Source organism: Manis javanica, chromosome 4 (assembly GCF_040802235.1).
Source record: "Manis javanica isolate MJ-LG chromosome 4, MJ_LKY, whole genome shotgun sequence".
In the NCBI taxonomy this organism is placed as follows: domain Eukaryota; kingdom Metazoa; phylum Chordata; class Mammalia; order Pholidota; family Manidae; genus Manis; species Manis javanica.
This window is the reverse complement of record NC_133159.1, coordinates 79669619-79791514: the sequence shown is the minus strand read 5'-3', so window position 1 is coordinate 79791514 and position 121896 is coordinate 79669619. Positions and strand designations below refer to the sequence as shown.

At 42.0% G+C, this 121896-nt stretch overlaps 3 protein-coding genes, 1 long non-coding RNA gene and 1 other non-coding gene across 8 annotated transcripts; 3 read left to right on the top strand and 2 right to left on the bottom strand.

Moving 5' to 3' along the window:
* Positions 1-4999: 4999 nt before the first annotated feature.
* GCLM (glutamate-cysteine ligase modifier subunit) lies at positions 5000-23362 on the top strand. Of its 2 annotated transcripts, none has more exons than XM_036998117.2 (7): positions 5000-5508; positions 11493-11558; positions 12843-12927; positions 15827-15886; positions 17051-17253; positions 18409-18523; positions 19495-22725. In XM_036998117.2, the coding sequence occupies exons 1-7, from the start codon at positions 5383-5385 to the stop codon at positions 19620-19622; spliced, it is 783 nt and encodes a 260-aa protein (XP_036854012.2). In that variant the 5' UTR covers positions 5000-5382; the 3' UTR covers positions 19623-22725. The 2 variants fall into 2 exon arrangements, with proteins under 2 accessions (XP_036854012.2, XP_036854011.2); XM_036998116.2 differs by having other exon boundaries at positions 5013-5508; positions 22658-23362.
* A 7277-nt stretch (positions 23363-30639) lies between these two features.
* Positions 30640-44615, top strand: DNTTIP2 (deoxynucleotidyltransferase terminal interacting protein 2). Its single transcript, XM_017647074.3, has 7 exons — positions 30640-30789; positions 31814-33441; positions 34823-34961; positions 37714-37809; positions 38850-39014; positions 40573-40682; positions 42815-44615. Exons 1-7 carry the CDS (start codon positions 30718-30720, stop codon positions 42906-42908), a joined length of 2304 nt encoding a protein of 767 aa, XP_017502563.3. The 5' UTR covers positions 30640-30717; the 3' UTR covers positions 42909-44615.
* A 5081-nt stretch (positions 44616-49696) lies between these two features.
* TRNAR-UCU (transfer RNA arginine (anticodon UCU)) lies at positions 49697-49781 on the bottom strand. Its single transcript is given in 2 exon segments — positions 49697-49732; positions 49745-49781. It is a non-coding gene; the product is annotated as a tRNA-Arg (tRNA).
* A 10-nt stretch (positions 49782-49791) lies between these two features.
* On the top strand, positions 49792-96250 carry LOC118968308 (uncharacterized). Of its 3 annotated transcripts, XM_073234312.1 has the most exons (6): positions 49792-50226; positions 60771-60839; positions 65093-65255; positions 70407-71307; positions 71776-72022; positions 94905-96250. In XM_073234312.1, exons 1-4 carry the CDS (start codon positions 49826-49828, stop codon positions 70425-70427), a joined length of 654 nt encoding a protein of 217 aa, XP_073090413.1. In that variant the 5' UTR covers positions 49792-49825; the 3' UTR covers positions 70428-71307; positions 71776-72022; positions 94905-96250. The 3 variants fall into 3 exon arrangements, with proteins under 3 accessions (XP_073090413.1, XP_073090412.1, XP_073090414.1); XM_073234311.1 differs by lacking the exon at positions 94905-96250 and having other exon boundaries at positions 71776-76821; XM_073234313.1 differs by lacking the exons at positions 65093-65255; positions 94905-96250 and having other exon boundaries at positions 71776-76821.
* A 10210-nt stretch (positions 96251-106460) lies between these two features.
* On the bottom strand, positions 106461-110129 carry LOC140848709 (uncharacterized). Its single transcript, XR_012129817.1, has 3 exons — positions 110038-110129; positions 108141-108233; positions 106461-106724 (listed from the first exon to the last, which is right to left on the bottom strand). It is a non-coding gene; the product is annotated as an uncharacterized lncRNA (long non-coding RNA).
* Positions 110130-121896: the final 11767 nt, after the last annotated feature.

Here is a 121896-nt window from a genome sequence, read left to right as displayed (position 1 = left end):
AAGACAGTAATACTACATTTAGTTATCTGCCTAAGAAAAATGTTTCCCATGTACAAAGAGGCAAGTACTAAAAAGGTTCATGGCTATGTTGTTTAATTTATTCTAGCAAAAACCTGAAAACAACCTACCTGGCCATCAATTCATATAATGGGATACTAGGTTATTTTTAATGTGAATGAGATAGACATCTCTGTACTGTATTTTCTGTTATGGAAAATAGCATATTATTAAATGTAACATAAATTACATAACATTATAGTATACTCACATTTATGTCAAACACACACACAGTGCATATATAACTAACATTTGTGGAACATTGTTATGTGGCAGGCACTACTCTAAGAGCTTTATAAGTTTTAACCTCATTTTATTCTCAGCAGTCTGGCTCCAGAGCCCATACCTTACATAGAAAAGATAGAACTGGAAATCAAACCTAGTACTGAATAACTCCAAAGCCCATCATTTCACTCAGTCCTCATTTTCAGATAGCATCATGGCTGGATTTTTCCAGAAGATGGTCGGTCATTTCACCTGGGTGGTATGTGAGTACATGTCCTGCTCAGGGTGAAAATTGGAATTTCAGGAGCCAGCAGCACAGAATTCTTGTGAAGTTGTCTGATATCATGAGGATGGGTCCGTTTGTTTTGTGTAGTTGACTCAGGCCTATCCAAGAGCTAGAGGAACTCTCAGAAAAGTGCTGTCTCCTGAAAAATAACTGTATGTGGTCTCATTAAAAATCTGTCTATTCTCCTTGGTAGAAGTAACTCAACCATAGATCTTCTCTCCCCAGTGATGGAAAAATGTGACAGTTGAGGCTGTTAATGGTGCAATTCAAGTGCTCAATGCCTGACATAGCAATGAGCAGATTATAGGCACTGTCATCAATAATGTCAACCTCCCATATACTCCATCACAATATTTTCATATTTTCTTCATAGCCTTAAATATTAATTTAAATCATTTTAAAGTTTTGTTTATTGTATGTCTTCTCTATTAAAAGTAAGGAACATCTCTGTCTTGAAGAGTCAGCCCAAATCCCTTAGAACAATCCTTTAAAGACACATTAGATGGTCAGTAAGACTTCCTGAATGATTGAACAAATATTCCTCATGCCATTTATTTTCCAGGAATTCTGTGATTTAGGACCTGTGAATGACTGATTTCACTTCCCTTCCTCTAGCAGGCATAACCCATTTTGGATTGCCCATCCTGCCTGCTTTCTTATAACTGCTTTGTTCATCTCCTGTGAGTAGACCCCATAGATTAAAGGGGCAGGGAGGGGTAAAGCCAAGGTTGGAGGATGGAAAAGAAGGGAGTACTTGGCCCTTTCCTTCCTCTAGGCTCCAGCTACTGCAATAGTTTAGCCATGACTGACTGAGGTTGATTAATCTGGATGATTGTGACCTCAGAAAATAACCAATATGTGACCACTCATTCCAGCTCTTAAACAAACCATCAGAAATAGCACTCATTCATTCAATCAACAAGTATTTATTGATCACCTACCATGCACCAGAAACTTCATTTTGTGCTGACAGCAATACTTTCTGTATAGACAGATCATTACTTTGGACACATCCCATAATCCTCAATCTGTGAAGTAATAGATAAGTATCATAAAGTGACTTTAGCCCACTGCACACACCTAAAAACTAGATGTGATAAATAAGGGGCAGACTGTGCTAGGATTTCATCAGTTTGACTGTGTTCTTATCAGTATGGAAAAATACATTAAAAGGCTAATTGCTATATTTTGGCACCCTGACTTTTCTCTGTGCCTTATTTCTTATGTTGCTTGCTCTAAGTAAATATTACCAGTTTTTCTAACCCCACCATAGTAATCTGATCTCTCTCCTTTCTACTAACTAGGGCACAATGAAGGCACAAGCATTCTGTTTGGCTGCATCTTCACAGCTTCCATTCACTGTGGGCCCGGCTCTCACTAAGTTGTGTCTAGGTGACTCCCAGAGTCTTCATGCTGGTCTCTCGGTACTGATCATTCCCCACTACAGTTTTACATACCACTTGCAGAATTATTATATTTGTACCCCGTCTTCAGAGTAACAGCCGCAGTAGAATTTTACATTTCCTTGTCATTAGATGATGAAAGTTGGCCTCTTCCACCAAACTGCAAATGACATGAGAACAGGGATAAAGTCTTACTTTGCTCACCTTGATTTTGTGGTGCCTAGTCCAGCACCTGACAAGTACTAGACACTCAAGAAATATCTACTGAATAAATGAATATTATTTTTAAATATAGATTTTTTTCCTTATTTATTGGTTGGAGTCAATAATCTCATTTACTCAAGGTCAAGAGGCTTCTTAAACCAAACCCAAAAGCCTCAGCGTGATGTTAATGGCCCTCGTTTAATCACACCTTCATTCCTTTCACCTTGAAGAGACGCTCCTGCTCCTGGTAGAACACCCCACTTCCCAGCCTTCAGAAAACACCGTGGAGTTTCCACTCCTCTGTACTCGCCCATGCTCTGTTCCAAGCCATAAGTTAACTGCTCCAGATTGTGTAACAGTGACAATCCTAAAGTTCTTTGTAAAACTGTCATCTCCAAAGTGGCCATGACGCAGTTAGTGGTGCTTGAATATGGTAACACAGACACAACAATTATGCTTTCAGGAATTAAACCAAAATTCAAGAATTTAAATCCATTTTACCTTATTAAGAATGAATGCACTAGCTGGTCCCTTAATAAGGTAAAATGACATTTAATTCTTAAATTTTGTTTATTCTTATATAAAGTAAAAACAGACCATGAATGCAAATGTAATCACTTCCTGCAACAATTAATTAATCCATGAGACCATTTTTGATGACTGCTTTAATCTGAACACTTATAGCTCATGAGCTTCTTTTGGGCTTTGGACAGTACTTTATAAGTTTTTAAAGTATTTTGTGATCAAATATGTTGAGGAAACTGGTATAGTATATTATAAGCCAAATAAGGAAAGTGGTTTTAAAAGAGGAACATGGACAATAGGATCAGATTCTGGAAAGGTCAAGGAGAATGAAGAAAAGAGCAGTCGATATCAGTGTTTTTTTGCATTCACAAACATTTGTAGAATAATTTTAAAGAATCTAAAATCAAAATTTACACTATTGCCAAAGATAGAAATGTCAGCAATATTACTCCTCTTCCATAGATAAGAGGAAAAAAAGATTCACTCAAAATAATTGTATGTAATAAAGTTCTTCTGGTTTTGCATTCCCTGCTTTTGTCACCAAATAAATGTAGAAGATGAAGTTTCCCTCTCCCAAAACTCTAGTGCCATGGCAAGGCATTAAGTATAATATATAGTAAAATAAAGCTGGGCTGACATAAAAAGCATAAAAATCATGTACACACACATTCAAGAATTAAAATCACCTTAATAAATACACTTTTTTATGTCATAAAATAAATTATAGTATGGAAGAGGAAGGAGTTTGCAAAGGATCTAGATTTTGATTGGGGCCCTAAGACAGTGAGATTTTCATCAAGTCATTTATCTGAGCTGCTGTTAAGAGTAAATGAGTTGCATATATAATTTTTTAAATATAATATGATGGTGCTGTGAATTCATGTCATGAATTTGCCAATGTTACAAGAACTGGATTGTAAGGGGGAAAGAGCAGAGGTCTTAATAGGAGCTTTCACTTGCTGAGCATTTACTATGAGCCAGTACCGTGCTAAGGGTTTTATGTAAATTCTCTCATTAATTCCTCACACCTGCCCAATGTGGGAACTATTATATTAGGTGGAACTATGGGAATGTGCCATTTCTATAGAATAAAGATGGTCAATATCAATTATTTCATATAATTTAAACTATCATGTACCCAGATTAGAGAAAGTGAAACACAGAGGCTGACCTAATTTAAAATAACCAGTACCTGATAAACTCAGTTTTACAAGCATACAGCTTCCAGGTTTATGGCAATAGCAATATGCTGTATTAATTTCCAGCAAGGAAGCTGACTTAATAGCTTAGGAGGTGTAACCACCTTTAATCAAGCTATAATCAAGAATTATTTGCATGGTATTAAAGAATATACAAAAAGTCAAGAAATGCCATAGCAAATTCAGCATAAGAATAAAATGTTAATGTTAAAGTATCCCATGTTTGTTTCTCCTACGATAACCCTTCTCATCAAGGAATTCTTACCTTCATTCAGCCAACATTTATTTAAGATCAGGCTCAATTTCTTACCTCCTGCTACGGAGCTTCTATTCCACCTTCACCCTAATTCTTACCAACTGGAATTCATCTCTGTTTTCAATAGCATTTTGCCTTTTGACATGTCTGATTACTCTCAGCAAAAGTAAGTCTCTTGTGGAAAACTCAATTTGAGACTCATATCAAGTCTATCATACATGAACTTTAATAGGAATAATGAATCACAACCACCTGTAAGAGAATGGGTGATAAAATCTTCACTGATCTCACAGGTTTAATTTTTCTCTTAATCTGACACATCTGGAAACTGACCTGCGATAAATTTAAATTATTACTTAGTGTTTCATATGCTTAGGCCTTGTCTCTGGAACTATAAATTTCTCAAGTACAAAGATTAAGTCTTATCCTTTGACTTCACATACTGCTCAGCAAAGAGTGCAAATCAACAGACTTTTAATTTATGGACATGAAGAAAAATGGGCAGTCTGGGGAAAATCCCTTAAAGAAGGAAACGAACTGTTAAGGTAGCAAAGCAAAGGAGAAGCTCATGAGGCACTTGTGCTTTAACATCTGGTTTTAGTCTGAAAACTGAAACCAGCCAGTTCTTCAAATCCTTGGAGGACGCCTTCGCTGCCTTTCTAAGGAGGTGTGCAACGAGATCACCAGCGTGACCGCCCATTGGCTGGGAGGCGAGACCGCGAGCGCAGTAGGCGGCACTAGGCGGAGGTGGCGCGGGCCGGCACGCTGTCCTCTGACCAGCAGGGGGAGCCCGCCCCGCCCCGCGCGCCCCGCTCCGCCCCGCGCGCCCCGCTCTCCGCCGCCCGGCGCCACGCCCGCCGCAGGCCGAGGGCCAGTCACCCGCCTGCCGGCATCCCGCTGCCCGCTTGCCGCCCCGCCCCGCCGGGCCCCGCCGGGGGACGGGTAACGGTTACGAAGCACTTTCCCCGCCGCGGTTTTTGCTTAGTCATTGTCTTCCAGGAAGCGGCTGTCTCAGTTGGTAGGCAGCTCTCCCGCGGCGACAGGAGCAGGAGCCGCAGCCACAGCGCGTCTTTCCCGGGTTGCTGGGCCACCGCTCCCGCGCCGGCCGGCCTCCCTCGGGCCCGAGCGCAGGCCAAGGTCCCGCCGCGCGGGGCGGGCAGCCTCGCGCTTGGCTCTCCGGCCCGGGCACCGCATCCTGCGGGACGGCCTCCTTCGTCGGACGCTGCCATGGGCACCGACAGCCGCGCGGCCGGGGCGCTCCTGGCGCGGGCCCGCACCCTGCACCTGCAGACGGGAAACCTGCTGAACTGGGGCCGCCTGCGGAAGAAGTGCCCGTCCACGCACAGCGAGGAGGTGAGCGCAGGAGAGCGGGGCGCCTGGGGCAGGCCGCGGGCCGGCCGGGCGACTCTGAGAGGGAGGCAGCGCGCGGAGGCGAGGGCGAGAGGTCGGGCTTGGGGCGCAGCGCAGGGCGCCGGAGAGGCGCGCGTCCTGTCTACGCCCGCGGGAGCAGCCGGGGCAGCTGTCAGCTCCCCGCGCGTCCTCACCTGCTGCTGCGGGCCACGCGTTTTAATGCAGTTGGCGGGTGCTCCTCCGCCCGGGTAGCCAAGCTCTCCAGCGTATTAGATCCCTCTCTGGCAGGGGGCTCGGAGAGGGCCAGAACCTAGCTTTACCTCTCGCTCCCTTTCCCCATCGTGTCCAGGTAAAGAAATAGTTTTAGAGATAAGCTTTTTGAGGGTTTAGATGAAGTAGTAATAATCCAGTTGGCTTTTAGGACTCTGACAATTTTATTGCTGTGAGACAAATGACTAAACTCTCCAATTCGGCTTTGCAGTAAGGTATATACTTTTCTTGTGCTAGATTAGTCTGCCTCCATTTATTTGCCTAAAGACTGATCACTGGTTTGAAGTGGCAGAAATTAATCTGGAATTACACACTTCTTCCATGTTTGTTACATAGCTGGCCCTCCCTGGCAAGAGAGACAGTCATTGTGCACAATTCATTGCTGAGGCATATTGGTGATATGGGACAATTTTAGTATTAAAAAATAGCAATAAATAAAACAAACCTTTAATTTAGGATGCGTGTGACTTGGGAAAGTTACCCTGAGTCTGCTTACATAACTTTGAAGGTAGATAATGATACCTTCTTCATCAGCTGGTTGTGAGGATTAAGAGAATACGTGAAAACTCTCACCATACACGCATTTATCTCCCTTATTATCTGGTTCAATGAGAAAAATAAAACAAATCTTGATGAGAAGAAAAAAGTGCCCTAAACTGTCATTTTATGATGTTATCAGTTTCTGCCCTTTTATGTAAGATGTTGGCGATGTACTGGGCAGCAAGCACATGGCATCCCTCTGAGTAGCGCTGGACCTGTGTCCAGGCCTGTGTTACTTGTGACGCCCATCAGGAGACGAGAACTCTTGGTTGTAACTCTAATGGGAATCAAAATCTACCATATTCTGTGTCCAGGTTTCAGCTTAGTTTGTATGTCTTCTTTCATTTAGACCATGCCACTTGGACTGTTTCTTCCAAAGCTAAATAAACTTAAGTATTTAGTTCTAGACCTTTAACTTCCTCCAATGCTGCTGGTTCAATACACCATTTTTCATGTATATTGATAATATTGGGTGAAATTTTCTCTGTCTTTGTCTCAGTGCAACACACTCAAAGTAGTAGCTTTCAAGGGTTTTTGACTGCAAACCCAGTGAGAAGCATTTACCTTGCTATCCAGTTCATAGTTATAAATTATATATACATATATATTTAATATATAAATTTATATATATATATCTCAAAGGCTTCATGAAAAGATATTATCCCTTACTATATGCTGTGAATTCTGATTTTTTTCTATCCTATTTTAATTTTTAAAACCTTGATTTCTTAATGCAGTAATGAGTTATACCCCAAACTTTGAAAAACAGTGTTCAAAGGACAAATTCTGTTCTGTGTGTTTTAGTTTGGGTGCTGCATAAGAGGGATGAAACTAAAGAAACTGGAAAACATTTAAGAAAAACTTGAAGATATGACAGCATATTGTAGGGAAAATAGTTTAGGAGAGGCATGTTTGTGTGTCCACCTAAAAAAGAACTTTGTAACCACCAGAACTCCAAATTAGGATATGCTTCTGGAAACAGTTTAACCTCATTGAACAAACAAACTGAATAAATCACTCATTATTGAGCAAATATACACATTGAGTAGGAAGTTTGATTACATTTCTTAGAAGGTCTCTTCTAGTTCTAATGTTTGTTTTTTCATTCTATGGTCTTGTAAGTCTGGGGAGAGGAAATCCCAGGGCAAAATACCTCTAAAAACTGAAATCAGTCAAAGGGAGAAATAAAGTTTAAAACCTGTTTATTTCTTAACAAAACTGCAGTCCGGCCCATCTCTCTCTCCTGCTCCAGCAGCAGCAAAACCAGCCCTCCCCTACCCTCCCAGGTACAGATAAGCCCTCCTCGCCCAGGTAATTACCCACTGATCTGGAGATGAACTTTTCTCCACCCCTGAGGAATGATGCAAATGCACTAAAGCCATACTTCTTTCCACCTCTAAATGCCTATTGATATGCAGATGTACTAAAGCCAGGTGAGATATTCTGGAAATATTACAATTTTACCCACAGGCCATCCCTCCAGAAATCTTGCCTTACAATTACCAATCTAATAACAGAAATAGCAACAGCAATAAAATCTTGATAATCCTCAAGCCAGAGGATTCAGCCCATGCAGATTAAGTAAATGTAGTTTACAGCACAATCTCTCACTAAGCACAAAATATGATTTTAAACTTCTTTACTCATTCCTAACAACTATGCTAGATTGCTCACAAAACTTTCACCAAACATTAGACAAAGTCAAGGCTCTCTTTAAGCATTTTTTTCTTGACAGCAGCAACACAACCATGATAATTCTCAAGCCAGAGGATTCAGCTAGGTTCAAAGTACCATGCGGACTAAGTCCAAAGCTCATCCATTCCAGCTATCACTTGGCAGCTGCAGCCAGGGGGCTCATCCAGGACGCAAGGACTATAGAAGCAAATAACCGTGATTGGGCCACTTTGCTGTTACTACAGGAATACACAGGAGGCCAGCTTCCAGGCCTTTTCCCCAAGGTGCCAGAAGAGCCAGCCATTGCCGGTCCATGTGTCGAAATGTCCAGAGCCACGTCCATTTTATTCCTAATTGCTGCATCCATCCTTGCAACACATGTCCAGTAAAGTGGGTGCTTTGATCGCTATCAATCACTGGCAATAGGCCATAGGCTGCAAAGAGATGCTCTAGACCTCTCTTGGTGGTTTGCTGATCTGCACAACGTGCAAGGCACTCCTTCTGGAATCGGCTGACTTCTTCAAAAGTCAATGGCAAGCCCCAATAGGCTACAGCCCACATTGTCTTTTGCCCCGCATGTACCAAATGCTGATGTAGCCATTGTGCCACATCAGAGGCAGGCTTTCCTTTTAACCAGCGCACCTGGGCCAATGCGTCTGCTTCGTTATTTCCCGGGGATGCCAAAGGCAAATGGCCAGTCACATGATATATGGTAGATGTCTGTGCCACACCACTCCATGGCCTTTGGGTCCAGTCTCTCACCCACCGCGTGATGGGATAGGTGGTTATTACCTTGGTCAGAGTTTTTCTGGTGATGGGCTCTGTAGGCAGCAAGGCGTGGTACACAGCAGCCAGTTGCTTCTCTATTAAGATATACCAGACCTCTGCGCCTTCCCATAGTTGTGACCAGGCTCCAGCTGGCAGCAGAAGCGGCAGCAGTGGCAGTGGCAGTAAGTAGCCTTAGGCTCAGGTCACAAGTGGGGGTTGGTGCAGCCAGCAGCAATGGTGGTGCCTCCATGACCACACGAGTGTAGACACATGTCCTTTGGCGCAAGTGCCACTTCTTCCCATCATTGCTAGGGGTGGGCCTCCCAAAGGTCACACCCATTATAACAGATTTTGGGTTCATAGGAATCCTGCCGATTATGCCAGATGTAAGTCCGGGGAGAGGAAATCCTGGGGCAAAATATCTCTAAAAACCAAAATCAATCACAGGGAGAAATAAAGTTTAAAACCCATTTATTGCTCACAAACTGCAGTCTGGCGCCGTTTCTCTTTTTCCTGCTCCAGCAGAAGCCAAAGCCAGCCCTCCCTTCCCCTCTCAGGTGCAGATAAGCACCTGTTAATTACCCAATGATCTGGAGATGAACTTCTCTCCACCCCTGAAGAATGATGCAAATGCACTAAAGCCATACTTCTTTCCACCTCTGAATGCCTATTGATATGCAGATGTACTAAAGCCAGGTGAGATATTCTGGAAATATTACAATTTTACCCACAGTCTCTGCCTAGATTTTTTGTTTCCCTAAAATTTCATGAAATCAAACCTTTTCTTTTAAATGGGCTTTTATGGGACTGTCTTGTCCAATTCTTTGTTGTAAAGGTATTTGCCCTGTTGAATCGTGCTATTTTTAAAACTCTTATACAACTGGAGATCTAATGAAACACTACATTATGATGATACTTATCTTCAGTGTATGTATGAATACTAGGTGTGTATGATAATGAAAAGGGCAAAAAACAGAAAAGTAAAAGGTTTAGTCAATATAGATAACATTGAGAAGATTAAAAATCACTAGGTTTGTGATAAAGTCAATGATTTTCTCATATTATTTTAACATTGGACTGTTCTATGATTTGTCCTGATATTTTGAAGAACCCAGCATTAATTTTAAAAATGGTTTCAAGAAGGGGGTGAATACTCCGAAGAGATACTTACCTTTCTGAATTGAGGAATTAAGGAATGCCTTATGCAAATGAGTCATCCTTCCAGAGGAAAATTTACTAAAATTCTCCCACGATTTAAGCCAAAGCAATCCTGATAGAATTGTTAACTTCTAGGTGGTCCTGCTACATCAACTTCTACTAACTTTTAAAATAATTTTGATTCATAATTCTGTCTGGAATGATTTTTATTTAGTTAAATTGGATTATATATAATACTTTCCAAAAAATATAGACCTTGTAAGTTGAATTCTTGTGGGCTGTTGTGGATAGCACATAGTGTTGTTCTGGATAGTAAATCTTAACATAGGTGACTTTGAGCTCTTAAATTGGTAAACCAGTTTTTCCTAGTAATTATCTTAGCTAAGATATAAGCAGTAAAATGCTTGTATCGGTTTTTATCATCAGCAATCATAGATCAGATGATGAGTTCAGAAGTTTAGTCTCTGTTGTCGCTATCAGGAAAGTGCTTTTGCAATTCAGGGACTTGCTTCTAGTTACTTATTTATTTTTTCATTGATTGTCCATAGAATGCAAAGCACTGTGCCCTTGGATATTTCTAAAGCAGTGATCAAACTGCTAATATTACTTATTAGTGGTCATAAATCAGTTTAGTGAGTCTTAAAACAGCGTATTTTTTCTAATAGAATAGAAGCCACCGGAGTGCCTGTATGTAGTGAACATAAATATCCTCTTGTGAATTTTTGTTCTGTTACATGTATGTAGGTCCTCACTCACTGTGTAGAATGTATGTCTTACTTTGGACCACGATCAAATAAGTTTGAAAAACACTCATGTAAGAGATGAAAGAATAAACACTTTAATTAATTTACAGCATACTATAATATTAATGTAAATTTTTTTTGCTTATTTATATAAGAAATCATTGAAGATGTGTTGGAGATGTACCTAATAGGAAATGATAGATGGATTGTCATTATGCAAGGTGACTTCTGTGAAATATGACTATGGTGATTTTCAAACATAAGAGTACTTACTTGTGATGCTTGTTAAAATGAGAGTGCTGCCCTTAGAGAGTGATTCAACAGGTATAGGATGGGACTCAGGAATTTGAATTTTTAATGAACAGTACAGATGAATCTCATGTAGGAGTTCCTCTAGCCACACTTGAGTATCCTTTGTCTTTGAAGAATAGTATAGCGGTTAATATTAATTCTAGTCATGCTCCCTGGTCTTGAACTCATGTCCTCCATTTATAAACCTTATTCTTAAAAAAATTTTGTTTCTTTATGGGTGCTTTATGTCTCAAGAGTTTAAATTTTCATTGGTTAATTTCATTCTATTTTAAAACACTTTAAAAATAATGAGATGACTGCTTTAGGTCATGACATTTGAGAAATAAAAGCAGGATAGAACATACAAATATATCTTTGTTGACGAAAACAAAAACCTTGTAGAACTAAAGATTTTTTGTATGGTATTTCTTACTGACATCTTCCTTTTCCTACTTATCAAAATAATACTACCTTCTTATAATAGAAATATAGAAAAGTTCTATTGAATTTGAATAACAGTTTCAAAATGCATTCCTTTTGCAGCTTCGAGATTGTATCCAAAAGACCTTGAATGAGTGGAGTTCCCAAATCAGCTCTGATTTGATCAGGGTAAGTAAAATGTGAATGAAGAAATCATGTAGGTCAAAAGGGAAGTAAGTTGTAAATCAATTTCCTCACTTTTGATAAGGAAGTCAAATAGGAAATTAGCATAAAACTTCCTGTGGCTGATTTGCTGAGATGGCAGTCTGACCCAGTAGATATAAGCATAAAACAGAAACTCTGGACTGTGAGATCAGCTCTTCAAATAGACAAGGTACTTGGATTCTCTGTGCTTAATTCCTGCCACAGTTTCCTCACAATGTAATTGTTCCTGTTTATATTTGGTCTAGTAAAGGAGTGACTATCAAACAGTTTTGGTTAGTAGATTGCTTTGGTAGAGTATTACTCCAATCACAGTCACTAGAAATGATTTTTTAAATGTCAGCTTCTGGCAAAACATTAAGGAGCTGTGTTTCATTAAATGTCAATATATAGCTATTATCATAAATGTTAATATACAGAGCACCTGTCTGTAAACTACTCTTTGGAATCCAACACAGCTGGTAACAAATTACATAGTCAACTTTAAGTGTGGAAGAGGATGTACTCTGGAAATATTTGCTCCCCTGGGCATACTGCAAGTGTATAACTGTAGAGCTGCTAGGCAGACAATGATTAATATCTTCCATCATTGCTGCTTCTCTGAAATGACCATCTACACTGTGCATGACTAGTAAACACTTACTGAACCCCTAATATGTGCCAGGTATTGTAATACACTCAAGAATTATGGGAAAGGCATCACTGTTTATTTTAATTACGTAAATGTGAGTTAATATATTTGTTTTATATGTACTAACATTTAATCAGTTTCCTCATAAATAATTCATTATAATACATTGGAATGGCCTTTACTTTTTCTTATACTCAGAAAAAAAAGTTTTGGTTTAATATGTTTGTGGTTAATATAGAAAGTTTTTAACATGTCATTATCCAGAATGGATAATATTTATTATTTTTCATTAGCTTCTTTTCTAAGTAAAATTATCTGCTGTTCTAGTGGCTCTAACTCTTCACGTGTACCCTCTGCCCCATTTGTCTCTTTTGATCTTGCATCCCTCTGAGTACCCGATCAAAATCAGACACTTTTCCCTAGAAAATGGACACACACACACACACAGCGTTTTTCCTTTATTTCAGCGCTTTGCAAACCTTATGAACCCCTCTAGACATGAGGTGGAGAATCCTTTGTCTTATGGGTTCTCTGCTTCTAAGGGGTGTTGTCAACAATAGAAACTATAGCTAATCAGAAACACTAATTTTATATTTATTGCAAACATGTGTTTATTATAGGAGTTTCCAGATGTCTTGGAATGTACTGTATCTCATGCAGTAGAAAAGATAAATCCTGATGAAAGAGAAGAAATGAAGGTTTCTGGTAAAGTCCAGCCTTTACAATTTATTTTGTTATACAACGGAAGTGATAGCAAGGTTTTGTCAGGGAATAAGCCTGTCTTTGTTTCTGATAATGAGAAACTCAGTCACTAAGTGTGATAAATATAAATTTTTTTCAACATAATTTTAATGTCAACACTAAGAAGGAATTATAGGTCAGTGTTAGCTACTTAAGTGGAGTCAGAATAGAACTTCACCTTGCTGTTCTTCACAATGGTCTCATTAGTTAATATGCCAGACTTGAAAGCATTAGGATGATTATGCTGGAGGGAATGGAAAGAATAAAAGCAATGTGTACCCAAGGCAAGCAATCAGCCCTCCCTCCCTAATGGGACACTGCTAAGCTGAGGTTGCCTGGGAATGTAGAAAGAAATCTGGGCAACAAGCTTCATAAAGAGAAATAAAATACATATTATACCCATTCAACAAATGTATAGAGCAACTGCTTTCTAGAGACTGTGCTATGCTTACAGGATGGAAAAATGAAAGATGCACTATTCTTATCCTCAGCTTACAGTCAGCATAGCACAGCCGTTACAGCTTGAACATGACTAATTACAATTCTTGGGTGTGCTGCTTACTGACTTGTATAACTTTGGACTAACAAGTTATTTAACCCCTTTGAGGCTCAGTTTCCCCATCTATAAAATGGTAATGCATCCGTTTCAGACCTCTTTCTAAGTTGGATAAAATAACAAAAGAAGCAGTTAGCACAGTGCTTGCACAATGTCAGTGCTAGGTAGCTATTATTTATTACCATTTGTGGTTGTGGTGATGTGGTTATTTTTATTGGGGTAGACTTGTAAGATGAGATAAGTTTTTAGACTTATTTTTTGACTCTAATAATAATAATAACTACCATTTGTTGAGTCTTGCTTTGTACCAGGCACTGTACTCAGCACTTTTTGGTAATATGTCTTTATATAATTATTTAAACAACTCTACAAGGTAAGTCTATTCTCTTCATTACATAAGTAACATTAAATAACTTGCAGCTTGTGAGACAGTAAGTGGTTGATCCAGGAATCCATCCAAGTATGCCTGAATCCAAAGTTTCTTCCTATTGATTTCATATTGGGTTTTTTTTGGAAAGGAAGTAAAACCAACATTGTCTCTGTGATTGATTGCAGTTACTTACGGTTTAGATACATCTTGGAGCTCTTAGAAGTTGCCCTCAGTTCCTGGAGAGCTGGAGATTTTTTATCTCAAATTTTGGTATCAAAATTTTCCCCCTATGAAGACCTTTCTTCCCTCTACCTATCTAAAAATGCTCTTCTTTCAGAGAGAGAGAGAGGAGCCCATTTCAAATGACACAAATGCATAGCCATAGGGATAGTAGCGGGAAGGGTTTTCGTAGAGCGTAAGTGTAGGAGCTGAGGTTGGACCAAGAGGTGACGATGGACTCTCACCTGGTAGGGGAGCTGTGATGGCTTTTAAATGAAGAGAAATGTGAGAAAACAATATTTTAGGAAGATTTATATAGCAGTAGAAAGGACAAATAAAAGAAACATACAAGGATAAGTTGTGTATGTTGAATGTCAGGCACTTTACATAAGGGTATATCATTAGCCCTATTTTCTCTCCATTCCTCTGTCTGATTTCTCTCTTCTTGCTCTCCTACTACTCTACCTATTTGTCTATTGAGTAAATTTAGGTTTTTGAACAGTGAGTTTACATAAAATAAATGTATGCATACAAAGCTGAATTGAAATCAGACCGAAGCCTTAACCTTATAAATACAGAAAGCTACTAAAATTTCCTGGTAACCAAAGAAATGCCAATTAATGTGGTAGTGGGCAGATATATACTGTGCTTACTAAATTAGCAAAAAGTATATTTTTAATAGCATCCTGTACTGTTAGAGTAACTCTTAGCTTTCAGTGGTTTAGTAAACTGGTACAATTCTTTTATATAGAAATAGGAGGTAAATAGAACAAGACTCCCAAAAAATATCAGATCTTTGGACTCATATATCACATTCTGACTGTTTGTACTTGGGAAATGCTTCAGCATAAAATTGAGCAAAAAGTTACCAAGATGTTTATTTTAGCATTGTATATGATAACAAAAAACTGGAACTAACCTAAATTTCAAAAGCAGGCAATCATTTAGTTAATTATGCCATATCAAAATTCTAGAATAATGTTTAACCATAAAAAACGAGTTTGTAAAATTATTCACTAAGAATAAAAAGTATTCAAAATCTTAACTAATTGCTTCTGGTGATGAGACTTGTCAGCTTTTACTTTTTTTGGTCTTTCTACTCTTGTAGGTTTCCTCATGTATAGAGGGATACATTACTGTTTTGATAATTTTAAAAAAACTTAAGATAACTAAATACTGCACAAGGGTGTAAGAAGTTTACTACTATAAACACAATTTATGTTACTGTAAAATTTATATTACTATAAAAATTTATATAATCTGCTTCATATGACCAAGAACTGGAGGTAATATCTAAAAATTGAAGTGACTACATCAGGAAGATGGGGCTGCAGGGTTTTCTTTTCAAGTTTTTTCTCATTACAAGCAATTTAATTTTGTCTCTGTGTATTTTAGTTTATTGGATAAAGTATAAAATATGCTCCATGTTTAATTCATAAAAATGTACATTTTACTAACTTAAGTTTCTATTTCTGAGCTGCCTGTAACAAATGGGAAATTAGTATTTGCTTTTTTGTTTTGACAGACATGTGCATGGGCAACTAGCATATAATTTAAAAATTACAATGGAAATACACTTTTATGTCTTACAATGAAAATTATAAAATTGTGTGACTAGAAAAAGAAAAATAATTAATTGAGGATCACCTGTCATGTTAGTGTTATTAACACTTAATACAATATAGTAGTCATCAGGTTTTTTTTTCTTTGTTATCCAGCAAAACTGTTCATTGTAGAATCAAATTCTTCATCATCAACTAGAAATGCTGTTGATATGGGTAAGCAGAAATTTAACTTTCTTTCTTCATTGTGGAATTTAAAGTAGTGTAGATGTATTAGTTATATCTTCAGTTAAGGTCGAGGTAAAAAGAAAATGAATTAAATCCAATTTTACCTTTCAACATCCTAGCATAATTTCTTAAGGCTTCTGTAGAATCATACCAGCTTATATAGGGCCTATATTTTGATATGTAAGAGCAATGTAACATAATTAGATGTTAATTATATGTTTGGAGATGGAAATTTTCCTCAATCATATTAGCTCTTTTTGTACTATAGATGAAATACCACAAACACAACAACAAAACATTTTTATCCATTTCAACACTTGATTGGGTTATTGAGGTAGTATGGTTTTTCAAAACTTTTTCTTTTAAAACATTCTTCAATATTTATGTTGAATCCTTAAATAATTAGCTCTTTACAAGTAGTGACTCTGTAGCATCTTACTACGCTGATGGACAGTGACTGCAATGAGATGTAGGGGGGACTGGATAATATGGGTGATTGTAGTGACCACAATGTTGCTCATGTGAAACCTTCATAAGATTATATATCAATGATACCTTAATAAAATAATAATAATAATAGTAAGTAGCTCTTTGATTACTGTGAAGTGAATAATTAAAAATAAACTCTTAAATTTTTATAGAAATTAAGAAATTATCTCCATAAAATGGATTAAGACCATAAATTCAATTTTTCAGAATCTCAAGCTTATTCTTTTCTCTGACTACCAATTACAGAATATTAGGTTAGAATTCTTGTGATTATCCATATTTGATACTAGTAAACTGGAGAAGAAAATTTTACAAAGATAAGGAAGCTACCAAAAAATCCTAGGACTTAGGGAACAAGAAAGAGGCCTATTCCCCAGAAATAGGCGCCTGTGGTAGGCGTGAGTTCCTCAGGAGAGAGGCAGGTCAAGGAAATCACATCTGCCACACAAACCAAGTGGGTGAATGGGCACTGATACTTTTTTAAAAGATGGAAATGTTCTAAATGACAGGTAAGGTAAATTATGAAACTGAGTGACATGATCTTTATATAAAAAACATAGTGAACTGTATCCCATAGAATTCAGTGAGATATTTGAAAGACATTGGAAATAATTGTTTTTTATTATGTAACAAACATTTATACTCTGTTTTTCTTCACATCAGCCTGTTCAGTCCTTGGAATTGCACAACTGGATTCTGTGATCATTGCTTCACCTCCTATTGAAGATGGAGTTAATCTTTCCTTGGAGCATTTGCGGCCTTATTGGGAGGAATTAGAAAACTTAGTTCAGAGCAAAAAGATTATTGCAATAGGTACCTCTGATCTAGACAAGACGCAGTTGGAACAGCTATATCGGTGGGCACAGGTAAAGGGCAGCCAGAGCGCAAACACTTGGAGAGGAGCCTCTTAGAGCCTTTGCTGCATCCTGTTGAGCTTCATGCACATAGCAGACACTCACTGCAGTGTGCCTTTTCCAAATGTGGCAGTTTTGAGGCAGGCTTTAGCTAAAGTGTTGGATTCTTTTTTTCTCAAATACATGTTTAATGGAACTCAATCTCATTTAAAATGGGTGACAGAAACACTATAAAATGTGTGTTGAAGCATTCATAGCCAAATGAATTAAGGCTGTTTCCTTCAGATTTACTTATGTGATAAATATATTACATTTTTTCTTTAGGTATTATTAGGCCATGGTTCTAATTTCCTAAGTAAGGGAATACCAGACACAACAAATATTTTGCTGTTACTTAAAGATATGTAAGACTTTTTAGTTCATACAATGAGTAGGTGTCATAAATTAATCACTGCCACTCTGGCCTAATAGCCTACAAAATTATCAGGGAAGTTGCTTCCTTTACCTTCAGTTTCTGTATTTTACCTTTCGTTTCTGTATTGTTATTTATTCCTTTTACTTCATCCCTAGCCTTCTCCTTTTCAGAGCTCTTAGTTTCTTATGGACAGGAAGACCATACAGAAAATGTTGTCCCTTCTCTCTTTAAATTGATAGCCATAGTGTGGCTAAGATCATACTGGAGAGACTTGGGTGATCCGGAACGAATCTGTAAATCAACGAGAACAGCTATTAGAAATTATCTAATTCTTCTTTTTCAAAATGTGTTTAATAACCATATTTTATACATTAACATTAAATATACTTATCACTTGAATTTGATCCTCTGCCTTTAAGACAGACCCACTCTGCAGCTAGAACCATCAGACTTAGAGCCCCATTTGTTTCCAGGTCAAGCGTATTCAAGTCCGGGTTCTAGGAGAGACTTTTTAAATAGTGTAGCACTGTGTTGGCCTTTTCTGCCTCCTAGAACTGTTTTCCTTTCCCTGTTATCACTAACATGAGTTAGAAGAGCCTAACATTAATAAATACATTCATATAAAAGTATTCTATAAACTTGCAACCACTGTAGAATGTGATGTTTCATATTTTCTAAATTGAGTCCTATTGCTTTCTACTTTTTGTAGCACCTAGTTAATGGCAATGTCATGATTTTTTTTTCTCCTCTAGGTAAAACCAAATAGTAACCAAGTTAATCTTGCCTCCTGCTGTGTGATGCCACCAGATTTGACTGCATTTGCTAAACGATTTGACATACAGCTATTGACTCATAATGATCCAAAAGGTAAGACTGGAATTTTCATTTATAGAGATTGATTGTGAGCTTTTATGTTACAAGAGGCTACTTGTTAAAATTTAATTTTTAATTATGTACAGGGATAAATGTATAATGTTGTTATCTAAAACTATTCTTACTAGTGCAAAACATAACTGCCTTTGTTTTAGTTTCAGAAGCTTTAGTTTTGTCTTTGTACCATTGGAAAAAAAGTGAAGAGTTTGTTTCCTAAACATCCAGTCTATTGAGGTTTGTAAATACTAAGCTACACAGAAGAGGTCTCTTAAGATATTCTAAATAATATCCTATATAGTCTTGCATAGTACAAAAGAGATTACTCCAAAGAGCCACTTAATGAAAGAGGATAAATATCTGGTAAAAGAGGCAGGAGAATTGAATTTGAAACTTAAGCATCTTAAGATAGGTAATTGATTAGGTGTTTTAATATCATTACTGTCAAAACTTAAATATTTGGTGTTAATCAGAAACATCATTTGGTTAATAAGAATGGCTTCTCTGCCTTCCATAGAATAATTTTTATCAACATTTTTACAAGATAACTAGGAAAGCTGGGAAGAGAACACTTTACACTTACACCATTTATTAGAAGTCTGCTCCATTCTCATTTTTTTTACTGTTTCATAGGGAGAGGAAGAAGAATTTTGCTTACTAAACATATAGGCTCTATGAAACAGTTTTTTGTGTAATTTTAAGTGAGAAATGTATTGTGAAAGTTTTAAATCTCTGTGACATTTTTATAGAGGTTCTTGTTTAATAAATATTGTGCAAAATTATACTTACAGGTATAATAAAATTCTTGGAGAAAAAATATTCAACTTTTACTTCCATGTCTAAAAAAGATGGCATTATATGAGTGATTTGATTCAGCTTCTATTTAGGATATTTATGGATGACCTCTTAAGACTTTAGACCATTAATTAGCAGTCTGCCCTATTGTCATTTTTTTCACTGTTTTATAGGAGTTCTAACAGTTATTATTCCTCAAATGCTAGACATCATACCAGAAGCCTCAAAGAGACTATCTGTAATCGTCACAACAGCTGAAACTAGGCATTTCATTGATGAGGAAATGGAGCCTCAGAGTTGAAAAAACCAGCAAAGGTCACCCAACTGGCTGGTATAGGTCAAAGTGTGAACTTGAACCTAGGTCCTGGCTGAATTTGGACCCTTTCCCCACTATACTGTACTATCTGTCTGATTTGAAACATTAGTATTATAGTATTTCATCTGAAAACCTAACTTTCTTATCAGTCCATTTAAATGATGCCAAGAGATAGTGACTTTTTTCTCTCCTCCTCCAGTAAAGCTTTCACAAGTAAGTAGCTGCATATTTTTTTTAAGTCATTCTAGTGAAAATCTAATAATTACTTGATTTATTATGAAACATTTAAATTTTAATTCTCCATATGTTGGTAGATATATTTATCTGTTTACTTTGGGGAGAGCTCTTCTAACAGTAGTTACTAACAGCAGTTGTTACCAACAGGTGATGGATGAGCCTGTACGCTGTTCTAGCTCCGCTTGAAAAAAAACTATCCTTTTTACAGTAGGAAAGGAGATAGGAAAAGTATCTAATATTTTATTTCCATGTTATCTAAATGTTGGCATGTAGATTATATGCTAATACGTCATTGCTATGGCAGAACATATTGTGTATAAGAAGAGGTTTAATCTTTTTTTTATGTTTTTGTTTTACTGATATAATTTGACACTTGGATGTCTTTATTTTAATTCTAAACCCTTTGATTAGAATTTATAGGCTGATCCTACATATACCAATTATGAATCTTCAGATATTTTCATCTGTAATAAAACAATTCTAATTTTTTATGAGGTACATACAGTAAATGCACAAATCTTAATGTACAGCTTGATGACCTTTGCTGTGTCAGCACTCATGTAAGCACAGCCCAGATCAAGATATCAGACATTCTCACTAATTTTTTTCCCCCTTCACCTAGCAATTCTTCTCTTAAAAAGATTTGTTCTGTTTACTGATTCTAAAGACTTAACATAGTTGAATTAAAAGATATTAGTTAAATTAATGAATAACATTGTTCTCTGATATTGTGTCAAATATTTCTCTTTTTTAAGCCATCAAAATGTGAAACATTTAACTCTGCTGGTCATCTAAAATAGAATTGTGTTTATAAGTTTCCTGAATGTCTGCCTCTGTTCTAAAATCACCCTTATTCCTTAGAAAGTATTTATTTTCCATTACTCTTTGTCCTAGAAGTTGTGGTAACAGCTTAACTACATTCAGGGTAAAATTGTGAAGTAGGTGAGCCAGACCTCAGAACTTTTTCCTTATTTGCTTTATTAGCTCTCCCCTGACTCCCATTAAATCTAATCTGTCATGTCTCACTCCCTCAAGTTCTTCCTCTCTGTTAAACAATCTGACAAATCCATATTAATGTTAATGTTAATTTTCCAAGGAGACATTTGCATTCCGTTTATCAAAACTACCATTTACTAGTTGTGTGAATTCAGATAAATTATCAAATACAAAGTAAAACAATAATAATAATATCTATGTCAGAGGGTTAACATGTGGATTAAATCAGTTGATATATGTAAAGTACTCAGAAAAGTGCCTGACACATGATGATAGCTAACATTCACTGAGAGCTTACTATTGATGCTGTTCAAATAACACAGCAGTTCATAGGGAGCCGGCAGGTCCTTCAGTACTCCCAGGTCCTACTGTGTAGCTGGTCATTTATTCCCCACCCATGTGGCTGGTTCTGACCCCGATGGAATCTCTCCATATTGATTGATTGATTCAACAGACATTTGAGGACCAACAGAAATTTATTCAACAGACATGTGTTCTAGGCATTGTTCTGAGTAGACATACAGGTCCAAGTCCAATAAATCCCGACCTTCACAGAATTTGTATTCTAATTGGAGGAAATAGGCAAAAAAATAAATGTCAGTTGTGATAAATGGTGGTGTATGCTATGGTGAAAAGTTGGCTGAGAGAGAAAAGAGTGCATGTGTGGGGGTTGTTGGGGTGGTCGAGGAGACCTGTCTGCTAAGGGGCATTAATCAGATATCTGCAAGAAGGGCAAGAGCCATGTGGGTATGTGGGAGAAGAGTATTCAGGGAAGAGGTAGCAGCTGACTCAAAGGCTCCAAGGTGCTTCAATATTTCAGGATACATCCATGAAGCCAGCATGGCTGGAGAAGAGTAAGTTAGGAGGGGAGTGGTACGTCAGAGCAGTAGTTGAGGGCTTAGACATAACTATAGAGTTAGAAAATTATGATTTCATCAAAGAGATGCAAATTAAAAGATAACCATTGACAAAGACTTTTTAAATGATTGTTGGTGCTTGTGAGGATATGGTAATATTGGCACTCTAACATCAGCTGCTAGTGGAAGTGTAAAGTGCAGTCTTTCTGGAAAGCAATTGGCAATCTATCACCCCCTCAAAATATACTTGTATTTTCCTGTTATTTTCTGGCGAGCCATGTATTTTAAGGATGTTCATCAGAACATTATTTTTATTATCAAAATATTAAGAAAAACCTAAATTTTTAGTGAACAATAAGCACACCTATAAATTATGGATATCTATACAATGTAATGTTGGGAGAATTATTTAAAACAATGCTTTCACAGAATATTTAATTACATATACAAGTTCATATTCATAATACAAGTGGAAAAATAAGTAAAATGGGCTGTAACTATAGTATGATTTCTAGTTTTTAAGATGTGGAGAGATTGATACAGAAAAAAAGTTGGAAGGAAATACATTACAATGGAAATGGTCTGTCTTCGTTTGATAGGATTATGATGGGTAATTTGTTTTTCTTTGTATTTTTCCCTGCCTGTAAGTTAGAGTTACCTGGAGATCTTCAAAAAATACAAATATCCAGGCTCCACTCACCAGAAGTTATGAATAGGCTAGGGTACAGATGTCAAAAACTTCCTAAAGAACTGTCTGAGGCTTGGTCTTTCTGATACTCTGGTTCACATTCATACCACACATTAAGAATAAGCATACTTTATATTCAGTTTTGAGGTGTTTCTTTTGTTGTATTTAATTGCTTACTTACATAGTAAAGTGCTTTTGTTTTCAAATTTAACACTGGGTTTTTATTTGTTGTTTATTTTAAGAACTGCTTTCTGAAGCAAGTTTCCAAGCAGCTCTTCAGGAAAGCATCCCTGACATTCAAGCACATGAGTGGGTACCACTGTGGCTACTGCGCTATTCGGTCATTGTTAAAAGTAGAGGAATTATCAAATCTAAAGGCTACATCTTACAAGCTAAAAGAAGGGGTTCTTAATTATGACTTGGGATCTTAACCTACTGACTTGTATTTTCCTTGAATGTAAGATACAATGGCGATGTGTAAAAATCTAATTACTGCCTGTAAATGGTGTCATTGAGGCAAATATTCTTTAGTTATATTTGACAATATCTTATCTGTCAAGTTTTGAATACTTCTCTTGCCTCCTTATCAGTTCATTCATATGAACCACTGTATATTGTGTTCATTAAACTATTGTTTATTAATTGAATTATCTATAAAGAAAATACTTGCAATATATTTTTCCTTTATTTTTATGACTAATAGAAATCAAGAAAATTTGTTGTTAGATATATTTTGACCTAGGCAGCAGGGTATGTATATACATATTTTTTATTTACAAAAAATTCATTAATTGCTTCTTACTCTAGTATAACTAAACAATTACAATTGTTAAAACTAAAATGCTGCAAGACATTTTTCCTGTCTTTGGTAAGATGATTATATTTCAGAGCAACTGGAGCAGCTGGGATCTACTAGTAGTATAAATAAAATTCATTTCTTCAATACATGAATAGAAACTTAAAATTTTTTTTGTCCTTGCTTGTAGTTTACCTATAGCAATTTAACCTTGTATTCTTGTGCCATATTTTCTTTTCCTGTTATTTACAAAGACAAAACAAAGTAAATTTGAAAAGGGGACTAAAAGCTTTGAAATTTTTGTTGGGGCTTTTATAAAATCCACTGTTAGCACCTCCAGATTCTTAATTCTTGATCCATCCCTAATATTTTGCTACTCATTCAAGAATATTCAATAAGTACTGAGTACTTACCATGTGCTGGGCACTGTGGGTTCTGGAGAGGAAGGGGCACAGGGATTAAGAATCAGCTGAGTAGAATATGTGAAATTTACTCCCTACTAATAACTACAGGGAACTAAAAGCCAGAAAAGGGAGTGAAAAAAAACTAATTCAAGGCCAGCATTGTCTATTTAGACAACTTTGAGACATGGTCTTAACTATTTAAAAGCAAAATAACATTATCAAAAATTTAAAGCTAGAAGAGACTATAGGTCATTTAGTATAATTCCTCATTAGTTTAAGAACCAGAAAATAGCAAATAACTAAGCTGTGACCTTTGATATATGCTGTAGGTCTCCTTAATTCTATAAATTTGTATCTAACCCAAATAATTTTAAAAATTCTTCAAAAATCTCTTGTATCTCAATCAATACTTGTAAACCATGTATTTTAATACATGGCTTATAAAATTAAACTAATTATATATATATATATATATATATATATATATATATATATATATATATAATCTAATATATAAAACTAAATTTGCCCTAGTTTTTCAACATAGGGAAAAAGATGTTTCATATTCAGAGTAAATATGCTCGGCTCTTTACCTATCCTAAACAAAGTTTGGTGGTTTACTAGTTGAATAATTTGAACATTAGAATTGTAATGTGAAATCAGCTGACTTACCTGCTAGAACTTTGGACTTTAGTTTCCTAAAGCCTTATTTATATAGCCTTTGTATGAATTGCATGTAATGTAATCAGTGTATATAATTAACATTTTTATTTGGAAATGTATAACATTTTCATGTCTTTAAGCAAATGCTTATTTTAATTTAAGCCTATACAGTGAATTGGTCAAAACATTTTAAAAGGGAGCTTTAATATCACATTTATTGTTTCTTTAAAACCATAGCCTTACAAAATGGATTATCTGAAGGGTTATTTTAAAAATGGGAAAAAAAAACTTGTGTTGCTAATGTATCCAAACTTGAGAGGAGTTCTTGTGTTCTTTTTTTCCCACATTTTTTTGACAACAAAGCAAGATTACAGATTCATTCTGTGAAGGGGATCATGTATGGAATTTTTAAATGAGTTTTTGTTTGTTTCATTTCTGTACCTCTAATATCTGTTGTTGAATAACCTTTTTTTAAAAAACTGATTTTTAAAGGCTTTGTAATTTTTCAAGCTGATGTTCACATCTTTTTTGTGTGTGAACTATTAGAATATAGTGAATACCATTCAAATATTTAAGGAGTTAAATGCTTAAAAAGCCATAAATAAAGAGCAGTAATACTACCAAATAATTGCTTAAAGCTAATTGCTAAGTTATCAATACTGTATATAATAGATATGTTTTCTGGGGAGATGTGTATCGAAGTGACCCAAGGTAGAAAGAATTTATATAATTGTTTTTATCCAGTAAGCATGAAAAGCTGCAGCATTTATTACATTTCCAAAATACACTGGAGCCTTATTTTAACACAATGTACTGTAACTTGGAATTTGTTCTGTGATGAATCTATCTTGAATTCCCATCCAAGAAACTTCAGTCACCAGAAGAACCAAGGTGTCTTATAAAATACATTCACATGGTGTAAATTCTGAAGGCCACATTGTGCCAGTATACTGGTAAAGTATCCATTTAGGAATGGCCAGTGCTAGAACTTGAATCACAATTACTACTAATGATTTTTCTGTTCTCAAAAAAGGCCATTTACACAGCACTGTCTGAAATAGAAAACAAAGTTGTTCTATTTTGAATGAATGGTTTAGACTTTTCCTAACAGAGCCAAGTAGTAACTGAAATAGGCTCTCAATTTTCAGTAAAAAAGATCAAGCCTCATTTAATTATATTTCATCTTGGAACTGATTTTCTTTCTCACCCAAGCATTTTCAATATTTGAAAACGTGATTGATATATTTGTTGTATGTTGGCTGACAACTCATCTTTCTGCCAGTTTTATAGTTAAAATTTGAAGTTGTTTTAATGAGAATTTAAACTATTTGTGTTTCATACTCAAATATACCAACTTATGATTCTGAACCTATTTTCTTAAACTTCCTAACATACCAGAACTTGTACCTGTCATTTTCCCACAAAGTTGATGATGAGGTATGTCCATTTTACTGTTTAAAAATATATAACATAATTTTCATTAATACTTTTTAGTTTTCAGAATTAGAAATAAACTTTGGAGGGGAAAATATCTTAATTAGATAATTTTAATTTTATGGTGTACTATAAAATATACAGGCAAAATATAAAGCATTATTAAATATAACAGTTTTTAATTTTACCTTATTATATTATGAATTGCCTAATTAAAATAAAGTGTGAGTTATATATTTTTTAATTTAATAGTTTCAATAGTTGGAAGTATCCTGGAACATTATATTGATTTTGAATTATTTGAATCCAAACTAGTATGATTTGAAAATAAATTATGAGTAATTTTTAAATGTACAAGCCATAAAGCCATTCATGCACTCATTCAACAAAGATTTATCAACTGCCTACTATGTGCAGGCACTGTGCAGGGTGTTGGCAGATAGACACAGGAATGAGAAAAACAGTCCCTATCTTCAAGGAGCATATAGTATATTTGTCGGGGGAGAGAGATCTGTACATGAACAGCAGCAATAAAAGGCTACATCTGTTAATGATAGAAATGGTGAAAGGGAATGGGGGCATATGGAAGTGGAGTTGGCAGTATCTATTTCACAGAGGCTCCCCTTAATAAATTAGCCTTAGATTAGGATCAGAGGATAAGGTGTGGGTGGGCATTCTGGGCAGAGGCTCGTGTTTGCCTGGTTTGTAAATAATGCTTTTATTAAATGATGAACAGTTTATATGTAAACTTTAGAAACTCAGTGAAAACACTTTCTTCAAGAACTTGTTTCTTATCAGAAAGGAATGGCTTCTCTTCAGACAAGAGTTGTTTTATAAAAGACTAAAATTTGTCCAAATACCCCAAGTATACCAGAGTGTAGCTGTATGAAGTTTCACTACCAGAAAAGTTAAACAAAACTTTAATATGTATCTCAGCGATGAATAAATTATGAAATATCATACAAGATTCTTGTGTGTCTGTTGGTTCATTATTTTAAGAAGGCTCCTGTTTTATAATACAAATTTCTTATTTTGACTCAGCTCTATTTTCCCCATTTCTTTGCTTACTGTTGGTTCTTGTATCCTACTTCATTAACTTCACTTCTTTCTTGCTTAAGCATGTCCTTAGTAATTCTTTCACTGAAGGTTTCTGGGCAGTAAATGTTTTAGCTCTTTTGACTGAAAAATGTGCTTATTTTATTCTGTATCTTAAATGATCATTTGACTAGAATTCTAAGTTTCCAAATACTTTCCGTCAGCAATCTGAAGACAAAATTCCATTGACTTCCAGCATATATATTCTTACTGATGAAAATCTGGATTTCCGTCCCTACAAGTAATGGCTTTTTCTCTGGTCACTTTATTTTTACTTGAAAATTTCAACTTATTTTGATGTATATGGGATTAAAATATCACAGGAAAATTAAAACTTGTTGCAAAGCTTTCTGATAACAAAAAAAGAACTTGACAGAATATTGATAAATGAATTTAATAAAAATTTAAATCATCTGTTCTTCAAAAGACACTTAAAATTAAAATGCAAGCCACAGACTAGGAAGAATCCAATACATATTTCTGATGAAAAATAAGTTGGACATAATCAATTGCACTTCAAAGGACCATCAAGAAAATGAAAATGACAATCCACAGAATGGGAGAAAATATTTGCAAATATATGTTCATTAAGAGTCATATCCAAAATCTGTAATGAACTCTTAAAACCTAATAATAAAACCGAATAAAAAATAGGCAAAAGGTTAGAACAGTTTTCTTCAAAAATATGAATAGTCAATAACATGAAAAGATACTGGACATCATTAGTCATCAGGGAAATGCAATTTAAAAACCACAATGAATCACTACTAAAATAGCTAAAATTTTAAAAGATTGACAATAACAAGCTTGGTGAGGATGTGGAACAAGCAAGACCCTCATATGTTGCTGGTGGGAGTGTAAAATGGTATGACCACTGTAAATACCTTGGTATTTCTTACCAAATGAAATGTACACTTGCCAGAGGACCCAGCAATTCTACTCAAGAGAAAAACATACCCAAAAAGAACATATAAATGTTTATTGCACTTCAGTCATAATAGCTGAAACCACCCAAATGCTATCAGTAATTGAATAAATGAATTGTATTATACAATGGAATACTACTCAGGAATACAAAAGAAAACTACAGTATACACAGTAATACAGTTAAATCTCAGGAACACTCTACTGAGTGAAAGCTAGACATGCAAGACTACATATTGCACTACTCCCTTTGCATGGAACTTTAGAACAGGTGAAATTATTCCTTAGTGACTGTCAATTGCTGTGTTTGGGTACCTCAAGGTCTCTCAAAAGGTTGTAATCGAAGTGTCAGCTGAGATTACTCTCACCTATATGCTTGCTTGAAGTTGGTCTGTTCTCAGCTCACCCATGTGGTTGGCTGGACTGAGTTCTTCATGGGCTATAGGCCAGAGGCCTCCCTGCATTCCTTGCCACGTGGCCCTCCATAGGGCAGCTCCTAAGGTACAGCTAGCTTTCCACAGAATGAACAAATGAGAGACCACAAGAGGGAAGCCAGCCACTTTTGTAACTTCATCTTGAAAGACACACCATCACTTTTGTTATTCTTTTACACTGTAAGTCACTAGGTCCAGCTGACATCCAAGGGTTTGAAACTGGGAGATGGGATCATTGGGGGTCATCTGACAGGGCAAACAACTTAAAAGTTGTCTTGTATGTGGTAATGCAGAATGACTGTGAATAGTAACTATTTTTAGAAGGCTCATGTAACTAACACTCATCTTTTGTAAAATGCTTGACATTCTAGAGAAATTCAACGCTTTGTTTTAAGGGTTTGAGTAGTAAAATTCAAGCTATCACAGGAAATTCCCTTTGGATCTGAGTAATAACTATTGTACCTTTATATTGTATTTATCTAAAACTGGGTTTAATGTATTTGCCCCAAATCCACTTTGGTTAGAGTAGGCAAACAAAGTAGGAATAGAGAAACAAGGCAGAAATAAAACAAAAAACAGAACACTGCAACTTTGCATATGGTCAGCAGGCCTATTGATAGTAGACCAACTCAGGCTTCTCAGATTATGAATATGTACTGACATTTTTATGGGTTTTTTAATACTTGTTTCTTGATCTTTTTGGGGAAACTTTTAAAGGGACCTGCTTGCAAGTGATATTACACATCTAAGGCTCTCCCATTTTCTGTACTTTTCCATACCCACCTCTGTGATCTTAATTTCTATTTTCATGCATTTACTCATATTAAGTTGTTGTAGAGATTAGTTAATACACGTGAAGTACTTAGTACCCAGCATGTACCAAGTAAGTACTTGGTACTCAGCCCTATTGTTGTGATTCATTGTGCATTGTTGCTTTGGTCTCCATTACCTACCTCCAATAGGCTTGCTTTCCTTCCTCTGCACCATTCTGCCCCCTTCAAATCTAGCCTGTTTCTCTTCCACTTAGTCTCACTGCTACTTGGCCCTACTGAAATTCCTTTTTTGTTCCTTAACACATTACCCAGAAGAGTCAGTCTAAGCCTTTTCCATTCTTAAAAGCAGATTAATCTACTTACAGAGAAGATTGACATTATCCATCCAATATCCTCTCCTTTTCTGGTCTCCACCCTAATTTCCCTGCATTCACATTCTCTTTACTTCAATTATCAACTCACTCCTGCCTCAAAGGAGGAAGCATTCTGCAACTAACCCCTCCATCTTGATTTTTTAATCCATTCTTCAGTTGGGAGTGGGCTCAACTGCAAATAAGAGAAAATCCCCAATTATCAGTGGCTTACAGAAAGACAGGTGTTTCTCTCAGGTGACACAGAAGTATTAGTAGGCTGTTTAGGACGGATATGGCAGCTCCACCAGTTATCAGAGGCCCATGTTTTTTTTTTCTTATGGCTTTGCTACCCCTCCAGTGTTCCCTCATCCTCATGGCACCAAAGTGCTGCTTGAAAACCAAAAAACACAACTTTCCAGGGAGTAAAATGAAGTTAAAGAAGGTAGGGGGGCCCTCCTCTCTTTTAAGATGTCCCTAAAGAGCTACACAATTTATGTGTAATGGGGCAAAGTTTAGTTGGCAAAATCTGGCTGCAAGGTTAACTCTGAAAGGAGCTATTTAGTTGGTAGTAGTGTGCCCCATGAAAAATCTATGTCTTGTGACATTAAGAAAAAAATTGGTTTTCTGTTACTAAGAAAAGTAGAGAATAGATTTGGTGAGTCACTAATCCTTTCTCATCTCCAATAATATCCATTTACTTCAATCCCTTTCCATTTCCTTCAAATATATTCTAGCCCTCCTCCCTTCATCCGAAAACTAAATGGCTTCTCTTGATTCTGGTCATTCCCTTCCTTTCGCTGCGAAGTTTCATCGTGCACTTTTACAATTTAACATTTACTCTTTTCTGTTTATTCCATATCTCTAGTTATCATCTCACTTTAAGATTACATAGCTTCTTCCTCTCCGAGTTCCTGGGGTATTTAACGTAACACATTTTTACCCTCAATCAAGTCTTTAAATTTTATTTATACTTAACGTAATAATAACAAGAATATATACATATATATACATTTTTTTAAAAATATATTATTAAGTAATGCGAACATCTCCTTTGGCCACACCCATGGCTACATTAAGACCTTTAGAATTGCCGAACAGGTCAGAGTATGGATAGTGTCAAGCAGAAGATGCAATTTTCCAATTCGTTCGTGTGAAACGGAGACGAGGGCCTTCAGTAACTGGGCTTCGCCGCTTCGCGAAGATCTGCAAAAGGCTGGTATGTGTTCAACGGCACTGGAGTGAATTCCAGAACACCTGCCCTAGGGAATCCGAGGGCCCAACGACCCGGCTTGGGTCGGCAGGCGGGAGGCAACTACGAGATTCTCGCGATACCCAGGATCCTCGCGGAAAACGCGAGCAAAGCACTTCTCTGACGCACTTCCGTGGCGCCGAAACAGGCAGGCCGTGGTACCTCGAAAGTGGGAAGATGGTGGTTACCAGGTCTGCGCGGCCTCCGGCCAGCACCCGAGCCACGTCGCCTGAAAATTCCCAGCAGGAGGTAGGAGATCGCACGGCCCCCTCTTTTCTGCTCGCTGCCTCGTCGAGATGTGCTTAGGAAGGTGGGGGTGGCTCCCTCGAGGGTTGCATGGAACGTGCAGGCCAGGGGCGGAGAGGGCCCGAGCTTGCTGCGCACTGACGCGTACCAGGCCCCGAGCCAAGTCTAGCTTCGTCTTAAGTCCTCACTACAGCCTTTTAAGACACTCTTTGACTTGGAACAGAGAAGTTAGGTAACTGGCCTTGGGTAGTTCAGCTCCGTAATACAGATACATAGCTCAGGCCTTTTAGCCCTAGAGTCAACACCGTAGTAAGGAGGATTACCAAGCGTCAGCCAAATTTAGTGGAATTGGAGTGAAGGGCACCGTTTTCACGTGGGAAGGTTTGCCGTGGCCTCACATTAGCTCCTTTTGGCGGGGGAGGAGCTACGGTGACGCCACTCGGTGGCCCTCAGTTGCGCTCGCTAGCCGACTGCCCGCTGCCTCTAACAGCGATGAAGAGAACGGAGCGTTAATTCGTGTATGTATGTAAAGGTAAGGGTACCATCGTTGTAGGTGTGTTTCTAAACACATCTTTGCTCAGAGTTAATACTTCCCTTCTACCCTCTTCTCCTTTACGTGTGTCGGAATGTAGGTCCACCTAGCATATTTGAGTGGAGAAAATTTTCTCCCTAAAATCAAATACAGATCTTGGGTAAGGCGACTGAGGCAAAGCCCAGCAAATTCAGGGTCAGATCCAGTGTGTAAGTTTATTTTATTTTTTAATCATAGGCGGTGGTTCTTGTGAAGCAGGGTTCTGCAAATGCTGGGTCACATCCAGTAATTAAGTTTTGTGTGTTTTATCATGGGTGGCGGCTGCAATGGTGTTGGTTGATATTTTTGTATTAATCTTGTTTTCCTGAATTTTTTAGTGCCCTTTTAAAATTTGCTTCTGAGGGAGTGCCTCAACTCACTCTGTTCTTATCCCATTCTTACTTAATTACAGTGTGTATTTTTTGTTTTTTTTTGTTTTTATTTTGTGTCTTACAGAATTCTAAAAGAATTCAAGCACATTCAAAAGGCAGGAAGGAAACTCCATCTGTTGAGCCAAATACTGCTGAATCAGGAACCACTAGGAAACAAAGTCCATTGCCTAGAACTCCTAAGACCAGAAAAAGGAAGAGCACAGCTACAGGCTTATTACCAGAAATGAACAAACCATCTACTGATGGAGAGATCTCTGAAGCAGAATCAAATTGTTCTGTGTCCAGGCTCCAGGAACCCATTTTAAGAATAACTAGAAGACGGCAGATCTTAGTTGCATGCACCCCAGTGTCCACTGTTAGGAAGAGGCTGAAAATAACCCCATTAAAAGAGTCTCATACTGAAGAAGAAGTCTCTGAAGCTGAGTCACATGTTTTAGGTATTTCTAGAATTGTGCTTCCTACAGTAATAACTACAAGAACCATAAGAAGGCAGGCTAAATCCCTAAAAGATCCAAACCAAGAATCACATGTAGAAGCTGATTCTGATGCTGAGTCATCATGCTCAGACATTTCATTTTCCAGTATTGCAACTAGAAGAACAACAAGGAGTATGCACAGGAAATTGCAAGCACAAATGAAGGAGAAAGGTACTAAAATTGTACCAGGAAATGAAAAGCAAATCATAAATGTAGCTATGAATTCAGAGGATTCAGATGCTAGACAAATGTCTTTTCATTCACAAGCAAGATCTCTTTCTAAGATAAATCAGCCAGATTTCTGTAGTGATAGTGATGACTTTGATGATGATTCCCTCCACAGAAATTCAGAAAAACAACCAACAGTGCAAAAACATTTTAATATAGGAGAGGAAAAACAAGCCAGTGTTACACCTCTCAGTGAAATACAGCAGAATTGTAAAAGTTTAGATGAAGAAGCTAAAGGAATAACAGATGAGGAAAAAGAAATTAATGAGAAAAATTTGCAGCTGAAGAGTCTTTCTGAACTTCAGGACACCAGCCTTCAGCAGTTAGTTTCTCAGAGACATTCAACCCCCGAAAATAACAAAACCACATCAGAGCCCTCAAATCTGAACTGTGAGGCTGTAATGAAATCATTAACTCAAACATTTGCAGTTATTGAAGTAGACAGATGGAATGAAGAGAGAAAGAGCACCATAAAAACAAGTGACTTGACAGAACTTGGTGATAGTGGTGGCAGTAAAGAAGACTGCACAGATAGAGGTGGCACTGAAGACATGAATGAAGAAAGGGATACGGATTTTGAGTATGATACCAACCTATACAAGTCTGAGTTCAACACATCTCAGGATAAAGGTCATTCTGTTTTATTAGTTCTCAGCAGTGATGAAAGCCAGCAGTTTGAGAACAGTGAGAATGAAGAGGACACTGTGTGTTTTGTAGAAAATAGTGGTCAAAAGGAATCATTAAATGGCGTCTCAGAAAATATGTCATGTGACAATGCATTGTTTGTAATTGACACAACTCCTGGATTGAGTACTGATAAAAATTTTTACCTGGATGAGGGAGATAAGGCCAGTGAGGTTGCCACTGAGGAAGAAAACCAAGAGGAGGAAGAGGATGAACAAAGTGAAGAAGAACTATCAGACCATGATGAAAATAAAGATGAGTCTAGTGATGAAGATGACTTACTAAATAGCACAAAGTCAAAGTTGTAAGTTTTACCTTTGTTTTTGAAAGTAAGATTTTGTAACATTTCAGGTGGCTAACTGACCATAAAATGTAAAGTATTAGAAAACATGGGAATTGAGAAAAGCACCGCCTTGAGTTCTTTATGGAAGAGTTTGTTAGCTAGTATTTCCCTCATCTCTGTGAGTGCCTTTGTTAGTCATATTCTTCCCAGCAATGACAGCTGTCAGTGCTCCTTTTGGTGATATATTAGAAATCATCTGTTAAGATTTTCCTGCAAGATTGTTAAGAGCAACATAAAAGGAAAGTAATTTGTTCTTTTTCTTTGTGTTTATTGTTGAGAAACTAAAAATAGAGAAAGGCCTGAGAAAACCACCTATACCCATTTATCCCCCACTGAAAAGCGCTAATGTTTGGGGCTGTTTTGTTTAGTTTCTTTTCTGTTTGAAATTTGTTTTTTTCCTAGACATAGGCCCTGGTGACAGTGTATCCACTGCATATAAAGGCCTCCTTGCTAAGGATCTATACATTAATAGTTGCCCAGTCCTTAAACAAATGAAATCTCTGAGTCTAGGCTCAGGCCTTTAAGGGCCACACTCCTCCCCAGGATAATTCTAATGTATACTTAGGATTGAGAATCACTGCCAAGGTACTGCAATAGAATGATTTCACTTTCCAATAGAGGAAAAACTTTCAACTGCTCAGTTTATATGAATTACTAGGGAAGAAAGTTTAAGTCCAAGTATACTTGATTATAAAAAGGACTTACCAGTAACAAAAAGTAGAAATTCTCATTGTATAAATACATCAGGAGCCTGGGCCGGCTGCAGAAGATTCTGACTTGGTAAGTCTGGGCTATGACATTTATATTTTTAAAAAAGCTCTGTTGGAAAATACAGATTCTCACTAAAACTCACTTATTGAGAAGTATTACCAAATAGTTTGAGTTCCCAGAAGAACATTCTAACTTTGGATAACCTAGAAGTTCAGAACCTGTCCTTCTCATTGGTTTTAGAGATGGAAGTATGCATATATGAAGTTGAGCTGAATTGCCAGAGGTATCGCCTCCTCTTTTCTGTAATTCTTTGTAAAATTCCTTTATGAAATCTGTTGGCATATTGTGTAGCATTGTTCTCTTTAAGAAAATCTAGGGAATAAATTTGGATGTACTCCCAAAATGCTTTTTTGGTTAACTTATCATCCTAGAATTTTCTTTTAAATGACTTTACTCAATTTAAAATACATTTATTCACAGTTTTTGAGAAACTCCATTGTAAAAATTTTCTGGGGTTTTTTGATCATTGAGGGTAAAAGGAGAGAAGAAAAAAGTGATTTTCAGGAATACAGTTCAGTTGTTTTCATTTTGATTTAAGCACTTGATCTTTAAGTGGTCCTTTCTCTTTCAGTCTGAAGTTGACAAGCAGCAGCATAGACCCTGGTCTGAGTATCAAGCAATTAGGTGGTTTGTATATTAATTTCAATGCAGACAAACTTCAGTCAAATAAGAGAACACTAACACAGATCAAGGAGAAAAAAACAAATGAGGTAAGTTACATGAAGTTTTCTATTGGTGTTCATAGAGCTAGCCAATTGCATCTAGCAGTGATTAGTTCTTGGTAAGAGACTAGTTTTCCTACAGTAAAACCTTAACCTACTGTGCCTTTTTCCCCTTTCCAGAATAATCATTTCTTCTTTTTATAAAGTCCTAGCTATAGAAAATGACACTTGAAAAATAAAGTAATACAGGATGAATATTCCTCTTGTACTTGCCAGTTATGATCCCAGGGGTTGTGTTTTTATTCTTGTACTTTTATTTATTAATTGTTCTGGACCCTGTTGAGAATCTGAAAGCTGAGTGCCTCACAATACCTCCCCAACCAAGAAGAAGTGCACATGTGTATATAGACTTAAAAATTAATTTGGCAATGAATGGAGTAGGTAAACTCATCCAAACCCTTTGCCTCAGCTACCTACTTGCACAGTGTTTTCCCAGCTCTCCATTTTCTAGCCTTGGTGCCTCTTAAGGTGTCTTTCGTCCAAGTGCTTGTTTGTTAATTGAGATGTGCTGAGGCACTTGACCTCACTAATTGCCCTCCTCTTCCCTGCCTGAACCAGCTCTTTTGTTTTCTCTGTCTTGGTTAATGACACCAAATCTCTTTCCCTTTTGCAGTCAGTGAGTAATCCTAGAGGACGATGCTTTTTACATGCTTGCTTCTGTTTCCTCCTTTTCAGGCCGTTGTCACTGGCTGGTGCAGGCCTCCATTTTTCATTCTGAACTACTGCAGTTGCCTCCTTCCTCTTGGTAGATTTCTCTTTCTGAATACACATATCTCACTATGATCTCCTGTTTAAATCCTCCAGTGGTTTCTCAGCCTTCAAGGGGCCTTCCTCCAGCTCTGACTCTGTCAGCTTTGTTCTTGCCATTGAAGACTACTGTAGTTCCCTGAATATAAAACCTTCCCCAGGCCAATGCAGAGATCACACTTCACTGCCTTTGGGAAGCAAACCTTCTCTGACCCTAGTCCCTACCCCACCTCCTCTGTGCATCTGTAATGCACAGTACAGATGTGATTCATTATTGATCATGTGGTGTAGTTGCTGTTTCACTGTGTTTTATTTCTGTAAAACAGGATTTCTCAACCTCAGCAATACTGGTGTTTGAGGGCTGGATAATTCTTTGTTGTGGGAGGCTATCCTGTGCAACATAGGATGTTCAGCATATTCCCTGGCCTCTGTCCACTAGACGCCAATAGTAACCATCCTCCCTGCCACACACATACCAGAGAATGTCCTCAGACATTGCCAGTTGCTCCCAATTTAGAACCACTGTCCAGTAGCCTAGTACTTGACACACACAACAAACCCTTATTAATCTGTTAAATAATGTCATGTTCTCTTTTCTCAGTGAAAGGATAGTCTAGTCTGCTACTATTCTACCCAGAAACTTCTTGGCCTGAACCTAGATTTAGGGTTTCTGAATTGATAATTGATTTCTGAATTGGTCCTTTGAAATGTTATTCACCAAATATTTGCTGTATTCCTATGAACTGTTTTGAGGGATAAGGAGCCGTCTTTAAAGGAGCTGTCTTTACTTCTTATGCTGGGGGAAGTGACTCATTACCCCGAGGATCTTTTTGGTTTCACTAACAGTATTATGACAGTGTGTAATCATCCTAGGCAAGTAACAAAAAATGCAGAATTTGTTTAGGGAAGAATTAACACTTGACTACACAAAATTTTAAAATTTAGGCAATTAAAAACATCTTAGCAAAGACATATAAAAGACCATAGGATAATATTAGCAAGACACAAAATATTTTTTACCATTAATAAGAACATAACCCTATATAAAAATGAAAAACAACCCAAAGAAGTGCACACATTCCCACAGAAGACTTAAACATAGCTAATAATACACAAAAAGATGATGGACAGCCAGTGAAAACAGCCATAAGGCAGCACCGAACGTACAAATACCTAGTGTTAATACTTAGTGTTGGTGGCAATGTAAAGATCACTGTTAAGCTGTTGGTAGGAGTTTATATTACTTGACTGCAAGTTTAGCAGTAACTATCAAAATTTATAGAAATGACCACAAGTGCAGAGATGATGTTAACATTGTTTAATGGAAGACTTCAGTGGAGACTGTTAAACTAAATGTCAGAAGAGAACTTGTGCATAATAGCTATTCAAGGAATGAAATTCATCTGTATATGAAAATTGACATTGAAAGAGTAACTTGATATGTTTTTCAAGATATGCAAAGAGTAGATTTGTTTAGATAGGCTATCCCACTGGTAAAACAAAGTATGTTGTTTAATCAAAATCTGTAATCACTGTACTTAATAGTCTAGTCTCCTGAGATCACAGGAAGCTGTTTTACCAACATCAAAAGGACTTACTGAAGACTAGTCAGATTTTTTTCAGGGATTTCACGAACCACTTGGCATTTTTCCAGTTGTTTGACACAGGTGGCTGTTTGCAAACCAGTAAATAGAAGTGGACACATTGTATAAATCTGGTGTGTGCAAATTCAGATTAGAAAAGGAAATTTGAGATGAATATCAGTTTTATATATTGTCTAAAATAATCCTTAGTTTTTCTCAAAAAATTTTACTGTGATGTAATTTATGAATTTAAGGACAGGAACAAATTTGCAGTAGTATATCTGCATAAAGGAGGTTAATATGTTTGGAGAAGTCTTCAGTGTGGAAGATGTTAATGCTCATAGGCAAAAAAAATGTTGACAAAATCATGACTTTCTGACATTATTTTAAAACCAATTAAATTTTTATAGTTTCTGCAGAAAGCTATCATTACTCCTGATTTTGAAAAAAACTTCTGTGTCCCACCATATAGTGAATCAAAGTATCAACTTCAGAAAAAACGCAGAGTAAGTACAGTTACTCTTATTTAGAATGTTTGGATGTGTTTGACTACATATGTTCAGACTATACAATGAAGTTGTAAAATATGTTTTCCAAAGGAAATTATTACACATACCTAAAGGCACATAAAATACAGTTTGGTAGATATTTTATATGGATTTGCAGTAAGTGGAAGTGCACTAAGTGGTGCGCATAGATAGATACAGCTTTTTTTTTTCCCGTCTTTCAAAATAGTGACAGCATGAGAACTTACTGTCCACACCTCTTGGCTTATAGGTCCTGTTTACTAAGGGGTAGGAGCTCTGTTGCAGGCTGTTGTTAGGGAACTTAATATAGTCAGCTAAAAACCTTAGTCTGTTTAGTCTGCCAAATCAGAGGATAGAAAAACTATTTTCTTTGGTAAAATAGAGGGAATTGAATGCTATATTAACTAATAAACATAAGGAAAATAACAAGCCTAAGAAAAATTTGGGTTTACTATAAACAAATGCAAGGAAATTTGAGACTGGTCTTCCAGTAGTGTCACTAATACAGAGCACTCTGGTACATGGTAGACATAATTGGATGAATGAAACAAAAATAAATAACTAGCTGTAAGTTTTCAAAAGAAAAGATTTTTTAAACTTTAGAAATAATACAAATTTCTGTACTTTTGGAGTGACTGAATAAAAGTATTAATGTGTACAGATAAGCTCCACAAGGGAAAATGTTCTTATACATTATCCCTTGTATAGGCTATTTTAGACAATAAAAATTGAAGCTGTGGGTTAGTCTATCGGCAATCCTTACAAAAATACAGAATAAATATTAAGGAGACCTCACTAATGAAACCGATAATGCTGTGCCTAATTTATCAGAGAATCACTTTTGTGATTTAATTCCCTGTATGAAAGATGAATCTACAGACATACATTCTGTCAAGTAACCTTACTTGTCTTTAATTTATGAAATTTGCTGTATGTATTATTTTGGGAGAAATGAAGTGTTGTTTATAAACTGCCTATTAAAGTTAGAATTTTGTTTGATTTTGAAATCTGAATTTTAGAAAGAAAGACAAAAAACAGCAGGTGATGGCTGGTTTGGTATGAAAGCTCCAGAGTTGACAGATGAACTAAAAAACGATCTCAAAGCACTGAAGATGAGAGCAAGCATGGACCCAAAAAGGTTTTACAAGAAAAATGATAGAGATGGCTTCCCCAAATACTTTCAGGTATGAAGCAAACAGAATGATGGTGGGGTGATGGTCTGTGGATTTTTGTTTGGAAAGCACTATAGTGACATTTCTGTTTACCATCTAAAGATGACGAATATTTGTGGTGTACATCTGCTTAGGCCATAAATAGCCAGAAGCCAATTCAGACAGTCACCAGCTTGTAATGGCTTTCCATACAGAGAGAAGGTGTTGCAAATGGTAGCGGAGTTTCCAGGTCACCTCTGTAAAAGTTGTGGAACCTAGAGTATGGGTACATGAATAATACTATGAATATACCATACATGAATAATACTAGCCTAAGAGGATCCTTGCAGGATGTAGGAGGAAAGAGGAAATATTTGCACATAACTCTTCTTTTCAGGTTAGAGGGGCATCCTCAGGCAAATTCTGAAAATTAGTTAAAAGTTAGTTTTCAAAGTGTTTTCAGATAAAAGTCCAGTTGATTCATCCTGTGGTGGCTCTCAAGTTCAATTTGTCCTTGGCTACCTTTCTTGTCACTCATCTGGATCACTATAATAGTCCTTTGCCCCCAGGTCTGCTCTCCCTTCTAGTCCATCCTCTACACTGTAGCTGGTATCCAATCTTTAACACAAAATAAGGCAATCTGTTTGTGATACACCCCCTATTCAATTATATCACAGATACCATTCAATGATACCTTCAGTGATTCTTTATGATGTGTAGGATATGAGTCTATGTCCCTCAGTATGGCCCTTCACATCTGTACCTAAACCAGTTCTCCAGCCCTTCTTTTGTCACATAGCCCTCTTAAGCGCCAACACATTAGCTACCCAATCTTAGAATATGTGCAGACTGGTCTTGGCATTATGACTTGGCATGTGCTTGGCTCTGCCATGCTTGCTTGGTGAAATTTTACCCGTACAAATCCAAGTTAAAATGTAATTCTTGGCAAAATCTTCTTTACCTCCCTTAGGTAGAATTGGTCACTTAGTTTTCAGAGCATCTGTAATGTTTTTTATTCAGCATAATACTATGTTGTGCTTTAATTCTGTTATCTGTGTGTATCAGCCTTAAGACTATGGGCTCCTCATTGGCAGGACCAGATGTTGTCTTTGTTTCCCAAACACCTGCACAATGTCTGGTACATAGTGGACACTATAAATTTTACTTGGTTGTATATATGAACAAACAGAGTGGTCACTAGAAGGTTCTACATTGGCAGCATTTATAATAATCTAGAAGACCAAACATGTATAGTAGAAGTTATGTGTTAAGTTGGGAGACTAAAATAAGAGTTTATTACTAGTCCCATTTTTCTCTAGTTACACTATTCTTTAAGAATTTTTTATACTGTTTAGCATTAAAGTATATAAAAGCAATTTTAGGTTTACTATAAACTAATGAAGAAATGCAGATTGAATAGGTGATTTATTTTTGCTTTAATATTGGCAAAAGTAACTTTAACATTGGTATAATGTAAGTTTCTGTTTTCCATTCTTTTCTATAAATATACTTTATTAGAGCTACCCTGAAATATGAAAGCAGCTTGGCATTCAGTTACTGCATGACTCATATTTCAATCAATTGTTCACAGATTGGAACCATTGTTGATAATCCAGCTGACTTCTACCATTCACGAATTCCCAAGAAACAAAGGAAGAGAACTATTGTAGAAGAACTGCTTGCTGATTCTGAGTTCAGAAGGTAAAGGAGTTCATGTTTTGCTTTATAATATGTATGCTTTCCTTTAGAATGTGCATAAACTTTGAAAATTTGAGGTAATTTTTCAGTGTCTTAGTATGGAGTTCCTCAACAGCAGCACTATTTGCATTTTGAATGGGATAATTTTTTATTAGTGGGGACTGTCCTGTGCCTTGTAGGATGCAATGTTAGCACCCTGGCCTCTGCCAACTATGTTATTAGCACACGCACACACACCCACCCCCAAATTCATGACAGTCAGAAATGTTTCCAGACTTTTCCAGATGTCCCCTGCAGAGCATAAACATTCCCAGCTTAGAGCCTCTGCTTTAAAGGGAAGCTGGAAAGTATTTGGCTAGAGGAGAATGAGCTCCAAGGAGATGGAATCAGTAGCCAGGTAGGCATTGAGAACACCAGGCAGGTACAGTGTCATACAAGTCAAGGAAAGGGAACATTATAAGCAGGTATAAACTGGAAGGAGTGGTTAACAGGAATAAATGCTGCTGAGAGATTAAGTGCTATAATAACTAAAACTTCCTTTGGATATAGTTACATGGATGTCACAGTAACCTTGGCCAGGAGTTTTAGAGGAATAATGAGGAAGAAACCAGTGGAGGGGACTGGAGAGTTAGTTGAAAATGATGAAATGGAAACAAATCTTTGAAAAAGTTTGGTTGTGAGGAAGAATGGAGAGGCAGGGCTAGTGAGTATGGTTTAGAGGATTTTTTAAGATGGGAGCAATCTGAGTAATGTCCTTGAAGCAGCTGCATATGTATTACAGACTTAAAAGTATACTTCATATAGACACTTTTGTTGAACTTCCAGATTAGTTTAATAACAAAAGTGAAAGTACTTACTAAGGGTTTTGAAATAATGTAATTATAGGCCTGGAAAACAAATTTAACTCAAGTTTTATGTAAGCTATTTAATGAATCTGGGTCATGGTAAAATTTAGAAATAATTATTCTCTCCTTGGCTATCTATATATTGTTGGCTTCCAAATGTGTATGCCTAGTCCAGCTCTCTCCTTAGTCCAAACTCATGTGTCCAACTGCTGCCTCAGGAACATGCAGTGGATATCTTAAAAGCACCTCTAAGAGCTAACTTGTGGTTTCTCCTGACCCCACCTTTCCTGCACAGCCTCGTTCTCTCCCAGAGCTCTGTACCTCACAACTGAACAGCAGTACCATGCATCCATTAGGGCAAGTGTTTGATAACACTTGCTTTCTTCAGTCCGATACTCAGAGTCCCTCCTACTTCCTAATCTCTCTCAAGCCTGTCTCTTTCTGTCATTCTCACCAGAGGTATGGTGCCATCTAACTGAGTCTTTTCCTACCTAACTGTTAACTATGTTTCATATAAAAATTGACCTACATGTTGTAATCTTGATGGCCGTCTCAGAGGTCATAGCAATGTCAGTAGTGCTATCACTTAAAAATAATCCTAGAATAAGAAGTTAGGGTAGTAAACTAGAAATTTAGTAGAATGAAACTCATAAAATTGCAGGTTAGAGATCATCTTACCAGTTCTTTTGTTTCCCATACTTCAGTCATTGAATACCATTTGCATAATGTTTCCATTATCTGTATACTGCCTTCTTGAGAAGGAAACTTTATATTGCTATTGTACTGGACCACACTTTGAAAACCTTTGGTCTATGATGTATTTCTTAAGGTTCTAAGAAATACATTGTGTGTTTTCGGGTTAAGTATAAACTTTTGTCTTATGTAGTCCTTATTTCTACATTTTTATTCCACAAAAATGTTCCAAGTATTTGATAACTAACTGGTATCACTAGATACTGTACATGGTCATTTAATGACTGAAAGTTTTAAAAAGCCTTCCCTCTACACTTGAATTTTTTTCTTACTAGACTCACAAGTAACAGTTTTTTCTCACTAGACTGCAAGCTCTCTGAGGGCAGGGACTATCACTCTCTGCTTCACTACTCTGACCCCAGTTCCTAGTATGGCTCCTTATTACATGGTGGAGCTTAATACAAATGTGATGACTAGATAGTGAAAATGCTTTAAAAAAAAATTGAGATTTAGAAGCCACCATCTTCCCCGCCAACCAAGAGTTACATCAACTTCTTCAAATGTCTAGTGACTTGAAGGTTTGGTTTTTCTTTTTAGATATAACCGAAGGAAGTACTCCGAGATCATGGCTGAAAAAGCAGCAAATGCAGCAGGAAAGAAGTTTCGAAAGAAGAAGAAATTTAGAAATTAAGAATCAGCAAGCAAATCATAGTATTTTACATCTCCCCTTTATTTACTCAAGATGTTCTGAAGACTAACACCATTACATACATTAACATTGGCTGGCCCTATCTATATATAGGGGTTTCTGTTCAGAAGTTCATTTGAAAAGAAATCAATTACATGCTCTTTCCCTTGAAATAAAGTTAGGTATGTCTACAAAGACCCATTCATCCTTGGACCCTTTGAAGGGGAAAAGAAGTAAAGAACCTCAACCATTTTAAGATAATATTTTTTGTAGAGTTTTCAGTGCTTGGTTATTTAAAGAAAAATGAGCTAAAAGACATTTAGAAAGTATAAAGGTTGCTAACATTCACAAATTTAAAACAGTATCAAACATAGATAGAGGATCCTGTAATTACTGTATAGGGGGAGGATGGTGGACAGGAAACATCCTTTTGCCAGCTGCAAATTCAGGTCCAAGATACTGGTGAGGTTGAGATACAGAGATCTGCTTGCTGCCAATATAAAAGCCATAATTGAAACCAAAGCAATGATGATCAGAGAACTAAATGATGAAGCTATTAAAAGGACTTAAAAGATAAAGACTACCTAGTAAATTTGGGTTAGAGGTAGAAGTAGCAGTAGAGCTGTTTTCCTTCCTTAGCAACTGAAACAGGAGGACTGATTTTATCCAGATTCATTGTTGTCTTCCAAGTGAAACAGGATTAACTCAATATAATTCTAATTTGGCCAGGAGACAGAATGGCCCAGTTTGTCTCATCTCCCGTTGCAGAAGTATGCATCCTGGCTAAGCTGCCTGTGGCACCCAAGGAATGCTGGGTCATTTCTACTAGAGCTTAATAGGACATTCTTGGTTCTGGGTGGGTTTTTTCCTTCAGGTCATTAGGTGGGACCTCTCTGTTCACCATGCATACTGCTTGTGATTTCAGTAAATAAGTCTCATATTTTGCATTTATTGCCTGGGATCATAGGCAACCTAATAACACTGTCAGATGGCAAATTCGTAGGTGGAATTAAGGAAGCATCTGTATAAAAGAGAAGCATCTGTTCTCTTTTATAGAAAAACCTGTATTCTAATCATTTGTTAAACAAGGACCTGCTATGAGAGGACTAAATACCAAAACAAGAAGATACAACAGTTAGTTTACCCTTTACACATTCTTCCAGAAAGAAATTAGCAAAAACAACTATTAATCTATTATGCTATGAGAACACTTAAGTTGTCAGTCATTCTGTGCGGTGGGACAGCTCTGCACAATTAAGAACTAGTTTTTCTCAGGCTTAGGCTATGGAGTGGGTCAACTTCTTACCTCTTGTATAATTTTCTTGCTGGTTTCTGACTCGTGAATGAATGCTAGAATAGGTTGAATTATTTGATACTTCAAAACTGCAGTTATGGCAAATATTATGGTGCACTTTGCTGGGAAAATGACCTCTAGTCATTCCTATACAAAAGCAGCATTAGACTAAGGCAATGTTGGAGAAAGAACGGAACCTAAGTGCTGAGTCCTACTCTGTTGCTAAGCCACATTACAGGTCCTCACAGTATGTGTTTTATTTACTTTAAAATTTTAACATGCTCTTTTTTGTTTCCATTGATTTCATTTTTAAGTTTATTATATGTAATTTTGTAAGCTATTTAGCTTGGAACAAAGTTTTAGCAAATGTAAAATACGTTATTCAGTGAAATAAACTGAAATTACTCAACTAAAAATCATTTAGTCACCTGACATTTCTTATAAGGAATTAAGACTGGTAACATGTACAGCTGCTGCTTCTCAGATGTGATCACAGATTTATTTCAAATCTTCAAAACTAAGAAAAGTACCAAACTGGTTAAGGGAAAGATCAGAAGGAAGTCTCTCAGCCTTCTATAACTATTTGGACATTTGAATAATGGATGTATTTGTCTTGTTTTTTACGCAAAGCAGCTCTTTGGGAAACAGGTTTTTGAGGCTTTGGCTTGTGTCAGTAAACTCAGCTCACTGGGGCTAAGTAACTACCAGAAAGTACTTTGAGTCAAGTGAAAAATATAAAGCATACAAATTTTGCCGATATGGTAGTGGGTGGATGAAAGCAGGGCCTTTAGGATACCTAAAGATTTTGAAAGATTTCTAAAATACCTCATCTTGTTCCAAAATGCTTTTAAGCAGCTTATAAAAAATGCTTACAACACAGCTTTTTGAGTGAGGATATTAGGGAAAGTAAGGATGGAAGAAATAAGGTGGTCAGGGTGACATTAAAAAGAAGATCCTGTGAAACAGTTGATAAAGGCTCTGAGATTCCTCAAAAACCAGTTGTGTTCAGTATTCTACCAAAAGATGAAAAACAAACCAACTACGTTAGAGAAACACCATTATTCCTATTAACGACCTGGGAAAATGTCTTACAGGTCACTGTAACAGTGTCAGACAAGAGGCCGTACTTTTCTGGATGATAAATAGGGTTTTAAAGGGAAGAGGGGGAGAGGGGTCTATATAGTAAAGTTCAATAAAACTTTGAGTAATGGATAAATTCATGGAATGCATTCTTAGAAATAGCAGTTACAAGAAAACATCATACAGAAAGGAAAAATAATAACATCTCCAGGGGTGGTTTTACTGGGTCAAATGGTATTTTTATTTTTAGGTTTTTGAGGAACCTCCATATTGCTTCCCACAACTGTTGAACCAATTTACATTCCCACCAACAGTGTAGAAGGGTCGTCCTTTCTCCACACCCTCACCAGCATTTGTTGTTTCTTGTCTTAGGGATGTTGTCCATCCTAACTGGTGTGAAGTGATACCTCACTGTAGTTTTAATTTGCATTTCCCTGAGGATTAGCAATGTGGAGCAACTTTTCATATGCCTATTGGCCATCCAAATTTCTTATTTGGATAAGTGTTCATATCCTCTGCCCATTTCTTAATAGGGTTATTTGTTTTTTGGGTGGTGAGGCATGTGAGTTCTTAGTATATTTTGGATGTTAATCTCTCATTGGTAAGTCACATGAATATATTCTCCCATACTGTAGGATGCCTTTTTGTTCTGCTGATCATGTTCTTTGCTGTACAGAAGCTTTTTAGTTTGATGTAGTCACTTGCTCATTTTTTATTTAATATCCCTTACCCAAGGCGATGTGTTCAGGAAAAAGTTGCTCATGTTTATATTCAAGAGATTTTTTTTCTATGAGTTTATGGTTTCATGACTTAACGAATGTAGGTCTTTTATCTATTTTGAGTTTACTTTTGTGTATGGAGTTAGACAATAATCCAATTTGATTCTCTTACATGTAGCTGCCCAGTTTTGCCAACACCAGTTGTGAAAGGGCTCTCTTTTCCCCATTGTATATCCACAGCTCCTTTATCATATATTAATTGGCTGTCTATGTGTGGGTTTATATCTGGGCTGTCTATTCTGTTCCACTGATCTATGGATCTGTTCTTGTGCCAGTACCAAATTGTTTTGATTCCTGTAGCTTTGTAATAGAGCTTGAAGCTAGAGAGTGTAATCCCCCAGCTTTGGTCTTTCTTAGGATTGCTTTGGCTATTCAGTCTTTTGTGGTTCCATGTGAATTTTAGAACTATTCACTCTAGTTTGTTGAAGAGTACTGTTGGTATTTTGAAAAGGATTGCATTGAATCTGTAGATGGCTTTAGACAGGATGGTCATTTTGACAATATTCTTATCCATGAGCATGGGATAGATTTCCATTTATTGGTGTCTTCTTTAATTTCTCTCATGAGTATATTGTAGTTTTCAGGGTATAGGTCTTTCACCTCCTTGTTTAGGTTTATTCCTAGGGATTTCATTCTTTTTGATGCAGTTGTAAATGGAGCTCTTTTCCTGATTTCTCTTTCTGCTAATTTGTTGTTAGTATATAGGAATGCAACAGATTTCTGTGTATTAATTTTATATCCTGCAACTTTGTTGAATTCAGTTATTGTAATAGTTTTTTGGTGGAGGCTTTTGGGTTTTCTATGTATGATATGTCATCTGCAAACAGTGGCAGTTTAACTTCTTCTTTACCAATCTGCATGCCTTTTATTTCTTTGTGTTATCTGATTGCCATGGCAAGGACCTCCAGTACAATGCTGAATAAAAGTGAGGAGACTGGGCATCCTTGTCTTGTTCCCAATCTTAAAGGAAAAGCTGAAAGCTTTTCACTACTAAGTTTGATGTTGGCTATGGGTTTGTCATATATGGCCTTTATTATGTTGAGGTACTTGCCCTCTAAAGCCACTTGTTGAGAGTTTTATCACAAATGGATGTTGAATTTTGGCAAGTGCTTTTTCAGCATCTATTGAGATGATCATGTGGTTTTTATCCTTTTTGTTGATGTCATTGATGTTGATTGATTTTCAAATATTATACCATCCTTGTATCCCTGGAATAATCCCACTTGTCATGATGGATGATATTTTTTATGTATTTTTGAATTTGGTTTGCTAATATTTTGTTGAGGATCTATGTTCATCAGGGATATTGGTCTGTAATTTTCTTTTTTTGTGGTGTCTTTGATTTTGGTATTAGAGTGATGCTGGCCTTATGGAATGAATTTGGAAGTATTCCCTCCTCTTTGGCTTTATGGAATACTCTAATAAGGATGGGTATTAGCTCTTCTTTAAATGTTTCATAGAATTCAGCCGTGAAGCCATTTGGGTCAAGATTTGTGTTCTTAGGTAGTTTTGGGATTATCAGTTCTATTTCATTGCTGGTAATTGGTCTGTTCAGATTTTCTGTTTCTTCCTGGGTCAGTCTTGGAAGGTTGTATTTTTCTGGAAAGTTGTCCATTTCTTCTAGGTTGTTGTTGGCATATAGTTTTTCATAGTAATCTCTAATAATTCTTTGTATTTTTGTGGTGTCCATTGTGATTTTTCCTTTCTCATTTCAGATTCTGTTTACGTGTGTACAGTCTCTCTTTTTCTTGGTAAGTCTGGCTAGGGGGTTTTCTATTTTGTTTATTTTCTGCACAATATTAAGACAGCACAATTTTGATGAATCAGAACAAACATAATGGAATAGAGACTCCAGAAACCCAAATACAAATGGGAATTTAGAAAATGATAAAAGTTGAATTTCAAATTAGTGTAGAAGAGGAGGAGTGTTTGTTATCAGTGATTCTGGGACAAAACTCCCACTTCACTCCTTATACAAAAGAAATATTTTAAGTATAAAAATAGAACACGATGTAATAATCTCAGTGCAGCAGAGCCTCACACCTAGAAACCATTAAAGAAAAGATCGATAAATTCAAATACATGAATTTCTGTAAGACAAAAAATAAAATACCATAAGCAAAATAAAAACAGTAAGAATTATAACAAATATCATAAAGGGCTGGTTTCCTTAATATGTAAAGAATTCCTACAAACCAGTAAGAAAATGACCAATGATGCAGTAGAAAATGAGCAAAACTCTAGTAGGACAAATAAATCACAAAAAAAGTAAACATTATTCTATGTGTGAAAAGATGCACAGCTTTACTAATAATAGAAGACATGAATTGAAAGTACAACGAGGAACCATGTTTGATAGGAACCCCTAGTCAGCTGTGGGGAAATGAGCACCCTCACACTTTGCCAGTGAAAGTAAAATGGGTGCAATCTCTCTGAGAGCAATTTGGCAACATCTATCAAAGTATGCATAAACAAACCTTTGACCTAGCAACTGAACTTCCAAGGAATCTACCCTACAGATATTCTTGCACTTGTGTACAACAATGTAAGAACAAGAAAGTTCACTGAAGCACTGTGTTTAACAGGAAAATACTGGACACCCAAATGCCCAACTATTGGGGACAGTTAAATCAATAGATACACATGTACACGGCACAAGGTAACTACCTGTATTAGAGTAAGGGCAAGTACAGCACACTACCAATTGTGTATCACCTCTGTCAGTAACAACATACACAATAGATATAAAAGTGCTGACGTGCATAAATCTGAAAACATTTCCAAGAACCATTTTCACTATTAGCTTATAGAGAATTGCAAAACTGGAATATAGGAAGAACAAGGGTGTTTACTTTTCCCTCTACCTTTTTGACGATTTGGGTTGTTTGCACAAAGAACTCTTGACATTCCATTCATCCATTGATTCATTAACATTAGGGAAGTGGAACCCTAATCTTGGCGCAAAGTAATCTCTGCGCAAAGAGTTATCTCTGAATCATAGCGCAGGAACGGGAGGTCTTATCAGAAATGCAAACTCCTGGGCCCCGCCCCTGATCGACCGAATTAAAGGCTCGAAGTGACCCGCAGCAATCTGCACTTTTGACAGGATCCCACTTAAGATTCGAGTCTGTGACCATTTTGAAGCCCGAGGGACATGTCGTGGGCCCGAGGGAGAGGGAGCCGGGACGGCGCAGCTCAGCATGGAGGCGTGTCTCCTCGTCCTTCCCTGGCCCCTCCCTAGCAGCAGCGATCGCACTGAAGACGAAGCGGTGTCACCCTTCGTGGGGCGAAGCGTGGGGGCAGCTCCGCCGGAGCACTTGATACCTGGGCCCGCCCCGCGCTCTCCTTTATGCCGACACCGCGAGGCCCCGCTTCGCCGCCGCCTGGCGCCGCTCTTCCCAGTCCCTGGTTCAGGCTCCGCAAACGGCCTGCCCCAGGCCCTGAGTCACCGAGCAGGGGCAGCTGCGGGCGGGAGGCGAACCGAGCGGGCACCCTGAGGTTAAAGGGCCATAGGGGCCGAAAGCGGTAGTGAAACAGTGCAGAGGACGGGAGGCGAGTTAAAGAGTCCAGGAAAAGGAGAGGAGTTGGAGAGGTGACTGGGCTAGAAGATAAATTACAGGGAAAAAAATAAAACTACTCGACTCCGCCGGGACTCGAACCCGGAACCTTTGAATGCCTTCAGCCTCTAGAAGTCCAATGCGCTATCCATTGCGCCACGGAGCCACCTGTTGGAGTCTCTGCGCATTTGCCGTGTTAAGCCAGAGGCTATGGCCTCGCGTCCTGGCCCCTACCCCCTGAACGTCCGTTTGGGCGTCCGTCTGTGTCGCTGGGACCTCCATGGACACCCTGGAGAGCCGCCACCAAACACAGGCCCGGCAACCGCCCGCCGACAAGGTCTGAAAGCCCGCGAGCGAAAGGCTCCGCCAGTCCGCCACACCCGGCCGGCCGCGCAGAGCAAATCACGCCGCTCTCTTCCAGTTCCCGTCCTGCCGCGAACCCCGCCTACCGGGTCTCTCCCGCGGCTGGCCACGCCCGGTCCCGACCCGGCCGCGGCTCCGCAGACCCCGCACCGGCCGTTGAGCTTACGTCGCACCTTCAGCAGCCGGTCTCGAGCAGCGGCCCCTCCCAGGCCTCGGGCTCTGGCCCGGCGGGCCGCGGCGACGTCTGTGTGCGTGCTTGTGCGTATTTGCGCGGGTTCGGTACCATGGGATTTGGGTTGCATTTCTCTCCCCACAGACCCAGAGCCGAATATCTGAGATATCCGGGCTCTGGTGGACTGAGGGGGGCTAAGCGCCCCACGCCGCAGCATCCGCCAAAAGCTCGTCCTAGTACCGGACGCGGCCTCCGTGCGTGCCGGAGCACGCGGCTGCGCTGGCAGGGGCCGGGAGGGCCAACGCGCGCGTGGGAGCGCCAGGAGCATGCGTGTGCGGTGCGCGCGGCGCGGGGGCCCGGAAGCGAGGGCTGCGGAGCGAGCCGGCGGGCAGGAGCTGCTCGGCCCGACGCGTCGCTGCTTATCCGATAGCTCGCGCGGAGGAGGGGGCGGTAATTCCCCGCGGCACGGCCCCGAAGCACCTTGAAATAGACAATCTAAAAAACGGCATGGTTGCTACGCAGCCACTCACCTCTCCCCGCCCCCCAACTCACTGCTGCACCAAGCTAAGACCCGCACAACCCACCCTGTGATTCTCTCCGTTCCTGCCTGCCTAGCATCAACAAACATCGCAACAAAGCAGTCTGTCAGTGTTGTCAAGAGGGAAGGAGTCTATCAGGAAGAGTAGAGTGTGGTAGGGAGCTTCACGTTCATACGTAACCCCACAACCTTACTGTGAGGCAGGTACTATCGGCCTCTTCGTAAAAAAGGGACACTGCAGCTAAAAGAGGTTAAATGAGTTGGGTAGTAATACCCAGCTAGTAAGTGTCAAGAACTAACGGTTTTGAGATTTTATCCTATTGCATGCAAGCTAACGCGTCAGCTTCTCAGTTTCATGGATGCTGTCAGAACATGCGAGACCACGGGATCAGAGATGAAAGGCTGTTAGGGCAGAAGCAGTAGCCAGAGTATCAACGTGTTTGTGTTGGTTCCCTGAACCCCAGTTCTCTCAGGAACGAAGCAGGTGAGTCCAGATGGACGCTTGAACACAAAATGGGTTGGATTACAGAAAAGAATGATAAGCTTGCGGTCCCCACCGTTTTATAGCAGTCAGTAAGCAAGCCTGCTCTTTGTCCTTTAGGGAGACATCCCCTCAACCCTTACAGGTTGCTCACTGCAAACACAACCCTGAGAAATGACCCAAATGAGCAGAGTCCTGCATTCTTAGCATTACTTGCAGCAGGTCAGTAAGCAAGCCTGCTGTTTGTCCTATAGGGAGACATCCCCTCACCCTTCCAGGTTGCTCACTGCAAACACAACCCTGAGAAATGACCCAAGTGAGCAGGGTCTTGCATTCTTAGCATTACTTGCAAGAACTTGAAAGGATGCTAAGGATTCATAGTGGATTGCCTGTCCAAGTGGAAAGTAACAGTACCCTGAGTGCAGCCAGGCCTGTGTGTTTCATTCCATCATAATATGAAGTTCCTTGAAAACAAACATTTTAGGTATAACATTGTTTTACCCCCTTTAAGATAAATGAAATAAAACAAATCTTCACATACAAAGCAGGAATTCTCATATATACAAAATTAGCCTTTAAAATAGAGTATGACTTTAAATCATATTTAAATAAATCTTTATTGACCTCCGTAATGTACCAGGCTCTGGTGGCATCTCAGTTTCCACTGGTTCTTGGAGAACAGAGGAAGAAATGCTCAAGGCACTTATGGGACTAGCCTGCAGAGGAATTCTGCCTGCGGGTGTTGGAGCCAACTCTCAAATGAGTCACTGACATGATTCAGTGACAATTCAAGCACATTTAACAGTTCTGTGAAGAGGGATCTGAGAAAGAAACCCGTGCAAAGGAAAGCTGTGTGTGTCCTTAATTACACTTTATGACTCAACAAAGAATTTTAGATCTTTTATCCCTTTCACTAGTTGAGACCAAACCCTTTTTGTCTGTATGATGAAAAACATTACCAAGATACAGGGTTAGCAGGTAGTGTGGGAAAACCAGGTTTATGTGATCAACTCTGTGAGCGATCAGGTTGCACTTGTGATGCCTTACAATTTAGAAATTGGGGAAGTCACAGAAGAACAAGCACTGTGCATGTTGTATGATGAGTAATAAGCAGTTTACAGTGAGTCTTCAGTGAGTGTTCTATATAAGTGGCTTATAGTGAGTCTAGCTTCAGAGGCAGCAATGTGAGCATGTAAAAGGAATGAGAATGTGTATTTAATTGCCATCTGAGAAGAAAGATCTAGTAGGTTTTGTCCTCCCCTTTCTGAAACCTGAGAGCTGAATTTTCTCAGGCAGTACATACAGTAACTTATACAACCTGGACTAAGAATTCCTGCAAGTACAAAAAGGCCTTCCCTCCTTCGTGCTGGCAGAGGGACCCAAAGCATGGACTATGACCATGTGCACACAGCTGTCTACAGCTGCAATTTTAAGTTACCTTGGACAGCAAAGCCCTAAATTAAACACTGCTTGCTTCATTTTGGTGTTTTAAAGTTCAAATCAATTATACACCTCTGGGGGTCTGCAGTAGCACTTCTCATGTTTGTACAGCAAAATTATTTTTATGTTACTATGTTCTGTTTACAGTGGAAATATAATACTATTATAATAGAACACTATAATAGTGGAAGCAGCTTCCACCTTCCCCAGAAACTTAATCTACTATATTGTTATTATTTTCATTAGCTTTGCTCTGCTCCAGAAGGAGAACGTCATTGGAGTACCAGTTCAATTCAATTCAATGAGTATTTAGGGAGGATACAGTTGGGCCTTCTGTGGGAGGTAAGAGTGGAAGGTTAAGCCACAATTCAAGGAGACTCCGAATTCCTTGGGCGAAATATGACCTATGAATATGAAACAACAAGCAAATAATGCACGATGAAAAAGTGGCAAAATGTGATTGGGCATCTCTACCAGTAAAATGTTTTTGAGTTTGCACTGTCAAATAAGAAGCATCTACTACTATTCTAATTATAAAACATATCCCAAAAAGAAATTTAAAGGGGTGAGATTTTTAAGACATAAATATAGGCTCTGAAGCTAGGAACAGGCTGTGGAGTTGGACTCAAGGTGTTCATATTTTGGCTACCTCATATTTGCAAGACACGATCCTTAATTTCTCAGGGCCTTCTTTTCCTCACCTGAAAAATCCTAAAATTGTGGGATTACAGGAGAATATTTGCAAGGGTTTATCTCAGGGCGGGCACATGGTAAGTGTGTAACAACTGCTGTTATTATTAGCAAGCAACTCTCAATAAAGAAACCCCACAGCCTGCAGGAACATATCCGTGAAATTTGTTGCAACTCCAAAAACATTCTCCACCTCTCTACCAGCACTCCTACTCAACTATAGACACCATCCCGATTACCAAACAGCAAAACTCAGCTTCTCAGACTGAAAACATTTACCTTCAGCTTCATGATTTCCTCACAGTTCTGACCCCCGAGAATCTTGGGCAGATTTTTGTTATTTGTGTAACTACAGTTTCCCAAAACAAGGATGCAATTGACTCCTAAAGGATTTATGAAAACTCATCTCTTCAGACACAATCTGCTCCTAACACTTAGATTATGGCCTTTTCCATCCTAAAAAGTCTTAGCATGGAGTTTCAGCTGGGCAGGCCAATAACCAAATTCTAGGTGACAAGATGGGAATAGGAGAAATAAAAGAAAATCTTTCAGGATGAAGAAATTTAGATATTAAGTTGGAAAAGAGGAACAAATGAGTCTTTATGGAAGTATAGTTAGGGGTGAGGGTTTGAAGTATCAGGAGACAAGATGTGGCAATGGGGGTGTTTGGATGAAGAATATAAATTTAATGCAATAGGGAGCTGCTAGTTTCTTTTGGCATGAGAATGGCTAGCTGTAGAACCATTAATTTAGGGAGTGGTGTGCAGACTGAATAGAATGGGGCCTGAGGGTTAGGGAGACTATTACATTCCATTTAATTTGTACTTGGTGTTTTCCTGCCTTCTTCATCTCTTCAACAAGCAGTAATTCAGGGTCTAGTGACATACAAAGAAAAAACATATGTGCCTGGTTTACATCCTAACAGAAGCGAAGACAGGTATACAACAGCTGTGATGTGAGGGGAAAAGGTCTCCGGGTGAAGTACTGCAGGTGGCACGGGACTTCAGGGGAGAGATTGAGATTACACCCTAAAAGTAGGAACTAGAGAGGAAGGCTAAATTTGAAAAGATCTGTCTACCCTAGAGACAACTCGCATGCAGTGAATGCTGGCAGGGGTTCACAAGCAGCCTGGGAAAGGATAGGCAGGCTGGGAAAGTAGCAGAGACTGAGCAGGCCAGCGCACTGTGTATAAAGGGGCAGCTCATTTGGCCTCATGTGCAGCAGGTGCTGGTGGAGGAGGCCACCGGGGTTCAGGGAACTGGTGGCTTGGATCAGTTCCATAGTTCTCTGCCATCAGCCCTTTCACAAAAGGACAAGACCATAGCTGAGGATAAATGGAACATGATCCAGCTCCCAGAAGGAGGGCTCAGGAACTGCTGGTTAAACGACTGGCTGGTGTTAACAGAGGGTATCTAGTCACAAAGGGAAACTGAGGCAGAAGTAGGTATACTATGTGGCAGGTAATACCAGCAATTCCAGACCTTTTGACTCATCAACTGGGGCTGCTGACCAGGCTTCCAGAGCCTAGTAGAGCTCAGGAAGGATGTAGGACCATCCTGTAGGTGGCAGTCACCACCTGCTTTTGAGATGGCTGGACAAAGGCCAAGCCTGGCTTGAGTCTCCAAGGCTGACTGGCTTGTAACCTGCAAAGAGCACATTTATTCATTGAAGCATTGAGCACAGCTCAGTGTCCTTGGAGCTACCTTGGTGAAGAAGACAAATGCTGTCTTTGCTCCCATGTACCTGGCAAACTTGAGCAAAGTTAGATACTAGAGCATGGATAGATAGAGAAAACGGGCTTGCATTGTCTGAGAGGATCAGTGGGACAAAGACCTAAAACACTTCAGATGCAAGGCTATGGGCCTGGAATCGATCAGCCCGTCACTTCCTCCAAGAACTTTCCCAGACATTCTTCTCCAGCCTAGTCTGGTGGTGTGGAGGGCCTCCTCTTCCGGGTTCCCAAAGCATCCAGAAGCTGTATAATTTTCTATTTCTTTTTCTGTATTTTTCCACAGACTGTTAAGAATCTTGGAGGAAGGAAACCTGCCTTGTAGCTAGCTCACAGCAAGCTCCTTTAGATAGTGGTTGAGTAAATGGATGAGTCCTATGGATAATAAGAAAGCCACCCGACTTGGCTTACCTTCTGCATTAGACCAGAAGCTCTTGAAAGCTGAAGACCCTTACTTTCTAAATCTAGGCAGTTCTCCCTAAGACTTAGCACACTGCCCTCTATACACTGGGCAACCCTGTAAATGTTGCCTGAATGATATTACGGAAGTAGAACTTGATCTTCAGGGTCCTAGTTTAGCTTTCAGTGACCCTGTTTCAGGAGTGGGTCTTGAATTCCACCCCCACAGACCCAAATCTCTTCCTTCCAAATTCTCAACAAAGACATTTCCCCACTCCTGGGCCCCACAATGGATAGCCATCTATTAAAACTTAGCTCATCTTAATTCTTTCACAGTTGAAAATAATAATGAAGTCATAACACATTGTGCCAGGCACTATTCTGAGTTCTCTATGGATATGTGAATGTGCTCCATTGTCACGACAACCCCCTAAGGCAGCAGTCATTGCCCCTGTCCTCAGATGGGAAGGCAAACCACAGGGACAGCATAGGGAAAGCAGAGTGCCTGTCCCCAGGTTCACAGTGACCCTGCACTACAGCCGCTTCTCCAAGGAAAGAGATCAGTAGGGAAGCAGTAAGCGACTGGACATAGGCTTTTAGACCAGTGGTCCTCGCACTCTCCACACACTAGAATCTTGATGCCCAGGATGCGCAGGAGACCAGTTGAAGCTGAATTTCTGGGAGTGCAGCCCTGGCATCAGTATTTTTTTTAGCTCCAGGTGATTCTCATATGCAGTCCATGAGGCCGAATGCTTTCTGCCCCTCCTTACCAAAGTGATGATCATGGCCTGGAGCACTGGCATCCCGCAAGAGCTGCTTAGAAATGCAGGATTTCAGGCCCCTGTCCAGACCTGCTCAGTCAGAATCTGCATTTTTTCTTTCAGGGTGGGTGGAGTGTGGAGTTTTCCCAGGAAGGTGAATCAAGCCCCCAGGAGGCAACATATGGCTTTGGGTGTGTGGGGGATAGTTGTGCAGGTCAGGACACAGAGGGCAGGTAGAGGATGGACTGGGCTGGGCTGAGCCAGAGTCTACATTTTAATATGGTCTCCTAGGTGATTTCCTTTGCACTAAATTTGAGAAGTATGGGTTTAGGGTTCAGGTATTCAAACTATCATTAGTCCACTTGGGCTTCGTTATAAGCATTAATTTTAGTCCTTAATGAGCAATCCCAAACTCCATCAAAGAGCTCAGAATCAATCTGATTTATTGGCCAAAAAAATGACCTCAGAGGAAACCGTGCTCTTTTATTTCCACTGTGTGGAGAACTGAGGAAAAGAAGATACAGTTAATCCTTGAACAACATGGGTTTGAACTACGTGGATCCACTTATGCATGGATTTTTTCAATAAATATATCAGAATCATTTTTCAATAAGTATATTGGATATTTGCAACTATTTTAGAAAACACCTTTTCTTAGCTTACTTTATTGTAAGAATACAGTACACAATTCATATAACATAGAAAATATGTGTTAATAGACTGTTTATGTTATCAGGAAGGCTTCCAGTCAACAGGAGACTATTAGTAATTAAGTTTTGGGGGGGAGTCAGAAGTAACACATGGATTTTCAACTGCACAGTGGGTAGGTGCCCCTAACTCCCACGTTGTTCAAGGTCTGTATTGTTAATGATGCCCAGCAGAACATAGATGAAGTCCTTTCCAGAACAGGCAGAAAAATCGCACCAGGTCACTTTCTTCCTTCTGAGTCAGATTGAGCGACAAGGCATCCGGCCTCAGTCAGGCGATGGCCACACCTGGGCTCCCAAGCTGACTGGCGAGGAAAATCCTGCCCAAGAGGTGCCCATGCTTTCAGGCCTCAGCTGCTCCCCCATGGCTTGTCTGTCATAGACCCGCAAATGGTACCAACATCCTTTTGTCTCAAGGTCTTGTTGATTTGTCGTTAGCTTTCTGACTCTACGAGAAACATTATCCATCTTTTAGTGTTTTCATTTATGTCATAGCCTTAGAATGCCACTTACTTCCCCTCGTCTCCGCCAAGTTCTTGAAACTGCTTCATAGAGTGTATAAGAATAAAATTTCTGTAGGCAGTAGTAGTTTTCAGACCCTCATCCACTCCCCACTGATGGTATCATCTCATCCCTGACCCCGAGACCACGGTCAGCAGGACAGCCTGGCTTTTCTCTGTAGGTCAGTGGGAGGAAGAGAAAGAAAGTCTCAGGTGTGACTGGGCAACGTGGTTCATGGGCATTGAAGGCAGCTGTATGACCCTAGGAAATCACTTAGTCCCTCTGAACCTACTTTATGCCTCTAAGATGGAGGAAATTTCTATTTCACAGGATCATCATGGGGATTAACTGAGCTGCTGATGTACACTGACATGACAAGGGATACAGTAGTTACCTATTGCTGTGTTAACACACGACCCCAGGCCCTAGCAGTTTAAATTTATTATCTCACAGTTTCTGTGGGGTGGGGAGTAGCTCAGCTGAGTGGTGCACACTCAGGGTCACTCATGAAGGTCTGACTGAGGCTGGAGGACCGGCTTCTAAGATGGCCCCTCACCCGGCTGTTGGCAGGATGCCACAGTTCCTGGCCACAGACCTCGCCATGAGGCTACATCCCCCAGAGTGAGTGCTTCAATAGAGCAAGCAAGGCAGAAGCCACATGTCTTTCACGACCTAGCCTCAGAAGTCTCATACTATTTCTACCGTATTCTATTGAACACACAGACCAACTCTAATGCAATATGGGAGGGGACTACACGTGGGTGTGAATATCAGGAGGTGGAAGTACCGGGCTCCACCTTGAAGGCTGGCTTCCATAGTGTATATAACATTAATTCCTGCCCCCTTTTAACATGGCAGCCATACTCTTCCTCCTCTATTTCAGTCAACAAATATTCTGAAAAGGAAGACAACTGGATTGATTCAACTTTGTTCTTCTCACACTAAATTACTTTGGCTGAGTTGGAAGCTTCCATCCTCACATCAGGCTGACAGTCATGACTCTGAAATGTGGAACTAGACTCAGAATTTATGCCAGTTCATCTGAAGGACATGAGGCCCACTGAAATGCCCCTCATTTTACTATTCTTTGGTCTTTGCCCACTTTCCCCTTGAAACAATCCATTCTATGCATTTTATTATGTGTTCAAGATGTCAAGTAGACAATCCCAAGTAGTGGCAAATATTCTGGCTGAAATTCCTCTCCTTGTTCTGGAATATCTGTGCTTGAATACAAATGATTTACTTTTGGATCCCTGATTGTGTGATTGTATAACTGTGAATTCATTTAAATAGTGGTGAGGTCACCATGGCTTTTTTCTTCACTCTGTAGTGGCAGGCTTTAACATCCAAGAAAGGAAAGGGCTACTTAATATCAAGTTCTCCAATACTAGCAAAGTAAAGACATAAAGAGGTCAAGAGAAGAGCCAGCCCTTCCCTTCAGTTTCTTAGGGCGATCTACTTGGTAGCCAAGGGTTTGTCATTTTTAAGCTGTGGTAAATAATAATGATGAATGGAAACACCTCCAGGGTATTGTTGTAGCAGATTCCTTGCTAGAGCCATGAACATGACCCATGAATGTGTTGGGTGGATGGATGGATGGATGGATGGATGGATGGATGGATGGATGGATGGATGGATAGATAAATTCTTCAGGTACAATATGACCAGGGCTGATACCCAGCTGGTAGTACCTGTATGGAGAAAGGGCCAAGGTCCATTCCCACTGGTCAAGCCTCCACTCTACTGGGATGGCACTCACACTGTAGCAGTCATTACAGATAGCATCTAGTCTTGGAGAACATGGCTTACAAAGAAATGGGTTACAAAGAAATGTTTAGAACCCAATTGATACAGTTTACTGTTAAGACTAGTTAGAGCCTGCTTGGCTGGGAATCTGGAAGGAGTGGGACGTGATAGTCTCAGATCTGCAACAAGATGGGTCTTAGAACAATTATCAGAATTCCAAGTATATCAAACTGAGAATGAATGAATATAGTTTCTTTACTCAGGTAAATCTGGAGCTGAAACCTGGGAGCAATGAACAGGTACTAAGGGAGGAGAGACCAGGAGCAAGGGCTGGGTGGGTAGAGGCTTGCTGAAGCTGACAAGAATGGAAAAGGAGCAAGAGGGAGAAAGGTATCAAATTAAGCTGTGAGTGACAGAAAACCCAAAGCAACAAAGGCTTAAATGAATAGAACTTGATTCTGATTTTGGTAACAAAATCTGGCAGTGAGCCATGCATAGCTGGTAACAGCAGTTTCAGGATCATCAGGGATCCAGATTACTTCTATTTTGTTGCTTCACTGCCCTTGACATGTGGCTTCCACCTCATGGTCAAAGATGGCAGCTCAGACTCCAGCCTTCACATCCCACTCCAGTCAGCAGTAGAGAGGAAGGAGCAGGATGAGCATGCCCTCTCCCTTTAAGGCAGGGTTTCTCAGTCTTGGTACTTTCGGCATTTGGGTCAGATGGTTCATTGTTGAAAAGGCTTGTACTGTACTGTAGGGTGTTTCGCACCATCCTTGGCCTCTACCCACTAGATGCCATGGTGACTTCCTCCTTCCCAGATTTGCAAATAAAAATATCCCCAGGTATTGCCAAATGTTCCTGAGGGGTAGGAGGCAAAATCTCCCCAGATAGAGAACTCCTGCTTTTAGGTGACTTCCTGAAGCTGCCCCTGATTCCTCTGCTTACATGTCATTGATCAAAAGTTAGTCACACAAGTAGTGGATCTATAGCATCTCACTATGCTGATGGGCAGTGACTGTAATGGGCTATGTGGTGGGGACTTGATAATAGGGGGGAATGTAATAACCACAATGTTGTTCATGTGAAACCTGAGCATAAGATTGTATATCAATGATACCTTAAAAAAAAGAAAAGTTAGTCACAGAGGTAACTCTTAGCCAGAAGGAGCTGGTCTTTACTCTAGGTAGCCATGTGCTAACTAAAAATCAGTTCTATTATATTAGAAAGAAGGTGAGAAAAGATATTGGGAGACAATACAAGTGTAAGGACTCAGACAAACTTTGGCTACTTTGCCCCAGACCTCTGCTCCTAGCTACTGGTTAAGGATTACAGCCTCAAGTAGGACGATGTGTGGTCCCAACTAGAGCCAATGGCATCTGGATCTTTGAAGTGAAGAATTTCCTCCCAGAGGTGAGCCTTCAGGTAAGAAAGTTGAACATTGAGTTGTCACTCATTGCCTTCCAGCATGTTGCCTTAACTCGGGTTAGGAGGCCGTTACAAAGCACAGTATTTCCTAATCGCCCTTGCTGTGGAGATCAGCTTTTTGCTTACTTTCCCATGATATGGCCCCAGTGTAGTTTCCTCACTCCTCTCTCTCATCTCCCTTCATCCTTCCTTCCCTTTAGGTGTGCTTACAAGATTAGATGTAGAATCAGGAGACCTGAGACCCGGCCTGCTCCTGCCACTACCGTAAGGTAACTCATTCAACCTTTCTGGCTTGAGTGTCCTCATCTGTAAAATTAGGGGCTGAAAAGATGCTCCTCAGAGTCCCCCCAGCTCTAAAGTGCTCCAATTCTCTGAAGTCCACAGGATTGTAGGGAGTAGCAGAGAGCCCCTCTCTGATGAGTGGTGTCAAGACGGCCCCTGGCTGGGTCTCTGTCTGCCAGGCTCCCCTGCTGTGTAAAGTCCCAGCCTGGCAGATGCACTTAGATCCCCCCCCCACACCACTGGCTTCAGACAGGCCTGCTTTGGATAAATGGCATACTTGTCTTGCTAAATCTGACCAACTCAAATCATGCCATATGTGCTCATTGCAAACCTGTCGCTGTGCCAGTCAGATGGCTCCAATCAGATGGTGCTCCCTGGACTCCCAGTTAAATGTTGAAATGGCCCTTGTAGTGGCACAGCTGGCCTTGAGAGGTGGTTTTGTTTCATTTTTCAGGTCCCCATATCCTGTTTAAATTGTTTCTCTAGTTAAAGTGTTTTCTTTATTTGTTCAATAAACACTTCTGTTATCGTGTAGGCCCCCAGAAATACAAAACATGTAAGTCACACATCCTCCCTCTCTGGAGCTGGCACTGAACATGGCCCCCTGGTGCTCCGCTGGCATCTCCTACCTGACTCCAGCCTTGTCCCTCTGCTGGCTACCTGGCTCTGCTTGGGTTCCTCCTGCCTGGCAGTCTGTTTCCCATGGAGGCTTTGCACATGCACGTGCTCAGCCTAAGCTGGGACCCTGCTCCTGCCACACACACACACAGCCCTACCTTTCTCCCTGGCCTGGCCATGCCCTCCTCATTCTTTAGGTTTCAGCTTAAATATTCCACCTTTAGGGAGACCCTCCCTGACTGTCCCACCCCACAATCCCAGTCTAAAGCACGCTGCCCTCTTAACTACCCCCATAGCACCCTGACATCCACCGTCTTGTAACTCCTCCTCAAGTGTCCTCCTTCCCAGGACCGTGAGCTGCCTGGAGGCACTGGGGAGCCAGGCCTCTCCATCGCTGTGGGACAGAACCTGGCAGACAGCAGGCCCTCAGCAAATGAAGCCTGACTGAATCTGTGGATGGACCAAGCTGTGAAGGGGAGAGACATATAGACAAATATACTCTGTCAAGTGGTACACTAGGCATGTGAGCAAGAGCTGGCAGGCAACCCAGTAGGAAGAGCCCCTCGCTACTGGGATAGGGACATGATGGGTGGGAAGGCCTCTCTGGAAATGTGTACTTGGTCTTGAAGTAGTAAGAATGAGACAAGTGAAGAGGAGAGGAAGGAGCAGTTGGGTAGAAGAAATGGCAAGAGTGAAGCCAGGAGGCAGGGTCTCTAGCATTTCCAGGGCACTGGGAGAAGTCAGTGGGGCAGAAAAGGAGCATCCAGGGACCAGTGGGGGAGCTCTGAGCTCCCAGCTGTGGCCGGCCTTCTCCCTAGAGCAGTGGCCAGCTCTTCCCTCTGTTCTGCCTCTCTCCACCTGCCCTCACCACCCCAGACACCTGGCTTGAGAGCTTTCAGACCTTTGGCTCTGGAGTCCTTAAGGTGTCAGGAGTTCCACTGGGCAGAATTTGCTCCTCCTTTCCCTCCCTCCTTCCTTTCTTCCTTCAGCTCTTCACCAAATTCAACTCATATTTACTGAGCTGCTTCTGTGTGTCAACAGATGAAATTGTTTGACAGAAAATTTTCTTCTCACTCTCTGAAAGTTATGGAAAATGAATCCAGCCCCAAGCCAGAGGTGGTTCCACTGGGCTGGAACTGTGGTTGAGGAAGCCAAGATGGGCTGGCACGTGGGCAAACAAGGGCAGAAACAGGCTCTGTTTGGATCCCAAGGCAGGCACCGATTTAGAGGGGCCGGATTAGCTGAGTTGCTAGGAAAAGAAATGGGACAAAGAGCAGAACAAGCCCCTTTTGTGTTGTGTGTGGGGTGCTCCTTAAATGACTCTCCTCTGTCCCCCGTGGCCTGAGGGCTGTTGAGAGTGCCCAGCCAGTGGGCACTGACTCCAAAGTTTTGGCTCTGGGGAAGGAGGCCGGCTGAGCTCAGGATAGAGAAAAGGGGCACCTTGAATCCCCACCAGAAGAGGCAGGCAGAGAATTCAGAAAGGCAGGGAGTGTGACCTTGTTTGCTGTCCACAAAAGAAATATTACTGCCACCTGCCAGGGTGACCTCTGGTTCTCTATATGAAGAGGCCCTTGTCTTTCAATGCCTTGGCTGCTTTCCCCTACCAGGGAGGAGCTTAGACCTGCAAAATGTATTACCTCCCTGCAGGTAGGAGGGAGAATCTGCCAAGGGAGGCTGTTACTTAGCTCCTAAAAGCACAGCAGAGTGGGGCAGGATGAGTTGTGAAGGCCAAGCTGTTCCTGGTCCGCACACTGCAGGCTGGAGGGTGCCTGCTCAGGAGCTGCAGCCCAGTTGGGGGCTCAGACATGACGGCCCCGGGAGTGAGACTGCCTCCCTGAGGTTGACTTGGGGCCATCAGTTCAGCACTAAAATATTTCATCCTGTATTATTGAGTGAAGTTTCATGTGTATTGGCTCCCGAAGGTAGCCTTGGGTATTGAGAAAATGTCCTCCACTTATTTGTCACCCAGGGAATCCATTCCAGAGTGACTAAACCCACTGAGAGGTCCAGGTCACTTCTTGTGAATTGCTGGAGAACTGTGGAAGGGTTTAGCTCGGAACAAAGCCCAGGCATATGGCCTGCAGCCATGCCTCACAGCCTTCCCAGGGTTGGGGGGTGGGGGGTGGGGGGTGGGGGAGAGGGAGATTCTCACATGGCCAATGACTTCCTCTCAAGCCACCTGGGCGCAGGAAGAAGCACCAGAAGGAAACTTTGAATCCCGATTAAGTGCTTTTTTGATGAGACAAAAGAATTGAGGAGGAGGAAAGGCCCTGACAGGCAGCTTTGGACTCAGGAAGGCATGAAACAAAATGTCATCTGAGGAATGGGGAGAGGAGACACAGAGGTCAGTGTGACAGGAAGCCCTCGAGGAATAAAGCCAGGAAAAGCAGGAGGGAAAGAAGGCCACAAGGAAGGGCGGAGGACCCTCTGCCGGAAAGGTGGGAGAACAAAGGGGAGAGGGATGGTACATCTAAGCACGGGGGCCTGGATGAGGGAGAAGGACTTCCTGATTCCCGGTCAGTCTGTCTCCTCACATCCAGGGTTGCCATCTGAGGCCTGGAGAGGATACTGCCCCTTAGCCTCCAAGCTGGAGGGGCCCAGCCCAGCCCTCTCAGACAGATTTCCCTGGGCCTTGTGAAGGAGTCAGCCTCTGTCCGCCAGCCAGCCTTAGATGAGCCCCTGGCAGGCGGGCGACTGCAGAACATCACTTTACAGAGACACAGTAGCACTGGGGATTCTGAGGCAAAGTGAGGAGAGGTTATTTTTGTCTGTATTGTTTTATTCTCTGGGAGCCCCAAACATCCTGGCACAGCCGGTTCCCAGGGCTAGTGCAGGGGCACATCAGGCAGGGAGTATGTACGAGGGAGGGTGGAGCTGGCCAGGCCCTGTGGGCTGCATCTGGGGTAACAGCTCAGGGTTCCTTTGTTCATTCAACAAAGATTTGTTGAATGTTAGTACTAAGAATAGAGCAAACAGGACAAAGTCTCTTATCTCTTGGATTGTAGTTCCACTCTAGATGGCATTCTAGTCAGGGGCGATAGACAGTGAACAGCAAGGCCCTTTGGTCCATAGGTAAACCAGCTTCTTGGCTTCCTGGCTTGTCTTCACTTGCCAACCAGGCTGAGGCTGCTGGGGACCAGGTCTTCTCGACTGGTAGTAACAGTGCAGGGCAGAAACACAATCAATACTTTTGTGTGTCGATACTAACTTGATTTTGTACATTTTCTGCATTTTTTTCCTTTCACTATGTCCAAAATAGTTAAAAATCCTGTCAGGGCTGAGCAGGAAAGGAAGGCTTCTAAGAGTGGACCCTTCCAGAAAGACAACTGCCCCCTAACTGGCCTTCCTTGCACCACTAACTCACCCTCCCACACTCCCAGAGGAAGCTTTAGAACCTGCTGATGTCATCATGTGATTCCCTGTCTTAAAGTTTTGATAAGTTTGTTAGGATACCTTTGACTCCTGAGAAATAAAAAGCTCTGGCTCAGCTGGCTTGGCCAAATAGACACTTAGCATCTCACCCATCAAGAAACCTGGGGAAGGTGGTACCCAGGAGGCAAATTCAGTGGCTCCAGGTCTGGGAGCCCAAGTTCCCCACTCCCTTCCGCTCTGCTATTCCCAGGCTGGATGCCTTCCAGGAAGCACGATGGCTCATGCACCCAGACACCACCGCACCTGGCAGCAGGAGAGGCATTTTCTCCCTGTGTATCTGTAACAGGAAAGAAAGTGTCCCCAAGGCCCCCAGTAGACTTGCCCTCAGGACCTGTGGGCCTCCTCCTAGCAAGGTAAGGCATGTCTGAGAAGCATAGGATTATGGGGGTGGGGGTGGGGGTGAGGGTAGATTTCCTAACCAAAAAAAGGGGGTTCTGTTAGTCAAGGAGGCAGAGGTCTGGCGACTAGTTGATAGGTAGGTAACTACAGGTGTCTGTTACAGATGATTTCCTCTTACTTGTAGGAAAAACTCAAACTCTGTAGCAGGACAGCAACGTCTTTCATGAGCAGGTCCCTGCCTGTTTCTGGGCTTATCTTTGCCAACAATGCTCTGCTGCCTTTCCCTGGCCATATCAGATACTGCAGTGACCTGAGCTCGCTTTATTCTGATGCCTCCGCACCTTTGCCCGAACTGTTCCTGACCTCCCCACCTTGTTCTCGCAGCCAACTCTTCCTCTATTACAACCCTGCTCAAGTGCACATATTCCCAAAAGCCTTCCCTGGCCCCTAATTGAATTAGAAGCTGCTCCTTTGCAACTAACTGGCTTAGTTATAGCACACAGGTGCAATGGTTAACCACACAGGCTCTGAAAGCAGACTGCCTGGCTCAAATCCCAACTCTGACACTTACTAGCTGGGTGACCTCAGGCAAGACACTTAAACTCTCTGAGGAATCCAACTGATTCTTCTGTAAATGGGCATAATAATGATAAAAGTGGGTCTAGAAAGAGTATGTGCACTATTGGGTTAATGTGAGGATTATAAGGTATGTAAAATGCTGAGCACAATAGCACATCAAAAGTACTCAGTAAATGCTAATTCTTGTTAGTGGGTGGTGCTTATTATATTAATAATAATATCTGTATTATTATACAGTGTGCTAGAATGTGATTCTGAGATACCTGGTCACTTTTCAAAAGGCCCTAACATGGCACCACCCAGTATCTGCATCTTGAAGGGTAGGCCCTACAGTCTTTGGGGCAGTGGTCTTCAGTATAGGAAGACAGTTTGGTGTGTACTGCAGACATTTTTGAAACCTCTTTTACCACCACTCCCTGAGCTTTCCCTGCATCCTGAGGTCTGTCTCTCGAGAAATTCAAAGCAACCGCCCGTGATTTCACAGAGGTCACTCCTGGCCCTGCCCTTTATCATTTTCATCCCCTGGGCATGGGGATTGGAGGAGGCTGTGCTCTTGACCCCTGCAGAAGACCCTGCTTCTTATCTCTGAACTTCAAAGGAGTCCAGGTGGGAAGATCTTTGGGGAAATCTGGGGGATGACAGCAGAACCACCCACTCCAGACCCCTCAGTGTTGGAGAAAAACCTCAGTGATGCAAATGATGAATGCAAGGTTCAGTCACGACTATTGGTACTTGTCTCAATTTCTGCAGAAAGTGAGGTCCTCCTGGACTCTGGGTACTCATGTCATCTTCAATTATATTGGTGGGTGTTCCGGATTTGGGGTTAACTCTTTAAAGGCCTAGTGAAGTCGCAGGATTTGTGATATGTGAAAAGATACACCCAGAAGTAAGAAGTAGTTTCAAAGGACTAACTTTTCAGCATCTGCCTGGATTTCCTTTGTCAGTTGCAAAAGTCCATTATTTAATTGGGTTATATTTTAGGATTAAGATTTCAATCCAGTCTTGAGCAGTTACCTTATTCCTACAAAAAAAAAAGAGCCAGCAAACAGGTTAGAGTAGGGAGCAACCTGTGTATCTTTCACTAAGGCAAGATGGACTTTAGTAGCAGAGTTGGGGGAATGACCTGGGGAGGTGCTCCCTGCCCCAAAGTATCTCCCCTGTGACTTGAGCCCTTGCCTGTAGTGCCCCCATTAGGGAGTCATCCTTAGGGCTAACACGCTGGTCTCAGTTCATAATCTATCGCTGGCTCCCAGTGCATGAATTATTTAGCACAATCATCTCACACCAACGGCGCAGGGAGCATATCATTATAGCAATAATTTCATTGGTGACTTTCTATTTAGAAATTACTATAACAAACATTTAGTCACTATTTTTCTGTTTAGGAAAATATCTCACATACAATAATACCTATCTAACAATTATTTAGCACTTATTATATACCATACACTGTTTTAAGTGCTAACATTCATTTGATTACTGGAGAATCTTATGGAACTGTGTTCCAAGGTCACATTATTTGAAACCACAGCTCCTCACCTTCCCATATATTCCCTTCCATAGCATTTATCACTCTCTGACGTACTATATATTTACTTTATTCCTTGTCTGTATCTCTCCACCAGAATGAAAGTCTCCTGATGGTGAGGATTTGTTTTATCCCTGGCACCTAGAACACTGTCTGGCATATTATAGGTCCTCAATAGAGTTGATGAATCACTAATAGTATTATTTTCCCCATGTTACAGATGAGGAAATTGGTGCCCCAAGTGGTTAAGTAGCTTGCTCAGATCATAGCCAGGAAGTAGCAGAACTGGGACACAAAACCAGGCAATTGGGCCCTGGAGACACATGACAGCATTAGACTGTTAGCCCAGGGGCACAACCTGACTAGCAAGGGCAGGCCTGAGCTGGGGAGTGCTGTGTGGCAGGGTTTTTGTGTGTCAATGTGTTCAGCTTGTAGGCAGGAGAGGAAGGCCCTGAGTGGAATGTGGGAGACACTGAAGATGAATGTCAGCTCCTTTACACTGTGCTTTAGTCCTACCTTGGCTATGAGTGCTGGTATCAACCTGGTAAGAATATAATCACACGGAAACCAACAAATATTTACTGAACCTCTTTTGTGTACAAAGTACTGAGTTACTTGTTAAGACATGTATCCCCAAGTATAAAAATGAGATACGTGGCACTCAAAGAGTTTATAATCTAATTCTGCAGACAAAGCAGTAATCAACACTCAAACAGCCAAGTCAGCAGTGTTAAGGGTGTCATAAATGGGTACATCGTTAACAGCCAGCCCAGGGGCCAGAGAACTAGCACTTCATCTTAAGGGAGAGAGCAGTCTTTAAGGGAGCTTCATGGAGAGAAAGAGGCAGCCCTGGCAGAGTGGGAGGGCTGGGGAGGCTTAGGCACAGGGAATGGGAATGGTGAGGAAGCAGGAAGCCGGGTGGGACAGGAGAATGCCTGAAGTGGAAAGTGCTATGAGTCAGTGTCACAGAGGGTGTGGGAGGTAACCAGAGCCAGTGAGTGCAGAAGGACCCCTGGGCTGAACGTGGGAGAGCAGGAGGTAAAGAACAAAGGAGGGTCAAGCTGTGGAGGGTTTTGAAGGCTAGGATGAAGAATGTGACATGGAGCTTATATGAATAGATAAGTTCCACCTTTAACTTGAAAGCAACACCAGACAGGGGAGGAAAATAAAAAGGGAATAAAAATGGAAGTGCTGCCGAAGGGGACATGGGGAACCAAGGGAAGGCTGGAGGACTTAATGGCTAAGGGCACAGGCTTTAGAATCAACCTGAGTTCCAAATTCCACCTCTGCCACTCCTCAGTCATGTGAAGGGCCCAAGGTCGGCAGCCTCTCTTGGGACTTATTTCCTCATGTGCAGCATGAGGGGGGAGAAAAACCTATTTTGCTAGGTAGCTGTGTCATTAATCTAATAAGATAATAAGATAACATATCTAAAGCACTAAGCACAGTGCCCCATAAATGGTAGGTTTCAAAAGCCATGGATTAGACCCATTGGGACCATGTAGCTCTGGGCCCCAAGAACCAGAAAGCAAGGCCAGACCTGCTGGCTCTTCCTGGAGGAAACCCCTGTGGGCCCTGCTTGGATGCCCTGGCATTCATTCCTTCCTGCATATATGCTCACTCTCAGATAAGACTAAATAAATCTGTAGAACCAGGACAGGAAGCTGGAGATACCATAAAGTTACAGCAGGGATTCCTACTGGCAGGATGGTGGTGGTTTATCAGGATATGGAGGGGCCAGGGAAACAGATGGCCGAGGAGTAAATGTTGTGGAACAATCAGGAAGGTATTGCCCTCCTAGGCTCTGGACGGACAAACGAGTTCTATTATTATAGCCTCTTTTTGGTTCTTTAATGTACTGTTTGCTTGCCTGGCCCTGAAGGCAGTTTCAGGACTTCAGCAAAATGCATGTTAGCACCTGTTTGTGTAATTATAGCTAAGATAGTTAAGGGGATTTTGTTTGTTCTATCTTCAGTTTTGTTGCATTCCTGAATATTTCAGCCCCAGCTATGATGGTTGTTTTGACATTGTCAATCAAGAACTCAGTCAGCAACAGTTTAAACGCCTTTAATACTACCATCGACTGCCTGTCTAAACAGTTTTCATTCTAAAGGATTTTATGAATTACTGATTAAAGTAAAGCTTGAAATTGCAGCATAATTTCAAAGTATTGCTTGGGGATATAGTCACAAGAAAACGAACTCTATTCTCTTGTTAATTCCTGACAAGAAGCTATGTTACAATGGTGGAATAAAGTAGGCCATGGTGGGCTTTCAGGGCAGCTAATTTCTTATATATGTCTAATGTGAGCCAGGTGTCACACTAGGTTCTGGGTGTAAAATGGTGAGCAAGACAGTGTTGTCCCTCGTGGAATTTTCTAGTATACTTTCCCGATAACATTTAGCCCTTTGCATAGCAGGATGACCTAATTACTCACCCACTTGTTCTTTGAGAAGTACCACTCACTGCATTGTGCATGCTCCATTCTCATTCTTCCCCAGCACCTTGTGTTTGGAGTGTACACACGAATGAGGAAGCAGGGCAGGTGTGCATTGGACCAGTATAAAGTCAACACAGGCCCTGACCATGGTGGCTTAATCTGCACTCTGTTCTAACCTGCTCCTCACCAGCTGGAGACAAACAGGAGCGCTCCCTAGTAAACCAGTGTACAATTACGTTATAAAGTGACTCCTTATTCGTGTTTCTGGCCCAAACATGTTCCTGATACATCTGTTGGTGTGTAGGTCATCTCTATGTAAATGGTACATGGGCCTTTCCACGTTTGATTTCACTTTCCCCTCAGAAGAGGCCTGTGAGGCAGATGAATCAGGCAATGGTATCTCCCAAGGGTGAGAAGGGACTTCCCTCTGTCATGTAGATGAGGGAAAGCTGGCAGGCCAGCCAGGCACTCGGGCCAGGGCTGTGTCCCTACACTGCCAGTGCCTTCGGGCCTGACCTCCCACAGCCTAACCTGGGCACTGGCTTCACAAAGTGAAGTTCATTTGTTAGGCAACATGTGCTAAGCACCCATCTGTGTGACACTTTCTCCTCTGAGCAGGTCCAGAACTCCATTTGCTGAGTCACTAGTTCTCAAGAATCCTAAGATCCCAGGAACATGAAGACCCCACAGACGCTCCAGAGAATGGTTCATGTTCACCCGTACAGATGCCTCTCCCTAGAAGAGTAAATTGCTTAAGAAAAGAAAACTAAATTCCATGCTGAGAAATAATTCTCTCTTGTCTCTCTTTCTTGGTCTGCTTATTTCTCACAATTCTCCTTCTCTGAGCTTCTCTGTAGGGCCTACAAAATGAATCTCTCTGTTGTCCTGGGACAGCATTCAGTGAATATAATGCCATAAGGAGGAGACTGTGGGTCATGTGGGAGCTACTGAGGGTGGCTGAGTTGTGTGGGACATGTAAAACCTGCCTCAGAGGCACAGGGATCTCATTTGTAATGTAATTGCTGCTCTGCTTGTTTGCCTCACCCTGTGAACTGCAAGCTCTGTTAGGAAGTGTGCACCTGCTCTCCACCAGCCCCGCTTCAGAGCCTGGAGTATAACTGGTGCTCAATAAATATTTATTCAAAGTAGGAAAGGAGGCAGGCAGGCAGAAGAAATGTGTGTAGGGGTGCAGGGGGCACACCTGACCTGCGAAGGACACAAAGAGAATGCGGAGAGAGACCTAAGGTCCTGGGAAGAAGTTTGCACAATTGCCCAGGGTCACTGCAGGAGCAAGCCCGCCCGCCATAAATGTGCTGGGAGCGCAGGCGCTTGCTCAGCCGCAGCGCTGGTCCCGCCCGGGGTGTCAGCAAGCCCCACCGCAGTGCGTGCGGGGCAACGGCTGGTGCAAACCCCAGCGGTGACCCCCAGATGGATTCCCAGGGCAGAAACACTGCAGGCAGGCCTCCCCAAGTTCCTTCACGACACTCCCACAGGAACCTGCTGTTCTTGGAAGCCTCAGGTAAGGCAGCTCTGCCCACGGCAGCCGCACACAGGACCCTTTGCAGGCTTTGCGGGTAATGAATGTTAGTCCCGAAGGGCGGCGTTGGCTCTCAGGGACCCTCTGGGGCTGGGCCTGTGGAGGAGTCCTAGCAGCCCATATAGACATTATCTTAAAATAACACCACATGACCACCTGCAGGACCCTTTCACATTCAACCATCTTGTAAGGGAAGCAAAGCAGGGACTGTCAGCCTCTTTTTACAGATGAGAAAAACAAGGTTCGTTATATAAGGCTGAAAAGCTTTTCCAAGATCTCACAACCAATAAATTGCCAGGGTCTGTACCTCAGGGCTTCTGGCGTCATCAATCCTAGCAGCCGAGGCATAGCTGTTGCAATATTGAAAGTGGTCCGCAGAGGGCAGCCGTCACAAAGGGGCTGTCTCCTGACTTTCAGCGGCGCAAAGCTAACATTTACTACCTGCCACAGGACGCGCAGCCGACGGCGTGGACCCCCAGATAAGCTGTCCGAAGAAGGTTGCAACGTCGTCTCGTGTGATTATCCTGCCCCCAAAAAAGCTTAACTAAATCTAATGTCCTGAAACACCAGATAAACTTAAATTCAGGGACAGTCTACCAAGTAACTTGCTAGTGACCTTCGAAAATGTCAAGGTGAAAAAAATCAGAGAAAGGATGAGGAACTGTTCCAAATTCAAGACCAGACATGACAATTAAAGGTAATGCATGACTGACCTTTGATAGGATTCTGGGCTGGGAAAAAAGTAATAGATGCAAAGGACATTATTGGGACAATTGATGAAATTTGAATTTGGACTGTGGTTTAAATAATGGTATTTTATCAATGTTAAGTTTCCTAAAGTTGGTCATTGTACTGTATCCATCTATGAGAATGTCCTTGTTCTTAGAAATATTTAGGGGCACACAATGTCCCTAACTTATTTTTAAAAGGTTAATAAAAATCCAAATAACACCATAAAAGACATGCAGTAAATTATAAGTGATGGGTAAATCTGGGGAAAAGGTACATGCAATTTTCTCATACACTATTTGCAATTTCTCTGAAATTTTGAAGTTATTTCCAAATAAAAAGTTACAAAGCAAAAGGAAAAAAGAGGCTCTCCTAGCTCTCCAGAGTTTGGGTCTTGTGGTAACCACACCTGATTCCGCCCTTACGGGGGGTGGGGAGCATGGAGACGCCTCTTTTCAGTTAAAGTGGCTTCAGCCTCTCTGAAGCCCCTGACCTTTGTCCGGAGCTAGCCAAAGGGGCTGCACAAAACTCACCTGATAACAGACCCTGACCTGGAAGATGGCCTTTGCTGCAAATGTTTTGAGAAGACTGAATGTAATTCTTGCCTATACATACATGAAGGAGGAACAGTGGACCTGGCTGAATTGCAGAATGGAGCTCAAGGCTCCACCTTTCAGGAGGGACTGGGGACTACAGTAAGCAGCATTCCAGGGCCTGTGAAACACAGAAAACAACTGTGATTTGGGGGCAGGTGTGACTCACCTACAGCCTTGATGGGGCACTCCTAGAAGATAAGACTGATAGACTGACTGAGCAGGGGAAAAATTAACAGTAAAAAGATATGTTGAGGAGCAGCCATTAAAAGGGACACGTGGTGAGGGGGTAGAAAAAGCCCCTGGGATTGTGTCAAGTAGATCATTAGAATCACCTGGAGGACTCCCTGCACCTACCCCAGAAGCCTGACTCATTTAGGCTGGGAGGACACTGAGGAATTACATTTCTAACACTATCTGGTGCAGCTGCTCTGAGCCATATGTTAAAGTGCAATGGCATAGCAGGTGATTGTGTCCAGCCTACTTTAGAGGAATCACGAGAGCTACAACCAAGTATTCTACGAGGTCCAGGGGTGACTGGGGTCACTTCTGGCTGGGCAGTGGAATTAGGGACAGACAGTATCATGGATGAAATGCCACTTAAACTGGGTTTCAGTGGAGTTGGGGTACAGCAGGGTCTTCTAGGAGAGGACACTGCACACCAGCAAAGAACAGTCCAGCCCAAGGTCATCATTTGCTTTCCCCGTAGGACTAACTGGTCCAAAATCAGGTGAGGGGCCTGAGCACCAGGTCAGGAGTTTGAACTGTGTTTGGAGCCAGTCAGGGCCTCAGAGGGGAGATGTGACCTGAGGCAGGGCTTTCAAAAGATGACCAGGCAGAGATATGGGAGAGTGGACTGGGGGAGGGGGAGATTGAAGGTGGGAAACCAGATAGGAGGTCCCATTAATAGGAATCACAGGAGATAAGAGCACAGCAGTGAGTGTCGAAAGCAAGAGAGTTTCATTATAGCTAAGTGAGGGACTGAGTTACACAAAGAATCCATTTGTCCTCTTAGGCTTTTGGCCTAGAGTTACCACCAAAATTGATGTGAAGCACTCACGTCTGCAAAGGTATATATTTTTTAAATCCATTAAATATATTTAAAGAATGTTTAGAACTGAAAATTAAGTGTGTTTTCACATGAACATCTTTAATAGTCTTCCAGGCAGGAAGTGGACAGATGGAAACAGTGATATGCTAGTAAATATTTAACAACAGGCTGGGAGTACAGGAGAGCCCTGATTGATAGCATTTGTCAATTCCCCTGCTGTGGAATCCTCCCACAATGGCTGATTTCAAGCTACCAACATGATGTCAGTCAGCTTGTAAAAGTCTGAAAAAATAGAGCAATCTGCTCTTAGGAGGCCAGTATGAGCAAGCTGGCTCTAGCACACTCCTGAATGGAGACCAAATGCCAGGAAATGGATGGAGTCACTAAGGCAAGAAGTGATCACTTCTCAGCATCTGTCCAAGGACCCAGAGAGAAACCCACAGGCCTAATGGCTTCGAGCTGCAAGCACTGAGCTTCATGTAACCTCAGCTCTTCCCCCATAATGGCAAAAGAGTGGCAAATGGGAGAGGTGGGATTTGTTCCAGGGTCCCCCATTCCAAGAGGATCATTTCACATGATAGAAGCATAAAGGAGAAAGCCTTAACACTACGTGGAAGGAGACCAGTTACAGTCTCTGCTACTTAGTAGCCTGTGCTTATCTGCCCTGAGCCTCAGTCCCTCGTTTTTAAAATGAGGATAGTTGCTAATGATGTCCCAGCAGGATGCATAGCCTGGAAACATTTAACACTTGTCAGAACTTCATTCCTCCCTCCCCTTCTCGCCAAAGCGTTCTGCAGAGCACTCCTCCCGCCTGCAGTTTATGCTGGCCCAGCAGCCCAGTGCTCCCATCCTGAGGACCATCACTTGCATGGATCCTGGGGGCCGTGTTCGCCTGTCAGTCACAGAGAGAGGCAGAGGGCCAGAACTGCCTGTGCTCCTTCCAGCCTTCTCCACCCTGCTTTGGCCCTTGTGAGCTGCACTTCCTGCCCTGGGATTCCAGTGTTTTTCCCATCATTTTTTCCCTTTGGTTTAAGATTAAGATTCTGTTACCCATAATCCAAAGAACCTGAGACACCCTAATTATTTCCCTTTTAAAATCCTGGTATAGACAAAAGACTGGGAATCAGACCTGGGTTTTGACTTTGAGCGAATGACTTAGCTTCTTTGGGCCTTGTTTTCTCATCTCTAAAGTGAACAGATGAACAAAATGAATCCAAGTGAATCCCAGCTCCGATGGGCAGCTCTATTCTATGTGTCTTTATCCTAACACGGAGTATGTCGTTGTGAAACGCCCATCTATTCCATTAGTCACAAATCAGTTTGCTTTGAAGACCAGAGACCTTCACAGTTGGACAGAGTAGGGTAACTCCCAAGCCACTCCTTTTTGGGTCCAAGACATGGATGAGAGCTCAGCTGGCTCAGCTCAGTGGTTGTAGATGCTTCTGGAATGCTTAAAGCTGGTTTTTTGTGTTTTGTTTTTAATTATAAGGGTAAAAAACTAATTGCTATGGAAGATGTGTACATGTATAAATTATGGAGAAAATAAAACAATCTGTTATCCAAAGACCCAGAGATGACTTCTAACGCTAGTTTGATTCACATCCCTCTCACTTTTTGCCATTATATTCCACACAGTCATCTCAACTGCTTAGCTCAGAAATTTCTTATTAAAGATTTAAATGAGTAATGCATGCAAATGGCATAAGTTCAAATATTACCAAAGATTTTATAATGAAAAGCAAGAGTCACCTGCCTCATCTCCCCCCATCTTCCCCTTGGTCTTGCTCCCCTGAAACAAATTTTAAACATTTCTGTTTGGAATTCATTTGGTGGTTACCTCTGTATTTTAAAATAAGATACTACTTATTAATTTAACATGTAGCACTTTCTATTGACTTCTATTGTGACAGGTGACAGGTGAGGAGTTAGTTCACTTCTATCCCACTCCTCCTCCTCTCTCCACTCCCCTAAATATAGCTAAGTCACTATTCAGAGCTTGCTCTGGTCTCCTCTTCAACTTCAAAGAATGAAAACCCCCCATTTCCTGTTCCATCCACTGCAGGAGGACCCCTCTATCCCTCACTCTCTGTAAGGTAAGGACAGGGCACCCATCTTTTCCTTCACCTTTTTTCCTTTCCACTTCCTAACTTCTGTCAGCATGTCCTGTACTTTTATATTTTGTTCTGAAATCATTGTTGTTTCTGTTTATCTAAGATTGATTCTAAGAGTTAAAGTCCAGAAAATGATATTTATTTTATTTTGGCTATGTCAGTATAGTTCACAACCAATCAAAGTAGTGAACTAGGATTACCTTTCTCTATGGAACCAATGTCCCTACTCAATGAAGAATGTTTCTGGAACAAATTTACTTCATTTGTTTACATTCCACCAATTTCCTTTATTGTAGCCTCATATCATGTTTTCCAAGCTTTCAATCATGTTATTTTTCTGTTTTACTTCTCTCCTTTTCACCTCTCCAAAACCAAACCAAAACAAAACAAAACAAAAAACAGAAACCTCTCCCTGTAGCTCTCTACCGTGCTCTGCCTTCCTGCTCTTGTTTTCTCTGGGTCTGCAGCTGGTTCCTTTCACTGTTTTCAATGATTAGAGGTGCTCTTTGCAAGACTCCCTAGCTGCTTCTTTCTTAGTGTACACTCTCACTTTGCTAGAGCCTGTCCTCAGGTAACCCCCCAGGGGTAAACTATACAGGAGGTAAAATTCAGAATACTTTCCTACTGCAAATGCCTTTATTCTGTTTTCACTTGATTCATAAATGGATGGTACATAAAATTCTGGGTCAAACCTCAAATCCTTCAAGTTTGGATTATTCTTGAATCTTTTGGCATCCTTTTTTTTTTAATGTTCTTTTGCTGGTTTTTTAAATTATTAAGGTATCATTGATATACAATCTTATGAAGACTTCACATAAGCAACATTGTGGTCACTACATTCATCCATGTTACGGAGCCCCCCAGCCCCCACCGCCACCACAATCACTGTCCATCAGCATAGCAAGATACCATCCGTTCTTTATTCTTGGTGTTCTGAACGTTGTCAATGATTATGACTTAGGTGGATCTTTTTTCATTCATTTTGCTGGGGAGTCATTGGGCCCTAGCAATCAAAGACATGCCCTTCTTCATTTTAGAAAATTATTTATTGCTTTTCTTTTATAACTTCTTTTTGCTTTAACTTTTTCTGGTTTTGGAATTTCTGTTATTTAGATCTCAAACCTCTAGATCACCCCTTTCTGCCTTTCGTCCTTTCTGTCATATTTTGCATTTGTTTTAAAATCTAAAAATCTGTACCTATGAGATTTTTCAACTTCATCATCTAACCTTATTATTGTTATTATTATTTTGGCAAACATATTTTTAAAGAACTCTTTCTTGCTCTCTGTTTCTTTTTCATAGCATCCTTTATTTGTTTTACCACTGTGATTTATGTTCCTAGTTGTTGCTAACAGTTTTACACGTTATTTGCTTAATCCTTTTCTACTCCATGAATTGTATCTGTTTCCTCTAGAATCATGTTTACCTGTTGGCTTATTTTTTCTTAATTTTTCCTGTGGCCAACTTGCCTCCATGTCTGTTTGCTCTTGTTTTTCATTTCTATGTAAGGCTTTATATTTCTACGTAGAATATTTGAAGAGCAGGGCAGAGCTTGTCCACTCTCAGGCTTCTCTCTAGGGAAAGAGGGCAGGAAGCTAGTTGTTTGTTCTTATTAAGAGTCCCTAAAGGCAGGAATGTAAAAGACTTCATTCTGGACTTCCAGACTCCATATTGGCTGCCCTAATTCTCTCTAGGTGGTCTGTACAATTTCTTCAGAAACAATCCTTCCAGTGTTTGACCTAGAGGAAGTGATTAGCAACTGTCTAATCTGGGCAAACAGAGATGTTGGCTGCTGCATGTCTAGAACTTCATTGGTTTTCTGCCTCATTTCCCCACCTGCTCTCTGGGATCCTTCTTTCCAGGATGAGACACCTCTTAGGGACTGTGGACTGACCTGAGCCCTCATTGGCTGCAGCCCACTTCACCAGCTGTATTAGTCAATTTTCACCCAACCCTTTCTCTTTCCAAATTTGTTGAAATCTCTCCTGATGGCCCTTTTCCTGTTTTCCTCTTTATTGTAGGTTTATGCCATTTTAATCTGTTCATTGTTATTTTAATTGTGGAATCTCAGAAGATAAGTGCATATGTTACGTAGAACTAGAAGCCTGAAACAGCCATTTAAATTGCCATGTGGTACTCCTTAACATGGTTGTACCTTAAATGTAGCAAAGGTGGAAACAAGGCTGTGATGAAGATTCAGGTGGCTAAGAATTCGCACGCATCCATGATTATTTATTTAGAATAAGTTGTGAGAAGAATTGCTGCATAGAATGGAAGTACCTATTTTTTAAAAAATAGAATGAAGCATACATTTACCTTGGAGTCCAGCAATGCTACTCCTAGGTACTTACCCAAGAGAAATGAAAATATGCTCCCACCCAAAGACACACACAAACGTTCATAGCAACTTTATTCTATGCAAGAGGGCCAAAATCTGAACACAGACCAACATCTATCAACTGAAGAATGGATAAGCAAATTGTTATATATTTATACAATAGAATACTATTTCTAAATAAGAGGGAACTATTGATTACCATAACAACATGAATGAATCTCAGAAACATGCTGAGTGAAAGAAGCTAGACATAAAAGAGAACATAATGTTTTATTCTAATTTATATGAAATCTGGAATAGACAAAAAAAATCTATAGTGCAGAAAGCAGATTAACGGTTGCTTGGGGCAGGGGTGATGCAAATGTTCTATATCCTGACTGAGATGGTGTTTGTAGAGGTGTATATTTTTTTCAAAGTATATGCTTAGAACAGGTGCATTTTTGTATGTAAATTATACCTCCATAAAGATAGTTTTTATTTACTTATTTTTGTTTCTGTTTTGTTATTCACATTCTTTTTTTTATTAAGGTATGATTGATATACAGTCCTATGAAGGTTTCACATGAAAAAACAATGTGGTTACTGTATTTACCCATATTATCAAGTCCCCACCCATACCCCAATGCAGTCACTCTCCATCAGTGCAGCAAGATGCTGCAGATTCTTCACTCTGTGCCTTCTCTGTGCTACACTGTTCTCCCTGTGACCCCCCACACCATGTGTACTAAATATAATACCCCTCAATCCCCTTCTTCCTTCCTCCCCACCCGCCCTTCCACACCCCTCCCCTTTGGTAACCACTAGTTCCTTCTTGGAGTCTGAGTCTGCTGCCATTTTGTTCCTTCAGTTTTGCTTCATTGTTATACTCCACAAATGAGGGAAATCATTTAGCATTTGTCTTTCTCCACCTGGCTTATTTCACTGAGCATAATGTCCTCCAGCTCCATCCATGTTGTTGCAAATGGTAGGATTTGTTTCTTTCTTATGGCTGAATAGTATTCCATTGTGTATATGTACCACCTCTTCTTTACCCATTCATCTACTGATGGACACTTAGGTTGCTTCCAAGTCTTGGCTATTGCAAAAAGCACTGCAATAAACATAGGGGTGCATATGTATTTTTAAATCTGAGAACTTGTATTCTTTGGGTAAATTCCAAGGAGTGGGATTCCCGGGTCAAATTGTATTTCTATTTTTAGTTTTTTGAGGAACCTTCATATTGCTTTCCACAATGGTTGAACTAGCTTACATTCCCACCAGCAGTGTAGGAGGGTTCCCCTTTCTCCGCATTCTCGCCAGCATTTGTTGTTCTTAGTTTTTTCATTACTGGTGTGAGGTGATAATCTCATTGTGGTTTAATTTGCATTTCCCGGATGATTAGTGATGTGGAGCATCTTTTCATGTGTCTGTTGGCCATCTGAATTTCTTACATAAAGACAGTTTTTAAAGTAAAAATGTTGCATGTATTTTTAAATAATCCTTACAGTTTTTTCTTACATTTCTTATGAACACTTCTTACTACAATTTCTCAGTACATTTTCACTGCCCAAAATAAATAAATAAATCCATTTTTGAATGTAAAATTTCATCATAATCTCATGCTACCTCCTACTCCCATCCCATCCCACCTCAAGTCACAACCACAATGATCAGTTTGGTGCTTACTCTTGCAGTCTATTTAATAAATACACCATTGTATATCTATTATAATTTTTGTAGAGATGGGATAATGCTATATACATATTCTTGTGACCTGCACATACCATCTTACTGCTTTTGCGTGATACAAAGGGCCCGGCTATTTTTCCCTACAGTGAGAACCCAGCAAAGTGCCCTGGACATCACGGGCTTTTATGTGTTAGATTCAGTGTCTTCAATTTGCTGGCAAGCATTTCCTCCTGCTTCAGGAGGAAATATTCTAACATTTTCAATGATCACTTCTACTAAAATCACATACTTCCTAACATTTTGCTTATGTTCTTGTGGCCTAAAGTTTTTCTGCAACTGAAGGGAAGGCAGGTCTAGGTGGGGCCCTAGTTGGGACTGAGCAAGGGACTTAGTGTGGGTTAAGGGTGGTGAATGGTCAGCACAACCATCTCTGATTTTACTTCATTTTATGTTTTCACTCACCATTTTTCTGGGATGACCCCATACCTTCACCTCTTCACGCTTAGCATCAAGCCCACCATACCCATCCCTGGGCAGGCAGGGCTTTGCTGGCTGAGAAATGGAACAGCCATCTTGACAAGTCCAAGGGCCGCTGAAAAGTGTTATACCATGAACATTTTTCCACGACATAAACCCCAAGAAAATGTCTGAAAGGGTTACTTGGAAGATGGGTGGAGTATAGGTTCCAAATTGGTACAGAAGAACCATCTGGAAAGTGGTTGAAAATGCAGCTTCCCTGAACCCCTTCTAAGGAAGCTGAACATAGGTGGTAGTGTGAGAATCCCACTTTGGGGGACACCAGCCTAAATGGTAAATGAAAATGCTCAGTCTTCCAACTTGGAAAGGATCTGGACTGACCCTTCACCCAGATATGGAAGGGTTACAGGCCTTCCTCAGCCTGATTCCGCAACTGAAGTAGGGCTCAGAGCGTCCACTGCCATCCACTACCTATCTCAATGGGTTCTGTTTCAGCCCTGAAAACGTAGAAGGAAAATACCTTCTCCTTTTGACCTAAAACATGCTGCTTCTGTGTTTTAGGAGGTCCTGAAATGACTTTAGGTCGCTTTCTTTACCCTCCCAGGAGTGCGTCTGGATAAAAGTTTAATTTTTGATCCTGTTCTCCAGTCTTCTATTGCTGTATAAAAAGACACCCAAATCTTCGTGCCTTAAAGCAATGACATTAATTTATTTTGCTTATGAATCTGCAATTTGAGCAGGCCTGAGCAGGGATGGTTTGTCTCTGCTCTTCATGGTCTTAACTAGGGCTGTTCAAGGGGAGCTGGAGGACCCACTTCCCAGATGGCTGGCTCACATCACTGGCAAGCTGGAGCTGGTTTGGGCAGGGAACCCAGCTGAGTGTGTGGGCTGGGTGCTTGGGTTCCTCTTGACGTGGGCCTTTCCACAGGCTGCTTGGTTCCCTGATAGCACGGAGGCCGGCTTACAGACATGAGCATCATCTCCAGAGAGCAAGACAAAAACACATGACATTTTTATGACCTAGGTTTCAGCAGTCACATAGTGTCACTTCCACCATACTATTGCTTCAGGAAGTCATAAAGTCCTTCCCAGGTTCAAGGAGAGGAAAAGTAGCCCTACCACTTGAAGAAGTGTCAAGGTCACATAATAAAAATATCACATGGGATGGGAAATATTATTGCAGCTATCTTTGGAGTATTTTCTGTCCACAGACTCTGACCTATTTTGTGTTTTTTTTTCTGATGCATATTCACTAATTAATTATGATTGATTCTATTATATTTCTTTTCATCCTCTTCACAACCCTGTGAGGTAGTTTTATCCCTATTTACACATCCAAATGCTACTCCTATACATGTTTGGTTTAGCTGGCATATTATTTTAAGTTGTGAATTATCTGGCTTCTCTTCACAATCAGAACATTGAATATATCTAAGCTAGGCTTTCCTTATCTCAGCAATGGGCTGGAGCTGAATAGTGGTAGCCCCTTTAGTAAAGGTTTATCCCTCAGTCCATTTGCCACAGTCCCTACCACTCCCTATCACCATTCCACTCATTACATTTTATGTCTCTTGAGCATTTGAGCTTGAGGTTTCTGCTTTAGAAAAAAAATAGACCCAGATCTTACCCTGGAAAAATAAATAACAGTGATCCCTTTTTGGGGGGTAGTTTTCAAACCACTTTCTATAGAAAGCTACCTTTGGAAGTTTTTTCTCTTTAAATCTGCTCTCTTTGGTGGAGATCTAGTTTGAAGGGCATCTTCACCTCTCTGCTCATTTGATGAACAGAAATGAGTGATATGCCCCAACTCTCAGAAGAGTCCTGATGCTCAGTCCCACCACCCCCCTCCCAGACTGGCCCCTCTGGGAATCCCCAAGATTGAGCTGAGTTCTCCTCAAGACACCATGCTTGCCATCTACATGACTTGGTAAATGCTGGATCCACAGTAGGAAGGGAAGCTCATACAAGGGAGCACCACGTCAAAGTTTTCCAAAACCACAATCTTGCCTAGAGCCAAGTCTGCACACAAAGACCTTTCTCTCCGTGGGATAAGTGTCCACTGTCCACACCACTGTTTAGGACCAGTTCTGAATATTCCCCATGGCTCATAGGCACAATGCGCACTCTGTCCTTTCAAGGGTTCTTGGTTTTGTTTCCAAAATGTCAACAGATAACTGTAAGTGTTGATTAACAACCAGAAGAGCAGTGCCTAAGATCATTCACTGGGGAATCTTTGTCTAGCCCTTCAGAAAAGCTCAGGCCTGCACCAAAAGGACAGTGGGCAGGTGGGCCTGGCCGAGCCCATTCTGTGTCATTGAAGTCCCTTTTCCCCTTTGAGACTTGGGTTTTCTTCAGCTCTTTAAGGCTGAAAGAACCACTCGCCCTAGCACAGCAGAGGCTTAGGAGTAGGAAAGGTCTGTGGTTTCACTCATCCAACGGAGTAGGCTCAGCCACAGGCTAGAATGTTCTGTGGCAGGCAGTTCCCTACGTGCCTCTACCAGTCACATTCCCCATCAGTAACTGTGATCCTCAATTTTATGTTATTCCCTTGCTGTTTGCTACATCTTTTACCATCTATTCCAGACATCTCTTGCTGTTTAACAAACTACCCCAAAGCTTAGTGGCATTCAACAAGAACAATCTTTTTCTCTTCTCACCAATCTGCCATTTGGGCAGGATTCTGTAGGGAAATGCTTCCCTGCTTCACACAGCCGAAGCTGGAGCAGCTCAGCTGAGGGCTCTTGGGTCCCACGCGACTCACTGGGCAGGACTGAGGCCTGGGGTCGTGGCTTTTCTCCAGGTGGGCCTCTCCATGGGGGGCTTTTGTACAACATGAGCTCCAAGTATGAGCATCCCCAAGGCAAAGGCCAGGCAGAAGGTGCTCCTTCCGCCTTTTGTGACCCAGCCTCAGAAGTCCGTATTGTCTGTTAGTTACAGCAGTCACCAAGTCGAAGGGGAGGGGCCCCTGACTATACCCCTTAATGGAGGAGTGGCAAGATCTTGTGAGAGCAGGTGGGACCAGAAATATTGTTGCAGCCATTTTAGGGAAATGATATCTGCCACCCCACCTACATAGATACCCCTGGATAATATAATATTTAATCTTGTATGCTTTAAATGTTACAGAAACATTCCTACTAAATATATTCTTCTACAATTTTGTTCCCCCCAAATATGTGAGAGTGATTCATACTGTTGGGAGATATTTATTAGTTTTTAAAACTATGTTTCATGGCACTTACTTAGCACAGCATAGCTGTCCATTCTTTTGTTGAATATTTATGTTGTTTCTAGTCTTTCTTTTTTGCTTGTGTGTTTATACTTTTTGCTCCTTTGTGTAGTGCTGCTATGAACATTCTTACAGAGCTCCACTAGTGCGCATGAGCCTAGGGCAGTGGTTCACAAACAGGTGTGATTTCTGGCAACTTTAAGGGGCATTCAGCAAATGTCCCAGACATTTGTGGTTTTCATGACTGGGGCAGGAGGCCTTGCTTCTTCATCTAGTGGGCAGAGGCCAGGAATGCTGCCCAACACCATACAATGCATAAGACAACCTCCCTCCACCAAGGATTATCTGGTCCATGGTGTCAGTCATGCTGAGGTTGGAAAACCCTGGCTTAGGGTGTACATGTGGGAATAGAATTCCTACATGATACCAACTAGTTTTCCCGGGTGAGTGAACCTATTTACACTGTCAGAATGGGAAACTCCAAATCTTTTGACATTGCCATTTTTCTTAATTTTTGCTAACTTGTGTTTCCTTTCCTCAGAAATGCATGTTCATGTACTTTGCCCATTTTTTTTACAGACTTGATTTGTTGGAGTCCTTTATATATTCTGGATATTAACCTTGTGTTGGTTGTAGGGGTTGTAAATAGTCTCTCCCCATTTGTAACGTCTCTTCTTACTTCTTCATAGTTCTTTTGATGAGCAGTTCTTAAGTTTTATGTAGTTATATTCATCAACCTTATACGAGCTTATGGCTTATGATTTGGGGAGTATCATTTAAGAAAGCCAGTCCTGCCCTGAGGTTCTCACTGCTTCCCAAGCCTGGCAGCCTATTGCAGTCTCATCTCTTCCAGTTTGTGGACCTGGTGTTCCTCTTGCTGGCCTCACAGGAGGCTGTCCCTTCTCATCCACTATGATTGCTTGGTCCTTAAGCACACTGGTCTTCAGCCCTCATTTCCTGATGGACTCCACCTTCTCTCCTGGGGCTGGACTCTTCCCATGACCTCTCTACTCCCTTCCACTCAGGACTGGACTCTGCTGTGTGGGGACTGGCCTCAAAATGAACTGACTTCCCTGAAACCACAGTTACCCTCCGAGGGTTAGCACTCCCAAAGATGCCCCTTAAGTATCGGTGTTGCTAGGATTGAGCCCCCCGCGTTTTCTGTAGTACATGGATAGTTTCATCTGGACCCATCTGGGACACATTCCTCTAGACCCCAGATCAATAATGGAGGTGAGCTGAAGATGCCAAGTTATGTCCAAGAACATTACTGCTCATAGGAAAGGGGCCCCAGGAGAAGCCTATCTGCTCTGACCTCATACCTTCCAGTCAGGCCCCCCTGCACTTGTCACTTGGAGCTGACCACAATTGGAGCTCTCTGCTCCATCCAAGACTTAATTTTGCTTCTCTTCCCTTCCAGCTCACCCACGTCCTACCCTTTGGTGTCCCTCTCTCCTGGAGCCTCCTGCTTTTAGACTTCACATTAGTCTAGGTTTACCTGGCTTCAACACTGAGCACCTTGTAAAGGCTTTGAGTGAAACACCTTTTCACTGAAACATCACCTGTCTGTTCCAGGAAAGACACCTTATCCTGGGTCAAGCTCCCATGATCCAAACCCATGGATCTGGGTAAAGTTGAAAAATAGGTGTCCAGGTGTCCTGCCTGAACACTTGCCAGGCCAGGAGAAGATAAATCTTAAAGAACAAAGAGAAGGTGTCAGTGAGTCAAAGAGCAGAAAGATATAGGAGAATGGATAGATAGGTGGAGTGAGGGGACTTGAAATCCAGGAATGCAGGTCATAGAGTGCTAGTGTGGAAAGCATGCTAGTGAAGAGCACAGTCTCTGTAGCAAGTGAGAGATCTGACCTTACTGGTTGTGTGATCTCAGGCAGATTATCCTCCCAGAGCCCTGTTTTTGTCATCTGTAAAGGGGGAATAGCATAATAACTTGCAGGATTATATGGAGATTAAATGATAAATATGGGAAGCATTTTCACAGTATTGGGCACAGAGTAAGTGTTCAAAACGGGAACGGTTGTATCACTATCTGTCTGGTGACACAGTGCCAGCTGCCATGTTGCCTTACGGGTTATTGGCACAATCACAGCTCAGCAAACTGCAGCTCACTGGCTGCCTCTACATGGCTGAGCTCAGTATGGTTTTTACATTTGTAGATGGTTAAAACAATCAAAAGCAATATCTCACAATATATGAAAATTAAATGAAATTCAAATTTCAGTGTCCATAAACAAAGTTTTAGTGGAAACTAGTCATGCTATTTCTTTTGTATTGTCTTACTTTCTACCTCTTAACAGAAAGTGTTCTGACCCCTGGCATAGATCCACCAGACTAGGGGCAAATGCTTTAGTCAGCTGAGCCTTGTGGAACTGGCCTACCTCCTCCACTCCGCACCTCACACACGTGATGGCTACCTTTCTCTTCCTACCGGCTCTCCCCTTGGGGCCCCAGAGCACCTTTGGTCAAGTCAGCCTCAGTTGACTCAATGCTCTGATGTCTAGATTTCTGAATAATGAGCCTGACTCATTGCAGGGTCATACAGGGGAGCCAGGAGAGGTTTGAGATTAAAGTGTGCACAAGTACTCAGCAAATGGTTGTAATATTCAGTCAGGTTTTGATGTTTTTTTATTCTCCTTTGTGCATTTAGTAATGTGTGCATAGTCATTTTCTTTAAACAAATATGTTTTATTATCTAGAATGCTCTCATTTGTGATCAGACCAAGTAAGTTTTTAAACCAACTGAAATCTCTCATGAGGTATGTCAAACCCTGGCCCAGAGTGGGGTTTGGGGCTTCTCAGGCCTGCTGCTAGAGAGCACCCTGGCTCTCCCTTCGTGGTGTGGCTTTCTGTATACTTGTCTCCATTTTCCTTTCCAGTCTCTGTACTCATGCTTTGGACCATTTTATTGCTGTGGGTGGCTGAGTAGAGAGCAGATAATGTCATTACCTTTGAAGAAGCCAAGGAATTGTGAGGCCAGGGATTTAAGAGAATCATCAGTCAGATCTGAGATTTCCCAAGGTGACAGTAGGTGCTGGAGTGGAAAGAGCACTAGGAGCCAATTCCTCCATTACGGGAGACCCAGAATTTGGTAAGGGGCATCGATGAGGAAAAGCAGAGGGGAGAAGAGATGGATGGTGCGAGAATCAAAGGATGTGTTTGCAAAGGAGGGAACAGGCAAAGCACCAGGGGAGCCAGGACAGTGCTGGTCCCCTCAGGGTCCCCACGGGATGTGGGGGAATACGCAGGCTTCTCTGGAGAAGGGGGTTAGGGAGGCTGGGAGGAGCCCTCACAGAGGAGCAGAGATGCACTCAGAGGAAAGGGTGAGATCCAGGTGGTGGTCACCTTACATGGGGCCACAGAGGACATACTGGGGAAGGATTGGAGGGAATTCCAGGAGCAGTGGTGGGATGAGGTCAGTGGAAAGGGCGGTCAGAACAATGCGGGGTTGACAGCGCGGAGGCATGTCCTGAGGAGTGTGCATTTTGGGTGTAGGCCAAGGGCAGCAGGAACCTGAGTCACCCTTGGATTAGCTGGCCCCAGATTCTGAATGGCTGGGGTAAGGTTGTTCCCATTCTGGGGGCAGGAGAGGGGGGGAGGCCAAGAAGCCTGATGGCACCACGAGTGTGGGAGGCGGATACTGCAGCTGCTACAGCCGTTCCCTTGGCATAAAACGCTTCAGCAAAGTGCCTGTGCCCAGGAGCACGTGCATGGCGAGTTTCTCCTCATCTCCTGGGCAACTTACATACTAAGCAGTTACTTTAAAGTGCTGAAGGAAGAGGCTTGGGTTTCGAATGACATTCTGTCCACATGACTAATGCTACTCAGACGCCCCTCCTGTGGGTATCGGGTGGCTCTCTTTCTTCGCCAGGTTTTCTCAAAGAGGGGCCTCCTCTAACCCTTGTACCCAATGCCCTTCTTATCACTTGCTATCATCTTACCTTGCTTAATTTTTCTTCATCCCACTTATGTCCTCTGACGCATTCTGTACTGGTGTGGTGGCTAACTACCATGCCCTCTGAGTGCAAGCCCAGGGAGCCGAGGGCCTCCTCTTGTTCTCGCCTTATTCCCCAGTGCCTAGAGCAGTGCCTGACAGAGAGCAGATTCCTGTAAGTATTTGTGAGCAAACGTATGAATGGATGAATGAATAAGAAATCAGTGAGCCTGGCCCTCTGGATTTCATGTCTCAGCCCAAGTTATTGGCTACCTCAGTGGGTCTGTTAGCCCTTGGGTGACCTCTCTTCACCACGCCTCCTACAAATTAAACTGCCTAAAACCCAGTGCCCACAGTATCTCTCTCAAAGTTTTATACAGTATAGTTAAGTCTGATGGCTAGAAACTCAGCCGTTTGCTTTAACCACTCTCTACCCTCTATTGCCTTTCCTTCTTAACTACTTTTTCTGTTGGCCAAGATATCAGAACCTGTGGTTAGAATAAAAAATTGGGACCCCACCATGACCCAAGACTAGTGATTTTCGATAAGACAGTCAGGCTCCCTCCTCTCCCCAAGAGCCCAGAGGTTGGGGGATTGATCATTAAACATGTGATTATACGATAGGATGAAAAGGACGACATTGGGAGGGGGAGCTACTTTCAAAGGCTTCCATTGGGGAAGGTATCTGAGTACAACAGAGGAATGATAGTTGAGCAAAAATCGGGTGCAAATATAAAACACGGAGCATCCCTGAGACAAGAGGAGTGAAGCCTGCTGGAGGAACTGGAAGTGCCAAGTGGCTGGAAGCCCAGCAGGAGGTGGGAGTTGTGGGTAAAGGCAGAGCTGTGAGAAGAAACAGCCAAATGGAATCCCAAATCCAACACTATGAGCTGTGTGGCCCTGGGTGAGTAAATTGGCCCGTTAGAAGATCAGGAGAGGGGTTGTATCTAGAGTGACTTTAAGATGAGGCCATATAGGTAAACTGCTTAGCTAAGTGCCTGCCCACAGTAAATATTCATTTGTTCATGTGTACTCTTGGGCTAACTGCCCAGCACGTGGTGGGTGCCCAACAGACACATGCATGAGGTAGTGGTCCTCTCTGCACCCACCCAGCTCTGCACCCCCAAGAAACCCACCCCCTCGCTAGGGGCACAGCCCTTTCCTGGGCCCCCAGACCCGGAGAGGCTGCTTTATACCAGGCAGGCTGACCCCCTGGAACTTCTCCCCACTATCAGCCACCTGACTTGGTTCTTTAGGGAAAGCAGGAAAAGCCCCTTAGGTAGCTGTGAAACTGAAAGGCCAGGTCAGTTTTGACCGAACTTTGTAGACTGGAGCCCAGATCTGGGTGTGAATAAGGGTGAGGGATACCAGGGGACCACTTCTGGAAGGGAGAGCATCCCAAACTAAACCAAGAAAATCCAGGCCCTCTCTAGAGTTCTGCTGGCTCCAGTTTTGTTTGGTGATTTAATTTAGTCTAAGATAAGCTCATAATAACGAGCACAATAATTTATGGGTCCCATGGTAACAGCAACATTACTTTTTCCCTGAACATTTTCTAAGACAAAAATGCAATCTATACAAAAGTTGAAGATTTTCTATAGGCTCATAATACAATGAACACATTTGACCTTTAACCTAGATTCATTAATTGTTAATATTTTCCCACATACATGCTCTACTTTCTTTCTCCTGAGTAATTTCTTTTGTTGACAGTAAGTTACAGACCTGATGACCCTTCACCCTAAAATCTTCAGCATATATTACCTACAAATGAAGACATTTCATGACATAACCACAACTCCATTATCACACTTAGGGAAATTAATAGTTCAATAATATTATCTAATATTCAGTTCATATTTAAATTTTGCATTTGTCCCCAAACATCTTACATAGCTATTTCTTTTAACCCAGAATATAATTCAGGTACACACATTATATTTCCTTGTAGTGTGTAAAATAGACTAAAGAGTCTATTTTTAGTCTATTTTAACCTAATACAGTTCCTTAACTTTCTGTTTTTCATGATATTAATTTTTTTTACCTCATAGAATGTCCCACATTCGAGATCTTTTGTGTTCTCATAAGCAGATTCCAGCCACCATCATGTTTTTAAAAAAAGTATTTGTTTGATTAAAAATAATAGTAATGTAGGCATCATGAAACAATTTTAGGACTTTGGAAAGATGTAAAATATCAAGTAAAAGTACCCATTTTCTTCTACCCATCAGGCCTTTACCCTAAAAGTACACATCAGTGAGCAGTTAACAATGTGTCCCTCTAGAAAAAAAAGTACCCTTACTTATGTTGATAGCTATACATAAATCTGCTTTCCATTCTCTGGCTCCTGTTCGACTTATACCCATTTGATTGTATTATAAACATTATGTTTCACCTTGCTTTTTAAACTTAATTGATCTTAAAGGATGTGCCACAACAACACATTAAGATTATTTTTATTCTGAACTAAACATCTGTATAGTTTTCCATTTTATGAATGTACCCTAATTGGACTAGTGTTCTATTGATTGGCATTTAGGTTTTTCCCAGGCTTTCTTTTTCTATTACCAACATTACAATAAACATCCTCGAACATATACATGTTATATTTTTGTGATATGGTCAACTTGTATGGGTGCTGGACTAAAGGGTGTTTGCATTTAAAACTTGGCCAACTTTATGACTCCATCCACTTTCAAGGTGCTCAGGGGAAGTTGAGCTGCTGTGCTAGACACAGAATCCTTTCCAAATAGTATCCAGCCAATCAAGGGAAAGCGCGACTGCAATACCATAAGTGGTTCAGCAAGATGACTGCAATCTAGATTGAGAATTGTTTCCATGAATGGGTAAAATACATGTATATATAACAATGTTAAATCCCAGAAGTTCACAGACCAGATTGTATCCACAGACGCATTTTTGGGAAATAGGTACCAGAACCAGGTGAAGTATCTATTCTCTGTATTGCTTTCAAAGTTAGAGGATGAACCATCTTGGCACAGAAGTACTGAAACAAGACAGTGGAACTGGATGCATGGAAGGGCTGCTATGGACAGTTTGGTGACAGGGAGTGGGCTGATGTGACTACAGGAAGGAAATATTTCCTTATATGGCTGTGTAAACCTCAGATGCCCAAGCAGAGCAGAGGGATCACTAATCCTCCATAACTAGACCTTGCCACATTGTCAGCAGTACTGCACTAGAAGAAAACCAGCCAGCCAGTAGAGGGAAGGCTCAAGAAATACATTCCTGTGGTCTTACTGACTCATCTCTATATAACGTAATTTTTGTAAGTTTTTCAGGGTATTGTTTCACCTTTCCAAATCAGCAAAATAATTTGGTAAAAATCAATATTCTATCTACATCCCGGTGAACACTGCTCTAAGATATACTGTTAAGGGGAAAAAGCAGGATGAATTAAGACATGTATGCTACAGCATAGCTAAGAAAATGCATGCACTGCTTATTAAGAAACAAATGCAACAAGGCAAGGGAAAAGATACAAAGTTTGGAAAGGAAGAAATTAAACTATTTGCATATGATATGACTATATACATTGAAAAGTTAAAGAAATCTACAAATAAACTACTACAACTAATAAGTAAATTTAGTCAAGTCAAAAGACAAGGGTCAATCCACCAATACATCAAAAAGCCATAAGCATATGAAAAAGTATTGAACATGGTTAGGCATCAAGAAATGCCAGTTAAAATACAATAAGATAATACTGCCCACCCACCAGAATGGCTGAAATTAAAGACCAAGTCAAATACCAAGTGCTGGCAAAGGTGAGGTACAATAGGAACCCTCATGCACTGCTACTTGAGTATAAATTGGCACAACCATTTTTGGAAATAGGCAATTTCTAATTTAAATATGTACCTTCCTTGTGGCTAGTCATGTGCTTGTAAATGTTTAATAATTCACTTTGGGGTAGAAGAGAGGAAAGTCCTAATATGTAGCATTTGACAATTTCCATGGCATAAATACTCCCACCATGGCTGAATTCAAGTTAGGAAGGTAACTGAAAGTGAAGCTGGGAAGAAATATGCATTATCAGTCCCAAGCTGTATAAGGTGGCTCTAGAACACCACTGCCTATGACCCAGCTATTCCACTTCTAAGTACACACTCAAGAAAAATGAATGCATTTATCTGCAAAAGGCAATTTATAGAAGAATGTACTTAGTAACTTTATTCATAATAGTCAAAAACTAGAAATAAATCAGAAGCCTACCAACAGATGCAAGGATAAAAAAATTGTGATATATTCAAGCATTGGAATATTACTCAGCAATAAAAAATAATGAACTACTACAGCACCATGGATAAGTCTCAAACACCTTACATTAATTGAACTGGATACAAAAGAGTACACTCTGTATGATTCCATGTATGCAAAAGGCAAGAATGACTAAAACTAATCTCTGGTGTAGAAATCAGAATAGTAGCTTTTTCTGGAATAGGAGTTGCCTCTTAGAGTGGGTCAAGGTAATTTCTGGGTTGCTGGAAATGTATTTTATCTTAATCTGATTATGTGAGTATATATATTTATCAAAATTCTCCAAGCTATACACTTACATGTAAAGTCACCTCAATAAAGTACTTGTTGACATTAAAGAAAAAAGACAGTGGTTCTGCCTTATTTTTAAAAAGCCATTAAAAGAATTCTAAAAAATGATTTTTTTACTGGCTATCTATAGAGAGAGGGAGGAAACTAGGAAGGACAGGGCTAAAAGCTGGACTTCTGAATGTACCTTGTTTTGTAGGTTTGGTTTTGGACTGGTGAGAATAATTTACATAAAATATATACTAAATTAAATTAAAATTGAATAAAGGAGCAATTCCTTAAAATCAAAACACCACAAACAAACTGTTTCTAACTATGTATTGAGTTGGTGGCCAGCCTCAGCGAGAGTAATTATTTCAAGAGATTTTCAACAGAATAAGTTGTTGTATATCCTAAGGCAAAAGAATGACAAAAAAAAAACTCTGAAAAATTAGCATGTTATTCTAAACTATTAGCTACAATTACAGGATAAAGCAAAAAAGTAATTAATGTTAATAGCAACCAAGCATTTTACCATCAGAGACAAAGAGATGCAAATAAAGAATGAAAAGATTTAGTAAACATTCTATAATCTTAAATTTGAATAGAAAATATTAGTATGGAACGGATGACACATTTTCTGTTTCCTAGCCCTGTCTACTAAAAAGGTCTAGAAACAGTAACCAATCAAATGCAGCGCATGCCCCTAGTGCCAGTTTGTAGTCTCCAAATACTATCTCCATCTAAATGGAAGCAGGGCTCCCTGGGCGAATGGATATTCCCAGCCTGAGGCAGGAAGTGCCCAGGATGAGCCCAGAATATCATGACACACCTGAAATTACTGGGGTCCTGCCAGAAGTCGTCTGGCCAAGGCTCCCACTGGCCACAAATGGGACAATTTAAACATGAGTAAGAATAACTGAAAAGGATTGAAACACATGAATCATGTTGAAAAATTTCAAGTTCATGATGATACTCAAAAAGAAAAAGTAAAATTGTTTATTTGGGATGATTCTGTGGAACCAACTCATTGTTCTGGACAGGCAAGTGAAGAGAGAATCTGCTTTTGCTGTATGAATTTAACTTAAGGGTAACCAAATAGTGGAGGAGGGGATTTTTTTATAAGCATATCCGAGCCAATAATTAAGAAGGAATAACTCCATTTTTCAAGCCCTCACAGAAATAATGGTCCTCACCTATGATGATTGTAGTGGCTTCCTACAGCTGCCACAACAGAACGCCACAAACTGGGTGACTTAAAACAGAAATGTATTGCCTCCCAGTCTTGGAGTCTAGGAGACCAAAATCAAGATGTTGGCTGAGGGTCTAGGAGAAGATCCTTCCTTTCCTCTTACAGCTCCTGATGTTGCTGCAATCCTTGGCATTCCCTGCTTATAGATGCAACACTCTGATCTCTGCCTCTGTGATCACATGGCCATCTTTTCCCTGAGTTTGTCTTTGTTCAAATCTTCCTACTCTTATAAGGACTGGATTACGGGGACCCTGGTCTTAACCTGATTACATCCACGAGCACAGGGGATAGTACTGCAACATTTCTTTTCGGGATGTTGGGTGGGTGACAGGACACACACAATTCAACCAATAACAATCAGTAAGGACTGCTAATATCACAGAAAGACACAGGACATATATACTATTGCCAAAGAATTAGACCCAAATCAGATCAAGTCTAATTCTAACTACCAATTTATAAGAAACAGAAGGGACAGAAGAGCATGTTTAAAAACACCACAGGCATCTAATCAGCAAAGTCCAGAATGTGAAAAATTCTACAGGACAAATGACCAGGTTTCTTCAACAAATAAATGTCAAGGATAAAACAGAGGGAGAGAAACCCATACAAAGAAATGGATGTAAAGACATAGCAACCAAACACAATGTATAGATTTTTGGAAAACTGAATATTTACTAGATATTTAATGATATAAAAGGATTATTGACAATTTTTAAAAAGCATCTTAATGGTGTGGTGATAATATTTAAAAAAGAGTTCTTAACTTATTGGAATATATACACTCAGATAAAATGACATGATATTTGAAAGATGGGAGGAGAGTGGGATGGGTAAGATATGAAACAGGATTAGCCATGTTAATTAATACAGCTTGGTGTTGAGTACATGGAGGTTTGTTAAACTATTTTCTCTATATGCTGAAATGTTCTAGTATATAAACTTAATAAAAATGCAGTGTGTTAATTCAGTGTTTCTCAACTTGAGGCAGTGTCAGAATCTATCATCTGAAGATACCTACCTCCTCTAGGGTCACCAAGATCTATTGTTTGATATACTTTTCTAGAATATTGAGTTTTTCTTTTCAAAATCATCCACTCTAGCTTGATTGCTGTTAGAGAAGTCTGGTTTGTGAGAAGCTCTGGGCTAACTGACAAAATTTCATTAGGCAAGAAAGGAATTTTTTAAAACTCCTTTTATTATAAAAGTACTAAATACATATACAAGGTAAAAAAGAAAATCCCAATATGTCAAAAAGTAAGAGCCTTCTTCCCACCCCAATTCTACTTCCCAGAGTCTCCACTGTTCCAAATTTCTCTTGAATTTACACATTTTTCTAAGCATATACAAAAACAGAACACAATTTGGACCTTAATGCAAATACTCTCTGCAACTTGCTTTTTTTTTCACCCAGCGGTATAGCTTGGAGAATAGCAGCAAATACAGATCATCCTCTTTTTTATTCCATTATATGGAAATATACCAAAATTTATTTCAGTCTCACTTGGCAAGCATTTTTTCCTCAGTTATTTACTCTCACAGATAATGTTGCAACACACCTTCATGTATACACATAGAAAAGGAATTTTGTTGAAAATCTGCATTTCCTAAGAAACCCCTCCTTCATTCTTCTAGCTGGAGGCAGGAAGCACCCCGTGGCATGAAGTGATCACACAGCAAGCCCCTGGACCTGACCACATCACCTTACTATTCTCCAGCCACCGGGCAGCTAGAAGCTGAGTGGTCAGGAGCATGCCTGGCTCCTGAGGCGGCTCTGCGCCTGAAAGCTGACAGCTGCCGGGCCTCAGGGTGGCTGATGAGCCCCTGATGGCCCTCATGTATGACAGCTCAGTCCAAGAGAGGTAAAGCATCAGCATCGAGTCCTTAGGAAAGTCCGCTGGCTTTGAGGGAGTCTGGAGCTGAGGAACGTTAAACTTGTTAGGTTCGCCTGGATGCAGCAATTGTACAGTTAGTGGTACATGTAAAGTTACAACACTGAAATGCTAAAGTGGCCAGTGCCTCTGATGGTCCACAGCGGTTCAGTGCCTAGTGTTGTTTCTGAAAGATGGCATGCTAAGTAGGTAAACACAGTAAGCTTTTAGTTTATTCTTTTATTTTATTTTTAATATGGTTTGGGTTTAATCCTCTGGCAGTACTCTGTGTCAGTGAGGCTTTTCTCTTCTGCTGGTGGAACGTTATGTGGGCATCTCTTGCCAGGAATCAGAATTTCCTGGCAAGGAAGAGAGGCAATTTGAGTAACACAGACACAGACAAATACATGTCATTTCAACAAAGCTTTTCAGGTGTCACTGAAGATGTGTGAGAAACCTGATAGAAAATACTCTGTAAAGAAGTATTCTCCAGTTGATGGCTTTAGTAAAGCTCCTGCCACAGGATCTCCTAAACTGGACATGTTCAGGCCATAGCTTTGCCAAGGAGAGTTTTGTTAGACAACAGAGAAGGGGTTTGGGAGACAGTCAACATCTCAGTCCAGCCTGTGTGGGGGCTTCCTTTCAGCCTGAACAAGTATCAGGACTTGGAGCAAGAAGCACATGACCTGATTTGTCTTTTCTAAAAATGTTGCTTATTGGTGCCTGTTATTTGGAAAGTAATAAAGGTTCATTTATATTGTCTCTCCCTGAAGAGCATACTTCGGAGTTGCTCCTGATTGCTTTTAACTCCTTTTATGAAATTTGGCCAATCAACAGTTATTAGAAGACAAGCATATGCTTATTTTGAAGGACTCGATAAAGTTCTTGTTCATCTGAGAAGTCTGATGGTTCCATAATGGCATTTGGCTTAAGAACAGAGGATACTAAGAAAGTCTTGCATTAGTGGGACTGGAAGTGGGGATTCAAGCAATGAACAGTGCTGGATCTTGGAGGTCCAGTGAGTTCACCTCAGGGGATGCAGGATGAGCTGGATAGAAGTAGAAGCCTGTTCTTTTAAAAAATAAAAATAAAAATGTCAATATCAAGAAAAGTAGGAAAAGAGCTAATGTAGGTGTGATATGCTGGGGCAGAGAAATGGACTAACCTTGGGTACACTGGTCAACCTGGGTACAGGGCTCTGGAGACAGTCGACTGCAGATTCCCAGGACCCAGGGTCAGAGGCTTGAGTGAGCAGAGCCCAGAGGCAGCCAGTCACCAGCTTTCAGAGGGCTACGGAAAGAAGTTCTGTCCAGAGGCCAGGTGGATTAGGTACCAACTGAGAAGACCTGGTTCTCTCAGCATCCATCCAAGGCAGCGTTCTGGGTGCTGTCCTCTCTCTCCCACCCTCAGGCATCCCATTTCCCATCACCTGTCTGGGCTTCCTGAACAGCTTTTTCATTCTGAATGAGTTCCATGCCAGAGAAGCTTTTGTTAAGCATTTGTAAGCTTGAAAGATTTTTTTTTTGCCCCCATGAAATTCTCTCCAGCCTTTAACAGTGTCAAGTGCCTCACTGATTGGGTCGAAACAACTGTGACCTTCAGCTGCCTAAAGACAGGTAATGCCATCCCTGTGGACTGTAGATTTAAACTCAGGGATCTTTTCAGTCAACAGGAGGAAATACTAGAAAGGACTGTAGGACCCTCCCTTCCTGTCTTTGGGGTCTGTAAGCTAGGACCTGTTTTTCTGAGTAAGTCTATCTTGATTCTACTTCCTCTGAACAGATCAATTCCCTGGAGAGGCAGAGTAACAAAGTGCCTCGTTTAGGAGCCAGAAAACCTGGGTTCCGTGTTCTTCCACCACTGATTACCCACATATCCTTTGGCAAAGCCTTCAGTATTTCCCCTTAAGAAAAAATGAAGGAGTTGAATCAAGATGTACAACGATTTCAATAGCCTGAAAGCAGGGGTTGCAACAGACAAGATTAAATTTAAAACAATTGGTTGCAGAGATAGAGGCTGGGAAAGAGTTGACATTGAGTCAATAGTGAAGGTTTAATTGCCCCTGAATGTGAAACGAGGGTGAGCTGCTGCAGCCAGCACAGCTTACAACCACAGGCAGCATCAGGGCAGTTCAGCTTCCAGAACAGGGCAGGTTAGGGTCCTGCTTTGCTCTGTTCTAACCTGATCTACCCCGAGTCCCTTCTCCAACTTGTAATCAGAATGATTGTTCTTAAAATCTGAATTTGATTGTGTCACTCTCCTGTTTCCAAGCCTTCTCTCCCCTTTGAAGTGCAGTTTCCAACACTACACGCACACCCACACCCCCACTTGTCAGCTTCTTCATCCTCTGAGCCTTCGGAACCCCCTGGGCTTGCCCCTGTTGGCACTTCCAACACCACACTGCAATCCTCACGAGTACTCCACCCCTCATCCCAAGAAAGAGAGCTCCTCAAGATAGGGGCTCTGTTTCTCTGTGCATTCTCAGCAGGTACTCAGTGAGTGTCTGCGGGGTCAATTGGAGGCAATGCCAAAGCCAGGGCCAAGTGCATTTGGAGAAGGGTGTTAAGGACCAGTGAGGGCTGCAGAGGTCAGATTCAATGACAGATAATTGAAGAACCCAGAACAATTTAGACTGGAAAAGAAAGTGTCAGGAGAGGTATAAAAACTTGTCTTCATGTCAAGGGCTGCCATGGGGAAGTGGGATTTGATTTACTCTAGCCTATTCTGACAGCAGAATTAGACTCCCTGATAGGAGGCAGATGGACATGATGCAATCCACGAAGCAGCTTTGGGAACACAATGACATACTGTGTTTGAGTACATGTGATGGAGGAAGGGTGCCTTGCAGATAAGCGTGCGTGGCTTCCTGGTGACCTGAAGTGCTTCCTGGCTCTGGAGGGCCCCAGCAACATCTCAGGAGTATGGTTGGAAGGATTTCTGGATGAGACATCCACCCAATAATATTGGAGGTTTAACAGAATGTCGATTCTAAGATCTGCAGGTCCCTGACAGCTCTAAAAATCTGGATTCTCTCCTCTAGGCCATAGCACCACACAATTTCTGATTTCTCTTCCTTATGAGGTAATTTACCTATTACCTGCATTTCAAATCCACCCATGATGCCTGGTCCACTTTATTGTTCCACTGGGAAAGGAAATAGAGAGATGGAGAAGTAAGTCCATCATCGTCCCAGCATAAAGGCTAGCCTCCACCAGGAAGCCCTCCAGGGAAGAGGGGGATGCTGCCTCTGTCCTCTTTCTTGGTACCAGAGTTTTTTCCATGATCCTGTAGCTCAACCACATTGCCAACACCCTCATCAAATAACTCTTGGTAGCCCTCAAGGTGGGCAGTGCACCTGAGGAGACCCTGCTATTTGGGCTCCAATCCACAGATATGAAAGTGCCTCAGACTTTTTGAACCAGGGGAATTCTCCAAACCTGACAGAGAGTATTACAAAGAAAGAATTTAAAATTTCCTTTTCATAGATTCACAAAACAGAAAAAACTTAAATGTTGATTTGGCCCATTCTGGCTCTATTCGCGTTTAAAGAGAAAAACACATCCCAGAGACTGAAATGCAAAACATCTGCTTAGAGGTTGAGGTGAATTTCCCCCTCTAAGGGCTACACCAGTTCCTTTCTGGTGCAGTTTGGACCCTTTGCCTGCTGCTCTGTCCTTAAGAGGAATCAGAGGGAATATGGGAGCCTGCCTTGCTTGTCTCTCATCATGGTGTGATTCTCTTAGCCTGAGTTCTCATCCACCCCATCACACTCACACATCCCTGTGCACTTGTTTAGTTCTGAACCCCAATCACCTGTGTTCAACCTGGCTCTTGGAAGACAAGAGGGAGCCCTGGCTGTGCAGTACCATAAACACATTTTTCCCAAGAGACGTTTATGCAGCAATCCGGATATTCTCTTTGCTCTGCCTTTTAATTAGCCAGGGAGTTGGACCTCACAGTGTGGGTCTGCTTGCCAGCTGTGCTTTCCGGGAAGTCATGTGCGCTGCGCCCATTCTGTCCCCTCCCTTGGTGTTGGGAAATTACAGAGCTGGCGCTCTCTGCTTGTCTTGGCAGTGTGTGTGCTGACCTTACCCCGCAGAGCCAGGAGCACCCGAGGAGGGCCTTTCTGAGCCAGTGCTCAATGGCCCTTGGAGGTCAGTGTGGTGACACTCAGATGCGGCCGCATGCTGCCCTTGAACAGGGTAGAAGAGGATGGCCTTTGAGCCAAAAGAGTTCTTTTCCATCTGCAAGTGTTCTGTCCTCTTGAGCCACCCACTGCAGAGTCAGTATCCATGGGGCATGGGAGGAGGGATTTTATGGCTCAAGGGAAACCGGCATCTCTCCCATGCAGGGCCCCATTCTGGAGGCTACCAGACACCTTATTCCCGTGACAGGAGAGTCCCCAGAGAGCCCTTTTGGCTTTCCTCCCTCTGAGGCAGCCCTATCTCTACCTCCACACCTGGGCCCTGGGATGGCTGCATGGCTGAAACCAAATCTCTCATTGTTGCTGACTTTTTAATTTAAAGTGTTCTCCTCTACACAGTCCCCTCTTATTTTTTGTGTTCTCCCTCCAGTGAGCAGATCACACTTTTGGATCTGGTTTTAACTTCTGCACATTACCAAGGCTCAGCAGATCTTACTCTCTCAGGGGGCGGGTGGTGGTGTTTTTCCTAGCATTCTCCCACAGGTACGTTTCCAGCCCAACTCTGAGCAGCCAGCACCCCTCTGATTTGCCCGTATGGCTGTGCAGACGTCTACACTACATTTCTTCAGCTGAAACCCACCAGAGTGCAGTCTTCTCTTATCTCATTCTTTGGCGTGGATCCACAATTGGTTTCCTATCTGCACACCTGCTTTTTTGGCAGCTGTTTGCATCCTGCCTGTCTCACTCAGTTTCTAGGGCAGGGCCTCAGCCAACCTCCCTCCTTGACACTTGGCTTCTCCGTGAGGGCTTCTCTCTGCAAGGAGGGTCACTAATCGCTGACTGGGCTGTTGACTCTGATACTGGATTCTTGCAGGTAGCCTCTTGCTCACCACCAGTCACATGTGCCATGTTAGTTCTCACCAAGTGTACCTCAGCAAGGCCCGAAGGCTGCCAGCCCCATGAGGTCCCTGTCGCTTGCAAGGCCCAGACCAAGAGCATAAATGAAGGGGCCTGCAGCTCCTTGACAGCTGGTGTTTTCCATTTCTAGAAATTCGGGCTTTCGTAACCTCTATCTAATTTGAGAAAATCTGCCTCGTTAAAATGTTGTATTGGATGTTGTATTTATTTTTCAAAATAAGAGAGTAAATCAAACTTTATATGTTTTTTTTTCATTTAATTTTTTAAAACGAGTATCACATTCACATGGTTCAAAACCCCAGAAGTATAGATGCTTATACAGCAAAACTTCTTTCTCCCAGCCTTGTGCTCCTCCTGCCCAGTTCCCAGGCATTGTTCTTGGTTTCTTATAGATCTTAGTTCTTGATGTATCCTGATAGTCTTGTTCCAGATTCAAAATCAGCTGACTTCTTCAAAAACAATGATATGCTGACTAGTTAATTGAAAAGGAGGCCTCTTGCTCTCTGTCACACCTTTGCTATTTAGGATTGAGATACCTACTACCCTACCCCCACCCCTGTGGCCATATAAATTCCCTCCTAAGGTCTTCTACTTTACAACATAGCCTTTGTTGTACTATGAATTTTTATCTCTGTCATCTTTGTCTAAGTGTCTTTGTTTCAAAGTCTGGAAGCTTAAAGCAGATCCCATTACTTGGGAACTCAACGAACTGGTCTCAGTTCATCAGATAAGTACTTGAAAAATTCCCTGGAAACTTCCAACAGATAGACCTAAAAAGATCCAGCACAATTGGTTTATCCTGACAAGATTATGGCTAATACCATCAAAATGGAGGAGACCCTAAAGTTATCTAAATAACTTGAAAAGAACTCCAAAAAAGAGAGAGATGTCACAAGGGAAGTGTAGGCAGGCAGACACACTCAGTCATGGACCTGTATAAACTGTCATTCTTATATTGTATGTATGATTTATCTAGCCATACCATATTAAATATTTAATTAAGAAAATGTCACTCCCAAGCCATACCCAGCAAAAATGAGTTATTGCACTCTGTACCAGAGACTCATGAAGGGGAAGCAAGCACTTGCCTTGGGTAAACCACCTGGTCTTTAATGAGGAGCTGGGAGGAAACATCTGTAACCCCTTCTCTAGTAGTAGTGCCCACGATAATCCATTCCAGCTCATGCCTGATGTTAGGGAGATTCTCTAGCCTATGAGCAGAGATAGCCATGCTGGGGGCTGAGTTCCTTTCAGGTGGATTCCTGCTTAGACAGGAGAGGCAGCCATGTAGATACTCCATGGCCTGGAGGACACTTTCCTTCAAGGACTCTGGATGGAACCTGGGGTTGGAGTCACAGAGACTGGGGCCATAGAGGGAGGAGTGGATCTGTGGATAAAGAGGATCAACAAGGCCTGAGAGCTACTGAGTGGGAAGTGATGTGGGGCATCTGAGTGAAGGGCCATGACATCCATATTTGGGAATCACCATCCCATGAAATAAGGAGAAAAGATGGGACCCTGCAAGTGTGGCTGGACTGAGAAGGGGAGGAGCTAAGGATGGAACCCAGGGACCGCAGGTAAGAGGCCAGGACTTCACAGGACAGGACAGGACACAGCCATAGCAGTACTGATTCTCTGAAGCTTTGGCATTACTTCTTAGGGGTGAAGACATAATGGCTATCGGGAGTGGGGGTTCTACACAAGAGCAGTGGCTGTGGGAGCAGGGGCAGGGGCTTGTATGAAGGATGGTCGGCAGCCTTCATGGCCTAGTTGGTGCTCTCAGCCCTGCCCTCAGACTGCCTGGGGTGGGTGGTGAATGAGAGGAAATTAATGTGGACTTTCCAGGGCCACACACAAACTGTAGGTCAGTGATCCACTGAATGGGTGGGGTGTAGTTCAAGGTACTCTGTCCTTAATGGGCAGTCATGGTGGGTGATAGAGACAGTGGAGTCTGTGGTGTGCTGAGTCTGGAGCCACTCCTGTCAGCCAATTGTGTGCATCTCTTCCCAACTCCACATTCAATGATATAGTCACAGCTAGAAATTGGCCATGGTGGAAGTATTTATACCATGGAGATTGGCAAAGGCTACAAATCAGGACTTTATTTTCCAGAGAACCAATTGTTAAACATTTACCAATACACCTGGGGCCAGGGGAGTAAAGGATAAATCTAAAATGAGGGGCTTGAGTAGGAAGGAGTTTTGCATTTTATCCTGAGTGCTGTGGGGAGCCACTGAGGAGCAGTCACATTATAGTGCATTGCTTGACAGGGTGATCTTGAAGTCCTGTTTGCCTGGATTCAAAAGCCACCTGCTGGCTGAGTGATGGGCAGGTTACTTAGCCTCTGTGGGCCTTGGTTTCCTCATTGTGAAATGGGAGGAATAATGTCTGCTTCATAAGGTTATCGTGAAATGTACACAAGTTTTACATGGTAGGGCACTTAGAATGGAGCCCGGCATGCAGTAAGCATTCAGTAGGTGTTAGTTATAGAAATGTTTAGACAGTTAAATGATAAGATCATATTTGTCTTTTGGAATGAACACTGCAGCATGGAGAACAGGTTGAAGAAAGCAAAGCAAAGGGCAGGAAGAATAGGAAGCAGGCAGTAAGTAGGCGAGGGACAGTGGGAGCCTGAACTAGGTTAGACAGAAAGGGACAGGTTTGGGGGATCGTGGGGTGGGATGGAGAGGGCTAGGGGTGTGATGCAGGGGGTAAGGGGAGACGAAGGGAAAGTCACAGCTGGCAGAGATGATCAGGAAGGTCTGAGGAGGAGGTGGGCCTCAGGCCGGGTCTTGAAGGGGTGTCTGCAGAGGAAAGAAAGGAGGACCCTATGGGTAGAAGAAGCAAGGTGAGCAGACAATAAGGGTTTTTCAGAGAGTGTTGAGGTTAGTGGGTTTTCAATGAACATTTGTCATTGGATTATGTTAATGTCTAATTGAAGCAGCTGGAATGAAAAATGAAGAAAAAGCAGTGTGCTTGAAAAAACAAAAACTACCCATAAGGCTTCTGTGGCACTCTGATAGCTGCTCCTCTAACACCTGCAGAAGCCACTTGGTGCAGGAAGCCTTCGGGCTGAGAGCTGCTCCTGTTGGCCTGGGTGCCCAGATGGGCGTGGAACTTAGGAAATCAGCTGAACATTGGAGGGTGAAAGTCTCTCTCTGTCCTTTGTGAAGGGGAGAAGGAGAGAGAGCTCTCCGGCCTATGCTGGGCATGGCTTCCAGTTCCTTCCCCCGTTGTCATAACGGTGGTTTGTTGGTACCAAAGGCCCTTTTAGATCATTAGGGCAGTATTTCTCCCTTGCCACACTTTCTGTGGGGGGTCTGGCTGGCTCTGTCACAAGCTTCTGGGTGCATCAGCCCAGACTCTGTGAGCTTAGTTCAGGGGATCATGACAAGCCAGTGTTACATCCAATTCTGCATAGCAGGGTGGGGAGGTGCAGCAGAGTGCAGCAGGGTGCAGCAGGTATGATGACGGGCACCCTTGGCTGGAGCATGCCGACCTGGAAACCTCCCCTGCTCATCTGTCCCAGCCGCTCCCCAGCTTGGCGTGGGGAAGGGCTGCCAGTGACAGACAAGCAGGGCTTTTCTCCCATTCCGTTCTCACACATCCTCTCCTCAGCCACCACCCACTGTCCCGCCTCCCAGATGAGATGGCAAAGTAAAGACGTGTCAGTGATGCCAAGGAGGTGAACAGAGAGCAGAGAACCAAACTGAACCCAAAGCAGGGAACTCAAGTTATTTGGAGGGAGAAGGTGAATACATAGGAAAGATAAAAAGACAGGCAGGCATTACTCCTAGCTTTGGTCAGTATTCCTTAGAACACTTCTCAGATTTCTCATCCTGGGGTCCCCATAAGTCTTCCATAGTTTAAAAATGACCTACACCAGGAAGCCCACAGCAGAGTAGGGTTACAATGACTTTTGGGAATCTAGTGAAGTGGCATAGACTTAGACCATCTTATAACTACTTCCCAGTTATGGACTTTTCCAGACAAATTATTCAACTATGGTGGACTTTCCACTTAGACTTAAGACAGGTCATTTGTACTCCATCCCCAATATGGTGGCTGGTTCACTTCCTGCAGGCCAGGCCTGCCCAGCAGCTACCAGCTGATGCTTATTCTTTTCTAGCCACTGGTTTGGACTCCCTGAAGACTCTCCTTTCTCCTCCCCTGGCCCTGCTCTCTAGTCACCCCAAGGGGTTGACCTACAGCTGTGGGAACTGGAGGCCTCAGCCCCACCCTCCTCACTCTGTCCCTGGCAGGCATGTGCTGCCCAGATCTCCCTTTAGGACAGAGGCACTCATTCTCCTGGTTACCAGGAGTGTTGCCTGCTGATTGGGCCTGCTGTTTCCCTCCAAGGGAGCTGCCTCGCCCAAGGTGATGCCCCCACCCTAGGGACACCTACATCCAATGACTGGACAATGCAGAGGTACCAAACTCTTGGCCCTTTGCCTCCATTCAGGACCTCTCTGAAGGGCAACTCAGCTTCAGTTCTCCCTGTGGGATAGGCTGAGGCCTCTGCTGCAACTGCACACCAAGCCACTTGTGTCTGAGCCTTCTTCTCTCAGTCCTTTGCAGGTGTCATTCCCAAGGGCACTCCCCAGTACAGCCCTTACATGTAAATCTCCATCTCAAAGTCTCTTCCCCAGCAATGTGACCCATGACACATAGAGATGCTGGACAGGAGGACCATCAGCATGGAGGTCCAGGCATGGATGGTCTGCAGGATGCACGTCACACCAGGGGGGAGGCTGGGAGGTGGGAGAAGCAAGAAGCAGTGTGGGGAGGCTCTCCAGCCAGGAGGGCAGGAGGTTAGTGAAGTAATGCCCCAGGGGGGGTTAACTCTGAAGGGTGCCTGCCTTGCCCTCTGCACCCCAGGGGGGATTGTCTCGTCCCTCTCAAAGGAAAAGGAGAGGAAAAAGAGAACAGAGGAGTCGTGATGTTCTCTAGAGAGGCTCAGCTCTTTATCCCATAGTTGGTAAAACACATAATAAGAAACAATCTTGTTCTTTGTTGCCTGGACAAACTTGGCTCACAAAGCCATTGCTTCCCTCCATTTGAAGCCACCTGGGAAACTGTGCAACTAAGTTCCACTGTCTGTCTCAGTGGAATGAGAAGCAAATGTGGAAGTGGAGATAAGAGAAACAAGAAACTAGGCAGGCTGATGTATAGTCCTTTTTGGAAGAAGGGAGGTCAGCTAGGACTGGCTCCACTTCTTTGGCCCAGCTTCACTCCCCAGGCCCAGGGACCATGTGCTCCTTTTGGAAGACCATTGAATTTCCCCAGTCTGAGCACAAACCCCCGACTATGATGGGAAACATGAATGAGGGTCTTACTCTTTGTATCTCAACAAAGAACCCAAAGGCACAATTTCCCCAGGATCCAGAGGCTAGACTCACTCACCTGCCCATTTGGACAGGCCCCAACCACAATAGCTTTCTTACTGGGACTGAGCTGGAACCACCCCTTCCCAACCCCAGAGAAGTCAGTAGAGCTCAGTATCTAGCCCTCCTTCCAGGCAATTCTAGAAGCTTAAAAGACATCTGTAGGGCCAGCATACCACATTCGAGGCTAACTTTTACATAGTCCCTGGTACAGCGGCAATGGGAGTGCAAGGGGATCATTGTAAAAGTCCTGGGACTCTGAACACTGTTGTTGCCAAAGATCATTCCTGTCCTTTCAAGAAGCTGTGCCCTGGAGTGTGCTTCATGGCGGGGGACACTGGGCACAGACACGCTTCTGGCCAAATGATATATTACCTCTTATGAACTAACCAAGGCCCCTTTAGTTTTTGTTATTGGTTTTGTTGAAAAATAATTTCTACAAATGTATTTTGTAACAATATCAGTTGCAGTTGGAAAGCACAAGATTCTAACTTGCTTCATTGGCTTTTTTACCCATCCTCAAGGGCTACCAGGGGACAGGAAAAGTAATATGAAAAGTTTACAGTAACACATGTAACATAAAGTGGGTGATGGGCTCTCCAGATTGGCCACCAGGCTGTTTCTAGCCTGTAGTAAGGAGGGCTCTTGTGCTACTTGGAGGTAGTAGGGTTGATTATTAGACAAGTGGATGGTGTTGGGAAGACAGAATGAAGGGGAGGTGGTGAAGATAGAGGACCCCCAAATAGCCCTTGAACGGCTCTAGGCCAGTCATCATTTTCTAGAAAAGGGGCAATTTATGCTGCCAAAGGTACTAACATAAAAGGGGGGAAAAAAGCCATTCTGGAACACTACATTCAGTTAAAAAGCAGCTTAATTTAGTCCTTTAAGGTTATACATAGCTCTACATTTCTGACTCTCAGTTCTGTGCATTTTATATGTGCTGTTGACACTTCTCCACCATCCACTCAAGTTGTCCAAGGCTCCAGATAGAGAGCCATACAACACATGACAGAGGACATGTACTCTCCCCTCTTATTCGTCAAGAGCACGTGAACTTCAGCTGCAGGCTGGCTCTTGCCTGGGGGGATTCCCACTCCATTTGGTGTAAGCCCTGTAGTCAGTGTGACTCCAGATAACCCTGATGTGGAATAGAAAACAAGAAATGAAAATGATACAAAAGCCCCTATCATCTTAGATAATTCTGAGTGATTGAATATTTCCTCCTTTCTGAGAGCACACATGTGCACTCACACGGCCACGCACATAGTCTCTCACCCTGTATCTCTTACTGTATTTATAAATTTCTGACTCTCCATCTGCATAACAGTGATAAAAAGTCTGGCTCAGTGTCACCTGAGATGTGTTGTATGGGTTAAATAATGTCATGTACACCCTCCAGAAAATGAAATGTATAAATGGAAGGTGTCCCCACTGATACCCATAATTTCATCAGTTGTTATCTCATTACTTTGCATCTCCCCCTACATGTTCAGAAAACAAAAGAGGGCTGAGCTTTAGAGTCAGGCTCTCAGCGATCCCTGTGTCGACAAGACCAAAGCTGAAGGAACACAGTGGGGTGCGGGCGGGCTTTTCCTGGAAAGCTGACTGAGCAGTTCTCCAAATGTTTGCAAGTACAAGGCAGGATCCCATCGAGCCTTCAAACCTTGAGCCAAGCCTCAGCATTAACAAAGCCAAAAATGTCATTTCTTTGACTGTGGGAGTGCTGTAATCACCCTTTAAATGGCCATTCAGTTTGAAGTTCAATAAGCACTTTGATTGAGAAACACTTTTACTAAGGGGTGAAAAGTCCTTGGCTTTAAATGGCACATGAAGAGCAGTGCCCATGTCACAGTCTGGGCACCACATTCTCCCCTGCAAAGGTGACCCCCACGTGGAACATCTTAGTACAGAACTAATGCTTGATCTGGGGCAGGAGTGTGTGTGTGTGCATGTATGCACGTGCATATATGTGCATATGTGCAGATGTGTTGGGAGGAAAGGGGCAAAGTTGTGGGAGGAGTTTTTACGCCCTCTTCTCTGCAATGTTTCCTGTGATTTCAGTCGCAGCAGTGTACACTTAAACCCACATGCAAAAGAGCCCAAATGGCAGCCCCTTAGGCAATGGCGGCAGCTTGCGGTGGTTCTCCTGTCCCGCAGTGGGAAGGAAGTCCTGTGGGCTCTCAAGCAGTCACAGGTTTGGGCTGCTTACTGAGCTCTAAGTGGAAGTATTCCTCTCTGCCAAGTGTGTGATAGTCCTGGGTGTGTGTTGGGGGGAGGTGTGTGTGTACCTAAAGTGGAAGAATTTTGTGGGAAGGCTGCCTCACAAGACAAAGCCAAAAAGACAGACTAGGCAGAAAGAGGCTGAGGTATCACCATTACCAAGAAACAAACTTCCATGAGCTGGTGAGACATCGATCCAACAGAATGAGACCGGCTTTCTCCTAAGCTTTCTCCTAACCACGGCAAGGCTGAGTATAACACAATCTGGGTATAATTCAGCAAACACCGTTTGGAAACAGAAGACCTGAATTTGAGTCCCAGCTCTGTCACTAACCTGCTATGGACTTGGAGCAAGACCTTTTTGAGGTTATTTCTTCCTGAATAGGTGGGGTAAGACCTCCTCCAAAGCATCTTAAAGTTGAACCTACTGGAGCCAATGAACATGAAAATGTTCTGTAAGTTTAAAGTGCTATAGAAATAAATAACTTATTATTATTGAAGAGATTAACATAGCACAGGGTACCACATGATCTGTCATGGCTCATCTGTGAGATATCAACTAGAGAGGTGAAGCTCATACTAATAACACATATTGTCACAGCTGTAACCAGTTTACTGTTCTCTTCCTACACAAACAGCAAGGAAACAAAATCTTGCCAGAGACAAAAGAAAACAGTCCCTCTGCTTTGTCTGCTTCTTGAAAAGCAACCTATGGCTGGCTAGCCCCTTCTTTATGAGAAAGGGTAGATGAGGCTCCTTGGTTAGTTATATGGAGTACGGTCTGTGTGCAACAGGCCCACACCCTGCCCTCACTGGGCAACCAGCGGTCCTCAGCCCTTTCATTCTAGGCACAAGGCAGATGACATTCATGAGTGTCACATTCACCATGTGCCATTCACAGAGCTCAGACTGCCCCTCGCCAACCCTTTTTCCTGTGTCAGAACAAATGAAAGTAACAACATTGTACATATAACCATGAATCTGCTCTTATTTAAAATATTTGGTACTTCCCATTACTGATAATGATTTACTTGTGACACCTTATAGTCGACTGACACTTGATGCTGTGCCTGGAAGTCAAGACGGAGAGCAAATGCCTTCATCTGTGAATGAGGGCAGGAATTTGTCTTATGCTTCTTAGTATTTCCAATGTCTGGCACATGGTAGAAGCTCAGTGCTGCCTTGAATTGGAGGCTGTAGCCTGAGGAGAAGCCTCCTAGCTCCCACAGATGTGCTCTGGGGCCATTCTGAGCTCAGAGGTGCTGTTCATTCAGAGCCCTTTAGGAGCATTACAGCCACATGGCAGAGGATGAGACATGGACTGTGTGGGAGTTTGACTGCTAGGATGGAACAAGCCAGTACCCTTCATGCTCCATGGTGGTGACAGTTTTAAGTGGAAGAGTTAGTGCCTTTGAAGAGGGCGGCCTCTTGCCAGCAACTGGTGCCTGGGGACTGGGCTTGGTGAAGTCTGGAAGAACTGAACATGCAGGTGCCTCTGCTCAGAGAATAAACAGGAGAAGCCAAAGTAGATCTTTCAGTGCGTAGCAAAGCTGTGCTCTCTGAGCACCATTCCCAAAGATGTTCAAAGCCCGTGCTTTAATCAGGGCACTTTGGGTAGATCTGCAGATTCAGGGGATCCCTAGGTACCATGGCCAAAGCTGGCATGGATTTTCCTTTCTAGGTGGAGAAAGCCTTGCTGGGCAGCAGCCTGAGTCACATGCCCTTGTGTAGGAGCAGTCTGGAGGCTGGCAGACCACAGGAGCTGGCTGGGAACACCAGTGTATGAAGAACCTTCTAGATAATTTATCACAAGTGTGCTAATGGCTCTGGGGGCCAAGAACAAATGGGTCACATAGCATGTTTTTGAGATCACAGATGTGTGAATGAGTTGCTTTGTGAGTTATTTGTCATTTTCTCCCTGCAGCTCAGAAAAAAGCTAGATCTGATGGACTTGGACTGTGAGGCAAAGCCAGGCTTCTGCAGTAAAGCTGCAGGGCTGTTTCACTCTGGGTTGGGGCCAAGCACACTGAGCGTAAGGGACAGGGCCTTGGACTGAAGTCCAGACATTGGCGTTGACAGTCTGGCTGCCACCCATACATGCGGGGCCTTGGCTGCAGCTTAGGGTTGCACTTTGCAGCCAGGCCAGACCCACGAGTCTGTCCCAGTCCTGCGACTTAGTCCCTGTGGAGCTTGAGTCAGTCACTGGCCCCTCTGATGATCAGTTTCCTTACTGTGAAATGGGAAAAGTCAAGACTTCCTCCCTGGTTCTGGTGTAGCTGGTGAGGTGCGGGCAGGCAGGGCTGCCATGGCTCCTGGCCTAGCAAGCACAGCACCTGGTGTCCCTGGAGTTGATGCGATCATTGTCACCCACTGTGATGTTCCTTTTGCCATTGCTGTGTAACAAACACCACAGATGTCATTGCCAAAAACAACCATTTTTTTCTGCTCATGGATTCTATGGGGCAGCAATTCAGAAAGAGTACTGTAAGGATGGCTCATCTCTGTTCCAAAGTGTCGGGACATCAATGTGGAAGGTTCAAAATCTGTGTTATCTTGACGGCTGGGGGCTGGAATCACCTGAGGCTCCTTTGCTCACCTGTTTGGTGCTCAGCCTGGGAGGGACTTGAAGATTAGGACTGCTGACTGGAGGGCTCCACGAGGCCTCTCCACGTGGCTTCCTCCAGCATGGAGGTCTCAGGGGCTGTGGACTTGGAACATGGTGTCTAGCTCCTTCCAGAGTAAGTGTGCTGGGAGAGCCAGGCAGAAGCTGAATTGCCCTTTCTGACCTGGCCTCAGAAGTTGGCTGCATCTGTTGTCACCAGCAGTCTCCATGGCTGGCAGCCTATACCTAAAAGGAGGGCATTTCTGGTCGGGAGGAGTGTGAAAGAACGTGTAGACATGATTTAAAACTTCCAAAGTGACCATAGAAGAGAATAAAGCATACCTAATGCTTACAGTTTAAAGAGTCCATTCACTTAATCCTCACAACGCCTGTGAGATGTGGGCAGGCAAGTAATACCTATGCTGCAGATGTGGAAACAGGTTCAGGGAGGCCAGCTACTTCATTCCCCTGAGCTGCAGGATCAAGAGATTATTCGAGATGCCTTCTCTGGTCCCTTTCAGCTCTGAAATGCTGTGGTTTTCCATTTTTTGCTGAAGGAGGCAGTCATGAAAGGTTGGCTTTAGTGAAGAAGGCAGTTTGAACAGAGGTGTCTTTACTGTTTCAACAATTTCTGTGACTTCCTGGGGCAAACTGAATTGCTTCCACTTGGCCCACACCTGGATTCTGAAGGCAGCTAATTTTAGTTGCCTTGGTTCAGTGCCAAGTATCAAAGGAGAGTTAAAAGAACAATCTTTGCTCAGTTGGAGTACAAATTCCTTCAACTGAGACCAGTTCTGGTGCCTCATCTTCAGATAAGGAAACTCCCATTTATCACATATCTTTAAGCTGAAACATTTCAACCAAAGCAGGAAATGCAAAAAATCAAGATCGCCTTTAAGCAAATGACTCACTGAGCAAGTAAATGTCAACAATGAAGATTTTTATGAGTACACAACTTTTAAATTTGTGTAGGTGCAATTCACTTTATTCAATACTTGTGGTCCTGATTAGGTGAGTGAAAATTAAATATTTTAACAGTAAGTCTATTTTAATTGACTTAGGAATGATACAAGAATGAGGGATTTCCTAGTAAAAGACTCCTGTGAAAATTAGCTTCTTAATTTTAATTTTATAAATTGGGGTTTCTAGAAATTTCTAGAAGAGTGTGGTCAACTTGTATCATATAGTTTCTCAGTCACTGTTAAAGAATATGATTTTAGAAATTTTTGGTCGTCTGTTAAAATGTGTGCTTTGAAGATTTTATTCATCTAGTTTGTTAACTTTTATTTTACTCATGATTTATATTTTTTAAATCTCCTGGGGGAAGGGTGATAAAAAAGGAGAACTTAAATGGCCGCATATTCTCCAGTGGCTTCAGAAGCCACTGTCAGGGATTAATACAAAATTACCACTACCCTCCCACCATTTTTTTGGTTAAAGACACAGTAACATATATTTGAGATGCAAACAATGTCTATAGCTAATACAGATTGTTTTATAATTTTAAACTTAATGATAATTTAAACTTTTTAAGAAGGCTATTCATCTGGGATGGTATGATGATAAGGCTGCACAAGAACCCATTCAAGGGCTACTCAGCACCTTCACTGTGTCCAGCATTGTGCTGGGAGTCATGAGGAGCAATAGAAGCACAAGGTGCCACTCCTACCCCTGCACATGCCCATCTAGCTGGAGGGCCGAGGCACACACACAGGCCACGGTGAACAAGCCAGCTTCTTATACAACATTATCTCCAGCAAAAATATAGTTCCAGGTGTGTGTTGCTGTTGAAGAATAAATAGGTCCATATATGAAGTGCTATTCATTATGTAGCACAGACAATAAGGACAAAAGAAGAATTGTTGAAAGAAGAAATAACATTAATGCCCTGCATTTATGAAGCTTTTAAAACATCTTCGTTCATCATTTTATTTATTTCTGACAGCAGCTTTGGAGGTAGCCTGAGCCAGGACCGTAACTCCTGTTTTATGAATTAGGAAATTGAAGCCCTGGAAGGAGAAATTACTTTATCTCAGGCATCTCATGGGCTTGAACCCAGAGACTGTGACTCCAGATCGGACACTCTTTTCCCTGTAGACACTGACCCCATATGCAGCAGCCCTTTTAAGGGAAAATGTTCCCACAAGGGGACTTGAACTGGGCTTTGAAGGAGAGTCAAGGGATGGCAATCTGAGAAGAGTGGGCATTCAAGGAAGCTGAGGAGCTAGACCAGAGCCAAAGGACAGATACGCAGGATGCAGGAGGTGGTAGGAGACCAGTGTGGCTGCAGTGGGTGGCTCTCAGAAGGGAAGAAAGAAGAGGAAGCTTAAACGGCTAGAGGTGGGCTGATTACAAAAGGCCTGGATCTCTGGGTTGAAAATGGCACAGAACCACTGAAGCGCAGAAGTGATCTGAAGTATTTTTAACAGTATTCTGGTGGACTCAGTCATTTTGGGAATTCATGGATATAAAGAAATAACCTTAAATATGGGAAAACAATTTGCACAAAGATGGTTATCAAAGTTTTACTGGCATCAACATGTCAATAAGAGTGATGTTAGGGTAGAGTAGGCCGTGTTAGGTTCTATTTATTCTCCTGTTTCACAAATTTTCCACATTTAGGGGTAGGGATATGCTTTTAGATACCTGAATACCTGAATGTTTATGAATGAGCATCCTATGGGACCATTATAGCTAGTCCTCAAAGAGATATGTTCCTCACATAATTTATTATGAATGATCAACATTCCCTTGGGGCTGGTTGACCCATGTCTTGCTTTATTTTCTCCACATCCTCTATAAAACTGTTCTGATGAAGGATATAGTCAAGACACACACATACACACACAATCAATTTAGAACACAGCACACTAATATCCAGTGAGTTATTTAACCATTAAAATAACTCCATTCTTTGGAAAAACAAATCTGCTATTTATTATAAGTCAAAAGAGTGTCATCAGGAAATTAGGATCACTAATGGTTGAGAAACACCAGAGGTAAACCAAACAGACCAGAAAAGGCCAGGCAAGTGGGAGAAAGCACGGGAGAATGTACCAGGCTCACTGGCAGGAGCAAAAGTTGGCGCTACTCTCTATTATGGCTCATTCAGCACTGTGGGCAGTGATGGTCAGGGAAGGCCTAGGCATTTTTGAAGTAATAAATGTAATATGGTGGGTAATGGCCCCCAAAGATCTCTGAAACCTGTTAATGCTACCTTATAGGAAAAAGGGTCTTTGTAAATGTGATCAAGTTAAGGATCATGAGATGGAGACATTATCCTCGATTATTTGGGAAGACCCTAAATGCAATCACAGAGGTCCTGTATGAGGCCGGGAGAGATTTGACACAGACAGAAGAGGAGAAGGCAACATGACCACAGGGTTAGGGCTTTTCATTGCATTCAGTGACTGGAGTGCTGCAGCCACCAGCCAAGCAAGGTATGCCTACTGCCATCAGAAGCCGGAAGAGGCAAGGAATGGATTCTCCCTTCTAACTCCAGAGGGAGCACAGCCCTGCCCATGCCTTGATTTCCAACCAGTGAAACTGATTTCAGACTCCCGGCCTCCAGAATGTGAGAGAATACATTTGTGTTTTCTTATGCCATCAAGTGAAATGCAATGAAAACTTGTAACACTGGCAAGACAGATCCCTCTGGGGCAAAGGTGTAGTATGGAAGGAAGGGCAGATGTGGTCAGGCTTAAATTGACGAAGAAGAGCTGGTGGTTGGGGACTGGGGGAGGGTTAGCTGGATTAGAGCTGACTCACTGGTAAGAGTGAAGGCCGAGGCACACTGGAACTGGTGCCTATTGGCTCAGAAGTCATTGCGCACATCTTCTCCCAGGTCCACACTGAGTACCATCATGTTGGCAGCTTGAGATTGTGGCGAGAGAATTTACACCATGGTATTTATAAAACGCTATGAAACGGGGCTTTTCTCCCAGAGACACCATTGTTAAACATTTGCCTCTGGCTGAAGGGAAGAGGAGAAATGAAAGATGAGTTAGGTTTAGAACCCAAGGCTAGAAGACTAGCATTGTCATTTGCTCATCCCACTCCTTGCATAAATATTTATGTGCCATTAATAGAAAAGGAGCACTGGAAAGTGGATCTAATTTTAAAGATACGTGAGATCTGGATTTTCTCCTTGCATTTACTATGTTTATGTTGATATTCTACTCTATGTCACGTACTTGACCAGGCAGAGAGGATACGATAATGCTTTAAGTTGCAGACCCAGCATCATGGAGTTTAGAGTCAAGTGGGGAAAACAGAATTACAGTAGAATTGGGTAAGTGCTAATACAGATACAAGCATGCGGCAAAGACAATGTATGGGAAAAGTAGAGGTGGGGTGGGCAGTTCCTAGAGGAGCTGACCTTTGTAGACTGAAGGGAGAGTAAATATTTGCCAGACATGGAAAATCATGGGGGAAGAGGGAGTATAAATAGCAAGACTTGCAGTTACACAATGTAGAGAGAAGGAAGAGGTTAACCGTGGTGTATGGATGGGAGGTGGAGTTGGGATGGTGATCATGGGAGCTACTTCCTGCCACAGAAGAGCTGCATGCTAGATGAATGAGATCCCTGAGGATGACCAACTCAAGTCCAGCCTGGGCTGGCATTCATAATCAGGCATCCGATCCAAGGAATGGAGTCAGACACAAACCAAGGGCTTCTAGGAGGAAATAGTTCTTGGAGATGTGTGGATGACAGAGTTAGAGATCAAAGAGGTCAAGCCAGGTGGAGGAAAGGACACAGCAGTTAGAATGCAACCCTCTGTGAGAAGAGAGGGAATAAAGAGCTGGTTGGTGGGGAGCAGGTGGGGGAGAACTGGAGTGGAATTTGAAAGACACTGCGGAAGTCCAGGCAAGCAGGCTGGCCTCAGACAGTGGGAGTTCAGCTGGCACCGAGCCCCATGAAGACCGACAGTGACTTCTGTCTACCACTTGATCCCATCACCTAGCTCAGTAACTCACACCGAGTGGTCCATCAATAGATATGTGCTGAAGAAGCACATGAATGAGTTAGGCAGTGAGGATGGCAAGGAGGCTCCTAGGGTTCTGTTTATTCTAGGGACACTGGATAGGGGGCTTAGGAAAACAGGCATTTCCATTCTCCGAAGGTGAGGCTTCCAGTGAACCGCTAGGCTCGGCTCTCAGTCAGGACCAGAGGCACATGAAGAGTCATCGCTGCTGCAGCAGGTGGCTGAGACTGGAGCAGGCAGGGGTCTCCAGGATCGTAGTGAACAAGGGCCTGGGGGTGTCAGTCAGTGTGGCACAGGCAGGCAGCAAGCCGTTCAGGATGGCTGCAGCATGGTGTAGGGGCAGTCCTGGGAGGAGCAACCTGAGGGTCCTGGAAGCAATGGGGAGCTACTGGCAGTTTTTAAAGATGGGAACAGCAGAGTCAAATTTACATTTGGGAAAGACCATTCTGGTGTCACTGCAAATTACGTGGAAAGGGATGGAGCAACAAGCAGGGACACTCATTGGGAGGCTGTTTCAGTAGTGCAGGTGAGAGCTAATGAGTCCCTAAACTAATGTAGTGGTGCTGGGACATGGGAGGAGACAAAGTAGAGAGATGTTTAGAAGGTGCAATTAATAACAGGGGGTGAAGATGGCAGCAGGCCAGCAAATATGACAATGTGATGCTATTACTCAAATAATTTTGTGGAAAGCCTCATAGCAACACTGGGTCTGGACCCAGCTTGTATTCTGGACACCAGACAGTACTTCCAGCCCCTGGACAGAGCAGCACAGACCTCACCAGAACAGAGCCTGCCAGCATATGCCTTTCTGAGCCAAGCTCCCCACTCGAAGGTAGGTGTCAAGGGCATCTATTTGCCAGAGCCCAGGTCACAGGCCTACAGCCTGGCTTCAGGGGAAGCTTGGGAAGTATCTAGACTATTTCTGCTTCCCACCTAAGCTCCAAGGTGAAGATTCTCTGACAGAAGGAGGGCTAGTCAGCCAAAAAGAATGACAAAGTTCCACTAAAACTACGAAGAATGAGGAAAACAAAGAAGACTACCACCAGAAACCTGGGGAAAGCCAGTATCTAAGGAATGGAGGGCAAAGAGTCAGCGAGGCAATGTGCCCAAGGGAGAGCAGAGCTGACAGGAGGCTCAGGAGGGACAGGATTGCAGAGGCCTCACGAAGAGGGAGCTCTGCACAGGACTGAGCAGCCATGGACTGGACCATGAAGAGGTGGCCAGTAGCCTGTGGGAGAACATCTTGGGGGGGCAAGTGGAGTGAAAGCCAGAGTCTAAGGGGTCTCAGGAGTGTGTGCTGTGTTAGTGAGGACAGAGAGGGCAGACTACCCAAGTTTGGCTGGGAAGGAAGAACAAACAAAGACAAAGCTGGAGCTAACAGCAGCACGGAGCAGGAGGGTGTGGCTTTGGGTTTGAGCCTGCAGCGCCTTGAGTGTGTTCCTCTGTGTACGTGCTGGGCCAACCCTGTGCTCCCCGAGGATGCCCATGGGCTGTGGGGAGAACCAGTTTAGTAATGACCTCTCCCTTTCTGCTGCTCTGAGAAAGTTACTCTGTTTAGTAAGAAGTATTAGTGTTCTTTTTAAGATTCTAAAGTACCCTGGAAGCTCTCCTTTAGGGATTAAGAACATAGAGTCTCCACTTTCTATCTAGTGTTTGCACATGTCCAGTGCAAAAGGCATCCTGAAGGGGTGGAGGCGTGTGTGTGTGTTGGCAGGGGGAGACTGGGATTGAGCACGACCTTGTACCCTCTCGGCTGGAGCGTCCCTTTCCAGCGCTGGGACAGGAATGACACCCAGCCCAGACTCCTTCGGCAGATAGGCTGTTGGCCACTGCTGTCCCCTTCCTTCTGTACCTGCTCCAGGGGACTCAGTAGCTTGGCTGCACTCATCCTCCTACCCCACTCACTTACAAATCCAAGAACCAGTCCACAGTCAGCTCCCTCACCCCAGGGAAAGTCCAAGGAAAGCATTGGACCTGTTAAATTGTACATCAAAGTTGCAGCCTTTCACTACAAAGACCTCTAACTAACTTCTAGACTCACACAAATACTGTATATGAGTAAATAAAAAGCTTTTATCTTTTGAAGATTTCTAAGCACTTTCACTTATATTAACACATACCCTCAGAAATATGCCCAGCAGTAATATTTGTGAATAGCTTCATTTTTAGATGGGAAACTGATGAACCAATGAGTGGAGGCAGGAAAGCACAGCACCTCCCCCGGCCCTGCTCCCAGTTATGAACACCTGGAAGAGACAACATGGGGATCCAGGGCCGCTTTTTCTACCTATATTATAATAAGAGACTATGGAATGTTTATTTGGTGGTGCTGGGGTGCAGGGGGTAGATTCAGGGAAGAAAAGATGATGGGTGGGTGGGAGAGAGATAAATGCATCTTTATCGCCGCCCACTTTTAATTTGCATGAAAGATTTTAGCCCAGGAAGCCAATGTTTAGTAATTTCTGAATAGCCAGAAGAGCCTATGACAGAGCAAGTCTGGAGGGAACTGAGCAGTGGGCCACCCTGCTCCCCCACTAATGCTGTTGACAGAGGCTTTGTTCATCTGCAGCAGGGTGAACTCATCTGTCATCAAAGTTCCTAAATCCTGGGGGGCAGGCAGGGACTAGATCCAGCCACCGGCTCCGCTCGGCACCGCCAAGCCAGCAGCATCCCTCCTCCCCCGCGTCCGGGCTCCTGACTGAAGGAGCAGGTAATGTGGAGTCTGTTTCTGCCCTGCCTGGAGGGCTCCACCTGGGAGACCTCGCATCCCTGGCTTTTCGAAAGGGTCTGTTTGTGGGAAAGAGCGCTCTGTCACCCTAAGACCTCTGACCCGCTCAGGCCCCAGCCATCGAGCAAGGGCGTACCTGCCCTGTAGGGCGGACACGGGTGTGCCTGGTTTCTAGCTACGGTTCCCTGGAGATAATTAAGTAAAAAAGAAACGCCTCTGGGGTCTTGGCCCAGCTCCGTCACGTTAGAGAAGGCCTGGGAGGGGAAGGGAAGCTGCACCCGTCAGGGCGATTGCTCTCATTTGCGGTCTCTTTCTTCTTTCAGACACCATGTCAGCTTGCTTCCCAAGGGAATTTCCTTGTGGGAAACCCATGAAATCCATTGAGTCTGGCTGAGCATTCTGTTTAATGAAGGCAATAAATCATGTCGGTGAGGGAGGTCTGGAAGCGCTGAGCCCAGGAAGAAGGGACAGGGGTTTCTGCAGGAACAGGTGGGCAGGCCTCTGCCTCAGGCTCAGCCCCCGTTAGGATCAACAATACAGTGGCAGGAAGTGGAGATTTCAAGGGCTGTGCCCAAGACACAGCCCAGAGGGGTAGCCAGCCCAGTGTGCTTCTCAGTCTCTCTTGGGGGCTCTTTTCAAACTCCAGTTCCTTGGTGGCAGAAGGAGGAGCTGTTCTAGCGTGCACTGCCTTGGGGCGGCCTGTGCGCTACTGGGAGAGCCGAGGGAGGGTCCCGCGCTCTCTCCCATTCTCACTTGTTGCCTTGTAATGTGCCACTGGTGGAGAAGCACCAGGGTCTTCTCAATACACCTACTCCAGAGCTAGACTAGGTTTATGGCTGTTTACCACTGGGAAGACTAGGACTGATCAGAACAACTTCAACATGAGCTGGCTCTGCACTTGAGCTCCCCTGGGAATAAGTGATTACGCTGCTAAATTCTGATGTGACTAAGACCCTTCCAGTACCCTAAGCCTTGACTCTTTCATCTGTAAAGTTGGGATAATAATGCCTACCCAACAGGGCCATGAATGCTCTGGGTGCTGTAGTGCACATGTGGGTGGTGGAGCAACCGTTGCCTCCAGCTGCTGCCTCTCAGACACCAGGTTAGGCAGGCCTGCCGAGGTGAGCTACGGGGTTTCTCTGCACTTTCGGTCACCTCCCACTCTGCGTCCGCGTGCCCTTCCCCAGCACCTTTTTGTTGCCATTGAGCTGTAACCCTCCTTTTTAAGGAACAGACAATGCTAATGCAGACAGATGACAGGCACATAGACCAATTGACAATCTCCGTACAAAGAGACGTTAAATAAATATCCACTCACATTATGGGCAAATAATGAGGTCAGGGTGACTTAGGAGTAACTTGGTAAGAATGGGCTGGTCTGTACTTCTTGGGTGATGGACTGCTTTCAGCAAAGTCTCCATAACATTTCCAAAGGAAACAACCTGGGGAAACACCACCTGTTCAGAATCACATTAAACAAGTGCGTCAAGGAAAAGCCATATTAGCACTTTCCCCTAACAGACCATCTTTTAAGAGTGAAAGAGGCTTATTGTATAAATATAAGTCAATTTATTGTTGTGAAGCTCCCAAAGCAGAGGCTATGTGCTCCTTAGCGGCTGGCCCTGTGGTACACGAGATTTCTGGAGCACTTGGGGCAGCTCACAGGACAGCTGGCCTTGCATGAGTTACTTGCCCCCTGATATGGCGGGGTCACCTCCAGGTCTTTCTTTCTCCTGGGCTCAGTAGGGTGTTATCGGGCTCTAGCATGTCAAATAAAATCCTGAGAAGGCACAATCATTAATTTATGGTCTATTTTTCCATCCCCTATGAAATGTTTTAAGAAACAAATCATTTCACAACAACAAAAATTTTTTTAATGCATCTTGGCATATTTTAATTTCAAGTGGCTCTTGGGAATACAACTTACACTTGGTTTGAAAGGTCTTTGGAGGCTGCTGGCCTGTAGTTGCTTGGCAGAGGCCATACTGGGTAAAGGATTATGACAGATAGAGAATAGCTCTGGACAGCCTACAGCCAGCATGCATGCCTGAAGCCAGGGATCCATGAAAGGGAAGGTGGTTTGGAGTTCTGGATGCAGACTAAGGAGTCAGAGTTTTGCTCTGTTGGCAGTGGGGAACCAAAGGGATTTTTGAGTAGGGAAGTAATGATCAGATTAATTCACAGAGTAAAGGAGTCTCTTTGTCTTGAATTGTCATCCCTTGTTTCATTTCCCACAACACAGTTGGGATGAGTTCTTGAACTGATCTTGCCTCAAAGACCGAACGCTTGGATGACAATTTAGTCCACTACTATCTCTTGAGGATCTACTATAAGCTATTTCTGCTTCCACAGCACAATGGCCAATGGACTACCTCCATCTCAAACCAAAAAGAGATGCTTCTAGGAAGTGGTGAAATGCTATTATTCCACACAACCATATCCAACTAGGAAAAAAGGCTCTTCACGTATAGAGTGGCAAGTGGCTTAACAGTCAACCAGTCCAGTACAATGAGAAAACTGAAGTCCAAAGAATAAAAATGATTCATCCAAATTAGGAAAAGCATTTCAATGGGCATTTATGGGGGGGGGCCTCTACATTACAGACTTCATTCTGGGCACTGGGAATACATGAAAATAAGACATGGTGCCTGTCCTTAAGGAACCTATAGTCTGGTAGAGGAGGGGAACAACACTTCAACATATCATTTTAATCAATACTCTCAAGAGGCATTTGGAATTGGAATAGGTAATTGCAACTGTACCATTCAGCTCCAAATTTCTATGCATCTACAACTGGAAGCAGAAGCTTTTAGTGGGGTGATGAATGGAGTTGGGTGTTATGGGGAAATAAAAGAATACTTGGCATAAACTGAAATATTGCAGAAGGCTTCTTGGAACTGGTTAATATTAGAGCCACCTCTGGTGGCCAGCCTCCAAGGTGGCCCCTGTGATTCTTGCCTTCTGGTATTCATGCCCTGGTGTAGTCTCCTCCCACACTGAGTCTGGTGGAGGGCATGGTGGAGGTCACAAAAGGCACTGGGAGTTCTGCCTCAGTCTCTTGAATCAGTCTTGGGGAAGGCAGCCCCCATGCCTGGAGGACACTCAAGCAGTCCATGGAGGGGCCCATGGAGAAATACTAAAGCCCCTGCCCACAGCCAACACCAACTCAACAGCCAAGTGATTGGCACCTTGGAGGCTTATCCTGCAGCCCCAGTCAAGCCTTCAGATAATGTAGCCCTGGTGGACATTGACTGCAATCTCATGAGAAACTCAGAGCCAGAGCCAAATTCCTGACTCACAGAAATTGTGAGACACAATCAATGATTGTTATTCTTTTAGGCAACTAAGTTTTTGGGTAATTAGTTACACAATAAATAATGAACCTAGCACCTGTGTTAAGAATACAGGTTTTCTGTTAACCAACCTAGTAATTTGTTGGCTATTTTTAAATTTAGCACCCCAATTTTTTCCAATACCAAAAACTAATCAAAAAATTTTTATTAGCCATGTAAAAAGGAATTTGGCAGTCTATGATTCAATAAATATTATTTAATTAAATAGGTTGCAGTTTTAAAAATTAGGAGTGATTTGAAGAAAGGTTTATGGAAGTATGCAGGATATCCATTTTCTTTCAGTTGTACTCAATATGATGTTGGTGGCATTTCAACAAGTGTTCTTTTCTTCAGTCACCTCCTTTATATGGTGGCATTTTGGCAAGAGAATTTCTTTTCTGTGTGGTAGCATTTCTGAAATAGTTGTATGTGGGCTTCATTGT

Bases quoted from the DNA above. Each gene is read 5' to 3' on its own strand.
- GCLM (XM_036998116.2), top strand. From the start codon at position 5,383: ATGGGCACCGACAGCCGCGCGGCCGGGGCGCTCCTGGCGCGGGCCCGC. The intron at 11,559-12,842 runs GTAAGTAAAATG...TGTTTATTATAG, and splicing joins TCAGCTCTGATTTGATCAGG to GAGTTTCCAGATGTCTTGGA. The intron at 17,254-18,408 runs GTAAAGGGCAGC...TTTCTCCTCTAG, and splicing joins AGCTATATCGGTGGGCACAG to GTAAAACCAAATAGTAACCA.
- DNTTIP2 (XM_017647074.3), top strand. From the start codon at position 30,718: ATGGTGGTTACCAGGTCTGCGCGGCCTCCGGCCAGCACCCGAGCCACG. The intron at 39,015-40,572 runs GTATGAAGCAAA...AATTGTTCACAG, and splicing joins GCTTCCCCAAATACTTTCAG to ATTGGAACCATTGTTGATAA. The intron at 40,683-42,814 runs GTAAAGGAGTTC...TTTTCTTTTTAG, and splicing joins GCTGATTCTGAGTTCAGAAG to ATATAACCGAAGGAAGTACT.
- LOC118968308 (XM_073234312.1), top strand. From the start codon at position 49,826: ATGGCCTCGCGTCCTGGCCCCTACCCCCTGAACGTCCGTTTGGGCGTC. The intron at 50,227-60,770 runs GTGCGTGCTTGT...CCTTCCCTTTAG, and splicing joins CGGGCCGCGGCGACGTCTGT to GTGTGCTTACAAGATTAGAT. The intron at 60,840-65,092 runs GTAACTCATTCA...TGCTATTCCCAG, and splicing joins GCTCCTGCCACTACCGTAAG to GCTGGATGCCTTCCAGGAAG.